This window comes from Cyprinus carpio, chromosome B7, assembly GCF_018340385.1.
Source record: "Cyprinus carpio isolate SPL01 chromosome B7, ASM1834038v1, whole genome shotgun sequence".
Taxonomy (NCBI): Eukaryota; Metazoa; Chordata; class Actinopteri; order Cypriniformes; family Cyprinidae; genus Cyprinus; species Cyprinus carpio.
In genome coordinates this window covers 33,489,205-33,633,383 of record NC_056603.1, presented here as the reverse complement: position 1 = coordinate 33,633,383, position 144,179 = coordinate 33,489,205, and the positions used below count along the sequence as shown (strand labels likewise).

Sequence of the window (144,179 nt, the reverse complement as noted above, 5' to 3'; positions counted from 1 at the left end):
GGTTGAAGAGAATGTGAAAAGAAGAAAATATTTTATTACTATAACACAAACACCATAACTGGCAAAGTAAGTTTGATTGTAAAAACAAAAAGATATCTTAATCATATTAAAATGTTTTCAGAATACATGTACCGTTGCATTGACAGCATGAGCGACCTCATCTGTCCTGGCTTCAGTCCGTGCTCTTGTCACACACACGATCTAGCCTGTTGCTGGCTCTGTTTGCCTCCAAAAGGCCATCAAGTGGGCATGAGTGGCAAACCTGTGGGACATACAGTATTTCAGTAACACTTTATTTTTATGTTACTAAATTTACAGATGTTGCATGTATTTATTATAGTAAAAACTACAAATTAGGCATAATTACATGCACCTAACCTTACAGTAAGTACATGTAGTTCATTAATATTACTCAGTACTTAAATGCAAAATTACACTGTAACCCTTATGTGTTGTTGGCGACGTTTTTCGTCCACTAGGGGGTAAAGTTTGAGTCCTTATTTTGGCCACAACTTTATCTGTGTTTCAGCTAATGGAATGATTTTTGGTGACAAATCTTATTTTGACACATATTTTTGGGAAAATGCTTTGAAAATTTTAAAAAACTTAATACACTGTGGGCAAATTCACTACCCCTTTCGTTATGTTCGTGGATGAAACCATCCACTAAATTAAACTGCTGTAAAAAATGTATCAGATAAATATTTTTTTTTTCTAATTTTTTTGCATAAAACTATTAATCAACCTCCAGTCCTGATCAAAACTACCAAATGTTTAAAAAAATCCAAGATTTTAACTCTTTAATTACCACGTTCATAAATGATGTCACTGATTTGGGGAAAAAAACACACAAAATGACATATTTTCAATATTAAAAGTGATTGTGGACTGGATATTTTTTTACCTTTTATCAGTCTTGGGCATGTCAAAGGTTAGTAACAACTTTGGCTTTGCTGCATTGTTAGTTTTTGTGCAGCGTTAGATTTAAATTTTTTTCTCATTTGTTGTTCGTGGCTGTTTTTGCCCCATTGACTTCCATTATAAAGGCATTTTTTGATTGCAAAGCCATGACACCATATAATCATGCATTCTTGATTGTTTGTGGTTTTCCTCTTTTGGTAAGAGGTAAAATTTGTTATTTTTACAGTTGATCACTAGGTGGAACCATTAACCCTTTAGATAGGCCTGTGCAAAAAAAGGCTTAGTTTCTGGCTTGTATATGGAGTTATATGGAGTATAACAGCAAATTCTAGTGTTTGTGTGTGTGAGAGATTCTTGATTGTTGGTGGTTTTCCCTGTTGGGAAGAGGTAAAATATGTTATTTTTTTTACAGTTGATCACTAGGTGGGACCATTAACCCTTTTTTTTTCACTTTCACTTTCAGATAGGCCTGTGCAAAAAAAGGCTTAGTTTCTGGCTTGTATATGGAGTTATATGGAGTATAACAGAGAGAATAGTGTGTGTGTGTGTGTGTGTGTGTGAGAGAGAGAGAGAGAGAGAGAAAAAGAGAGAGTGTGAGAGAGACCTTTGTGCACTTACCTTGATGTATCTGAAAAAAATCTAAATATGTACCTCAGCTCTCAGAACTACATGGAGTAAACAATAAAAAAAAAGTGTGTTTATGCACCTGCTGCCTTTTGATGGTGAAAAGTACGGATGGCCTGTGTGAAATGCTTGTCTTTTCTTAATGGTAAAGCCAGTTTAAAACCTTAAAATCCTGTAAAAAAATCTACTTTGCATCAGATTTATGAACATAATGTAATATGAACCAAAATGCAATACCAACTTCAAATAAGCTGCAGCTCGCTGGAGGGTCAAGCTGCATAATCATTTCTAAAACTTTGGTACAAGTCAAGCCCTTTCTCGTGTTGCTTTGCTTGCTCTTCTCACCATTAAATGACCAGCAGGATGGCATGCAAGTGTTTAAATCCATGTACTTTGCTTTTGTTTAGTCTATACTTATCACCACCATTAAAAGGCAGCAGGTGCATAAATACACTTTTGTTTACTCCATGTAGTTCTGAAAGAGAGAGGTGTACATTTTTGATTTTCTCAAATACATCAAGGTAAAGAGCGCAAAGGTCTCTCTCACACACACTCTCTCTCTCTCTCACACACACACACACACACACACACACTATAATTTGTTGTTATACTCCATATAACTCCATATACAAGTCAGCATATACTAAGCTTTTTTTGCACAGGCCTATCTAAAGGGTTAATGGTCCCACCTAGTGATCAACTGTAAAAAATAACAAATGTTACCTCTTCCCAACAGGGAAAACCACCAACAATCAAGAATCTCTCACACACACAAATACTACAATTTGCTGTTATACGCTATATAACTCCATATACAAGCCAGAAACTAAGCCTTTTTTTGCACAGGCCTATCTAAAGGGTTAATGGTCCCACCTAGTGATCAACTGTAAAAATAAAAAATTTTACCTCTTACCAAAAGGGAAAACCACAAACAATGAAGAATGCATGATTTTATGGTGTCATGGCTTTGCAATCAAAAAATGCCTTTATAATGGAAGTCAATGGGGCAAAAACAGCCACGAACAACAAATGAGAAAAAAATTTAAATCTAACGCTGCACAAAAACTAACAATACATCAAAGCCAAAGTTGTTACTAATCTTTGACATGCCGAAGACTGTGATAAAAGTAAGGTAAAAAAAAATCCAGTCCACAATCACTTTTTATATTGAAAATAAGTCATTTTGTGTTTTTTCTTTTTCTTTTTCCCAAACCAGTGACATCATTTATGAACGTGGTAATTAAAGAGTTAAAATCTTGGATTTTTTTAAACATTTGGTAGTTTTGATCAGGACTGTGGTTGATTAATAGATTTATTGACCAACTTACTGTTGGTCAATGCTGCAGTACATGTCTGGTGAGGTGAAATTAATGTGTTAATGAATGTTCATGGAACTTCTGAGTCAGCTTACCTTGTGTAAAACCTAATGTCATCATCGGAGGCAGCAAACCGCTCCAAACAGAACTTGGTGCTGATGGTTATCTCCTCAATTTGTTTTTGCAGCCTCGCTATTTGATCTTCATTGTGGTCCAGGGACAAATCCAGGGCAGCAGGCTCAGCACTGGAGCAGTAGTCGTGGTCTGAAAATTCCACATCCATAGAGGGGGCTTCGGTATGCAGTGTGTCTGTGTTTGGTCGCTCTACCCTTTCCCAAACTCTGGTCCGTGGGGCTGGAAGACTGAAGTTGTTCCAATGAAAAAGCAACGGGACAGTTTCCATTCTTCAGACGTCTGCGGCGGCGGATCGGCGTTTGCGGCTCGATCAGGTCTGTACTTTGGAAATGTCGGCTACACACTCTTTTCTGGTTTGTAACTGTAAAATGGTCTCGTCTTATATTAACTACCGCCGACCCGCCTCTTCTGTCTTTCCTTGTCTTTAGGAAACGTGTGGAAACTTAGAAAGAGGGTGTTAAATTTAGCAAATGCTGTACACTGCGGAACACAGCAGTGATGGCTAGAGGTGCTGTCCTCCCGTCTTTGAAAAGATACTTTCATACGTTTAGATGTCATTTTATATATATGTATATGTTTATTTAATATAATAATGCAAATATGCATCAACAATATGAGTGTAGGCTGTTTTGTCTGTTTTTGTGACTAACGTTCCTGTAGTATAGCCAAAGAGTATAGAAGACAATATAAGTTATTAGGTATAGCCAGAGAATGTCTAATATGGCGAGAAGTTTCACTCTCACTACACTTCCGGCTTCTGAACTGGTTGCAGCTCCACTCTGATTCCATATGAAGGGCGCTCACAGGATGAGTGCAGATTGAATGGAGGTCAATGGCGGTATACCCCTCAAAATCCACTTTTCTCAGGATATTATTTTTTGTCTAGTAATTTGAATGTTGTATTCGAAAGGAGATGCAAAGAAATTACACATTGCTGGGTGTTAGATGTTTTAGAGTCACTTATTTGCTTTAAAAAGTCTTTTAAAATGTCAATGATGTCATACGTTATACGTTCATTAGCAGAATGCTAGCGTGTTATAGGCAACAACAACTCAACCTGTAAGAAATTGAAAGGACATAAGTACTCGTTCATTCAACTTTCAAACCTATAACCCATGTTGAACTTGCAAAACCTACAATCAGATCTGAGATTTCTCAATGGCAATCAGGTGAAAGGGACAAATTTAGCCATCTAGCCCCATAGACTCCCATTCATTTTGCACTCATGGCGATTGCCCCCCAGTGGAACTCTGGTGGAACTGCAACCAAAATTCGGTACAATAGGACTTAATAGGGAGTGGAAAGGCTCTCCGTAGACGGGCTCTGGTAGCACACTCTACAATCTCCTTAGATTTCACCGGAAGTACGTCATTCACCGCCGTGCAATACAGCCAGAGCCCGTCTACGGAGAGCCTTCCCACTCCCCATTAAGTCCTATTGTACCGAATTTTGGTTGCAGTTCCACCAGAGTTCCACTGGGGGCGATCGCCATGAGTGCAAAATGAATCATGTGTGATCATGAAGAAGTAGATCGTGTGTGTGTGTGTGTGTGTGTGTGTGTGTGTGTGTGTGTGTGTGTGTGTGTGTGTGTGTGTGTGTGTGTGTGTGTGTGTGTGTATATATACATATATACGTATATATATATATACGGGTGCAGCTGTGGCCTAATGGTTAGAGACTTGGACTTGTAACCCGAAGGTTGCAGGTTCGAGTCTCGGTGCTGGCAGGAGTTGTAGGTGGGAAGGAGTGAATGAACAGCGCTCTCTTCCACCCTCAATACCCATGACTGATGTGCCCTTGAGCAAGGCACTGAACCCCCAGTTGCTCCCGGGCGCTGGATATATAGCTGCCCACTGCTCCTTGGGTGTGTGATCACATGGGTTCACTTCTCACTGCTGTGTGTGTGTGCACTTTGATGGGTTAAATGCAGAGCACCAATTTCGAGTATGGGTTACCATACTGAACCAAATGTCACGACTTTCACTTTCATATATGTATGTGTATATATATATATATATATATATTTATATATGTGTGTGTATATAGATATATATAGATATATATATACGTATATATGTGTGTGTATAATAAAAAATTTGAATATCGTGAAAAAAGTTCTTTAAAAAAATAAAAAAATTTGAAAAAAAAGAAAAAAAATAAATAAACATTCATATACTATATACAAAACACATATAGAAAAAAATCACAAAAAAATTTTTTTTTAATTTTGATGATTAGAGCTTAATTTAATTAATGTAATTATTGCATTTAAGAACACTGAAAATTATCAACACACACACACAAAAAAAAGAATAAAAAGGAGTTAAACAAATATTATTTAATTATTTAAAATGCTTTTTACAGAGACCTTGACACACAAAAGGACGTTTCAGCCTTTTTGTGTCAATTAATGACCTTGTTATTCCAAGCTAACCTGTCATTAGCAGTAAGCAAGACACAATTGCATAATTTTCTATGATTATGTAGTTTAACATGCACTTTGTAATTAAAAAATGTCATATAATGGACAACAAAGCGTAAAACATTTGTTTGTGGTTCCAAAAATGTTTAACCCTCTGGAGTCTAAGGGTATTTTGGGGCCTGGAGAAGTTTTGTCATGCCCTGACATTTTGTGCTTTTTTTTTTCAGTTTCTTATAAATATCTAAATGGCTAAAGTCTAATCTCACTGTAATCAGCACAAAACTAGGCTATAATAATATGTGAGCAGCATGTATGTACATGATTGTGTTTTTTGAGAAAAAAAAATGTTATGCGGTGGTTAGTGAAAAACTAAAAATGTTAAATCACTTGAAAAAGGCAATAAAAACACATACAGAAAATTGGTTCCCAGGAATTTTGAGAACTGGAGCTTGTAGCCTAGAATTTTTTTTTTCTAAATGATGTGAAAATCATCTTGTTTTACTCACTTACAGAAAACAATATCATGATTTAAATTTTCTAAGACACTTTTTGTTGGTAAAAGTCATATGCGAGTAGGCGTCAACTATCATGAATTCACACCTGAGAAGACAAAGGCCCTGCATAATGACGCTGCATAATGAGCCATTCAGTCAGCTGTGTCACTGAGAGCGAATGAGTTACAAGAAAGAAATGTGAGGACAAAATAAATCTATATAATTTTATGTTTGTAGTTTATTTAGAATATATTTAATTATCCCACAACATAATTTAATACTTCTGTACAGTTCACGCAGTAAGGTTACAACCCAAGTTTATTATCGGGAACAATACAAAAGCTGACTTTCAAAACTGAATTTTGTGCATTCATTACTCCATCACACAATCCCTTCCAGAAATCCTTTTAAAAACAATCTTATTTTTCTACAAAAAAACCATTTATTGTTATTATTATCAATCATCATTATTTTATTATTATTATATTATTTAAGTTATTATTATTATTTAATGTTGAAAAGAGCTGAGAATATTTTTTTTTTAGGTTTTTGAGGGGAGGATAAATTGAAACAAGACAGCAGATGACTTGTTTACATTTGTATACAGTTTCATTTATTGTTACATTGTATATTGATTTACATCAAGCTTTTGAATGGTATGAGTAGTGTAAGTGTTATTGAAACTCAATAAATTATCACTTGATTAATAGTTGGGTGCTAGTCCAGGAAATTATATTTTGGAAAAACGTCTTTGGAAAAAAGTCTAACCAGTAAAATGTTTACACGTTACTATGTGAAAACTAGTACAAAGTTATAAATAAATAAAAAGAGACCTTACTCATTGTTAATGAACTCTGCTGAATAAAGTGCTTTCATATTCTTTTTTTTCTGAGGAAATCCAAATCTCAAAATCTCAACCACATCACATCTTTTTGGGGGTGAATTCATGTCAATTATCCTCTCATCGCGAGCAAACAGTCAAAATAAAAAAAACAATGAAGAACAGCTCTCGCTGCGTTTGTCTTCTGTTGTGTGGGCGTATTTCAAAAGCCGCGCGCTTCAGTGAAACTTTTGAATCTCAAAAAGCGCGCTCGTTGTGCGCGGGGGGGGGGGTGGGGGGGGGGGGGGGGGTGGGGGCGTTCGGGGGGGAGCGCATTAGTAAGATAATGTAGGGAGACGTGAAAAACAGACAATCGCGTTGTTTTCATATATAGGATTACTTTATCAACAGAATATTTGTTTCAGCAGCACTTGTTTAGTTAAAACAGTTAGCATGGATGCAGGCTTTCTATAGATCTCCTCGCTTCATGTCTCTCGTGTGTATGAGTATTCATACTGAGTCTACAGTTCAATTGAATGATTTTTTCAGGATATGGTGTCACAGACACCAGAGGCATGGTTTCTGCAGATACAAAATGTGTCAAGTTTCCTGCGTTTCAGAAATCGTATGAATCAAAAAAAAAAAAATGATTGCCATTTACTACAGTAGTAATTATGCAGAGGTATTTATTATATAGTATATATTATAAAATATATATATATAATCGATATATATAATCATAGATATATATATATATATATATATATAATATATAAAAATACAGATTGTCCTGAAATATTATGGGGGTACAGTACTCCAAAAGTTTTGAGATATACGCGACTGACGGTAAAGTAAGGTGATCTCTCCAGACGCTCGTCCCCGGAAAAATGGACGATTTAGCGTCACCTGGTATAGGCCATATCAGGCCCCACACACAACAAACTAGAACTCAACCTAAAATCTGGTTTGTCACACAATGGGTTCATATCCTGGCCAAAACATACATCAAGCCAGAACTCAACCTAAACCCGGTTTGTTTCAACCACATGGGCCAGATCTGGACCACACACACACATGCCAGAAAACTGACACTAAAACACCGGACTTGATGTGTGTAGGCCAAATCTGGCCCCAAATGACCTCTGCCGCACTGCCAGAACTAGGGATATGCCCGTTACAAATTGTTCATTGTTGCGATTAATGCAGTAATGCTTTTATCATGCAGTATATGGTATTATCACAATGTTGAAATTATAAGTTTAAAAAAAAAGTAAGTCATAATACAGTATAACAGGTTTAATAACTTTTTTCTTCCTTAACAGAAGCAACTGAATATTTAAATACAATTAAAGCAATACAGAAAAATATATAAAGTTAAAATCTAGTTTTGTTACACATATTAAAGTGAAAAAAGAACTATAAAGACACCACACAGGTATGCTATTTACAATAAGATATCATTAGTTTACCTTGAGATGTTATATGCCTTAACATAACAATGAGCAATAGCTTACATTTTGCTACAGAGGTTATAATCTGTTAAAAAAATAAATACAAGTCTTAGTTCATGTTAGGTCATTTAAATAACACAGTTGCAACTTTCGATTTTAAAAACGGGGTTTTTTTAAATATTTGGGAAAACCTAAGAATTTCGTTGGTCAATGCGCATACTGTTGGTGAGGTGAAAAAAATGTGTTAATGAAGTTCATGGAACTTCTGAGTCAGCTTACCTTGTGTAAAACCTATGGATCATCGGAGGCAGCAACACCAAGCTCCAAAACAGAACTGGTGCTGATGGTTTATCGTCCTCAAATATTGTTTTTGCAGGCCCTCGCTATTTGATCTTCAATTGTGGTACCTAGGGGACAAATCCAGGGGCAGCACCTGCTCAGCAATGGAGCAGTAAGTCGTGGGGTCTGAAAATCCACCAGTCCCATAGATGGGGGCTGCTCGGTAGGTCCAGTGTGTCTGTGTTTGGTCGCTCTACCCTTTTTCCCAAAACCGCTGGTCCGTGGGGGGCTGGAAGACTAGAAGGTGTTTCCAATGAAAAAATCACGGGACAGTTCCATCGTCTCAGAACGGTCTTGCGTGCCGGACGGGGCGTTTGCGGCTCGATCAGGTCTGTAAACTTTGGAAATGTTCGGGCGTACACACTCTATTTTCTGGTTTTTCTAAACTGTAAAAATGGTCCTGCGTCTTATATTAACTACCTACCCCCGCCTCGTCCTCTTCCTGTATTTCCTTGTCTTTAGGAACCACGGTGGAAAACTTAGAGGAAGTGTGTTTAAATTAGCATAGCAATGCTGTACACTATCTGGAACACAAGCAGTGATGGCTAGAGGTGCTGTCCGCCCAGTCCTTTTGACAAAAGATACTTTCAATACGTTTTAGATTTCAATTTAATAATATATGTATAATGGTTTTATTGTCATATAATTAAGTCAAATATGGCATCCAACAAGATGAGTGTAGGGCTGGTTTTTGTCCCTGTTTTTTTTGTGACCTAACGTTTGTCTGTAGTATAGCCAAAGGAGTATAGAAACAATATAAGGTATTAAGGTATAGCCAGAAGAATGTGCATAATTTATGGCGAAAGTTTTCACTCTCATACACTTCATTTCCGGCTTCTTGTCTTTTACTGGTTGCAGCTCCACTCTGCTTCCATAGGAGGGGCGCTCACAGAGGATGAGTGAAGATTGAATGGAAGGTCTAATGGCGGTATACCCACTCAATTTAATATGAACTTTTCTGCTCAGGATATTAAATTTTTTTGTCTAGTACATTTTTGTAATGTTGTATTCAAAGGAGATGCCAAAAGAAATTACACATTTGCTGGGTGTTTAGTATGTTTTTAGGAGTCACTTATTTGCTTTAAAAAAGTCTTTTTAAATGTCAATGCTGTCCATCTACGTGTATTACTTTCAATATGCAAGAATGGCTAGCGGTGGTATAGGCAAACAACAACTCAAACCTGTAAGAATTGAAAAGGACATAAGTACTGTTCATTCAACTTTCCAAACCTATAACCCATGTTGAACTTGCAAACCTACCAATCAGATCTGAGATTTCTCAATGGCAATCAGGTGAAAGGGACAAATTTAGCCATCTAGCCCCATAGACTCCCATTCATTTTGCACTCATTTTGCCCGTCTACGGAGAGCCTTCCCACTCCCTATTAAGTCCTATTGTACCGAATTTTGGTTGCAGTTCCACCAGAGTTCCACTGGGGGCGATCGCCATGAGTGCAAAATGAATCATGTGTGATCATGAAGAAGTAGATCGTGTGTGTGTGTGTGTGTGTGTGTGTGTGTGTGTGTGGGGTGTGTGGGGTGTGTGTGTGTGTGTGTGTGTGTGTGTGTGTATATATACATATATACGTATATATATATATACGGGTGCAGCTGTGGCCTAATGGTTAGAGACTTGGACTTGTAACCCGAAGGTTGCAGGTTCGAGTCTCGGTGCTGGCAGGAGTTGTAGGGGGGAAAGGAGTGGATGAACAGCGCTCTCTTCCCACCCTCAATACCCCATGGCTGATTGTGCCCTTTGAGCAAGGGATTTACTGAACCCCCAGTTGCTCCCCGGGCGCTGGATATATAGCTGCCCACTGCTCGTGGGTGTGTGTTTCACAGTGTGTTCACTTCTCACTGCTGTGTGTGTGCACTTGGATGGGTTAAATGCAGAGCACCAATTTCGAGTATGGGTTACCATACTTGACAAATGTCACGACTTTCACTTTCATATATGTATATGTATATGTATATATATATATATATATATATATATTATATGTGTGTGTATATAGATATATATAGATATATATATACGTATATATGTGTGTGTATAATAAAAAATTTGAATATCGTGAAAAAAGTTCTTTAAAATAGTGAAATTTGTGAAAAAATTGAAAATAGTGAAATTTTCATATATTCTAGATTCAATACATGTAGAGTAAAACATTTCAAAAGTTTTTTTTTTAATTTTGATGATTAGAGCTTAATTTAATTAATGTAATTATTGCATTTAAGAACACTGAAAATTATCAAAACACACACACACAAAAAAAAGAATAAAAAGGAGTTAAACAAATATTATTTAATTATTTAAAATGCTTTTTACAGAGACCTTGACACACAAAAGGACGTTTCAGCCTTTTGTGTCAATTAATGACCTTGCTATTCCAAGCTAACCTGTCATTAGCAGTAAGCAAGACACAATTGCATAATTTTCTATGATTATGTAGTTTAACATGCACTTTGTAATTAAAAAATGTCATATTAATGGACAACAAAGCGTAAAACATTTGTTGTGGTTCCAAAAAAGTTTAAAGGATATGGTGTCACACCAGAGGACATGGTTTTCAGATACAAAATGTGTCAAGTTCCTGCGTTTTCAGAAATGTATGAATGAAAAAAAAAATGATTGCCATTTACTACAGTAGTAAATTATGCCAGAGGTATTTATTATATATATATATATATATATATATATATATATAATATATATATATATATATATATATATATATATATAAAATACAGATGTCCTGAAATATTATGGGGGTACAGTACTCCAAAAAGTTTGAGACCGACTGACTGGTAAAGTAAGGTGATCTGCCAGGACGTGTCCCCGGAAAATGGCACATTTGGTCACCTGGTATAGGCCATATCAGGCCCACACACAACAAACTAGAACTCAACCTAAAACTGGTTTGTCACACATGGGTCAGATCTGGCCAACATACATCAAGCCAGAACTCAACCTAAAACCGGTTTGTCACACATGGGCCAGATCTGGACCACACACAACATGCCAGAACTGACACTAAAACCGGCTTGATGTGTGTAGGCCAAATCTGGCCCAAATGACCTCTGCCACTGCCAGAACTAGGGATATGCCGGTATCAAATGTTCATGTTGCGATTAATTGCTAATGCTTTTATCACAGTATATGGTATTATCACGATGTTGAAATTTAGTTTAAAAAAAAAAAGTAGTCATAATACAGTATAACAGGTTTAATAACTTTTTTTCTTATAACAGAAAGAACTGAACATTTAAATACAATAAAGCAATACAGAAAAATATATAAAGTTAAAAGTTTTACACATATTAAAGTGAAAAAGAACTATAAAGACCCACAGGTATCTATTTACAATAAGATATCATTAGTTAACCTTAGTTAATGCATTAACATTAACAATGAGCAATAGCTACATTTGCTACAGAGGTTATTAATCTTTGTTAAAAAAATACAAGTCTTAGTTCATGTTAGGTCATTAAATAACACAGTTGCAACTTTCGATTTTAACAACGTGTTATTAAATATTGGAATACCTAAGATTAATTAATGTTCATAAGAATTTTTCATTGGCAGTTTATGTTATCTTATGTTAACTAATGAAGCCCTAATGTCAAGTGTGACCAAACAATAAACAATCAAAACACTTTCAAACAGTATCTAGGGCATGTTGTAGCCCAGATTAAAATGTAAAAAAGTTTGAAAATAAATAACCTGTTATGTCTAAATATTTAAGTATTAGGCGCTGTGATGAACACCATACCAAATCCACAAATCTGAATGGCTATTTAAATCTATTTAAGTACATTTAAGAAAGTAGTGCAGCTGCTTTGTTTACAGAGCTACAGGGTAACAACTGAATTTTCTGCAGTTTAGCGCCATCTGCTGTCAGAGGGTGAATGTGCTTTCATTCCGGGTCTCTCACGTGTTCCCCCATGTGCTTCTCATGCGTGCTTGTTTACATCAGAGCGCACAGCGTCTTTCAAGTAGCATACAGCGGTGTTGTGCATTTTGATTAGTTCATGGTAAAAGTGTACTCAAAATGCATTCCAAATTTTGAATAATTTGTAATCTATAATTATTCACGGTATTTAGAAGTGTCCACGATAACAATATCGTCCATATTCATTACCGTGATATATCGCATTACCAAATACCTGCACATGTCTAGCCAGAACTCAGCCATATGTGCCATATTTGGCCCAGATGAGGCCCGAATGTGTATGCTATCAGGGATGTCGGGTAGGATCTAAAGATGTCTATATTCGAAGCAGGCCAGCGTTTTGCTGTTGTAATTGGCTATATATGTACCTGTTGGATCACATGATAAAAAGGAAAATTCTTCCTTATTATGGGGCCAAAAACGCGTGTATTTTCATCTACCTTTATGTCATGGATAAAGTTGTGATCTGCGCTTGAGTGGCCAAAGAGATTGAAGGCTCTCAAAGTGTGTAGCTGATTCATACACATGACCCACAGTGTTGAAATGAGTTGGCTCCTTGGGATTTGCTTAGGATACGGATCCTGTCAGATCTTCTCACTAGACTGTGATATTCTATTTTTCTTATCTATTGCAGCGACAGGTGTGCAGGGAACTGTGAAATGGTTCAATGTGCACAATGGATATGGCTTCATCAACAGACATGTTAATAATGCTGAAATGACGGCTCACCTGACTAACTATAAGCATAGAGACACAGTCTGATGGATACTGTGGAGTCCAAACGTCTGAGATCACTAGTGCCCCCCCCCCCAAATTTAAATAAATAAACAGCCATTTTCATTGCAGTGTAACAAATTTGATCAGTGACCTAAAACACTGTCTGAAATTTAAAATCCTGAAACCTTATTTACATGTTTAAATGAAGAAAGCCCAGATTTTCAAAGTGATCTCAGGTTTCCGGACATGTGTTTGAGAGAGAGAGATCATATTGCTAAGCAAGCATTTAAATAACTATGGTTTTACTAAATAACAATGATTTTATGCCTATCTGTTAAGTTTTCAGAAAATGTTTAAAATATTCATGAATTGTATTTAATGCTTTTTGTTTCACAGAAATGATACTAAAGAAGAAGTGTTTGTTCATTAGGTAATGAGTTTGCTTCATAAACACTTAGCAACATTTCACTTAGACTATTTAAAATGTTTAAATTAGCAACTCTTTAAATTAAAGGTTATGGAGTGTTTATAGTCGTGGCCTGAGTGGGAAGTCGTGGCCTAATGCACTGTGTGGGAAGTTGTGGCCTAATGGTTAAAGAGTTTGACTCCTAACCCTAAGGTTATGGGTTCGAGTCTCGGGCCGGCAATACCATGATTGAGGTGCCCTTGAGCAGGGCACAAACCCCCAACTGCTCCCCGGGTGCCTTAGCATAAATGGCTGCCCACTGCTATGTGTGTGATCTTTGGATGGATTAAATACAGATCACGAATTCTGAGTATGGGTCACCATACTTGGCTGTATGTCACGTCACTTCACTTCACTTCATACATGACATTCTTCCAGAGTAAGTTTGAATGACATTTGAAAAGTTAAAACATATTTAAACACCTATCACCTTTACAGTTATTTTTTTTAATTGGTTTGACTTGCAATTTAACCCACCCAGCATTGTTGAAAATTGGTCTTATGCTAAGGATGTGCCTCTTCCCTTTGTGCAGACTGCAATAAAAAAGAATAACCCAAGAAAGTTCCTCAGAAGTGTGGGGGATGGTGAGGTTGTGGAGTTTGATGTTGTCGAAGCAGCTAAAGTAAGTGGTATCTGGATAAATCAAAAGAGTGTTGGGGAATTTTGTGAGTTTTCTAAGTTGCATAGCCTCAAAACTGAGTATTTGTTTCAGGGTTCAGAGGCAGCAAATGTGACTGGTCCAGGGGGTATGCCTGTCAAAGGCAGTTGATACGCCCCCAGTAAACGAAGATCCCATAGGCGCTTTTACCCCCTAAATGCACAGCCTGCAGCCAGAGGAGAAAGCTGCAGCAGGGCCCATTTCCTGAGGGAGAGGGCAGTGAAGAGAAAGGAGCCCCTCAGCCATGTCCTCGGCGCCAGCGTCCACGCAGAAGACCTGTTCAGCCACAAGGCGAGGTGAGGTCATTTAAATTATTTTTAACAAAGGTCTAGTATGCCTTAGATTAAAGGGGTCATATGTTGCGATTTCAAATTTTCTTTTCTCTTTGGAGTGTTAAAAGCTCTTGGTGAATAAAGAAGATCTGTGAAGTTGCAAAGACTAAAGTCTCAAATCCAAAGAGATTTTCTTTATAAAAGTTAACACTCGTCCACGCCCCCCTGAAACGGCTCATTCTAACATGCACCCACATCTCTACGTCAGTATGTGGGAAGATTTGCATAACGCCGCCCAGAAATTCATGCAAAGAAAGAAGGCGTACCTTTTATTGTAGTATTGTTGTTCCTGCCGCTGCCATGTCGTATAGACGCTGTATGTTCACTGTGAAAGCGAAACTACTTTGTTTGACCTTCCAAAAGAGGATGATATCCGCTTCATCATGCCTGGTGCTGATCCGTGCTGGTCGCTGAGGAAACACATCAGCTTTGCACTGTGGATCGCTGAATCGGCTTTCATCGTGGACAAAGCGGAGTCCTGCCTGGGGTCGTCACATATGGTTGCTGCAAGCCCAAGGTACGCTCCTTCATAAAATCCGCCAACCGCACCGTTCTCAAGCCGCCCACCTCTGCTCACTCAAGCCAGCCGTGGCTCACTCTAGGCCTCCAGCCTCCGCTCACTCAAGGCCGCGGTGTGTGATGCTGTTTCATTGAGAAAGTGAAACTACTTTGTTTTTGCCTTCCAAAAGAAAACACGACTAGAAATCATGTTTATATCACGTTTATAATGGGTTTTATATTTGTGTCCTCACTCCGGCCTGACAGATGTCATATGTTATGAGGCGTAACATTTCCGTCACACGCATTCGGCCAATCACAAAGCGCTGGATAGCTGGCCAATCAAATCACACCTCACTTTTCAGAGCGATGAGCCTTGTAAAAATCGACGCGTTTCAGAAGGCAGGGCATAGAGGAGAAACAATAATGTAAAGTATGTGGAAAATAATGTTTTTTTTTTTTTTTTTTTTTTACCTTAAACCGCATAAACACATTTCATTACACCAAATACACAAAATAATGTTCTTTTTAGCAGCATCATATGACCCCTTTAATAGAAGTATTTTTAAAATGTTGTTAATAAATTGAGAATTTAAGCTGTCAATATTGTGTATGATATTAAAGGGATAGTTCACCCAAAAATGAAAATTGTCATTCATAACTCATCCTTGTGTCATTCCAAACCCATAAGACCTTTATTCATCTTTGGAACACAAATTAAGATATTTTGGATGAAATCTGAGAGCTCTCTGACCCTCCATAGACAGCAAGGGTACTACCATGATCAAGTCACAGATATGTAGTAAGGACATTGTTAAAACAGTCCATGTGACATCAGTGGTTCAACCATAATTTTATGAAGCTACGAGAATACTTTTTGTGCGTATAAATAACAATTTTATTCAGCAGTTCTTCTCTTCTGCGTCACCCTAGCGCCATTTTAGAGAGTATCACAACGCTCATGCCTGCTTTTCCTGCACATATACAATGCATGCGTCTGTGCTGCTAATGTAGAACATGCAAGTACTGTGCCTTGTTAACGTTCAGATGAGAGCACGTGTATGCACCGTGATGCTCTCCAAAGTGATGCAGAGGAGAAGATTTGTTGAATAAAGTCGTTATTTTTGTTTTCTATATGCACAAAATATTCTTGTAGCTTCATAAAATTACGGCTCAACTACTGATGCCACATGGACTGTTTTACTGATGTCTTTACTATGTTTCTGTGCCTTAGTCGTGGTAGTACCCTTGCTGTTTATGGAGGGTCAGAGAGATCTCAGATTTCATTGAAAATATCTTAATTTGTCTTTCAAAGATGAGCGAAGGTCTTGCGGGTTTGGAACGACATGAGGGTGAGTAATGAATGACAAAATTTTCATTTTTGGGCGAGCTATCTCTATAAGCCTTTAAAACCAGTTAATTTTGTTTTATTAGTGCACACAGCTTGTCATTGAATTTTCTTGTCTCTGCTCTAGGGAGAAGCAGGAGAGAAGAACAAGGAAGTAGATGTTGCCCAGCAGAAGGCGCCACCACGCATGTTCGGACCACAATTTCGAAGGTTCATATCCTCATTTGTTTATTTGGACCAGATTAAGACTGGAAACAGAATACTATTTATTTTAATTAATTTTTTTTTGCATGATATCTAACATTTCATGTTAGATGTGTGTACCGTGTGCGGATTTAATGTATTTTATGTAAACATGAAAGTCTCTTTTCTTGAATATCCAGGCCATTGCGTCCTCGTCCACACCCTGGAGAGGCTCAACAGACAGTAGTCCACACAGAAGAGCAAGAATTGACCCCAAAAGAGAGCCAGACCAATAGGGAGCAGACTGAAGGGCAGCCCCGGTAATCCTGCAGGCAGTTTAGTCAGCGCAGACAGAGGAAGTCTAAATCTGGTGCCTCTAAAGTGAGTGATTTTATAGAAAAATGCAGTGAAGTAAAGCTGCTGAAATTGAAACCATTAGCTTTGTCTTTGCTGCCTGACTTTAAAAAGGGGTCATGAACTGGCTTTTATTATTATTATTATTTTGTACTGTTCTCTGAGCTCCACTTATGTTATCAAGATTTGTACATCAAAAAACATAATTAGCTATTTTTGTAATAGGCTATTTTCTGTTCTGTTTTGACCCCCCCATTGACTCTGAAGTAAACATCTACTGGAATAATTGGCTTACAGTTGTGTATGTTTGACATCCTACATTCTTCACAGATGGACGCTGCTGTGATTTAGGTTAAGAACTTATAAATTCTCTGTACGTATCAAAAAAACGTTTTGAAAAATGTTTAAAATAATGTTTCTAAACCATAATTAAGCATGCATGCATGCTTCACATGCATCACAAAGAGTACTTTTTTGGGATGGGGAAAAACCGCCATAAAGTCTCAAGTAGGGATATGGCGGTATCAGATTTTCCTGTTGCGATAAGTTGCTAATGCTTTTATCACGGTATATGGTATTATCACGGTATTGTCATTTAGTTTAAAAAAAAGTGGTCATAATATAGTATAACAGGTTAAATAACTTTTCTTATAACAAAAAAAAACAAAAACTGCACATTTAAATACAATAAAGCAATACAGAAAAATATGTAAAGTTAAAAGTTTTACACAGATCAAAGTGCAAAAGAACTATAAAGACCAATAGGTATCACTTTACAATACAGTAAGACCTCATTAGTTAACCTAATGCATTATGCATTAACATTAACAATGAGCAGTAGCTACATTTGCTACAGAAGTTGTTAATCTTTGTTAAAAAAATACAGTCTTAGTTTATGTTAGCTCATTAAATAACACAGTTGCAACTTTTGATTTTAACAATGCATTATTAAATATTGAAATACCTCAAATTAATGTTCAGAAGAATTTATCATTGGCACTTTGTTAAATAATGAAGCCCTAAAGCAAAGTGTGAATAAACAATAACGAATCAAAACACTTTCAAACAATATCTAGGGCATGTTGTAGTCCAGATTAAAATGGAAAAAAAAAAAAGTTTGAAAATAAATAGCCTATTAAGTCTAAATATTGAAGTATTTGGCTCTGTGATGAACACCATAGCGAATACACAAATCAGAATGGCTATTTAAAATTATTAAAAATATGTTTTAGAAAGTAGCAGCTGCTTTATTTATGGGGGTTCCAGGGTAAGGGTTGCATTTTTTTGCAGTTTAGCGCCATCTGCTGTCAGAGAGTGAATGTTCATTCATTCATGTGCATCTCATGCGTGCTTGTTTACATCAGCGCGCACAGGCGTCTTTCAAGCAGCATACACCGGTGCTGTGCATTTTTACCAGATGATGGGAAAAGTATTCTTAAAATGCATTTCTAATTCTGAATAATTTGTATATATAATAATATATAATTATTCACGGTATTTTGGAAGTGCCCACTATAATAATATTGTGCATATTCATTACCGCGATATACCGAATACCGGCACATGTCTAGTCTCAAGACATATTTTTTATAAGTTGAACTTGCATTAATTTTACATGGCTTTCTAAACAGGCGGCTCTCTTGTGCGAGTGTAACGGTGATGGATGTCCCTATAGAAAATGCGATAATTATGTGTTCTCTGTAAATGGCTTGGTTTCAGTTTTGATGTAAACAACATCTTCTCCACATTGATGTTCTCTTTTTCCTTAATATTTTGAATGAACAACATAAAAGCGCTGCATCCTGTGGGTTCAACTGGATAGGGGAAAAAAAAAAAGCATTAAAATACAATGATACCTACATCATCAACGCATCATGTGTGCCACTGATAGGCTGCCTGTCGCACACCTAAAATTCAAATGCAACATTTTTGCATTCAAGTGTAGTTTGTTTTAAATTTGACAACTATTCGAAATGTGAAAAAAAATATATATATATATATTATTTTTTTTTCTGACAGCCCTAATTTACAGTGCAGAATGTGTAAAGCAGCTTTAGAGTATTAAACAGGGAAATGGTGTGTTGAAATAGTCTGCCGTTCTCCTCTGGCCAAACTAAACCAGCAGTTTAATTCTAGGCTGCAACAGAGTCACTGGTTCTTCTGGTTCCCCTGGGGTCTCATTTATAAACGTTGCGTACGCACAAAATGGGGATAGAAACAGGCATATGCAATTTTTCACGCACACATCGTGATTTATTAAAAAAAAAAAAAAAAAAAGTAATGTGACATACAGCCAAGTATGGTGACCTATACTCAGAATTTCTGTTCTGCATTTAACCCATCCAAAGTGCACACACACACAGCAGTGAACACACAGATCCATGAACACACACCCAGAGCAGTGGGCAGCCATTTATGCTGTGGCACCCGGGGAGCAGTTGGGGGTTCGGTGCCTTGCTCAAGGGCACCTCAGTCGTGGTATTGCCAGCCCGAGACTCGAACCCACAACCTTAGGGATAGGAGTCAAAATCTCTAACCACTAGGCCACGACCCCCCCTCCTTTTTTAAAGGAAATTACTGTTAAATTTAAAATAAATAAAACCTAGTCTTACTTCCGATTTAAACGTGGACGAGGCTTTCCTGATAACTTTCCGCGATGCATTATTTTACTAACTCGCTGCATGCAGAAGGTGACCCAGCTGACCTCACCAGAAAAAAACACCACCATCTAGTGGGCTGTAAAGAAATTGATTTTATTATTCTACCAACTAGCATAATAAAAGATCGATACTTGGCATCCATGTATCGATACAGTATTGCCACAGAAAATATTGCGATACTATGATTTTTTTTTTTCACTCCTAATGACCATCTAAATCTGGATACAGTCTGGATCTGGTAACTATGGTGACCTTGGAATAAGAATGAAACAGACTAATATTAGCGTAGATGTCATCCTTCTAATGATGTAACAAGTACATCGGGTGTTATGGGAACTGTTCCCGGTTTAGGTTGACCTAATTAATGCAACCTAACAATCCTTTAATGCAGTGGTCTCAAACTCAATTCCTGGAGGGCCACAGCTCTGCAGAGTTTTGCTCCAACCAGCTCCAGATCACACCTGTATGGAAGTTTCTAGTAATCCTGGAGACCTTGATTAGCTGGATCAGGTGTGTTCGATTAGTGTTGGACCTAAACTGTGTAGAGCTGTGGCCCTCCAGGAACTGAGTTTGAGACCAATGCTTTAATGGATTTGAATTATAGAAATGTGTTGGTGTGTTATGTATAAACCAGGTTAAAGAGAAGAGTTTTTAATCTAGATTAAAACTGACAAAGTGTTCTGCCCCTCAAACAGTATTAGACAGATTGTCCCAGAGTTTGTGAGCTAAATAAGAAAAGGATCTGCCACCCACAGTTGATTTTGAACTCAAATGGCCAGAGTTTTGAGATCACAGTGGTTGTGAAGGACTGTAATTCAATAAGAGCTTGCTCAAATACTAAGGTGCTAAACCATTCAGGGCTTCATAAGTAATTAGCAAGATTTTAAAATGTATACAATGTTTAATAGAGAGCCTGTGCAGTTTTGACAAAACTGGGCTAATATGGTCATACCCAGCTAACAAAAATTAGTTGTCAGAATGTTTTACTGGCATTTCCCTTAAGTTATGAAAATGTTATTTTGGAATGTTTTGTACACGTTGAGAACGGCAAGTTTTTTTTTATGTATTAAGAACATTTTTTGTGGGGTTTCTGCAAAGTTACAGGAACATTCCATCCTACCATCCTACCATGAAAACTTCATTACTCTATGTTCTTTAAATGTTTATAATTAGCATTTTTTTTAATGTATTAGGAACGCTTTTTTATAGGTTTATGTGAACGTTATAAAAACATTCCATTCTATCATCTTGAAAACGTTATGAAAATGTTATTAGTGAATGTTCCGTAAATGTTTGAAATGTGATTTTTTTTAATGTATTAGGAACGTTTTTTCTTGGTTTATGTGAACGTTATAGAAACATTCCATTCTATCATCTTGAAAATGTTATGAAAATGTTATTAGTGAATGTTCGTTAAATGTTTGAAATTTGCATTTTTTTAATGTATTTGGAACGTTTTTTCTTGGTTTATGTGAACGTTATAGAAACATTCCATTCTATCATCTTGAAAACCGTCACTGCCACATCCGATCCGAAATCGGCCCGACACTGAACTGGGCGTGGCCCAGATTCATTTTTAATATCTTCTTTACTGTTTACATATCTTTCATTTAAAATTGATATGCTGCCAAAATGTTTACTTACCGCTAACCCTAACTCATCTCATTATGATAAATGCATTTTAAAAGTAAAGAACTCACTGGAAAAAGGCCCAACAAAGGTTGTACTTCCTTCGCCAGCTGAGGAAGTTTAATCTGCCACAGGAGCTGCTGAAACAGTTCTACTCAGCCGTCGTTGAGTCTGTCCTGTGCACTTCAATAACTGTCTGGTTTGGTTCAGCTACAAAATCAGACATCAGAAGACTACAGAGAATGGTTCGGACTGCTGAAAGAATTATTGGTGCTCCCCTGCCCACCCTTCAAGAACTGTATACATCCAGAGTGAGGAAAAGGGCTCAGAAAATCACTCTGGATCCCTCTCATCCAAGTTACCCCCTTTTTTGAACTTTTGCCATCTGGCCGGCGCTTCAGAGCCGCAAATACCAAGACAGTCAGGCACAAGAACAGTTTTTCTTCCCCCAGGCAATCTACCTGATGAACAGTTAAATGTTCCCCACTTATGCAAAAATGTGCAATATTCTTATATTTATTTGTTACCCCTCCATCCAAGTACATTTCTGGATCTTACTCTATTCTAATCCATTGTCATCTATAGCACAACTGTTCATACAATTTATTTATTTGCCATTTGTTTTTTGTTTTTTTTGTTTTTTGTTGTTGTCTCTGTGTACTGGGAGCTTATGTCACTAAAACAAATTCCTTGTATGCGTAAGCATACTTGGAAATAAAGCTCTTTCTGATTCTGATTTCTGATTCTGGATTAAGTTGGCATGAGAACAATATGCAATTACAGCAAAAAAGAAGACAAAAAAAAGTTATACAGAAAGTTTATATAAATATAAAAAACATAACATTTAACTAAATTACCCTTACATTTATTTATACTTGCGTATAAATAATTTAACACGTATAAACAATAAATACAGGTGATACTTCACAATTTACAATGAGGTTTCATTTGTAACATTACCTTCCCGACATGAACTAACATGACAAATACTTAACATTAACCTTAGTTAACTGTAGTTAATATATTAACCTAGTTAATTTCAACATTTATTAATACATTGTTAAGAACAAAAGTTGTGCCTGTTGACATTATTTAATGAATCAGAGCTAACATGAACTAACAAAGAACAGTTTAAAAACAGTATCAAAGATTAATGCAAATTGTAACAAATGTATTGCTCGTTATTTAATGTTTATTTCAACATTTACTAATGTTAACTAATGATACCTTATTGTAAAGATACACCAAAACTTAGTGTTTTGAATAACACATTAGTAAATGGCAGAGTTTTAAAATTAAAACCATTTTGTACTTTTTACTTATTTATCTAATAATTTACTATTACTATTACCATGAATCATTTCTGACTAAAACAATGGGTACTTTTCCTTGGTTGTTGCCCATATTCAAATTACTCAGGATTTATGGTTGTTGTGGTGTAACATGTCTTTCCACATCTTAATCCGGTGACATCTTTGTTTGGGAGCTTTTATTTCTTCACCTGTAAAGAGCAAATAATATACAAGTATCTATTAGTAAAGGTCTAACATAATTCATCATTGTGAACTACATTAAATGTATGTTGCAGCAATGTACCTGTTATTTGACAGACTATTTACAGCACTAACTGCAGTGACAGCACAATTAGTGGCTGTGCCCAGCATGATTAATATTTAGTGTGTACCATGCTAATTAAAGAGAGTTCACCCAAAATATGAAAATCATTTTGTCCCCTTTGTACTGTCCATACAAACTTGTTGGGTTTGATTACCAACATTCTTCAAAGTATCTTCTTTTGAGTTCTGCAGAAAAACAGAAGTCAGAAGTTTGGTAAAACGTAAAAGACAGAATTCTGGTTAACTATCCATTGAAGTAAATAAATAAACACTTTTCACCAGTCATCGCTATGCAGAAAAATAACAGTGAACCCTGCAACAAAATGCTTGAAAAATACACATTCAGTAGATCCAAAGCTTGCTGTTGATCAGGTATCTTCAGTTAATATTCCCTGCAGTTACTGCAAAAAATAACATGGTGAAATTGTCAATGCAAACATTTTACTTGAACTTACTTTCTCATTGCCCCTAATGCTACTTGCTAGTTCAGTCAAAAGTATAATAGAGATGATTTCACTGTCTTGGACTCCAACCACTGCTCAGTGTTCACAGGTGTCTGAGTAATGTCTGCCATTCCTTCAGCTTCTGTTGGTTACTACAAAACATAGAAATATTAAAAGAAATGTGTAGCATGTTAACATCTTGAGTGAAGAAGCAATTAAAGTAAAGTGATGAACTGTGATGCTGTGTTTGTGTTGTAGTCACGTGAGTTTTGGCAGAGATGAGCATCTGTAGAGTCTGCTTATATTTAGCATCTGTAAAAGCAGGACAGATATTGCAGATGATCTCAGACAAACTGATGCATATATGACTACAGTACATTCTCATAAAAATAGCTGAAACTAGCTAATGCATTTAATTTAGGTTATTTGAAAACAACGACCCACTTAAACGAATCTTCACTCTTACATACTTTAAGAAATATGGGGAAAAAATATGTTTTTTATTGCAACTGCATTAACAAAAATAAGAATGTGGAAGGTAAAAAAACAAACACTGAAATTTAAAAGAATACACTGTTTTAAATGTATTGTAATATTTTTACTGTAACGTCATGTTTATTAGGATTAATCTCCAATCTTACTACAATATTCTATCGAATAACTGCATTCAGACCAAGAGGATATGACATGATCAAATCAAACCAGTTTTTTTTTTTAACAATACCGACTCTGGGCTAGGAATATTTCTTTATTTGAGTGACTCAGGTTTGATTTAACAACAAATCTAAATACGAACAAAAAGAAATAAAGAGAAATGACAGTTTGATTTTATTAAATTAGCTTATAATATTTCGTTCTGTCTGAAGAACGGAAAAACGAAAATTAAGCTATATTTTTCGTATTTTTTGTATGTGGATAAAAAAGGATAAAAAATGTGCTTATGCATTTGTGCGTGAGCGGCCCTGAAAACGCCACTTTTCAACTCAGCCTGTCTTTACTGTCTGTCCCATTAAAGCAGAATAAGAGTTCATCTGATGTACAGCTCTCAGTCACATCGTTTCTTCATATTGTTTGACTGTTGCGACTATATTTCTTGCAAATATAAATCTCATATAAAGAGCAACACTGCACTTCTCGGGTCGGCGGCGTCTGAGCTTCTTATCTGCATTTTCCTCGCCGCACACCCACGCTCAGCGCAGCCTATTTCTTACAAAGCCTGGAATATACCCCAGGCCCAAAGATTCGATGCGACGCACGGCTCGATTCAGGTAAAGATAGCAATGTATAGTCAATAATAATCGGACTAAAAATGGGCCTAATGCCGCCCACGCATGTGAAAGAAATATTAAAGAATAGTCTAAGCTTATTTGTTTTTACCCACGAAAAAACAAAAACAAAAAAAACATCTAGCTTAATTTCATTTTTCCGTTTCTCAAACAAAACGAAATGACAACAACAATAATAATAGTCTAATAATTGTAAAATCACTCAAATAAAATATAAAAGAAACATTTTTTTAACAGCAGAGAGAAGTGCATGTGGGTGACGTAATACAACTGCACGTGCATGTCAGTGCTGCTATATTGTTGGCTAAAACTTTTTAAGGGCTCAAATGAAATAAAATTAAATTTTAAATAAAAATAAAACAAATCTATTAGATGAAAAACTTTTTCATAGCCCAACTGCATACCGACACTACTTGCGTGAAAGGCTGCACGTTGCAGTTAAACACACAGACGCGCTTGGGCATGGATTTCTGCACTCATGTAGTTAGACTGCATTGCTTTTACAAGCGTTAATTCGTTTGTTACATATAGACTGATTTCTTTATTCCGGGATTATATATTTAAATTAATACACTGACTAATAAAGTAAATTATAACTCAAACTTTAGATTGTACTGGGGCACATGCCCCAATGCATCTCTGACACCGGTGCATCTCTGATTTGTTGTTGGTCTACCATTATGCTCGTATTTCTGCTTCGCTGTGACTTACAATTTCCATTCATCTGACCATCCGCAATCTGGCAAGCGCCACCACAAGAAGTCTGGAGGTACTGCTGCTCTGGTTAGCCAAAGTGGTAAACAGCCTCAGTGTAGGTATGAATTTAGATCTTTTGTATGTTTAAAAAATATACTGATACTTGGTGCCAGAGTATCGATAATGTCTCAAGGCCGGAGATATTTATCGTCTATATTAGGGGTGTTCAGTGAAGCCAGTATTTGTATCTGTATTTGTATCTGTATCAATCACAAAATTATTCATATCTGTATCTGTATTCGTATAAAACCGGAAGAAGGTGGCGCTTGAACCAGAACTTCATACAGTATTTGATATGACCGTTATGTTTATGGTTTTACAGCCTTATCGGTTATAAATGAACAAATATGCAGTGTTTAACTAAAATTTCCTTGTATAGACTGTTTCATCGGGTGCACGCGCCTGGTTCTAAGTTAACTTCCGTTCTGTGTTTGTTTATCAGTCTGGCTATGGCCAAGATGACAAGTAGTCTGAAGTTGGGCTCAGGTTGTTGTGCTGTGGGATATGTTTCCCGTACATTTATTTATTTGTGGCACTCACAATGTCAAAACTGACCGATTTTCCAAAAGGCTTCGTTGAATAAACATGAGCATGCACTGCACTTTTAAAAACAAAACGAGGCGAGTGTTTTTATATCACTGTATTTTTGAACGAAGACTATTTTTAATTATTCTATAAAATTTTCGATGTAATTTTCATTTCATTTTGCATGTTATACGCCTGATAAAGCAGCATTTGTGAGCTCAGCGCTGCTTTGTGTATAGCAGTTACCAGGGAAACCTTTGCTTCTCCCACTTTAAAGCACCCTCCTGCTGGCAGAGAAATGAATTTGCATTTTCAGTAAGTCTGATGATTTAAGCAGCAAACATATTTTGCTTATCAAAATAATCTACTCTAGAAGGACTACTTAGGTGTTGTTATTGATTCTATTTGGAAGTATACCGGAAGTTAAGTTAGGTGCACAAAAGCGTGCATGCACAGTAACGTTTGTTTATGTTGTTGCCGTTGAAACCATCTAAATAAACTACAATGGTTTATTTATCTATCCAGTGTAAAACCTGGACACTGCCACACAAATGTGAAAATAAAGATGCTGCCTCGACAACAAAATAAGTAAAATTACTTAAATAACTAAATTAAATTAAAGTTCTAAACAACAACAAAAAAGAAATAAATAATCTGTCAAATACAGAGTTTTAACCCGTATTTGCGCCACAAAAATACGTTGTTGTGATAACAAACGGCGTAAAAAACATGCGAAAATACGTCAATGACGCCGTATTTGACGGCGTTTTAGTGTGCATGAAAACGCCGTTTTTTACGCCGTTCATGTTGCCATATGACGGCGTAAAAAACGCCGTTTTGGTTGCACAGCGCGTCATTTACGGCGTTTTGCTAATAGTATAATGAGCCACGCCCACTGATTCCTACAGCCAGTACGTTTGAACGGTTTTCACCCAATCGGCCAATTGTAATGCTGCTCATTAAAACTGCTCGGTCAGTGCCGAATTATTTTATATTTGCCCGTTAAATTTTTATTTTGAGCAAATCTGAGTCGTGATACTCTGTTCGTGTTTTCTGGATAATCGCAAATGTCAGTACAATTTAAATGAATTAAAGATTGTTTAAAGCAGTGGTTCTCAAAGTGTGGGCTTCTATACTCTTTGGTACGAGTAGCACTAGTGGTACTCAGGCTCCCTTTAGTGGTAAGAAGAGGAATCACTAAATTAAACATTAATGAACGTTAATACATTTTAATTTGATCTTTATTTGAGTAAAGTTGTTTTTTGGTGGTGTTGTTGTTGTTTTACATTTAAGTACAGTACAGTTTTTATTTCACTTACAATTTTCGCTTTACAGTTCAATAACAGTTGGGAAAAATGAAATTAAGCTAGATGTTTTTTTGTTTTTGTTTTTTTCGTGGGTAAAAACAAATAAGCTTAGACTATTCTTTAATATTTCTTTCATATGCGTGGGCGGCATTAGGCCCATTTTTAGTCTGATTATTATTGACTATACATTGCTATCTTTACCTGAATCGAGCCGTGCGTCGCATCGAATTTTTGGGCCTAGGTTAAATTCCAGGCTTTATAAGGAATAGGCTGCGCTGAGCGTGGGTGTGCGGCGAGGACAATGCAGATAAGGATCTCAGACGCCGCCGACCTGAGAAGTGCAGTGTTGCTCTTTATATGAGATTTATATTTGCAAGAAATATAGTCGCAACAGTCAAACAATATGAAGAAACGATGTGACTAATTTGCAGAGCTGTACATCAGATGAACTCTTACTGCTTTAATGGGACAAAAAACAAAAAAAACATGATTAGAAAAAAAGCGTCTCATCACCGCCCACCAACAAAAAATGCATAAGCTCATTTTTTATCCACAAACAAAAAATACGAAAAATATAGCTTCATTTTCATTTTCCCGTTTTTCAGACAGAACGAAATATTAATAATAGTGATGTAATAATAATAAAATCAAACTGTCATTTCTCTTTATTTCTTTTTTTTCGTATTTAGATTTGTCGTTAAATCAAACCTGAGTCACTCAAATAAAGAAATATTCCTAGCCCAGAGTCAGTATTGTTAAAAAAAAAAAAAACAGGTTTGATTTGATCATGTCATATCCTCTTGGTCTGAATGCAGTTATTGGATAGAATATTGTAGTAAGTTTGGAGATTAATCCTAATAAACATGACGTTACAGTAAAAATATTACATTTAAAACAGTGTATTCTTATAATTTCAGTAGCGTGCAGATGCTCTTTTATGTCAGGACCGCGGCGACAGCAGCTCGGACAATCGCTTAGCTTGCTCACATTATGTAATCTATAACGGGAAAATCATATTGTTTTTATGACATGTTGTTGAAAAAGAAATATGTCATTTTAAGGACGTAACATCTCGTTATTACGAGAAAATATGTCGTTTTAACTACACAACTCATTATTATCACGTGAGCGAAAAAAAAAATAAATGTGTGGAAGCAATGCCTCACCGTATATTTGTTTGTTAAACAGCAAATAAACTCCCTGTATACCAGAATCAGTTTGGAGCGGGGCTCGAACCAGCGGTTAGAGCGGTGTATAGGGGTCAAAAAGACTAAGGACCATTGCCTCCAACTTCTGTAGCTGCACAGCTTTTACACACTCTCTGACTTCCGTTATCATGTATGATTTCTTGTATTGGAAATTAAATTACTCAAAGCTAATTGAATATTTTGAACCAGCACTTATGTATATACATAAAAGGTATTTGGGTAGTAAATGATATATAAACTAGGGTTTATAATTGTTAAATAATTAACAATTATATTAAAGTAGGATACGTTTTTTTACGGCGTTTTTTACGGTTTACGCGCGTTTTTATGGCGTCTGCTGTCAGGACGGCGTATTTGATGGCGCTAATCCCGTTTTAAACGCCTTAAAAAACGGCGTTTTGTATGTAAACGCGTTTAATCTAGGCGTAATTCTGACCCCTTTGGCTTGCCATACGCAAGTGACGGTGATACACGTGAGAGTGCAATGAAGCGCGTTCAAAATACATACAAGCAAACGAATGACCTGCTGCGTTACATAAATATAGATTTGATATTGTTATGATTATTAGAGAACGTTCTGTCCTATAAAGCACTTTTTTTTTTTTTTTTACAAATTTGTTTTTGACAAATTCACGACATTAGATGTATAATTAACATTATAAGATACTGTAAAGATCTTAAGCCAAGTTTAAAACAGTTTTATGTTATTTATTGCTATATTAATGTAACCATCTATGACTGAACCGAGCAGAGTCATTTCCAGAAGTGGCCCGGACTCTACAGCCGGACTCGGGTCGGTTACGGTGAACAGGAATCGGGTCAGTGCTTTACAGCCGCATCACTAACACATGCGCGAGCTGCGGGCCACACTCGGCTGGATAACACTCGCCGATGCCGAGTCTGAGCCGAGGTCCAGCCGAGCTCGGGCCGATTACTACATGCTGTCTGGGACTGGTCACACGTAATAACACCATAAAGATGTTACAAGAACATTGTTATGAGAACGTTTTCCTTTGACATTATGAGAACATCAGTCAATTAAAAATAACATCATAAAGACGTTACAAAAACGTTGTTATGGGAACGTTTTCGCTCAACATTATGAGAACATCAATAAATTAAAAATAACATCATAAAGACGTTACAAGAACGTTGTTATGGGAACGTTTTCGCTCAACATTATGAGAACATCAGTCAAGTAAAAATAACATCATAAAGACGTTACAAGAACGTTGTTATGGGAACGTTTTCGCTCAACATTGAGAACATCAGTCAATTAAAAATAACATCATAAAGACGTTACAAGAACGTTGTTATGAAAACGTTTTCCCTCAACGTTACGACAATGTATTTTAACTATGAAAACATTATAAGACTGTCCCAAAAACATTATGTCAGGAATGTTTTTTTCTAACATTTACATAACTTTTACATAACGTTAGTGAAAGTTATGGGAACGTTCCCTGTTAGCTGGGTACTCCCTGGTTCTAGTAAGATCTAGCTGCTGCATTTTGGACCAACTAGAGTTTAAGCGCGCAGAGCAACCACTATTAGAGCATTACAATAATCTAACCTTGAGCTCGTGAATGCATGAATTAACGTTTCTGCATTTGCCACTGAGAGCATAGGTCGTAATTTAGATATATTTTTGAGATGGAAAAATTGGGTTTTACAAACGCTAGAAACATGGCTTTTGGAGGAAAGATTGCTATCAAATAGTACACCTAGGTTCCTGATGACAAAGAATTGACAGAGCAGCCATCAAGTGTTAGACAGTGTTCTAGGTAATTACATGCGGAGGTTTTTGATCCTATAATTAACACCTCTGTTTTTTTAGAATTTACATTTACATTACATTTAGTCATTTAGCAGACGTATTATCCAAAGCGACTTACAATTGAGGACAATGGAAGCAATCAAAATCAACAAAAGAGCAATGATACGCAAGTGCTAATACATGTCTCAGTTAGCTTAATGTAGTACACGTAGCAAGGTTTTCTTTGAATTATATAATAAATAAAAAGAAAACAGAATAGAACAAGATTAGAGAAAGCTAGTGTTAGAATTTAACCGTAAGAAATTATTACTCTTCCAAATTGACAAGAATTTTTTTTAATTCTGAAACTTACAGAATGTTTTTATGGCACAAAGACACCTCCTATTTATCAAAAGATCAAGGGAATTTTGATTTCTCAGTTAATGACCCTTTTAAAGTGAAACTATCATTAGTTGCCACAGTTCTGCAACAGGGCTATTTTCTGTGTAGCTGGACAGATAATAAATTTCTGAGAGGGTAAATGTTTGAAAAAAAAAAAAAAAAAAAAAAAAAAAAAAAACACAAAAAAAAACCTTATGTAATAGCCTAATAGCTCCTTCCCACACTTGTGTTTAACTAGGTTGTAAAAATGTCTTTTAAATATGTGACTTGTCAATGTTTAGGATGAAGATGAACCTGAAAATCCTGAGTCCCCAGCTCAGGCCTCCAAGCCTGCTAACGTCAAATCCTCTTCTGAAGCTTCCCCAAAACAATCCCTTAAAACTGATGTGAGCTTTTGGGGCAGACCTGACCTGTTGATAAGAGATGGTCTTCATCCCTCCTGGGGTGGGCCACTCTTCTCTATAGAAATATGAAAATTGTTTTTATAGAAAATTGTTACACGTATAGTAGAACCATCACTTCTACTGCTTTGTAAGTAATCTGCTTTGTAAGTAATCTTCCTGATGTATCCCAGTTCCTTAGCATATCCAAAACCTCAGATCAACTTGATGATGTAACAGAAACTATGGTCTCTCTCTTTTCTATCATTTTAAATACAGTTGCTCCTTTACGCTAAAGGAAGATTAAGGAAAATAGTCTGACACCATGGTATAATGAGCACATTAACACCCTAAAGAGAGCAGACAGTGCACTATAGATCCCCTGAGGAACAGTTCCACTCATTCTCTACTATAGGAGAGGAAGAATTGTATAAACTTTTAAAATAATCTAAACCAGCATGTATGTTAGACCCTATTCCAACTAAGCTCCTAAAATAGGTGCTTCCAGAAGTCATAGATCCTCTTCTGACTATTATTAATTTGTCATTGTCATTAGGATATGTCCCCAAAACCTTCAAACTTGCTGTTATTAAGCCTCTCATCAAAAAAACACAACTTGACCCCAAAGAACTAGTTAATTACAGACCGATCTCGAATCTCCCTTTTCTGTCCAAGATACTAGAAAAGGTAGTATCCTCACAATTATATTCCTTCTTAGAGAAAAATGGTATCTGTGAGGATTTCCAGTCAGGATTTAGACCGTATCATAGTACTGAGACTGCTGTCCTTAGAGTTACAACTGACCTGCTCTTATCATCTGATCGTGGTTGTATCTCTCTTAGTGCTATTGGATCTTAGCGCAGCGTTCGACACTGTTGACCACAACATTCTTTTGCATAGTCTAGAAAACTTTGTTGGCATTAATGGAAGTGCATTAGCATGGTTTAAATCATACTTATATGACCACCATCAATTTGTAGCTGTGAGTGAAGAGGTATCATATCGATCACAAGTGCAATATGGAGTACCTCAATGCTCAGTACTAGGACCGTTACTCTTCACGCTTTACATGTTACCCTTGGGAGATATCATCGGGAAACATGGTGTTAGCTTTCACTGTTATGCTGAAGATACTCGGCTCTATATTTCTTTGTGGCCCGGTGAAATATACCAATTTGAAAAACTAACGGAATGCATAGTCGATATAAAAAACTGGATGATGAATAATTTCTTACTGCTAAATTCTGAAAAAACAGAGGTGTTAATTATAGGACCTCTGCATGTAATAACCTAGAACGCTGTCTAAGACTTGATGACTGCTCTGTCAGTTCTTCGTCATCAGTTAGGAACCTAGGTGTGCTATTTGATAGCAATCTTTCCTTGGAAAGCCACATTTCTAGCATTCTGCATCTTTCCATCTCAAAAATATATCTAAATTACGACCTATGCTCTCAATGTCAAATGCAGAAATGTTAATCCATGCGTTTATGACCTCAAGGTTAGATTATTGTAATGCTTTATTGGGTGGTTGTTCTGCACGCTTAATAAACAAACTCCAGCTGGTCCAAAATGCAGCAACTAGAGTTCTTACTAGAACTAGGAAGTATGACCATATAAGCCTGGTTCTGTCAACACTGCACTGGCTCCCTATTAAACATCGTATAGATGTTAAAATCTTGCTTATTACTTATAAAGTCCTGAATGGTTTAGCACCTCAGTATTTGAACAAACTCTTGTTACATTTTAGTCCTCCAGGTCCGCTGCGTTCTCAAAACTCAGCAATTTAATAATACCTAGAATATCAACGTCAACTGCTGGGCAGCAGATCCTTTTCCTATTTGGTGCCTAAACTTTGGAATAACCTACCTAACATTGTTCGGGAGGCAGACACACTCTTGCAGTTTAAATCTAGATTAAAGACCCATTTCTTTAACCTGGCTTACACATAACACACTAATACGCTTCTAATATCCAAACCCGTTAAAGAATTTTTAGGCTGCATTAATTAGGTAAACTGGAACCAGGAACACTTCCCATAACACACAATGTACTTGCTACATCATTAGAAGAATTGCATCTTCGCTAATATTTGTCTGTTTCTCTCTTTTTCCGAGGTCACCGTAGCCACCAGATCCAGTCTGTATCCAGGTCAGATGGTCACTGCAGTCACCCGGATTCAGTACGTGTCCAGCCCAGATGGTAGATCAGTACATAGAAAGGACCTCTACAGCCCTGAATGTCAGCGGAGACCAGGACAACTAGATGAACTCCAGATACAGATCCCTTGTAAGGACCTTGTCTCAGACAACTACCGGGACAAGACCACAGGAGCCTGCTGGTTTCGTCTGGCCAGAAGAGAACTGGCCCCCCGACTGAGCCTGGTTTCTCCCAAGGTTTTTTCTCCATTCTGTCACCGATGGAGTTTTGGTTCCTTGCCGCTGTCGCCTCTGGCTTGCTTAGTTGGGGACACTTCATTTACAGCAATATCGTTGACTTCATTGCAAATGATTGCACAGATACTATTTAAATTGAACTGAGCTGCATGATGACATCACTGAATTCAATGATGAACTGCCTTTAACTGTCATTTTGCATTATTGACATAATGTTTTCCTAATTAATGTTGTTCAGTTGCTTTTTCACAATCTGTTTTGTTTAAAGCGCTATATAAATAAAGGTAACTTGACTTGACTGACGTCTCAAAATGTAAAAGTAGCATATGCAAAATTTGTGTCCATTTATCCTTGCACTCTTGTACCAAACCTTGTTGAAAAACTGGTCAACATTTTTTGCACACTCAACTTTATTTTCAAAGCACTTTCAAAAACCACAAAGTGCACCAAAACAAATGGATACAAGCCAATTACACAGAATTTATAACACATTATTAAAAGCCAAAGAAAATAAATGTTTTCAACATCCTCTGAAATGGGAGAAAGTAGGAGATTTTTTTTTTTAAGGACAGCGGAAGCTCATTCCATAGTCCAGCGGTTCTCAATGTCAGTCCTCGCGCCCCCCAGCTCTGCATATTTTGCATGACTCTCTTTGTTAACATTAACATCGTTAAAAGTGAGCTCCGTGCATGAACTGTGTTCCCATTGACATGGTTCCTACACAGTGTTCATTGCTCCCTACTCCCTGAGCAGGGGAAATCTGTTGAAGTTTACTTCACTTCGGAACATTCATTCACAGATTTGCGCTGCGCAATGTCTGTGTGACATCATATACATCCAGGCCCGGCGCCAGAGGGAGACATCCCCCCCGCCTTTGGATGGAGGGAGACGGTCGGAGTTGAGATTAGCGTGTATAATATTCTTACTCATAAACTGCCTGCTGTTGCTTCTGATTGCTTTTAGATGGAAAAGCTGCCCATAACCCCTGGTCTAAGGTCTGTTTTCTTTGTAATAATAGCATAATGAAATACAATATGGTTTGATTAGTTGATGTTAGTGTATTAACGTGTTAATTATTGTAAAGTGCTGCCTAAATAATGTATTTCAAGCATTCACTAGAAAATAATACAACCCCCAACCCCCACCCCCCGATACAGCCCCCCTAAGAAATATAAAAGCCCCTCGCCACCAAGTCATGTGTCCTGGCTCCGCGCCTGTATACCTATGTAAATAAATACAATTTAAATTCACGTCTCGCACACTTCAGTGCACTTTGAATGGAACATATACGTTCCCTTAGAACAGGAATCATGGTGGAATATCCTGTAATGTCCACTTCGCAGGGCACTTACGTTCAAATAGAACAAATGTCTGAAGCGATAAGAGAGACATACAAAATGTGCTGAGCAGGGGGCATGGGGACTGGAATTGAGAACCGCTGCCATAGTCTAGGACAGGTGAAGGCAACGTCGGTCCTGGAATGCCGATGTCCTGCAGAGTTTAGCTCCAACCCTGAAAAAAAAAACCCTCACTTGTCTGTAGACTAGTAATCATGAAGACCTTGATTAGCTTGTTCAGGTGTGTTTGATTAGGGTTAGAGCTAAACTCTGCAGGACAGTGGCATTGCCTACCCCTGGTCTAGGAGCTGTCATGGAAAATCTATCTCCTCTACATTTCAAGCTTGATCGAGGAACCGTCAAACACAGTTTATCCTTGGAGGGAAGAGATCTCAAAGGTTGATGTAGACTTATTAAATCAGAAACATACTCTGGTGCCAAGCCATGGAGAGATTTAAAAACATATAACAACACTATATACTGGATTCTGTATCAAATCGGTAACCAATGCAATGAAACCAGTACAGGGGTAATGTGGTCTCTCTCTTTTTTTTGGTACCAGTTCGTACCAGTACGGAGTTCTGAACCAGCTGCAGGTGAGAGAGGGAGGCCTGACTCACACCCAGATACAAAGTGTTGCAATAATCCAAACAAGAAGACACAAAGACATGAACAACCTTCTCCAAATCACTGAAAAAGAGGATAGACTTCAACTTAGCTATAGATCTAAGATAAAAAAATTAATAAATTAATAAATAAAAACTATTTTTAACAACAGCAATTATTTGGGGATCGAATTTAAGCTCAGAATCAAAAATACAGCCAAGGCTTTTCACAAAGCAGAGTTTATTCCCAGGAAGCAACAACATATTGTCATTAGAATCCATACCACATCCTTTCTGGCCAAAAACAAACTCTGACTTGTCCTCATTTAATTGGAGAAGGTTGTTTGCCAACCAACACTTCACATCAGCCAACTAGTTATACAAAGACTCAAGAGAAGATTGCAATGTGCATGTAAAACTGTAAAAAAAAAAAAAGGTCATAGGACAAAAGCATGTTTTATTCAATCATATAAACAAGTTAAATTTATGTAAAAAAAAAAAACTTAAAATGTAGCATATTGCACAACAGAATTCAACACAGGAGTATAGTTTTTTTTTTCACTCAAACAGCACATCTCATTTTTTATTTATTCAGTTGGGTTTTTCACAAACATAATTCTATTAAATAAAATGGTGCATGTTTAAAGGTTTTGATACTGTATTCAAAACTGATTTGTAAGAAAACTGGAGGTTTTGTTTAAAATAACTAGTCTTTGTAATGTGTGTCAATGATATAATATGTGTGTAATATCCAAGTTTCAGCTTTGTTAAAAAATTTTATCCTTTGAAAGCATTTGACACTGTTACTAATCTTTTTTTTTTTTTAAATAATGGAAGAAATTAAAACCATAGTCTACTTCTACTATAATTGTATTCAAAAGCATAACTGGCTTTGTGGCGTATGGAAACCAATGATCATTTTAAAGTGTGGTATTCCAAAAGTCTGTTGCTCTTCTTTTTTTTTTTTTTTTTTCAGAAACTCAAAACTTGTTCTCTCTTCCAAAGTCCTCCATCATCCTTCAAAACATCCTTCTTCATAATACCTAATATCCAAATACCACATGCCTTACTCTCTTCTGAGTAGTAATGTTTTGTTTTTGGTATCCATATCATTTTTCTTTCCTAACCTTAAGAATGGTCAGTTGTGGTCATTCTGGCCCCCCTTTCACCATCTCTCTTGCTCTCAAGCCTCAGTTCTCTGTCCCATCAGAACCTAGGTAGTCCAGTTCTGTACTGTGCTTCCCCTGATCCATGTCCAGGTCCATGTCCATCATGTTTTGTGGATGACGGTGGAAGGTGGCTGAGATCTGGTCAAAAGTTTTGCCTCGTGTTTCAGGAACTCGGAAGAACGTGAAGACCAGAAAGAAGAGGAGGAGCAAAGCGAAGATGAGAAAAACGTATGGACCACACAGGTTCTGCAGTAAGGAGAGATTGAATGTAATGGATTTATAGCACGTTTTGATGCCATAATTAGGTAAGTAAACCATTGCTAGGGGAAAAAAGTTGTTTCCTGTACACTTACAGCAACGTACTGGAAGCTCATGCCAATGAGGAAGTTGGCAGTCCAGTTGGAGCAGCCTGCTACTGCAATGGCTGCTGGTCTGGGACCTTGTGAGAAGAGTTCAGCCACAAAGAACCAAGGAATAGGTCCTGGCCCCACTTCAAAGAAGCCAACAAAACCAAAAATGGCCATAATGCTAAGGTAGCTCATTGATGGCACAGTCTCCTGTGAACAAAGACAACACAAGTAAGATTAAATCAGACAGCATTCACTGACTAGGAACATGATAATTTTATAATTTCTCAAGCAGTCCGTAGTGTAGAAACTGATTTTCTCTTTATGTATTATATGTATATTTTTTCAGTAACTATTTATTGATGCACAAAATCATATTGAATCTATAAAGAAACTAAATTTAAAATTATTGTGGGACTGACCAGTAATGTGAGGGCAATTGTCATTAAGATGGCACAGATACACATTCCAGCAAGTCCAAGCATGTGGAGTGTCCGGCGGCCCATACGCTCAACCAGGAAAAGCTGTTGATTGGACAAGTGAGTCATAGACATATAAAGTTTGATGTAGTTTGGCTTGATTTATGGTAATAATGTAGTTTAGATGGTTTGATTTTTAATTAATTATATACAATAATTGAATTTCTTGCAAATATTAAAGGGGTCATATGATGCTGCTAAAAAGAACAATATTTGGTGTAATGAAATGTGAGATGTTACGCCCCTTGACATATTGTGATGCTTTGTCCGGCCGGAGCGACGAGACATAAACATAAAACCCATTATAAATGTGATATAAACATGATTTATAGTCATGTCTTCTTTTGGAAGGCCAAATAAAGTAGTTTCGCTTTCTCAATGAAACAGCGTCACACACCGCGGCCTTGAGTAAATGGAGGCCAGAGGCCTAGATTGAGCCGCGGCCTAGAGTGAGTGGAGGCTGGCTTGAGTAAACAGAGGCTGGCGGCTTGAGAATGGCGCAGCAGGCGGAATCTGCGAAGGAGCGTACCTTGGGCTTGCAGCAACCACATGTGACGACCCGGGGCTGGACTCCGCTTCGTCCACAGTGAAAGCCGATTTGGCAATATATTTTGATATTGATTTTAAGTTGATATATTTCCTCAGCGACCTGCGCGGATCAGCTCCAGGCATGATGAAGCAGATATCGTCCTCTTTTGGAAGGCCAAACAAAGTAGTTTCGCTTTCTAAGTGAAACACAGCGTCTATAAGACATGGCAGTGGTGGCAACAACAATACTACAACTTGAATAAAAGGTACGCCTTCTTTCTTTGCGTGAACATCTGGGTGGCGTTATACAAATCTTCCCACATAGTGACGTAGAGATGTGGGGGCATGTTAGAACGAGACGTTTTGGGGGGCGTGGATGAGTATTAACTTTTATAAAGAATATCTCTTTGGATTTGAGACTTTAGTCTTTGCAACTTTACAGATCTTCTTTATGCACCAAGAGTTTGTAACACTCCAAAGAGAAAGGAACATTTGAAATCGCATCATATGACCCCTTTAAGAAAAAAACAAACTACATTTTAGCCAAAAAATTTAATTTATTGAATTTTATTATCTTCTCATGACTGCTCTGCTCACAATTGTAAAACCACTGAGATCTGCTTAACAGTATCTGTTTTATTTTGATCTACAAATGTTATGGGAAACTGTTAAGCCTCAGTTAAGGCTAATTTGCCATCTCATCTTGTTAGTCCATCTTTAAAGAATCATTAGATTTATTTATTTATTTATTTTTTACGTACCGAGACTATAGTAAAAGCACAGTTGACAACTCCAGCACCTATGGTGGCATACACTGGACTTTCCACCCCAGCATTTTTGAAGATATCAGTTGAATAATAGAAGATCTGAGCAGTGGAAAGGAAGAGCAAGTGTGAGGGGAAAAAAACAAAGGTTCATTACTAAGGCATGCAAATAACTTGCAAGGACACATTGTAACCTCTGATGTGAATTCCAGATCACATATTTCAGTTTACCATTCTAAAAATATTCTTACTGCCATAAACTAAAAATATATTAAAGTTATTAAAAAATATCACCATTAATGAAACACTTACAGTTACAGTAATACTTTATATATATATATATATATATATAGTTTATCAAAGTTGACCTAAGACAAGATCGCATTTTGGTTTTAGGACAACTTTGATGAAAGGTTTTGATCCACTTCAAATGTTGACTACTGTACACATACTGTACATATATATACACACACACACACACACACACACACACACACAAACACACACACACACACACACACACACACACACACACACACAAACACACACACACACACACACACACAAGGTCAGAATTGTTGGTACCCTTGGTAAATATTATCAAAGGCAGCTGTGAAAATAAATCTGCATTGTTAATCCTTTTAATCTGGAAAATACGAATTTAAAAAGGGGGAAATATCATTATGAATTTTTTTTTTTTTTTTTTTTTTTTTTAATACAGACACAATTACTGGTACCCCTAGAAATTCTTAAGAGTAAAATATATCTGAAATATATTCCCATTCATATTCACAATTTTAAACACACAAGGGTTATTATGAACATGAAATTATCCAGCCATGGCGTACTGTTTCACAGAAATATAAATAGGAGGAAAAACAATGTCCAAATTCCAAATTAATCACCCATCACAATGAGAAAAACCAAAGAATATATTTGTGGTGTGCAGCAAAAGATAATTGAGCTACACAAATTAGAAAGTGCTTTAAGAAAAGAGCTGAGAAATTCCCATTTCCACCATCTGGGCAATAATTAAGAAGTTCAGATCAACAGAAAATGTTATGAATCTGCCTGGAAGAGGACATGTCTCTATATCATCCTAATGCATGGTGAGAAGGAGAGTTTGAGTGGCCAAAGACAAGGATCACAGCTGGAGAATTGAAGAAAATGGTCGAGTTTTGGGGTCAGAAAATCTTAAAAAAAAAAATATCAAACAGCACCTACATCACCACATGATGTTTGGGAGGGCTTCAAGGAAGAAAAAAAAAAATTTCAGGAAAAGAAAATGCTTTCACAAATGCTTTCACCAAAAAAAACAATCTCCAGCATATTCAGTTGTCAGACACGACTGGAACTTAAAATGGGACTGGCTTCTATGGTCAGATGTAACTAAAATATTAGCTTTTTAGCAACAAACACTCAAGATAGGTTTGGTGAACACAGGGATAAAAAGTACCCCATGTGTACAATGAAATATACTACTATATTTTTAATGTTGTGGGCCTATATTTCTGCTGGAGGTCCTGGACATCTTGTTTAGACACAGGACATCATTGATTCTATCAAATACCAACAGATAAAAATAAATTCTAAATGTGACTGACTCCGTTAGAAATCTTATAATGGGCCATGTTTGGATCTTCCAACTGGACAAAAATCTAATAACAACATAAAAATGGGTCACTGGGTACAAAACCAAGCTTCTATTATGGCCATTCCAGTTCCCTGAACTGAACCTTATGCTGCATCTCCACCAAAATTATCTGGAACAATTGTACCAGGAACTTTTTTTCCCCAGGAACTACAGTATGTGTATATATACAACCTACATTACAATTAAACTAAATATTATATCAATTGCCTCTTTTTATTTTCATTTTAACATTTAGATAAATTGAATAAAGACCAAAGATTACCTGTTAGATTTACCCAAAACAAATTATATTTCATGTTTAACCACTAAAGAGATATCAGAGCCAGCGGCAAATGTCAGAAGGACTAGCCGAGCTGAGAAATATTGGGAATCCTAGGTAGATACATGAGCACCGAGCTCCCGCTGATCGCGTGGAGCTGATCATCTCCAAAATCGGTTAAACACATTTTTAAATAGGCGCTGTCTTTATAAATAAACCGCAGATTTGAGTTTTAAACAACTACAATCTCAACTGAAATACTTTTAAAAGTACATTTCATGACACAATAACAGTAATATTTTGCAAATGATCAGAATAAATGGTTGAAATCACAATGCTGTGTGAACTCCACCAATCAGCATGTTTAGCAATCAAGTCCTGCTCCCAAAAGTTCTGGACCTTTGAAAAAGTACTACCTCGCGAGCAGGGACTTTCTGAGGGGCATTTTTTACCCGGAAATTTACTTAGATCCTGGTTCCTGCGGTGGAAACACACCGAGTACCAGCCCAAAGTCCCTAGTTTCTGGGTAAAGTTCCAGCGGTGGAAACATGGCTGTATAGAAAATGAGTTGGGTGAACTGAAGAGGAGAAGCACCATCATGGAGCTGGGAATATGAAGGATCTGAAGTGATTCTGGATGAAGGAATGGTCTCTGATCTCTTGTCAGGTGTTCTCTAACCTCATCAGGTATTATAGGAGAAAACTCCTATACTATTCTGGCAAATGGAGGTTTCAAAAAGTACTGAATAAAAGGGTACCATTAATTGTGTAAAGTGAAAGTGAAGTGTGGCCAAGTATGGTGTCCCATACTCAGAATTTGTGCTCTGCATTTAACCCATCCAAGTGCACACACAAAATATTGGGCAGCCAATATAGCAACATGGCAACATTGAGCCCTGAGCATCCGGGGGTTTAGTGCCTTGCTCAATGGTCTCTCCTCAGCCGTGGAATTGAAGGTGGAGAGAGCACTGCACTGCATTATTTCATAATGATTTTAAATAATTAAATTTAAATTCTTATTCTTCAATGAAAAGTTAGATTTTTGTGAATTTTTATATAAAAGATCAAAAGGTTTAACAATGCACTTTTTTTTTTCATAGCCTTCTTTGATCATATTTACCAAGGGTACCAACAATTCTGACTATATAGAGAGAGAGAGAGAGAGAGTCAGAATTGTTGGTACCCTTGGTAAATATGATCAAAGAAGGCTATGAAAATAAATCTGCATTGTTAATCCTTTTGATCTTTTATATAAAAAATCACTGGCTTCATAAAAATGTTAATGATGAAAAACAGCTTGTTTTATCAAAAGCAACACATAATATCTCATATCACATCAAGGTTATTTTCCAAGGACACATGCGTGTTTCATAAGGTTTCAAAGTTGTGTTTGTCACAACCATTATATGTCAACATCTTCCAATTTCTGAGGTTTAGATAATTTTATTCTCCTGAAACAGATTCTGTTAACATAGCATCAACAGAGAAAACAAAATGGCTACTACATGAACTCCATTTGTTTTGTGAACGAAATGGCAAATTTGTCAATAACTTCAGATGTTACCACGTAAGATTTTCTGTCTGATGGTGGTGACGGGCCAATGACGGAGTCAACATTCAATGTGAAGTCATAATTAATTATATTAAATATAAAATAGTGTTTCTTTTTCTAATAATGTATAAATACTAAATGTACAGCATATATTACGTGTGTGGGTTGATAGTCATCACTTCTAGCAGAGTTAAGGTTAAGGGAACATAATATTCAGGGAACATAAGACTGAGTGAACACAAAACACTGGATTAAACATATCTATGATAAAGTTTGTATTCTGATCATATGTGTTCTGGTAATTCATTTGTTAAGATGTTTAAATGTGAATAGTAAGATCCTGGTGAATATAAATGGATAGAGGTAAAAACAAATTGTTTTATTTGTTTCTAAAACTTTCTAAAAGTTACCTTATTACCATAGCAGATGCAGAGCAGACGTACTGTTCTGAGATTAGTGAAAACAGATCATTTGTGTTCCAATGTTATATCAAAATACTTAAATGTGAATCTTGAATAAAAGCTTTATAAACAATAAAATACTCACTGTTTGTGTTTGTTTTAAAACAGTAATTGATTGATTCAAAAATCACTATTCATGTCTATATCACATCTGTCAGATGAATAATTTGATAATATTTGATTATGATATGTTATATTTGTTGAGGAATTGTTGGTCATGTGTAATCTGTCTGCTAACCATGAGAATGTGATTTGAACCGTGAAAAATATCTTGATTGCTTGATTGCAAAATAGGTGGTGGTAAGGTAAAAGGCACATTTTGATAAAAAAAGAGGAAAGTTGGGAGGTTAAATCAAAGTATAGCTCAGTAGCTTGGTGCATGTAAGATACAAATTACAAAGATAAGAATCAGTGATATACTACCAGTCAAATGTTTTTAAATAGTAAGATTTTTTATGTTTTTAAAGAGGTCTCTTCTGCTGACCAAGCTTGCATTTATTTAAACCAAAATACAGCATAAACTGTAAAAGTTTTAAATATTTTTACTATTTAAAATAACTGTTTTATATTTGAATATATTTTCAAATGTAATTCATTACTGTGATTTCAAAGCTAATTTTCTGGCATCATTACTCCAGTCACATTATCCTTCAGAAATCATTCTAATATTATGATTTGCTTCTCAAAAAATATTTATTATTATTATTATTATTATTATTATTATTATTATGTTGAAAACAGCTGAGTAGAGTATCCAGGTTTCTTTGATAAATAGAAAGTTCAGAAGAACAGCATTTATCTGAAACAGAAATCTTTTGTAACATTATAAATGTTTTTATCATCACTTTTGATCAATGTAAAGCATCGTTGCTAAATAAAAGTATTAAAAATCAGTATTGGCTCCAAGCTTTTAAATGGTATAGTGTATAATGTTACAAAAGCTTTTTATTTCAGATAAATGCTGATATTTGGATCTTTTTATTCATCAAATAATCGTAAAAAAAATGTACTCAACTGTTTTAAATATTGATGATAATAATAATAATAACAAATGTTTCTTGAACAGCAAATCGGCATATTAGAATGATTTCTGAAGGATTATGTGACACTGAAGACTGGAGTAATAATGCTAAAAAAAATTAGCTGATCACAGCAATAAATTACATTTTAAAATATATTAAAATAGAAAGCAGTTATTTTAAATAGTAAAAATATTTCACAATATTACTAATTTTGCTGCATGTTGGATCAAATAAATGCAGGCTTGGTGAGCAGAAGAGAACTCTTAAAAAACATAAAAAATCTTACTGTTCAAAAACTTTTGACTGGTGGTGTAAACATTTTATTTTTGTTCAACTATATCAGCAAGGGTCAATTATATTTACATTTATTTAATTGCTTCATATTTACAGGAAGCAATGAAGAGAACTAATTCAGTTATTGAAGCAAAGGTACTTTTAGGTACTTTTAGGAGAGCTGCGTTTAGCTTTTTATATAAACCTTTTAGCAGTAATTTAAGTTTATCTTTTTCTTTCCTAGTTGATCAACTGAGCACATCTGTAGCACTCACAGCATTAATTCCTGACAGCTGCTGAGAGAGCTGCAGTAGAATAGAAATGATGATGGGCTGCTGGTACAGAGGAGAGCGAAAGAGTTCAGCAATGGATACTTTTCTCTCCATGTCCATCTTTCTCTTTTCCTCCTTCATTTCAGCAAAGTCTTCACTGACCTCCAGACGGCCAGTCAGACGTCGCAAAGCTAAAGAAGAGAGAAAATAGGAAGGTTGAAGTTTTCAGTATTGAGTGTGTGTTTATCAATTAAAATTATATTGGATTATGATAAAAGTGCATTCTAACTGATTTTGAACAATATTTCTAAAAATGTAGGCTAACAGAAAAAGTGAAGTGAAGTGACATACAGCCAAGTATGGTAACCCATACTCAGAATTCGTGCTCTGCATTTAATCCATCCAAAGTGCACACACACAGCAGTGAACACACACACACCATGAACACACACCTGGAGCAGTGGGCAGCCATTTATGCTGCTGCACCCGAGGAGCAGTTGGGGGTTCGGTGCCTTGCTCAAGGGCACCTCAGTTGTGGTATTGCTGGCCCAAGACTCGAAACCAAAACCTTAAGGTTAGGAGTCAAACTCTCTAACAATTAGGCCACAACTTCCCATAGCATATAAAGTACATATAAAATAATACTTTTTAAACATTTATTTACAATTATTGTTAGTACACGAATATAAATTATGTATGATCTGCCAGTGGTTAAGCAGTATTGATTTATTTCCCAGTGGTAGCCTAGTTGACTGTCTATTGCTAGGTTCAATGAGCAGATATAACTTATACACGCTTGTTATGACATGACATGAAGGTTAAACTAAAGGGAAGCATTATTCAAATGTTCAGACATCTCAAACGTATAGTATCGCTCCTGTACGCGTTCTCAAGATGTAGTGTTGTGTAGTATAACACACCGCTTTTTGCATGGTGCTCTTGGGAGCGGACAATATAGAGGAAGCGGGGGCTCTCAGGACAGAAAGGCAATAGCGTCATCTGCAGGACTGTAGGGAGTATGGTAACACCCAGCAGTACCGGCCACAGCTGCTCACTGCCCAACAGGGACTCGAGTCCTAAGATCTGAACAGAATAATAACGAAAAGGGAAAATAATATTGATAATAAAATAATAGAGGACTGAAGACTGGTCACTGTAATTACTTATGCCATAAAGTACTGAGTTCAAAAAGGAAAATGAAAAACAAGGAGAAAAAGAAATAACAGTTTGAATGAACTTTAGAAATTAAGATGCTGTAAGATTTGATATCAAACAAATCAATCTTTAATTTCAGTCTTTGATAGCAACATTTGTAAAACCACATTTTTCCCATCTTAAAAATTTATCTAAATGAAAAAATATGCTCTTAGTGTCAGAATGGAAATAAATAAATAAATAAATAAATAAATAAATCACATAGAATTACAATGTGTTACAAAAGTAATACATTACAGTAATGGTTACTTTTTGCTGTAATGCAGTACAGTAGTGTAAGGCATTACTAATTCATTTTCAGTAATATTTTACCCGATACATGTTCAGTAATGCTTAGGTTACAACACACTTTTAGCCCAAAATTGAATTGTTCAAAGAAAAAAACTAAAAACAAAACAGCAAGACATTAACGAATCAAAAATGCCACAAGTAAAAACTTCTATTTCCTGTTCGTGGTCAGTCAATAGCCATGTGTGGTGTCCAAGTTTGTAAGTAAAGACTAAACGACAACTTCGGAATTATTTTTATAGCGATTTATTTCATTCATCTCCCTCTCCCTGGTGGAACTTTGTATTGTGTGACATAGTCCAGTGAAGGCGTGTTTAGGGCGGGTTCCCTCTCAGTGGTACACTTCGATGCTGCGATGACATCATTGCTATGGGAACACCTTCGATGTGACAAATGTCTGAAGCCCTTCCCAGACAGCAACGTAGTGTTGGCCCAGATTCAGCCCAGATTCTGGCCTGCGTGAAATCCATTGTGCTGTGCTCTATTTCATCAGATTTCATTTCCTTCAGGAAGCGAATCTGTCGCCTGTAGGAAAGCATTTTATGTCATGTTTTCAGCTATTTTCCTTCAAAAAAGCAGTTTACTCCTCTTCAGCGGACATGATGAGCTACAGGAGATGCATCTAGCACCGTGACAGGTTTATCGCAGGAGGAGACACTCATGACAGGTGCGTGCAATGTTTGGGCCTACAACACGCTCAAGCGGTGCTTAGGCCATGTGCAAGTGCTCGAAGAGTCTTTGTCAATGATGATTTGCAGCCTACCCCAGAAGCTTGTGATGCGATTGTCTTTTGGCTGTGTACTGTATGACGAAGATGTGCTGTCCACATCGGCCTCCGATTCTGAGGATTTAAGAATCGGAGGCTTTTGAAGAGCTCACGTGAGCTACTGACTTGGCACTTAGGGCTATCAAGCACATGGCTTGAGCAGTGGGCAGGTTAGGTGTCAGTTGAGCACCACCTTTGGCTCACTCTCACTGACATTAAGGAAAAGGATAGAACCTTTCTTTTGGATGCCCCCATTTCTAATGACGGTCTGTTCAAGGATTTGGTCACAACTGTTGTGGAAAAGTTTCGAGCAGCGTTTTGTCAGCTCATCCTGCACAGGGCTAGGGAAATAGAGCGTCAACTGCCTGTGGCTCGTTCACGCTCGGCCTCTTGGCAGCGCCCTCGTGAGGTCCAGCGGCGTGAGCCATTGCCTATGATACCTCCTCATAAGTACTGGGGTCCTAGGTCTCGCCCACCTGCTCGCCCACGGCAACCCAAGTGGATAGACCTGAGTTCGACGACCAAGGCCTCTCGTTTTCAGTCTCCTAATAGCAGTTCCTGATTCCTTTGCTTGTATTCGGAGGCCAGGCCCTCCTTTAGATGAACCACACAAGCGTATTTGTTTCTCTAGCTGTGGGCTCCCGGCTCAGATCCTAATGGTCCCACCAAATACTGCGCCTCCGGCAGTTTAAGGTCAAGTCCTTAAGATGAGCACCCCCTCAGACACTCTGCGCATTCCAGCCTTCAGAGCTCGAGAGAAAGTCCAAGGGTCATGCGAGCATGGCCCGTTTATGACGGCCTTCAAAGTCACCACCCGTTCGACACGGTTACACCATCCAGTTTCAGAAAGGGCCACCTCCTTTCAGTGGGGTTCTTCCTACGATGGTACGTTCTGGGAAGGCCTTGATTTTAAGTCAGGACAATGTGTCACTCCTAGAGAAAGGGGCTATAGAGGAGATACCCCGACTCAGATGGAGACAGGCTTTTATAGCTGGTATTTTGTTGTGCCCAGAAAAGATGGTGGTTTACATCTGATTTTGGACTTGCGTCGTCTAAATCGTGTGCTCAGAGTGAGCAAGTTCAAGATGCTAAGTCCATTCTGTCTCAGATCCAATCCGAGGATTGGTTTGTAACCATCGATCTAAAGGATGCATACTTTCACATCCAGATCGTCAAGAGACACAGGAAGTTCCTCAGGTTTGCTTTGAAGGGCAAGGCTTACCAATATTGTGTTCTTCCATTCGGACTAGCTTTGGCTCCTTGAACGTTTACAAAATGTATAGCTCTGGCCCCGTTGCAGCTCCAAGGTGTCAGGATTTTGAACTACCTGGACAATTGGCTAATATTAGCTCATACTCAGAATCAGGGACTGACACATCAAGATTTGGTACTCGATCATCTGAGGAGCCTAGGGTTATAGACAAACATACAAAACAGTGTCCTGCTGCTGTGTCAGCAAACAACCTTTTTGGGGGTGGGCTTGGATTCTTGCACGATGCGGGCACGTCTGTCTCCTGCACGTTTACAGTCAATACAGACCTGTCTGTAGTCAGTTCAAGACAGGGCGCCTAGTACACGTAGGCTTGTGTCTCAGACTGTTGGGTATGATGGCAGTGACGTCCCCTGTACTTCAGTTGGGCCTGCTCCATATGCGACCATTTCAGTGGTGGACCAAGAGCCAAAACATTTCATCTCTTTGTCATCTGCTTCGCAGAATTATGGTGACACGGAAGGGCTTTTATGCTCTAAGCCTGTGGATGAGACCACAGTTCCTTCACGAAGGAGTCCAGCTGGGGACTTTGTGTCGTCGCAAGACGTGGGCGTTGGGTGCAGTCTGTGGAGTCTGGACAGAGGTGTATCGTGGCTTGTATATAAATCGTTTTGGAGATGCTAACAGTCTTGTTGGCTTTCAAACAGTTTTTACCTCAGTTGAGGGGTTGTTGTGTTAGTCAGGAAGGACAACATGGCGGTTGCTTCGTAACTCAATCGCCAAGGAGGATTACATTCCAGCCCCCTGTGCAGGCTGGAGAGGTGTGTTCTTCTTTGGGCTCAGACAAAGCTCCTGATGATCAGAGCAGTCCATGTCCCAGGTCACCTGAACTCAGGAGCAGACTTGCTCTCGAGACAGAGTCTGGAGGATGGAGAATGGAGATTGCATCCCCAGGTGCAGGATCTCATATGGCAGAGGTCTGGCCGAGCGGAAGTGGACTTGTTTGCTTCGAGCATGACTACGCACTGGCCGTTCTGGTTTTCTCTGTCTCCCCCCGTCGCCTGCAGGTCTAGATGCCCTGGCCCACGAATGGCCCAGGACCAATCTTTATGCTTTTCCCCCAGTCCGGTTGCTCCCTGTAATTCTGTTCAGAGTACGATCAGACAGAATAGAGCACTTGCTGCTGGTGGCCCTGTGTGGTTCTCGGACCTGGTCAGTCATATCTTACTGAGGTTATGGGTATGGCTCCTGAGCGGAGTATGCTAATGTGTTCAGGTCTCTTGGCTGAGATTACTGACACTATTATAAAATCTAGGGCTCCCTCTACGAGACACTTATATGCTCTCAAGTGGAGATTTTTTGCCTTTTGGCTTAGACAACACATTCTAGATCCAGTCCATCGCCCCATTGGTTCAGTATTGGAATTTCTTCAAAGTCGTTTTTCTGAGGGAGTTACCCCTGCCACTCTTAAGGTGTATGTGGCAGCCATATCTGCGGGGCAAGCACTCGTGGGATGTGTTTCAGTCGCTCGTCACCCCCTGGTCTCCCATTTTATGCAGGGTTTGAGATGGCTTAGGCTTTTCCGCCCAGCATGAGTTACTTCTTGGGACTTATCGATTGTTTTAAAAGATATGACAGGCCATCCTATTGAGCCATTGGAGTCTGTGTCAGAGAAGTTGTTGACCCTCAAGACGTTTCTTTTGGTGGCTTTATCCTCCCTTAAGAGAATAGGGGATCTGTAGGCTCTCTCATCACCCTTTTGTGTATGGACTTTGCCCCAGGGCTGGTTAAATTCTTTTTGCGACCTAGGCCTGATTATGTGGATCATTACCTAGAGACGACCACAAGTGCCCTGAAAGTCACTGGAGACCATGACAACTAGACGAGCCATGGAGACAGATCCCCTGTGAAGACCTTGTCAAAGAGACAGCCATCAGAACAGATCCTCGGGAAAAACCACAATAACAAGTCCTCTGCACATACCCTATGGCTAGCTTCAACTTCCCCCACCAAAAGCTAGTATGATATAGGTATTGGATAAAAAATATAAATAACCCCCACCCACCCACATATGCATTTACCACAGCTGATTCTTGTTTTCTCCCCCAAGATATTTTTCTCCATGTCTGTCTTCAGTGGAATTTGGGTTCCTTGCCACTTTTGCCTTTTGCCTTGCTTAGTTGGGGATATCTAATACTTGACAATATTACTAACGTGACTGCACACACACATTACAGCAGAATTAAATTCTGTTTGCATCACTTAACCATGTTCTTGTTTATCACTGTAAAGCTGCGTTGAAACAATTTGTATTGTGTAAAGAGCTATATAAATAATGGTGACTTTACTGTACCTGGGCCATGAGAATGCCAGTGACGATGGCCAGCTGATGCAGAGTGCCCAGAGCTCCTCTTAGAGTGGTAGGGGCGATCTCACCAACATACATGGGCACCAATCCTGATGCCAACCCTTATGAAGAAAACAGTATTAAAGTTATATTGTGAAATATTATTACAGTTTAATTGTTTTAATTGTTATTCTATTTTAATGTTTTAAAATGCAACTTATACATGTGATTTCATTCTGTGTCGAATGTTCCTTCGTAAATCATCTCAATATGCTGATTTATGTGTGTATGCACTTGATATGCTATTGCATCTCTATATGACAACTTTTTGACTGTGCATTAGTTTATTAGTTCATCATTATACAAATATAATGTTTTTGTGTCAATGTTAATTAAATATAATATATACTCTTGTCCACTCTTTACTTAGCTTTTATGTAAATGCATAAAAAAGTAGTGTCACAGAAACCAGGGTCAATAGAAAACAAAGTAATCAGTGAATAACACTGACTGTGCTGTTGCAATCCAGGAATGAGTAGCTACAGACCAGTCAGAATGCCCATAATGACCCTTGTCCACCACTGAAAATGCCTACAATGGGCATGTAATCATCAGAACTGGACAATGGAGCAATGAAAGAAAATTGCCTGGTCTGATGAATAATGTTTTCTTTTAGATCAGGCTCGTGTGTACATCATTTACTTGGGTTGGCAGAGGCAGTATTATGGTCAATGTTCTGCTGGTAAACCTTGTGTCTTGGTATTCATGTTGACATTACAGGATAATGCACCCTGCCACATTGCAAAAATTGTCCAGGCATGGTTTGAAGAACATGACAAAGGATTGCCTTGGCCTTAAAAAATTCCCCCAATCTCAATCTGTTGAAGCAACAGATCTGATCCATGGAGTCCCCACCTCAAAACTTCCAGGACTTAAAGGACCTGCTGCTAATGTTTTAGCACCAGATAGCTCAGCACACATTCAGACATATTGTGGAGTCCATGCCTCAAAGCATCAGGACCGTTTTGGCAGCAAAGGGGACCTACACCATATCAGGGCAGGAGATTTTAATATTGTAGCTGACCAGTCTATATAAAAACATATACAATTTATAAAATATCAAACTGATTTATACATATTTAACTAATCAATTCTTAGGCATTATATAATATAAGAATCTTATTGAAGAAATCTAGCTTTTTATACTGGGGGTCCATGGGATAGCTAAGAGTCTTGGTGGAGGGTTCCTAGGGAAAAGAAATGTTTAAAGAACTCTGGTACAGTGGATTGTTACAGAGAGACCACCTCTCTCTGTTTGCTATTTGAGTACATATTTTACCAATGTGTGCATCTTGTGCCTGATGCACCTGATGTCTGCTGCATGCTTATACAGCTGCCATACATTTCCATCCCAGTGCAATGAAATATGAACCCATTCTCTTGAAGTGCTCCCCCATGTATCCACAACACAGCAATAAAACAAGGTCATGCACCTTAATATTCCACTATTGCCTGTTTAACAGGGAAAATGAATTTGTAATGAATTGTGCCAAAATGTTTATTCATCTTGCAAAATAATTCTAAAATATTCATTGAATAGAATGTGTTAAATGCGTGACTAAGGTAAACTATCAGTAGAGTCGGCCATTTTCTCCTCAGTCGCATGTAAGTTGTTGAGGAGAATGGTAGGTGTAAAACCTCTCTCCGGTCGAACAGAAATAAAATGTTGTCAGAGATTATTTTATTTCTCTTTAAGGTCAAAATTGTTCTTTTAAAAGTATTTTATTTCATATTTGAGTCATAAGATATATAGAGTTGACGGATAATTAATGTTTTATACTGAACTTGTTGAGTGCATTAGGAGCACATGGTATTTGCTGTTTCTGTCTCTGTATTTTCAAGTTGCTTATTTTCACATGTATATTTATTTTTGACAGTTATGTGACCGGATGAGCTATATTTCATGCCTGCTTGGTGTCATTTCATATATTCCAGGTAGGTCCGGATTGGCTAATTGGGAGGACCGGGAAAATTCTGTTATTTTTGGCGGCGAGGAAAACATTCAATCTACCCGAGGGGAGATGTCTTTCATTGTAAATTAATACTGTTGAATAGAGAAAAAATAGACTACATTTTTATAAAAATTCACTTCTAGTGTATTCTTAAAACTAGACCCAAGTACAAATCCAAATACTAGAAGTAGCTCACTCTCTAAGCTTGCGTAAAATAAAAAATATGCATTTTCATTCATTCATAGGCTATATGATTGCAATCAAATTTTAGGTAAAAAATGTTTATGCCTCATTGAGTTATGTTTCATTGACGTTCAGTTGCTATGCCTTCAAATTTCATGCAATTTGTATGTATGTAATTTCACAGTATTTTCACCTCCTAAATTACTACACTATTTGTGCAGTAATTTTTTTTAGAATAGATAATTGTACATAAATAGATTAAGCAAAACAAATGTTATTTCCGAGAACTTTTTAGGCAGACATTATGATACAAATATTTTGAGCTCACCTTGTTCTGTCCCTTACTTTATTTAAAGAATCACAATTGTCTCTTATTTTCCATTTCTGAAGTTAATTGGCAGCCGTAATGATGACGTAATTATCTTTTAACTCCCCCGACAGAGGCACCTTGCTAAAGAAAACGTCAGTTGTTGAATTTATGTGAGCAAAAATACAATGAATCACAAGGCTGTACAGGGAACAGTTCACTATGCAGTTTTAATAACATTATTTTAATAGGCCTTTAGTCAGTTGTGAACTAAAGCGGGCCGGTCCAAGACATGAAACTCCAGGGCTGAAAATGAGTCCCACTCTGGCCCTGATACTAATGTTCTTTATATTTTCTATGTTCAGAAAATAACAGAAAAAGAAATTAAGCTCTTAATTATGGAAAAAATGATTTATTGTTTGTTGAACTGGTGAAACAGTCGCATGTAAGCTTTTGAGGAGAATGTGATGTGACCGGATGAGCTATATTTCAAGTCTGCTTGGTGTCATTTCATAAATTCTAGTAAACGCGATGAGTGAGCTCAGCCTACGTCTCCGTGTCATCCTTTCCGGAAGGGTCAAAACAAATAACCAGAAAAGTGGGGTTACAATGGTGCTGTGATTCCTGTTTGCGTTCAATGCAAAGCGATCTCCAGGGGGACGACGAGGCCTACAGCGGAGAGCAGAATGGACATTGCATGCTTCATTCGGTCGAGTGGACTGCGGTTTCCAGATCCTCCAGTTAACGAAAAAAAGAAAAGAAAACAACGTTGGTCTGCAGATAAGTGAAAATAATTGAACGACAGTTTTGTTTTGATTAATCTGACTTTTGTGTAGTTTAGAACGTTCTGAGTATTATTCTACATTTGAAAACAAATGGCTGAGGGTGGTGCAAATAATTATTTTCTTGGAATTGGATGGGGGAAATACCTGATGCAGTTTTCTGATAACAAGCCAGGGTTGGATGAATTTGGCAATAAGACTTAAAATTCATGCTATTAATAGGAGAAATTATATGGCTCATGATTTACATAAGACTCTCCCTCTTACTTCTACTCCGAAGCCATGTAATGTGGAAAGTTCTAGCGATCAAGATGTCAGTGAACTTGGTACTTTAGTTAAAGAATTGGGCTGACAAATTGGTGACTCAGTCACAGCCAAACTTTTGTCAGGGGGTGAATTTGCCAGATCCAGTAAAGGTAATAACACCACAGGCTCCCAATGTGCTAATCTTGATTTGTCACAGTTGAATGTCATTCTGAAATCAGATGAAAAAGTTCCACCAGTGTTTAGAGGGGGTGGTTTAGGTAGATGTGACAATCAAGAATGGGTTGAGATGATGCGAGCTTACCTGCAAAAGGGAAATGTCAAAATTACTGAACAGGCTGATGAGATTCTTGGTCATCTAATGGGCTGGGCCAAAGATATTATGAAAGTAGGCCTACGTAGCAACCCTGTGCTTGACTGCACAAATCACCCTGAGATTATATACAGCATACTTAAGCAACACTTCAGTGAAGTGTACTGCTCCAGCATGCCACTCGCAGACTTTTACAGCACATTGCCCAAACACAGCAAAAATGCTGTTGACTACTGGCTTCACCTTAATAAAGCAGCAGATATAGCTGACGAGTGTCTCAGAGGGCAGGGCAGAAGAATGGGCAATTTAAATTCTGAATTTGCAATGATGTTTGTGAGAAATTGCCCAGACCCTGATTTAGCACCTACTTTTAAAGTATGGCTATTAGAATGCTGGACTGTGAAAGATGTCCAGGAGCTTTTAGATAGTTTCAAACGTGAGCTTAAACTAAGATCAAGCACCAACAACTACCCAGTCAGCCAAAATGTTTCTGAGTCTACATTAATGTGTCTCAAGCAGGAGACCAATGGGCCTGGTGAGCCTAAACTGGATGCAAAGGATAAATCCGGTCTGAATCGGATGGCTGACATGCTGGCTTAGCTGATTGAAGTTTTGACGGCAAAGGAAGAGCGTAAACCTCAGTATGTGTCTTCTTGGGAGAGAGCATAGAAGGAACACAGCTGGACCAAGCAACTGTAAGATTTGTGGCGACACAATGCGGAGAGAGTGGAATAGTTTGCAAATCAGTAAGCGAATTCGCGTCACCTTTGGTTCTGTGCTGGAAAAAAGATGGCAATCTTCAAATATGCACAGATCTCGTGCTTCTACTGGACCGACATTGAACATTATGTTCGTGACTATGTAAAAGTGTATAGTCATTGTGTGCTTGCAAAGTCACCAGAGCCAGAGGGCCGAGCTCTATTGGAGAGTGTCAAGACTTCTGCTCCACTTGAATTAGTCTGCATTGATTTCTGGACTGCAGAAGATTCACAGAATAGGTCTGTTGATGTTTTAGTGGTCACTGACCATTTTACCAAGCTGGCCCATGCCTTTCGCTGCCCAGACCAGTCAGCTAAGTCAGTAGCAAAGAAGCTCTGGGATAACTACTTTTGTTACTATGGTTTCCCGGAACGCATTCATTCTGATCAGGGGGTCAATTTCTGTAGTGTGCTCATTAGGCATTTGCTTGATTTTTCTGGTGTTAAGAAGTCACAAACGACACCAAATCATCCAATGGGCAACAGAATCACAGAAAGATTTGATCTAATATTGGGAAACATGATCAGAGCCCTTGAACCACGACTAAAGCAAGATTGGCCTCGGATGGTCCATACATTAACATTTGTGTACAGCTGCACAGTGCACGAGACAACGGGGTACTCTCCTTTCTATCTAATGTTCGGTCGCACCCGGAGACTGCCAATTGATGTTGTTTTCAAGAGCGTACTGTGGTATGATTCGAACGACTCTATTCCCAAGTACATAGAGTCCCTAAGTAAGGATTTTAGGGATGCTCTTGCTGTTGGCGTCAGGGTAGAGGTCTTCACGCGCCCAAAAATTTGTGCCTGAACCCGAAAGAGACTCGTAATGTACTACACTGAACCGACCCGGACCCGTCTATTATTTGAAAGCTGGACCCGGACCCGTGTAGATCCGAGAAATGTCTACCCGGACCCGACCCGGATCCGTCTATTATTTGAAAGCTGGACCCGAACCCGCCAGGAAGACAGACCCGACTGGACCCGATTGTCACATATTCCACCTTAAATTGCTATTACAAGTCAATAAACCTGTTGTGAAAAATACAACTTTTTGTCTTACCTAATTTAAGGAGCCGTAGTCTCTCTTCCTTGTACCTGACTGCCTGTGATGCATTACAATCCTCCGACAAGAAAGTTATCCATGTTATTCCTCTCGTTATTCCAAGTACAAGCTTAATCCATTCATTATTTAATCTTCAAAAGTCCACTTGATGTCATGGTGACGGATGACAAATGCAACTGTGCACATGTACATTCTGACTCGAGTTAACTCGCATAAAAACTTTGACTGTTTGCCCTTTTGAACTATAATAACGACTGCTCGTTCAGTGCCATGGCCGCTGACGTTATTTATTTGCTATCATCTCTGTGCTCTCTGCTCTGCGTCGAGTCTGAATCTGGCCACTAAAACTTTAAGATTAAACGGTTCATTTATATTATTATAAAAATGGGAGAAAACGTAAAGCGCGGTATTGGCGGTCGAAGTCATTGCGTCCCTCACTGTTTGCCATAGAAACATGACACGCGCTTGAGCTCAACCTAAAAACCTAAAAACCTAAAAACCTAGCTAGATCAACCTAAAATATGGTTATATTATGATCTATATTATAGATCAGTGTTTTTAACGCAATTTGAGCGTCATAGAAAACATTCATGTGACAGTTCACCTCAGATTTTGTTGCTGATTTAAAATATATTAAATATGAGTGTGTCGAGTCTGCAAGCGTTTTTGAGATTTGCACTTTTATTTACTACTATCTCACATAGTAGGAACAGGAACTCAAAATGACACTTAAAACATAAAACATAGAAATAAAATTAAACTTATATAGAAAATAATTATCTGATTCCCCACTGCACACAAAACCATGCATGGCAGGCTATCTGACTTAATTAAACTAACATAAAACATCTTGAAGTGTGCAATCTGTGCCTTGCCCTAAAAAAATAGAAATTAAATATTAAATGCTAAATATGCAATGCAAAAAAAAATAAAAAACATCAGCTCGCTAAGCTGTGTTTGTCTTTATCTTTAATAAAGTGGTGCTGAAGGATGCCCAGACAGAATGGGGTGCCCGTAGGTTTTACCTCTTTATACTCGTTGTTTTTTTAAAGCTTTTTTCGCACATCGCTCATGAACATATCCATTATTACCGTGCGTGCACTTGCATTAACTCTAAGTCTGCGCTCTCTGCTTCTAACACCTGAGAGAGAGAGCGAGAGATCTTTTTTTTTTTTTTTTTTTGGCTCACACTTTTCTTTTCCTAATTTTACAAGTTGCAAGTTACAAAAAACACAAGCAGTGTCTGATCACGGCCGGGTGTTCTCCGAGTCCGATGACTCCGATCGCACAGGTATTACACACAATGTTAAACAGACCCGAGACCTGAAGTAACAGATTCGTACCCGACCTGGACCCGGCTGATCATTTAAAATATAGACCCGAACCCGTACGGGTCTCGGGTGCACTGTGAAGACCTCTACGTCAGGGTCCTATTAGCCAATAAAAGTGAACGCGGCAAATGCAAACTTTCGGACAAGTGGGAAAATGTGGTATATACTGTGGTTGATCGTGATCCTAAAACCCACATTTACAAGATTAAACACCCCATATCTGGTCAGTTAAAGGTGGTACACAGAAACCTTCTTTTGGGTGTAAATTTCCTCCCTTTGAGTGATATTGTGGAAAAAAATTATGACGAGAATGTATTTTCTGTAAATAATGACGTTTCTGATAACTGTTCTGTATTCTCTGATGATTCTGTACCTGATAGTGAAGGCCGAGTCGTGGCTGACAACTCACTGAACAATCTGCAGTCTCGAATTTATACAAATATCAAGTGAAAAATGCAAGTGGCGGCCAATTACTGTGAGGTTCAGATAGTGACTTCTGTCTTGAGAGTTTACAAATAGTCATATTGTACAAGAGTTTATACTGGCTTAAGTGCATAAACAGTGCTGGGTAGATTGCCTATGAATTGTAGTCCATTACTGATTCCAAATTACATGACAAACGTTGTAGTTAGTAATGTGATTAATTATAACACACTTTAGGTAAAATAATATTACATAAATGCATAATATATTTAAACTATTTTTGGTTTATTTTTAGATTGCTTTTGACCTAACTCATTTATCACAATGTTTTAAATAGGAGAATCTTGTACTATATTGTGTCACGATCACCAGCTGGAGTGCCCATGAGCTCCATCCCTTGACTTTTACCATTTCACCCAGAACCCATTTCCCATAATCCATTGCCGGGACTCATCAGCACTCATTACCAGTTCACAGCTGCCTCATATTAGAAGGATTGTAAAAGATGCACACACACTCAAACACATCGCTGATGTTTGTTAGCCTGTATTTTTAGCAATTCAGTGTTCCTTTATTTTTCTGTCTTGTTCCTTGCCTTGCCTTGCCTAGTTTTGATCCATGAACCATTTTCTAGCGTGGACTGATTGTTGATCATTGCTGCCTGCCATGACCTTATACTTGTTAATTGATTACGCCTTGCGTTGCCTCCATTGTTGTTTTTGCTGATGATTGACCCTGCCTGTATGCAACACAGCACTCCTGCAGTATCTTCCACTCCAAAGTCTCTTCCCAAGATGGCTGCTAACCCAGAGACTGTTCATTATATGGCTGCCAGCTCAGATATTTTTTACAAAATGTCTGCAAGCCTGTATATTTTCAACAAAATGGATTTTATGCAATCTCGTCCTATCATGGCTGTGGTTCCAGAGCCTCGTCCCGTTATGTTTATCACGTCTAGAACCACTAAGTCAGTCCCAAGACATTTGAGACTGGAATCCAGCGTGGCGGTGTTGGTGTGAGCTGCTGGCATTCCAGGGGTCGCTATGCTCCCGAGTAAGACACACTTTACACTCATGAGCAACACAGACTCTATGCCAGGGGTTGGCAGGTAAGTTTGGCATTGGAAAAAAAATTCATAAATAAAATTTGCCACTAGATTGCGAGTCAGAAAATAGTCAAAGTATAATTTAAGAAATGAATGAAAAATGAAACTAGAATTGTCTGTGAGAGATTGTTAGAGTGTCTTTTGTAACTGGTAGTGACTAGCTGTTACTCTGTTAAATCCTGTAGTCGGACAGTCACTTACAAAAAGCCACATTTGTGTGGCAGTGTCCGGGTTTTACACTGGATAGATAAATAAACCATTGTAGTTTATTTAGATGGTTTCAACGGCAACAACATAAACAAACGTTACTGTGCATGCACGCTTTTGTGCACCTAACTTAACTTCCGGTATACTTCCAAATAGAATCAATAACAACACCTAAGTAGTCCTTCTAGAGTAGATTATTTTGATAAGCAAAATATGTTTGCTGCTTAAATCAGACTTACTGAAAATGCAAATTCATTCTCTGCCAGCAGGAGGTGCTTTAAAGTGGGAGAAGCAAAGGTTTCCCTGGTAACTGCTATACACAAAGCAGCGCTGAGCTCACAAATGCTCCTTTATCAGGCGTATAACATGCAAAATGAAATGAAAATTACATCGAAAATTGAATAGAATAATTAAAAATAGTCTTCGTTCAAAAATACAGTGATATAAAAACACTCTCCTCGTTTTGTTTTTAAAAGTGCAGTGCATGCTCATGTTTATTCAACGAAGCCTTTTGGAAAATCGGTCAGTTTTGACATTGTGAGTGCCACAAATAAATAAATGTACGGGAAACATATCCCACAGCACAACAACCTGAGCCCAACTTCAGACTACTTGTCATCTTGGCCATAGCCAGACTGATAAACAAACACAGAACGGAAGTTAACTTAGAACCAGGCGCGTGCACCCGATGAAACAGTCTATACAAGGAAATTTTAGTTAAACACTGCATATTTGTTCATTTATAACCGATAAGGCTGTAAAACCATAAACATAACGGTCATATCAAATACTGTATGAAGTTCTGGTTCAAGTGCCACCTTCTTCCGGTTTTATACGAATACAGATACAGATATGAATAATTTTGTGATTGATACAGATACAAATACAGATACAAATACTGGCTTCACTGAACACCCCTAATATAGACGATAAATATCTCCGGCCTTGAGACATTATCGATACTCTGGCACCAAGTATCAGTATATTTTTTAAACATACAAAAGATCTAAATTCATACCTACACTGAGGCTGTTTACCACTTTGGCTAACCAGAGCAGCAGTACCTCCAGACTTCTTGTGGTGGCGCTTGCCAGATTGCGGATGGTCAGATGAATGGAAATTGTAAGTCACAGCGAAGCAGAAATACGAGCATAATGGTAGACCAACAACAAATCAGAGATGCACCGGTGTCAGAGATGCATTGGGGCATGTGCCCCAGTACAATCTAAAGTTTGAGTTATAATTTACTTTATTAGTCAGTGTATTAATTTAAATATACAATCCCGGAATAAAGAAATCAGTCTATATGTAACAAACGAATTAACGCTTGTAAAAGCAATGCAGTCTAACTACATGAGTGCAGAAATCCATGCCCAAGCGCGTCTGTGTGTTTAACTGCAACGTGCAGCCTTTCACGCAAGTAGTGTCGGTATGCAGTTGGGCTATGAAAAATTTACAAAACTCGAAGTGGGCTGGTTCGGGGGCTGGGGGGCATGTTTATGCTTAAGTGTACCCTGAATTTTTCTGCCGTTCCGGGCCAGTGTTGTGACGAAATCACTTCTCGCATGCTGCCCTGTGCCCTCCTAATTTCCACCGAGGGAAATCCCTCCAGCCTCCAAAAGCGATTTCCCTCGTGTATTGGGAGTACTGACTGTTTTGTATTTCCACTTCAAGCACTGGACGAAACTAAAGTGTGTTTCTAAATAATATGATCTTATTTTGACTAAAACATTGGCTACTGTAGATGATGGAGATAAGAATTTTTTTTTTTTTTTTTGTACAAAGCAGTTGCCTATAGATTTGATAAACAAACTTCATTCTCGGCTATCAGAGTCAGGTTTCAGACATCAGAAGTATTAAATCCCAGGAAAACCTGTATGGAATGTTACATGTTTGATATTTACGATTTGAGTTCGGGGATGCTCCGTCTCAGTCAGGAGCAGTTAAATATTCATAGTGACACCACATAACAGAAGATTTGTGGGACAAAAAAATCGCTTGCGGCAAGCCGTGAATCAAGCCACACCACCTGATCATTCGGGGGTGCAAATCAAGCTTAAAATTGGCCTCAAAATCCTCTAGTGTGCAGCCAGCTAGCAATACATCAGACATTTTAGGATTTTCAGAGCGCAGAGTATAAATGTGCATCCATGTCCTTCCTACATGTTTTGCCCTTGAGAATGCAAAAATCTGTAAATTTGAATAAATATTCATATAGTTATAAATCTATGTGATTGTGTATTTCGCTTAGTTATATATTTTGAGAACTATTGCCATGTTAAAAATACAATTCAAAGGATAAAATCTTGACACTAGATTGTATTTGCTTAATTACAATAACATGTATATGTTTTACCTTTGGTTTAAATGTATGGTTTAAGTACTTGAGTATGTTTTACACAGTGCTACAAGTAAAGTGCTTTGTGAAGTAACAGTGCTAGTGTTGGATGAAATATCTTTACTTTTGTTACTTTGTTACAGTTTCACAAGTTGGTCTAGAGTAAAGAAAGTATTAAACACAAACTGCCTTTGACCTTTACTGTGCTTTGTTTAGCTCACTGCCGAAGCACTGCATAGAAACACAAGCTGGGGGCAGAAGAGGGGAAAGATTTATTCACTTCAAGAGCCGTGTAGTGGATTACATGCACTTCATTTACGAAAAGATCAAGAATGTTGCACTCTTCGAAATGCAGCCAAATTTCCAAATTGTAAACCAGGTCAGAGGCTAAATCTTCAGCCAGCAATGCTTCATCCACATACCACTCCCATAAGTAAATTCTACTGCTGAGAAGCTACCTATAGTCTTCAGGAATCATGTGTAGTCAAGGGAACATAATACAAGAAGGAATATCTAATTCATTATCCACCTTTTTCATACTTTGAGTTTGTCAATGAGTACGCTGATATGAGAACAGATCCAAGCTTCTCTTTTCAATCTTCCAACACATTCCTCTTAAAGGTGAAAAGATTCCAATGAAGCAGTCAAATTTCAGACCTTCCATCTCTGTCAACAAAACACAAGTTGAATTGAACACATCTGAAAAAGTTAACACTGGTTCAGTTGACCTGACAAGACACTGTCCCCTCCATAAAAGGAATCATTATCATTCAATCAGGAATCATTCATTACTGAAATGCAGAGGTTTCACAATAAAGTCCTTAGCTGAAAGGAAGAAGAGCTGTTTTAGAGACCTGCACTCCCGCGGATGTACCGTGGGACTCAACGCAACAGAGTGTGGCGCAGGACCACACTTGATGGGTGAGTGTGGGTGTGGGCATGGGCGTGTAGAGACTCGTGTGTGTGCGGGATGCAGGAGAATAAAATGATTCACGGGACTCCCTCAAAATAGAAATAAAACATAAAATATCTAAAAACATAAATTGTTATTCATCTATTGCACAAGAACAACTAATATAAAGTAAAAATGATTAACAGGCGCAAGCATAGGTAGAGGTTATATTTAAAACACGTTTAAAGTGCTAAGCAAAGTAGCAAATCACAAACATATCTATTGATTCCTGCAATGCAATTGCCAATCAGAGGTGTTTAAATTAGAATCCACTCACCGCACAAAACCCTTCTTTCGCAGTCACAGGCAGTGCTGAAATTTGCATGCATGCTCACGAATCCTCTCATAACACGCAAAGTGAACACATTGTGAAAGATTCATATATTCGTTTTGTTATAACAGAGCTTTATGAGATTGCAATGAACTGAGATGTCAGCTTTTTAGGTATAATAAAAGAAGCAATGTTTGCTTGCATTCTGCCATGCCAAACCATCCACTCAGCAGCCCATGCTTGCTTTTCTATTACAGTGCTTTGTGAATGTTGATGCTTAGCCTAATTAACAAATATTTGTGTTTAACAAATAAGTGTTTAAACTGGGATTCTGTGGAACTTAGAAGTTTGAATTTATCTTAGAAGATCTTAGAAGAACTATCTAATGTAAATTTCATGGATGTACTGAAAAAAAATCTAAATAGGTTGCTTTTATGCTGGCTTTTGTGGGTGGGAGCGGGACAAAACGTGAATGTTGCAGGGCGGGAGCGGGACCAGATCAGATATATGATATGATACATTTCTGCCTAAGTGGGCGGGTGCGGGACAGAATCCTGTGGGAGTGGGACTGAGAAATCCCTCCCACTGCACTGTGGTTCCTCAGATCATATGGCTAGAGACTCCAGGATGCCTATACACTGTTCAGAATGCAATAGCCAGGACCATGTCTCTGCCCTTCATGATGGTCGCGCTCCATGGTTCGAAAAGAGACTTGAGTTGTGTGCCGCTATGACAGGAGCACAACTAGCCAAATTACTGAAGTCAGAGCTCAGTGTTTCCATATGTCAGGTCACACTCTGGTCAGATTCCACCACTGTGCTGGCATGGATTCAAGCTGACTCGTGTCGATATGAAGTCTTCGTCGGAACAAGAATAGTAGAGATACAGGAGTTAACAGACCCCAAGGATTGGCATTATGTTGATTCCAAGTCTAATCCTGCTGATGACATCACTGGGGCAAGACCTTGGCCGAGTTAGCCAAGGCAAGCTGATGTAGTCAAGGCCCATCATTCCTTCTACTGCCCGCAGATCAGTGGCCTAAGAGTCCTCTCCTACAGCTAACTACTGAAGATGCAGAGCTAAAACAGGTCACATTCTGTGGACTTTCCCATAACACCCAATGTACTTGCTACATTGTTAGAAGAATGGCATCTACGCTAATATTAGTCTGTTTCTCTCTTATTCCGAGGTCACCGTAGCCACCAGATCCAGTCTGTATCCAGATCAGATGGTCACTGCAGTAACCTGGATCCAGTACGTATCCAGACCAGATGGTGGATCAGCACCTAGAAAGGACCTCTACAGCCCTGAAAGACAGAGGAGACCAGGACAACTAGATGAGCCCCAGATACAGATCCCCTGTAAAGACCTTGTCTCAGACGACCACCGGGACAAGACCACAGGAAACTGTTGAGTCCTCTGCACAATGTGACATTGCTGCAGGCTGGAATTGAACTGCTGGTTTCGTCTGGCCAGAGGAGAACTGGCCCCCTGACTGAACCTGTTTTCTCCCAAGGTTTTTTCTCCATTCTGTCACTGATGGAGTTTTGGTTCCTTGCCGCTGTTGCCTCTGGCTTGCTTAGTTGGGGACACTTCATTTACAGCGATATCGTTGACGATTTGCAAATGATTGCAAAGATACTATTTAAACTGAACTGAGCTGAATTCAATGATGAGCTGCCTTTAACTGAAAATTTAGTGTTTACTATTGTAATTTTGCATTATTGACACACCATTTTCCTATTTAATACTGTAAAGTTGCTTTGACACAATCTGTATTGTTTTTTAGATTAGATTAGATTCAACTTTATTTTGTAATTATGCAGAGTACAAGTACAGAGCTAATGAAATGCAGTTAGCATCTAACCAGAAGTGCAAGAATATAGTGTTTTATATATATATAAAAGTGCAGAGTAAGCGAAGCTATGATTTACAGAATGTACAGTGGGGTTGCTATATACAGTATTGAGCAGATTATATACAGAATATAAACAGGAATGCAGTGTAGGATTGTATGTACATTATGAACAGAGCAATTCAGGATTATATATACACATTATGAACAGCAGCAACGTGAGAACAGTGGTAATAAATACAGTTGGATGAATGTGCAAAAGTATTGTTAAAAATGAATTCTATGCAAAATAACAGTAGTGCAATTATATTTTTATAGATTAGTTTACTGTGCTTTGTACAGTAACAACTTAGTTTACAGTGTGATAGCTAGAACAGTGTGCAGTCTGTGCAAAATATGAGTAGTGCAAATACAGTACATGTATGTAAAGTACTTTGACCAGTGCAGTAATAAAGTAATAAAGCAGGTGCAGGTTAGATTGGTGGTGTGGCGTTCAGAAGGGTCACGGCCTCGGGGAAGAAGCTCTTCCTGAGCCTGCAAGTCCGAGAGCGTAGGCTCCTGTAACGTCTGCCGGATGGAAGGAGAGTGAAAAGTCCATGGTTAGGGTGAGAGGCATCCTTGATGATGTTTCTTGCCCTGTCCAGACAGCGCTTGTGATAGATGTTCTCAGTGGAAGTCAACTGGGTGCCGGTGATCCGTTGAGCAGTTTTCACCATTCGCTGGAGTGCTTTGCGGTCAGATGCGGAGCAATTGCTGTACCATACTGAGATGCAGTTTGTGAGTATGCTCTCAATGGTACAGCGATAGAATTCCACAAGGATCCTGGGATTCAGGTGAACTTTCTTAAGGATCCGTAAGAAGTAAAGGTGCTGCTGTGCCTTTTTGACCAGGGTGGAGGTGTTTATGGACCAGGTGAGGTCATCAGAGATATGGATGCCAAGGAACTTGAAACTCTCCACTACAGCTCCGTTGATGTAGATGGGTGTGTGTGCATGACTCCTAGTCTGCCTGAAGTCCACAATGATCTCCTTTGTCTTCTGGGTGTTTAGTTCTAGATTGTTGGTGGCACACCACACAGCCAGCTGCTGCACCTCATCCCTGTAGGCTGACTCATCATCATCTTTGATCAGACCTACCACCGTGGTGTCATCTGCAAATTTGCTTATGGTGTTGGAGCCATAAACAGGAACGCAATCATGGGTGAATAGGGAGTACAGGAGAGGGCTCAGTACGCAGCCCTGTGGCACGCCGGTGTTCAGGGTGATGATGGAGGAGGAGAGGTTATCTAATTTAACAGACTGAGATCTGTTAGTCAAAAAGTGTAGAGTCCAACTGCAGATGGATGTGCTGATTCCAAGCTGGCTGAGCTTGGAGATCAGCTTGGGAGGGATTACAGTATTAAATGCAGAACTGAAATCAATGAACAGCATTCTCACATGTGTGTTTTGACTGTCCAGGTGGGTGAGGGCAGAGTGAAGTGCCGTTGAGATGGCGTCCTCTGTTGATCTATTTTGGCAATAGGCAAATTGAAATGGGTCTATTGTAGCAGGGAGACAGGATTTTAAGTGGGATGCAACCAGCCTCTCAAAGCACTTGTCAATGATGGGGGTGAGTGCAACAGGACGGAAGTCGTTAGGGACCGAGGCACTAGAGTGTTTCGGTACTGGTACGATGGTGGAGGTTTTGAAGATAGTGGGGACAGTTGTTTGGGCCAGGGACAGATTGAAAATGTCTGTGAAGACCTCAGCCAGTTGCTTCGCACAGGCTTTAAGCACACGACCAGGTATTCCATCAGGACCAGCTGCCTTCTGTGCATTCACCTTACGCAGAGTAGAGTAAACATCTGATGTGGAGAGTATGAGAGGCAGTTCACTGGGTTGATGCTCAGCTTTGAGTGAGATCTCCTTATTATTTTTTTCAAAACAAGCATAAAAGTGATTGAGCTCGTCGGGGAGGGAGGCAGAGCTGGAGGGGGGCACAGTGTTAGGTGGTTTGTAATCTGTGATAGATTGTATGCCTTGCCACATACGCCGGGGGTCTGAAGAATTGAAGTGTTCTTCAATCCTCTGTTTGTGTGTGAGTTTGGCCTGGCAGATACCCTTCCTCGGGTTGGCTCTGGCTGAGCTGTAAGCCTCCCGGTCTCCAGACCTGAAGGCTGCATCTCTTGCTTTTGGCGAACCTCTCTGTTCATCCAGGGCTTCTGATTGGGGAAAATTTTTATTTTTTTGTGTGTGGTCACTCTGCCAAAAAATCTGTTGATGTGCTCCAAGACAGAGTTGGTGTAAGTGTCAATGTTGATCTAAGAGTCTGTGGTGGCCTGGGCAGCAAACTCACTCCACTCTGTATGCTGGAATTGATGTTGAAGAGTGGAGTCAGCACCTTCCAGCCAGATTTTAACAGTCCTTATTGTAGGTTTCACACATTTGCTGTATACTTGGGGAGCAGGAACAAAGAGAGGTGGTCAGACTGACCCAGGTGGGGGAGGGGTGTGACTTTGTGTGACTTTGTAGGCATCAGTCACATTAGTATAAACGTGGTCCAATGTTTTATGTCCCCTTGTAGTGCAGGAGACATTCTGATGAAATTTAGGGAGAACAGATCTTAAAGTGCAGTGATTGAAGTCCCCAGCAACAATAAAGGCTCCTTCTGGGTGCAGGGTTTGTAATTTGCTAATAGCAGCACAAAATTCTTTCATAGCCACGTTAGCATTAGCATCCGGAGGTACATAAACTGCAGCAGCAACAATGCAAGTAAACTCACGTGGTAGATAGAATGGCCTGCACTTGATAATCACGAACTTCAGATCAGCAGAGTAGTAGGTATCAACAATGACAGAGTCTTTACACCATGATTTGTTTACATAAATGCATACTCCACCACCCTTGTTTTCACCAAAGGTTTCTGCTACTCTGTCAGCACTGAAAAAAGAGTGTCCATCCATATGCACCACGCTGTTTGGGACATCGTTGCAGAGCCATGTTTCAGTGAAGAACATAACATTACAGTCCATAAGCCATTTCTGTGTGAGGGTCCAGATCTTTAGTTCGTCCATCTTGTTCATCAGAGACCGTACATTGGCAAGGAAGATGCTGGGCAGAGCTGGTCGATGTGGGTTTAGCCTTAGCTTAGCACGCAGCCCCGTCTTCCCCGTCTTTGTTTACGGTCTCGACGCCGACGCAGAGCACTTCCGGTCGGTGCGAGTGATCCGCTTGTCCGCGGTGATCTCACTAGCTCCGGCGGAGTTCACTGAAGTCGAAAGGATGGTCTAAAACTACGTTGGAACACCGTTTGTTGATGTCCAAAAGTGACTGTTTACTATAGCTGTAGCTCGCGTAACTGAATCGCGTGAACACGAATGAAATAACCAGGTAAATTAACACTATTATCCGAAATCTGGTAAGACGCTGAGCCTCGTGATGTGTTCGCGCCACCATCTTGGTCAAAAGCTTTTTTGTTAAAATAAATCTATATAAATAAAGGTGACTTGACCTGACTTATTGCTGCGCAGCAGGTATTAGTTGAACATTAGAGATCTTCATCCCAAGTGGTAATGTTCATAGGGGGCGAGATGTCGTCCGACTCAGAGTGCGACTCTCTTAGGCGTCGGATAACTGTAATTCTTAGCTGTATTAACTTAGGACTGGCTCTCCTGTGCGGTCAGAGCGATCGGGGTTTGTGGTCAGAAAAGTCACCTGAGTATAATTTCAGTGTCGGGAGACACAACTCAAGTCAAGTCACCGTTATTTATATAGCGCTTTTAACAATACAGATGTTAAAGCAACTGTACAGCATTAATTAGTAAAATAGTGTGTCAATAATGCAAAATGACAATAGTAAAGACTCATTTTTCTGTTAAAGGCAGTTCATCATTGAATTCAGTGATGTCTTCATCCAGCTGAGTATACTTTAAATATTATGTGTGCAGTCAAGTCAACGATATCGCCAAAAATGAAGTGTCCCCAACTAAGCAAGCCAGAGGCGTCAGCAGCAAGGAACCAAAACTCCATCAGTGACAGAATGGAGAAAAAACCTTGGGAGAAACCAGGCTCAGTCGGGGGGCCAGTTCTCCTCTGGCCAGATGAAACCAGCAGTTCAATTCCAGGCTGCAGCAAAATCACATTGTGCATAGGACTCAACTGGTTCCTGTGGTCTTGTCCCGGTGGATGTCTGAGGCAAGGTCTTTACTAGGGATCTGTCTATGGGGCTCATCTATTGTACTGGTCTCCGCTGACTTTCAAGGCTGTAGAGGTCCTCTCTAGGCGCTGATCCACCATCTGGTCTGGATATGTACTGGATCTGGGTGACTGCAGTGACCATCTGATCTGGATACAGACTGGATATTGGTGGCTACGGTGATCTCAGAATAAGAAAGAAACAGACTAATATTAGCATAGATGCCATTCTTCTAATGATGTAGCAAGTATATCGGGTGTTATAGGAAGTGTTCCCGGTTTCGGTTGGCCTAATTAATACAGCCTAAAAATCCTTTAATGGATTTGAATATTAGAAATGTGTTAGTGTGTTAAGTGTAAGCCAGGTTAAACAGATGGGTCTTTAATCTAGATTTAAACTAACAGAATGTGTCTGCTACCTGAACTATGTAAGGCAGTTTATTCCAGAGTTTGGGCGCTAAATAGGAAAAGGATCTGCCACCTGCAGATGATTTTGATATTCTAGGTATCAACGTGGAGGCCTATAATGCAATAAGAGCTCATTCAAATACTGAGGTACTAAACTATTCAGGGCTTTATAAGTAGTTAGCAAGATTTTAAAATCTATACGATGTTTAATAGGTAACCAGTGCAGTGTTGACAGAACCGGGCTAATATGGTCATAATTCCTGGTTCTAGTAAGAACTCTAGCTGCTGCATTTTGGACCAGCTGGAGTTTGTTTATTAAGTGTGCAGTGTGAGAAAAGCCACCCAATAAAGCATTACAATAATCTAACCTTGATGTCATAAACGCGTGGATTAACATTTCTGCATTTGACATTGAGAGCATAGGTCGTAACTTAGATATATTTTTGAGATGGAAAAATGCAGTTTTACAAATGCTAGGAACATGGCTTTCTAAGGAAAGATTGCTATCAAATAGCACACCTAGCTTCCTAACTGATGACGAAGAATTGACAGAGCAGCCATCAAGTCTTAGACAGTGTTCTAGGTTATTACATGCAGAGTTTTTAGGTCCTATAATTAACACCTCTGTTTTTTCAGAATTTAGCAGTAAGAAATTACTTGTCATCCAATTTTTTATATCGACTATGCATTCTGTTAATTTTACAAATTGGTATGTTTTCCCAGGCCGCGAAGAAATATAGAGCTGAGTATCATCAACATAACAGTGAAAGCTAACGCCATGTTTCCTGATGATATCTCCCAAGGGTAACATGTAAAGTGTGAAGAGTAATGGCCCTAGTACTGAGCCTTGAGGTACTCCATACTGCACTTGTGATCGATATGATACCTCTTCATTCACTGCTACGAATTGATGGCGGTCATATAAGTATGATTTGAGCCATGCTAATTCACTTCCATGAATGCCATCAAAGTTTTCTAGTCTATTTAAAAGAATGTTGTGGTCAATAGTGTTGAATGCAGGGCTAAGATCCAATAGCACTAATAGAGAGATACAACCATGATCAGATGATAAGAGCACATCAATTCTAACTCTATTTAGAGCAGTCTTAGTACTATGATATGGTCTAAATCCTGACTGGATATCCTCACAGATACCATTTTTCTCAAAGAAGGAATATAAATGTGAGGATACTACCTTTTCTAGTATCTTGGACAGAAAAGGGAGATTCCAGATCGGTCTGTAATTAACTAGTTCTTTGAGGTCAAGTTGTGGTTTTTTGATGAGAGGCTTAAAAACAGCCAGTTTGAAGGTTTTGGGGACATATCCTAATGACAATAATGAATTTATAATGATGATATGATATGATATGATATGATATGATATGATATGATATATGAGATGATATGGACATTATGGAGCGCTAAACACTCTCATGCAGTGCATGGTTCATTCATACTCGAAGCCGGAGGGTGCTTTCGCACAGAAAGTCTAAAATGGTGTAGTAGTAGTAATGACTCAGTAATATCTAATGTAGTCCCTGTAAAGTATGAATACATGTACCGTTACACCCCTAGAATATAACATTAAAAACAGAAAATTAAATAATGCACTATATACAGACGTAGAAGTGTACAGTCATGGCCAAAAGTTTTGGTAGTGACATAAATTTAGTGTTTTGCAAAGTTTGCTGCTTAAGCTGTTGTGGTGTTTATTCACATTGTTTCTAGATTATTGTGTAGAGTGATCAGATGCATTTTAAATAATCGCTAAAAGCTTCACTGGCCAAAAAATGAACTTTTCACAAAAAAAAAAAAAAAATAATAATAATAATAATTTCACAGTTTTTTTTTATCCTAACACAAAATGACCAGCTAACATTAATTGACTAATCATATCAGCAGCACATGTGAAAGTGTAAATGAGTACTAGTCACTATCATACTAATTTGATTGTAAGAGCAGAATGATTGCTATAAAAGGAGGGAAGAAGTGCTTCCAATCATAATGTTCTCTTTAGCAATGGTTACCTCCAAAGAAACGTGCAGCCATCATCGCTTTGCATCAAAATGGCCTCACATGCAAGGAAATTGCTACAAAGAATATTACACCTGAAAGAACCATTTACCGGATCATCAAGAACTTCAAGGAGAGAGGTTCAACTGCAGTAAAGAAGTCTTCAGGATGTCCCAGAGTGTCCGGCAAGCACCAGGACTGTCTCCTCCTGAGGAGTCAGCTACAGAATCGTTACCACCAGTGCAGAGCTTGCTCAGGAAGGGCAGCAGGTTGGTGTGAGAGCATCTGTACGCACAGTGAGGCGAAGACTTTTGGACAACGGCCTGGTGTCAAGAAGGGCAGCAAAGAAACCACTTCTCTCCAAGAGAAACGTCAAGGAGAAACTTAAATTCTGCGGGAAGTACAAGGATTTGACAGCAAAAGACTGGTGCAAATTTATTTTCTGTGATGAAGCTCCCTTCCAACTGTTTGGGACATCTGGAAAACCACTGTTCGGAGAAGTGAATGCTACTATGAGTCCTGTGTTGTGCCAACAGTGACGCATACTGAGACCATTCATGTGTGGGGTTGCTTTTCAACTGAGGGAGTGGGCTCTCTCATAATTCTGGCCAAAAACACTGACATGCATAAAGAATGGTATCAAAACATCCTGCAAGAGCAACTTCTTCCAATGATCCATGAGAAATTTGGTGATGAACTGTGCATTTTCCAGCATGATGGAGCACCATGTCACAAAGCAAGAGTGATAAAGTGGCTCGAAGATCATTAAATTGAAACTTTGGACCCAAAGCCAAGCAGACAACCGGATCTCAATCTCATAGAGAACCTGTGGTCAGTCCTCAAAAAGCAAGTGGACAAGCAGAAGAAATTGTGATCAACTCCGAGAACTAATAAGGCAAGAATGGATCGTCATCAGTAGTGTTGCTTTCGTCAAGGAAAATTATGAGTAAATATCTTCATCAACGAACCTTTATCATGTGACAAAAACGAGATGAGATGCAACGTAAATGCTGGTCATGTGACGATGACTATAATTAAATGTATAATGCAATATCGTTGACGAATAAAAACGAGACTAAATGTGGTTTACAAAATAAAAACTATGCTAAAATGTCTCTTCATTTTCTATGACCAAAACAAGACAAAACGAAAAGTTTTAACGTTATTTCGTCTCGTTTAGTCGTTATTATTATTATTTTGCAGTATTGCTGTTTCCTGTGTCTAACTGCACAGACACGACCGACGTCACTTCCTCAAGTCCCACTCGCGGCATTTAGAAGATGACAACAAACAAAGTTATGCGTGATTTATACTTTCGCCTGGCTCCGCTGACTGCGAGCGCAGCTTCCCAAACGGACGAGGCTTTTATACTTGCCGCATTCGCCGCTGCACTATTCTTTGAAACGACAATGGAGCGACTGTCTTCTAAAAACCGTCGGGAATCACCAGTGAGAAGTAATTTGCCAGTACAAGTCTTGCGATGAATGAGTTGATGAATTAATCATTTCTTTATGTACAAACTTAAAACAATCTTAAACTATTGGCTGTATTATGCATAAAACACAAGACAACTTTAAGCAAATAGTGTATAATTAATATCTAAATGAATTCTAATCCTATTTTATACAATAAAAATAAAACATACTTCAAATAAGAAGCCTTGGACAAACTATGCAAACATTTTTTTTCCAAAAAAGCGTTTTCCGTCAAAAAGCACCGAACCAGCCGGGGTTCGTCTTTGGGAGAAAAATTTGCAGATTATTATTTATTTATTTATTTATTTATTTATATTGTTTTTATTTATTTTATTTAAATTTATGTGTGTGTACTTCTAACATGTTTGGTTGGTAAAATAAATGTTGTCAATTCAAATCAGAGAGTCTTCCGTGTCTGGAATGGATGTATTCTTGAGTGTATAAGGTAACAATAATATAATAATATAACCTTGTTTGAAATGGGTTTGGCTAAAAGAAAACTTTGGTTTCATCTATACTTCTAGGTACTTGTACTATATTGACTTGGTTAAATAGAATTGCATTACTAAAAAGAGACTAAGCAAGGCACTGAGCCCCCAACTGCTCCCCAGGTGCCGCAGCACTGCTATGTGTCCGCACTTTGGATGGGTTAAAAGCAGAGCACGAATTCTGAGTATGGGTCACCATACTTGGCTGTATGTCATGTCACTTTCACTAAAATACCATTTTCATTGACTAAAACTAGACTAAAATATCATCACTCTTTGTTGACTAAAACTAGACTATACTAAAAAGAGTATGAACGTGACTAAAACTAATAAAAACTAAAATGACAGCTACACACAAAGACTAGACTAAGACTAAAATTAAAACAGTCCGCCAAAAACAACACTAATCATCAGTCAGGATTTGGCCCAGAAGCTAATATCCAGCAGGCCAGAGCAAATTGCAGAGGTCATAAAGAACAAGGGTCAACATTGTAAATATTGACTCTATATTTTTTTGGCCAATAAAAGCCTTTAAAACTTATGATATTCTTATCATTGTTTTTAAGTATACCATAGAAACGTGCGAAAATAATCTACAAATAATGAAGCAGCAAACTTTGCAAAACACAAAATTTATGTCACTGCCAAAACTTTTGGCCATGACTGTAGAGAGAAAAAAGTGTAATTGTTTAAATGAATGTACAGATATGTTACTTACAAGTGTGCAGTTTTAGAAATGTACAAATTTCAAATACTATATAAAAATATAAATATGTCAGTTATGATGGACAATGTGTAGTTATGTAAGTTTTAATTGTTCAGGCTGAAGATAGTCTGCGGGAAAAAACTGTGGCTGGCTGTTCTGAGTGGTGCTTTGTAGCACTGACCAGAAAGCAACAATTGGAAGAGAGAGTGGGCAGGGTGTGGGGTCCAAGCTAATTTTCTTAGCCCTTTTCCTCACTCTGGAGATGTAAATTTCATGGAGGTTGGGCAGAGAGGCACTGATAATCTTCTCAGCAACAACAAATTTTAACCTATTAATCGCCTATTTTCGTTTGCTGCATGTTTTTTTTTAAAAACAAACTAGAAATAAATTAAGTTTTTGAGAAGAAGAAAAATGTCACTTTATGGAAGTTTTAATTTTTAATTAAGTTTTAATTCCATAAAACCATTTTATTACATTCAGGCCTAATAATGTTATAATGTACCAAAAGGATATTTTTAGTTCCCCTCACTTTACAACAAATCCTTTAAATGTAACATCATGTAAATGTAATATCAGAACAGAACAAAAATTAAAAATATATAATTCTAATGGATAATTATAATTGCAGTATATAATAATATAGGTAATGTAAGTTTTTGTCATGTTTTGGGTTTTGTCATGTTCATGATTTAATGTCTTTTATTTTGTTATTGATTTATGCTGTTTGTGTCATGCTTCCCTTGCCCTCATGTATCTCTGCCTTGTATATGTGTCATGTTCTCATTGGTAATTGTCTTGTCATGTGATTATCAGTTCTGTTTACTCATTGGTTGTTTTAGTCATGTGCCTTGTTCCCCATTGGTTTGTTCATGTCATGTGTCCATCATTGTCTAAGTAGCCAAGTCATTGCCTTGTTCACTGTCATGTTTTAATGTTGTAACCTGCTGTCAGTGAGTCTAGTCTGTTCATGCCACATCAAGTCTGTTCATGTCAAGTCTGTTTCATGCCTAGTCAAGTCTATACGTGCCTCGTCAAGTCAAGTCTGTGTATCTTGTTTGGATTATGTTTGGATGTCTGGATCACCTGTAAATAAACTGCATTTGGGTTCTCACTATGCTCGCCTTCAGTGGACTCTTTACAATAGGCTTAGCTATAAACAAAACTAATAATAATAATAATAATTTTAAGTGAAACATAAGGTAAGGTTGGGCTTACCTCTCTCATTCGGGACAAATCCAAACGTTTCCATATTCGTGATATTGCCTATTTTGAAGCTAAACTATTATTCATTAGGTAAAATAGGCTTTGTAGTTCACGCCGACAGAAAAAAATAACAAAAAACAAGCAAAAGCGCAATAATGCGTGCGCAAAAGAACAGCTACTCACGCCTTATGACACAGTGAATGGCTGCGCTGTTTCCAATGAATATGTGGCACACACAGGCACAAGCGCGATTAAACAGCTGGAACAGAAAATACTCCATCTTTGGTCACACAGTAAAGGCATAATTCTTGAAAAATCAAGAATAATAGCAAAGTTAATAATTATTATTTGTAAATGCTAGACCGTTCTCATTTTGCCCTACATATGGATATGCATTTTTTTTTTTTTTACCATAAGCGAACTGAAATGAAATCATTTACCTTTTAATCTGTGTATATATATATATATATATATATATATATATATATATATATATATATATATATATATATACTATATTATACTGTTTAATAACAATAGCATGCAGTAAGAGCCTTTGTGTAAAGGTCTTTCTTTTAATTTTTGATGCGTAGACTGTAGCCTAAGAATATCCCATGTTTTGAAATAAACTCACTGTAAATTTTCTAATGGCTTTTAAGTATGTTACAATGTTATATTATAATGTTATTATTGTTTTACTTTGTCCTTTCATCTCTGTTTACAAACCAAAATTTTACAATTACAGTCTGTTTACAACCCGTGCCTTTGCGCCACCTGGTCGTAGTTTCGCGAATAACTAACACGCGACTGACTTGTAGTTAATGCCGCGGCCCTCCGGCGGTGGTACACGCAGTGGTATTACCCATTTTGGTTGTCCACCTACTGTATGTCAGGGATAGCATTCCATAGGAGAGTAGTGAGCGGCCCAAACACTATGGGTGTTTCTCAAATGGAAGGCTGCATCCACCGAAAGTTGCATATCTCGGCTGCCACGTCATCAAACGTCGCTGTAGACCATCTCAATCGCAAGGATCCTTGGAAGGCAGCTTTCGTTTCGCATCTTACGTTCAGCTGAATTTGAAGGATGCATGGTATGTATCCTCCACAACCTTCACAACCCACAATCCTTTGTATCCATTCCATTTCATGAAAATAAACTGATGAAAAACAAGTCAGTACTGAGCTTGTCTGAATTTATTTTGAAATGTAAGACAAAAATAATGTTTTCGGACATGAACTAAACATTAAACTGTCAATAATGTAAGCCACTGGGAGATTGTAGACAGCTGTGATTCATTGTATTGCATTAATAGAAGGACACAGCCTTGGTTGGATGCAGCCTTCCGTTTGAGAAACACCCGACGGCTACCGCCGTAATAGGGAGAACAATCATTGGTAGAGGGATCGCTGAATCCTCTAGGCTTGGCAAGATGACAATGTTGGTTGAGGATCCTGGCAGTAGAGCAGGTACAGGGGACAATGCAGCACAGTGTCCGTCAGCTTTAAAAAATAGTATTTAAAAGTCCCCACTCCAAGGGCTCTGCCCTTCAAAGGCATCAGGATGATCACTTCCATTTCTAATTTGCACAGTTTTTTATGCCCTCTGAGTGTGACCTGCTGGCTTCATCGTATTTTTGGATCTACGCACCAGACTAACTTTGTGACTTGATATTGGACATGTGGCGCTGCTCCTCTTCTGTGACTTTATTTTAAATTATGCACCATTTAATTTTGTTTGTATTCCTAATATGTTGAAAACGCAAAACAGAAAAATGCTATTATCGTAGCATTCAATTAACTTACACCATGGCTATGAATTACATGAATCACAAATGACAGGCCTACATTAGGTTCAATTTACTGGATATTGTTGATCGTTTATGTCATAGTAAAACAATTGTAATATTGCACGTTTAGCTACTTCATATTGTCACTGAAGCGCCTTGCACTGTTAGACGGCTGGAGCTGAGGCAGACCAGAAAATGTATAAATAAATGGGATTTATGGCTCTTTGAGGGGATCCGGATCTTCGCGATCCGTTCCTTTCAAAGAGCCGTTCAAAAGAACGGCTCTTTTGGCTCTTTTTAAATATTTATTCAGTTTTAAGAATCCAGCTTGGGGGCATCTCAGTTTATCCTGGAAATAATCATTGGGAGGAATGATGAGGTGAGATTTGTAGTCAAATAATTAAAACTCAGATATCACACACCAATTATCTGAGTTTGAATTATTCTGAAATATTGATTATTACCTCATTTGTCATGTGTGGACTATATTCCATAGGGTTGCACAAATCCCTCTGCTTAGACAGTGACATCACTATTTTGGATTTACCTTTAGTACAAAGTGTGTATAGTGTGTGTGTGTATTGTGTGTGTGTGTGTGTGTGTGTGTGTGTGTGTGTGTGTGTGTGTGTGTGTTTGTGTGTAAAACTACGTTGACTTATGTTATTCATACAATACCTACTCACAATTAAACATCAAAAACAAAGCCGGCTGCAATGAATTTCTGTGCAAAACAGCTTTTACTACAAACACTTCCACACAAGAACATTGTTATCACACAAGAACATTTTGATAGAAAACAAAAAATATTTAAAGTAGATAAAATTAGAATAAAATGGAAATGTCTACATACTACATACTATTACTACTGTAAACTTTGCAAATAGGACATCAGCCCCTTCAAGTCAATGAACAATTACACGTCATGGCTCCGCTCCTACCCAGTGACAGAGGCACGCAGGGTTTTTTCCACTGGGGTACTCACGTGAAGGATGCGTGCACAACTAATAACTAATATCATCACGCTATAAAGGGTTGGCCTGCGCTGGGTGCGCCCCTCCCCCTATAACTGTTCTGTCTCGCGGAGGAGCTCATTTGTGTGCATCTGTGTGAAACACGCATAAAAAAAAACAACGACACAAACAACGGCTCCCCTCCAGCCGCGACTCGGCTCTCATCGTTCATGTTTATGAGCCGTTCAAAAGAATCGGTTCGTTCGCGAACGTCACAACTCTCCTGTATAAGTTCATTAAGGAAGAGAATGTTGTTTGCTGGTTTTACAGCTGCAAAGAAGACAATAATACAAAACTGGTTTACCCCTCACGTGTGCAAAAACATTTTGGATTCATAGCCTCCTTAAAATAGTGACTTGTGAAGGTACAACAGCACGAATGAACAAGGCTAAACCTAGTACAATCAATGCATGGCAATGTTTTTTTCCAGGATTTTGGATTATATAAAGGAAGTACCATAAAAAGTTTTCTTTTTTTTTTCAGATTGTAGAAATATTGATATGTATTTTGTTCCCCCTTCCCTGTTTTGTTTGTTTGAATGGATGTTTTATTGAATCAAAAAAAAAAAAAAAAAAAAAAAAAAAAAATTCAGTGAGCTGACTGTTGCTATATAGTAATGAACACAACTTTCATCACACAAGCTCTTATTTCAGTGTTGTTGTTTCTAACATTGTGGTCACTTAAGCAGGCAGTTTGTTTATTACATTCAATTTAACAGTATTAACAGCAAGTAAAAATGGGTAAGTTTTCAACTGAACTGTATACCTGCATTTTAAACGCTTATTTGTTCTTGCCCCATCCATGCAATAAATGCTTGTTACTGAATAAGCGAGGTTTTCTAGAAAAAAACTGCACAGGTAATTTCAGTTGTAGGCTAAGGCACATGTTCATGTAGATACGTATTAAACTCTCGTAATTCGCACACTGATAGCGCACCCATATTTTTGCCTGTTTTCGCTCGTTGTCAGCCTCTGCTTTTCAGCAACAGACTGAAGCCTTATATTTAATCAGTCAATTAGAATAATAAGACATTTAAGCTGTTAACAATGTTATCAACATCAAAAAAAAAAAAAAAAAAAAAAAAAAAATCTTTGCAATGCAGAGGAAACACAGAAGCTGCATCTGAAGAGGCATTTGGATGTAGGCCTATTTACACACTATTTAATTAAGCTCACCAGGACATGAATGCATTTAACCTGCAGTAATAAATGCATAAATAATATTTTGTTATTTTAAACATAAAACATTGAACACCGATATTTACAATTATTTAAAAAATGAAAAGATATTTTAAAGGTGACATATCATGAAAATCTGACTTTTCTAGGTTTTAAGTGCTATAATCAGGTCCCCTGGGCATCTACCAATCAAGGAAATGTGAAAAAGATTAAACAAGAAACTTTGTTTTGGTCAGCCTTTTTCTGCCAGTATTTGAGAAAACGAGTGCGTCTGATTTCGGTCCCTTGGTGACGTGGCAAAGGGATCTTATTATAATATTACCGCCCCTGTAAGTTTCCACCCACGGCGCCTTCATTTTGATTTCACAAGAGACAACATGGTAATGCCATGGTGAAAGTTTGTGCAAAACATGCTAACTGTTCGGTCTTTGCCTGCACAGACGAGCACAGAACACTATTTAGAGTCCCAGTCTCAGAGGAGACGAGAGCAGTGAATTTATTGATTTATTTACTGTATATTGCTGCTGCCACACAGATCTAAAATAAAACATGCAATTTATTTCCCAGTAGTTTACCTTCACATACATAACTGACTGTTTTTGTAACGTGTGTGTTTTTATTGTAAACTTGTTTGTGAATGAGAACTTAGTTTATTACTCACATGCTGTGACAGCCACTTTCTGTCCGTGTGCTTCGGATGTGTGCACTCAGAAAATTGTATATCATAAGTTTAAACTCATATGGTTTAAAACGCATGATTTCAGCGCATAAACATGATAATCAAAACCAAAACAAATGTTTTTAGCAGGTCCAAGCTGTAATGGTGCAGCTTTATTCGGGAAAAGGGAGTGGGGAGCAGCAGCTCATTTGCATTTAAAGAAACCGGCCCGAAAAACAGCATATTTCTGTTTCCACTCAAAATAGGCATTTTTTTTTAAATGATATAATAAATGATCTGTAAAGTATTTTGAGCTGAAACTTCACAGACACATTCTGGGGACACCAGAGACTTCTATTACATGTTGTAAAAAGGGGCATAATATGTCTCCTTTAAATGTGAAATTAAAACCGCCAGCAGGTGGCAGCAAGTCACTGTTAACAAGTGAGTGATTGTGATTGAACCGAATCATTTATCACGGTTGATTCATTCAGAAACTAAACACCTAATGTTGCTCAGATATACGCAAAACAGCGCTGTGACTGTGTTGGGAATTATTTTTTTGTTGGCAAAATAGAGCATTACAGGCAATATGGTGTCTAAAACGTAAGTATCTTAATATTAACTTCTTTTTTATTGAACTGTTGCATGAAATCAGTATCACATTTGTAAGCATGCTGATTTTTAGAGGTGGAAACTGGCACTCTTTGTGTGATATTGACTAATTTTCTTTTTTCGAAGTATTTATATGCACTACTGTATGGGGAGTGTGTGTGTGTCACAGAGAGAGAATGAGACAATCAACATGAATGGCACTTAGTCTTTCAGAAACTTTTATGTTAAATTAGGGACATCATAACTAGCAACCACACTAATTTACGGTCTTAAATATCCCTACATCCCAATGTGCATACCAGCCACCCTATCTGCCCTAAATAGTATTGAAAATTACTAATATCACATAGAATTAAGCATGGATAGTGTGCACACTGGGATGCAGGCTATGTCCAGCATTTATCGGGTGTGTGCATCAGTAATAATTGTCCGTGGGGAAACACAGTGTTCCGTGTGCAGTTACAGTAAATTGACTAAACGAAGCCTCGAGGCACACAATTTGCCTCAATTATTTTTTGTATTTGAGTTATTCGAGGAATCATTTTAGCCCTACTTTAGATTCTATTAACTAGGGGTGCTCCGATTGATCGACTACTGATCACTATTGGCCGATAATCACGTTGGGACGATTGATCGTCAGTCTCTAAAAGGCCAATCTCAAAAAAAAAAAAAAAAAAAAAAAAAAAATCTTAAGCTAATCATGCTGCCGTGAGAGGTTAGTAATTAGTGTTTCCGTTCATGCCTATTGCTGTTTTCTTTTCTTTTGTCCTCTCTCTCGTTCCGTTTCTTTTTTCTTTCACTTTGTTTTTTCACAAGTTCATCAAACATCTGTGGTAAGAATCATTCATCAATCACGGTGAGTAATGGCTTCTCCTGCTATTGTTGTTTGCACCGCTTGCCACGTGTATAGTTTATCTCTCTCTGTCGGCGACGAGGGATTCACATCTGATAAATGCAGGGACATAGTTAGGCTGACAGAAGATTTCAGAATTAGAGACACGCATCCAAACTTTAATTGAGGACAGTAAGAATGTAAGGGCTCTAGATAAGGCTTTGGATGCGACTAGCTCAGGGAGTCTTGTACATTGTACGGTTCCGGTAACAAAGCATCCGCAGCAGGGTAACTTGGTGACTGTGAGACAGCATAGTCGTGGGTCAAAACACCGCTCTTCCGTTCCGATCAAAACATTAAATAGGTTCTCCTAACTTAGTGACGCATCCACTGAAAAACCTGATCAAAGTGCTCTAGTTATTGGCGATTCTATTGTACGGAACATGAAAATAGAGACACCAGCCACTGTAGTCCAATGTTTAACGGAAGCCAGAGTGCCTGACATCTTGGAAAGTTTAAAAGTGCTGGCTAATGCTAAATGTAAATACAGTAAGATTGTTATTCACGCCGGCGCTAATGATGTTCGACTTCGCCAGTCAGAGATCACAGACTGTCGTCACTCAATGGCTGGATGTCTAAGTGGCGAATAACCGCAGAATAACATGTTGAAAAGAGATGGTCTTCATCCCTCCTGGGGTGGTGCGTCTTTTCTGTCTAGAAATATGGCACATAGTCTTAGAGTTTGTACTTGACTAACTGGGTCCCAGGTCAGGAAGAAGACAGACTGGCTAAACTGACCATCTGCTAGCCGCCTCATGTCATTAATTCTCAGCACATAGAGACTCTTTCATCTAGATATCACACTATAGAGACTGTGTCTGTTCCCCGAACTAGAAAATACAAAAACGTCTAAACCAATTTAAGAGTAACAATTTAATTGATGTTCAACAAATAAAAAACAGATGCAATATGGATAAACAAATGATAAAGCTTGGTTTATTGAATATCAGGTCCCTTTCTAGGAAAGCACTTTTTGTAAATGATATGATCATTGATCATTACCTAGATGTGCTCTGTTTGGCAGAAACCTGGCTAAAACCTGATGATTACATTATTTTTAATGAGTCTACCCCCTAAGATTACTGTTATAAACATGAGCCACGTCCAAAAGGTAAAGGGGGAGGTGTTGCTTCAATTTATAACAATGTTTTCAGTATTCCTCAGAAGGCGGGCTACAAGTATAACTCCTTTGAAGTAATGGTGCTTCATATAACATTGTCCAGAGAAACAAGTGTAAATGATAAATCCCCTGTGATGTTTGTACTGGCTACTGGATACAGGCCACCAGGACACCATACAGACTTTATTAAAGAATGTGCTGATTTTATATCCAAGTTAGCGCTGGCTGCAGATAAAGTTTTAATTGCTCGTGATTTTAATATCCATGTTGATAATGAAAAAGATGCATTGGGATCAGCATTCATAGACATTCTGAACTCTATTGGGGTTAGACAACATGTCTTAGGACCTACTCATTGTCAAAATCATACTCTAGATTTAATACTGCCACATGGAATTGATTTTGATGGTGTTGAAATTATGCAGCCAAGCGATGATATCTCAGATCATTATTTAGTTTTGTGCAAACTTCATATAGCTAAAACTGTAAATTCTACTTGTTATAAGTATGGTAGAACCATCCTTTCTACCACAAAAGACCGCGTTGTAAGTAATCTTCCTGATTTATCCCAATTCCTTAGCATATTTAAAACTTCAGAACAACTTGATGATGTAACTATGGACTCTCTCTTTTTTAGCATTTTAAATACAGTTGCTCATTTACGCTTAAGGAAGATTAAAGGGGTCATATGCTGCAATTTCAATTTTCCTTTCTCTTTGGAGTGTTACAAGCTCATGGTGCATAAAGAAGATCTGTAAAGTTGCAAAGACTAAAGTCTCAAATCCAAAGAGATGTTCTTTATAAAAGTGAATACTCGTCTACGCCCCCCTAAAACGTCTCGTTCTAACACGCCCCCACATCTCTACGTCACTATGTGGGAAGATTTGCATAATACCACCCAGATGTTCACTCAAAGAAAGAAGGCGTACCTTTTATTCTTGTTGTAGTATTGTTGTTGCCGCAGCCGCCATGTCGTATAGATGCTGTGTGTTTCACTGTGAAAGTGAAACTACTTTGTTTGGCCTTCCAAAAGAGGACGATATCTGCTTCGTCATGCCTTTGCACTGTGGATCTCCGAATTGGCTTTCACTGTGGATGAAGCAGAGTCCAGCCCGGGGTCGTAACATGTGGTTGCTCCAAGCCCAAGGTACGCTCCTTCGTAGAATCCGCCTGCCACGTCATTCTCAAGCTGCCCGCCTCTGCTCACTCAAGCCGGCCTCCGCTCACTCAAGGCTGCCGCGTGTGACGCTGTTTCGTTGAGAAAGCGAAACTACTTTGTTTGGCTTTCCAAAAGAAGACACGACTAGAAATCATGTTTATATCAAGTTTATAATGGGGTTTATGTTTATGTTTCATCGCTCCGGCCGGACAAGGCATCACAATATGTTAAGGGGAGTAACATTTCCGTCACACGCTTGAAGCATTCGACCAATCACAATGCACTGGATAGCTGGCCAATCAGAGCACACCTAGCTTTTCAGAGCTATGAGCCTTGTAAAAATCAAAGCGTTTCAGAAGGTGGGGCATAGAGGAGAAACAATAATGTACAGTATGTGGAAAATAATGTTTTTTTTTTAACCTTAAACCGCATAAACACATTTCATTACACCAAATACACAAAATAATGTCCTTTTTAGCAGCATCATATGACCCCTTTAAGGAAAACAGTCTGACACCGTGGTATAATGAGCACACTCCCACCCTAAAGAGAGCAGCCTGGAAAATGGAGCACAGCTGGAGGAAAACAAAACTAGAGGTATTTCATATTGATTGGTGGGAAAGTAACCTATCCTGCAGAAAAGCATTAAAAACTGCTAGATCTGATTACTTTTCGTCTCTTTTAGAAGAAAACAAACACAACCCCATGTATTTATTCAATGCAGTGGCTAAATTAACGAAAAATAAAGCATCAACAAGTGTTGACATTTCCCAACAGCACAGCATTAATAACTTTATGAACTACTTTACTTCCAAGATCGATACTATTAGAGATAAAATTGTAAACATGCAGCCGTCAGCTATAGTATCGCATCAGATAGCGTGCTATAGATTGCCTGAGGAACAATTCCACTCATTCTCTACGATAGGAGAGGAAGAATTGTATAAACTTGTTAAATCATCTAAAACATGTATGTTAGACCATATTCCATGTAAGCTCCTAAAAGAGGTGCTTCCAGAAGTCATAGATCCTCTTCTGACTATTATTAATGCATCATTGTCATTAGGATATGTTCCTCAAAACCTTCAAAATGGCTGATATTAATCCTCTTATCAAAAAACCACAACTTGACCCCAAAGAACTAGTTAATTGCAGACCGATCTCGAATCTCCCTTTTCTGTCCAAGATACTAGAAATGGTAGTATCCTCACAATTATATTCCTTCTTAGAGAAAAAATGGTATCTGTAAGGATTTCCAGTCAGGATTTAGACCATATCATATTACTGAGACTGCTCTCCTTAGAGTTACAAATGACCTGCTCTTATCATCTGATCATAGTTGTATCTTTCTATTAGTGCTGTTGGATCTTACCACTGCGTTCGACACTATTGACTACAACATTCTTTTGCATAGACTAGAAAACTTTATTGGCATTAATGAAAGTGTATTAGCATGGTTCAAATCGGACTTATTTGACCGACATCAATTCGCAGCAGTGAATGAAGAGGTATCATATCGATCACAGGTGCAGTATGGAGTACCTCAAGGCTCAGTACTAGGGCCGTTACTCTTCACGCTTTACATGTTACCCTTGGGAGATTCAAAATGCAGCAGCTAGAGTTCTTACTAGAACCAGGAAGTATGACCATATTAGCCTGATTCTGTCAACACTGCACTTGCTACCTGTTAAACATCATATAGATTTAAAAATCTTGCTTATTATTTATAAAGCCCTGAATGGTTTAGCACCTCAGTATTTGAACGAGCTCTTGTTACATTAATAAATCTAGATTAAAGACCCATCTCTTTAACCTGACTTACACATAACAAACTAATACGCTTCTAATATCCAAATCTGTTAAAGGATTTTTAGGCTGCATTAATTAGGTAAACCGGAACCAGGAACACTTTCTAAAACACCCGATGTACTTGCTACATTGTTAGAAGAATGGCATCTACGCTAATATTAGTCTGTTTCTCTCTTATTCCGAGATCACCGTAGCCACCAGATCCAGTCTGTATCCAGATCAGATGGTCACTGCAGTCACCAGGATCCAGTATGTATCCAGACCAGATGGTGGATCAGCACCTAGAAAGGACCTCTACAGCCCTGAATGTCAGCGGAGACCAGGACAACTAGATGAGCCCCAGATACAGATCCCCTGTAAAGACCTTGGGCCCTATTTTAAGATCTAAACACAAAGTGTAAAGCGCAAGGCGCAGGTGCACTAAGGGCGTGTCCAAATCCACGTTTGTTATATTAACAACAGAAAAATGGTTGACGCACATGGGCGCATGGTCTAAACGGGTTGTCCCTATTCTCTTAATGAGTAATGGGTGTTTTTTGGGCGTAACGTGCAATAAACCAATCAGAGTCTCATCTTCCATTCCCTTTAAGAGCCAGTTGCACTAGTGCCATGACGGATTTGCTATTTACATGGCGGAATTTGGCAAGCGCAAAGACAGAATGCGTATCCGGGATGAAACGGAGCTGCTCATGTTCGAGCAAATAGATAGCCTAATTCTGATACATGCGATGACTATCCATTATGACATGTAGGCATTTTTATATTTAATTAGTCTACAAAAAATTCTTATGCAATGCAATCCTTTAATTTTTAATATTTGGCATGTTTGTGTGATGCTGTGCATCCCTGTGTTTAATAAGCAGTGTGTACGCCCGTTGTGGACCTGCCAATACTAACACGCTCTTTAAATAACAAAGAAAAACATTGCGCCAGACTTTAGACCAGGTTTGAGTTGGTCTATGGCGCAGTCTATTTTCAGCTCCTTAAAATAGCAATGCACCTGAACACACCTCTTTTTTAGACCAGCACACCCATGGGCACACAAATGGGCGCAAATGCATTTGCTAAATAAACGACATGGCGCTGGATGGGAAAATGCGAACGGCGCCATACTGAAACTAGCAAACACACTTGCGCTGCGCCTTGCGTCGCATTGCGCTGGGTGTATGATAGGGTCCCTTGTCTCAGACAACCACCGGGACAAGACCACAGGAACCAGTTGAGTCCTCTGCACAATGTGAATTTGCTGCAGCCTGGAATTGAACTGCTGGTTTCGTCTGGCCAGAGGAGAACTGCCACCCTGACTGAGCCTGGTTTCTCCCAAGGTTTTTTCTCCATTCAAATGATTGCAAAGATACTATTTAAACTGAACTGAGCAGGATGATGACATCACTGAATTCAGTAATAAACTGCCTTTAACTGTCATTTTGCATTATTGACACACTGTTTTGCTAATTAATTTTGTTCAGTTGCTTTTACACAATCTGTTTTGTTTAAAGCGCTATGTAAATAAAGGTGACTTGACTTGACTCCTTCTCCTGCTAAGCCTTAGAAAAGGCACGAATAACACCTCATAATACTAGCTATAGCTTGATCAGTCACACGAAAGTCATCAAAATAAATATTGGCTCAGTGTGACCAGGTTGATATTTGATAAAACATAGAATTGAGTGTTTACATAACATGAACAGAGATGTTCTGTGGTGGAGATGTGTATTCTATTTGAAACAATAATATTCAGCGGAATCAGCAACTGGCCAATAAAATTCCAGTAGCATTACTTGCATGGTAAAAAGGCTTTACAAAGCATTGACAGCGCCTCGAACCAGTGGTGTTTAGCATTTTTAGATTTAGATGCTACAATTCATAGTTTTCAGTCACGTGACTTATGAGTTATGAGTTATGACTTAATTGAGTTATGTTTCATTGACATTCAGTTGCTATGCCTTCAAATTTCATGCAATTTGTATGTATGTAATTTCACAGTATTTTCACCTCCTAAATTACTACACGACTTGTGCAGTCATTTTTTATATAGAATAGGTAATTGTACATAAATAGATTAAGCAAAACAAATGTTATTTCCGAGAACTTTTTTAGGCAGACATTATCATACAAATATTTTGAGCTCACCTTGTTCTGTCCCTTACTTTATTTAAAGAATTACAATTGTCCCTTATTTTCCATTTCTGAAGTTAATTGGCAGCCCTAATGATGATGTAATTATATTTTAACTCCCCCGACAGAGGCACCTTGCTAAAGAAAACGTCAGTTGTTGAATTTATGTGAGCAAAAATACAAAGAGTCACAAGGCTGTATAGGGAACAGTTCACTATGCAGTTTTAATAACATTATTTTAATAGGCCTTTAGTCAGTTGTGAACTAAAGTGGGCCGGTCCAAGGCATGAAACTCCAGGGCTGAAAATGAGTCCCACTCCGGCCCTGCACAGCAGTAAACACACACACACACACACACACACACACACACACACTGTGAACGCACACCAGTGTGCAGCCATTTTTTGCTGCGGCGCCCAGGAAGCAGTTGGGGGTTCAGTGCCTTGCTCAAGGGCACCTCAGTCATAGTATTGAAGGTGGGAGAGAGTGCTGTACATACACTCCCCCCACCTACAATCCCTGCTGGTATAAGACTTTAACCCGCAACCTTTTGGGTTACGAGTCTGACTCTCTAACCATTAGGCCACGACTTCCCCCTAAGAGTTATCTTTGGCCTCTTTATGGAATTTGGCTCTCTGTGTTTCAACACTGCTGTGATAGAATCTCAAATTGTCTGATTCATTCTGATATGCTACATTAGGTACAGAAGATATTGTAGTCCTAGTATTGATGAGACCAGACAATGAATGAGTGTTTGGTGCTTACTTAACTCAGAAGACTATGTTGGATAGTCTGGACTGCTGAGCTAATCATTGGTACAACCCTCCCTACTCTCCAAGAACCGTACTTATCCAGAGTGAGCAAAGGGACTGGCAAAATCACTCTGGACCCCTCACATCCAACACAATCCCTCTTTGAACTGTTGCCGTCTGGTTGGCGCTACAGAGCACTGAGCACCAGAACGACCAGGCACAGGAACAGTTTCTTCCCTCAGGCAATCCATCTCATGAACATTTAACAATAAACGTGGAACACACATACTTATTTACATTTCAAATTTGCACATATCATACCTGTACATACATAATTGTCTATCTCATATATTGTGTTTTTGCTATTTTGTACATTGTCTATTTTGTATATTTGTATATTATTCTTTGTTTCTTCCCTCAGGCAATTCATCTTATAAACACTTGACAATAATTGTGGAACACAAAACACTATTTATACACTTATATTCTTACATATCCAAACATACAGTACATAGTTTACATTTCGAATTTGCACATAATATACCTGTACATACAAAACTGTCTATTGTAATATACCTGTACATACAATTGTCAATTGTATATTGTTATACCCAATTTACTTGTTCTATTTTTATTATTTTATTATCTGTATTACTGTCATTTTGTTGCACTGTGGAAGCTTCTGTCATGAAAACAAATTTCTCAAATGTGTAAACATATCTGGCAATAAAGCTCATTCTGATTTTGATGTATCGCATTTTTCATTATAACTAAGAGACAGTTCACCTTCTACTCTGCTAGACATAAAAGTTATTCTAGACTAGACTATATTCTTATATCTCATGCTTAATACTCGAAAATACACAGTGTGGATATAAAGACATGCCCTTTATCTGATCATAGTGTGGTTTCAGCTAAGAACTCTCTTGTTTCTGCACCCACTAAGGTATCATGCTGAAGTTTTAATACCGCACTGTTACAGAACAAAGATTAATGTGCAATGCTCAAAGAAGAGTTGAGTTGGTTTATAGAATTAAATGCTGGATGATCTGTGGACAATCCCCGCTATCTCTGGGATGCTATTAAGGGTTGTATATAGACCTCCTCTATTTCCTTTGTATCACACCTAAATAAATCTAGATTGAAAGAAATAAACGCTCGAGGCAAAATTAAATAAGCTAGATAATTGACAACAAATGTCCAATTCTGAAGATGTTTGGCAAAAATAGATGTGACACGCCCAGAACTAAACTCACTATTTATGCATAGAGCTAAGGTAATAATGCACAAGGTTAAACCTATTATTTTAATGGTGCTAAGTCATTTTTTAGCACTTAGACTAAAGAATACTGTAAAATATTCAAATATTATGGCAATTCAATCTTCTATTGGTTTGATAAGTGATTCCAAAGACATAAATAAAGATTTTAATTTTTTAATCAGAATTTATATAGCTCGGATTTAATCTTCAGTAAGAAACTTTTTTCAGGATTTGACTATTACACATCTCTCTGAAAGAGAGGTGGCATCATTGGACGCTCCAATTTCTTTGGATGAGTTAAAGAATGCTCTTACACTTATGAAGAGGGGTAAGTCTCCTGGATGGGATAGATTCCCTCCTGAATTATGTCCTTCTGGGAACAGCTGGGGCAGCCTTGTTAAATATGATTCATCATTCCATTCGAGTGGGTTCTTTTAACAACAAAACTAATATGGCTATCATTACTTTGTTACCTAAACCTAACGAAGATCTGACTCTGTGTGGAAATTATAGACTGTTGTCTCTATTAACAGTGATGTGAAATTGTTCGCTAAAGTTTTGGCCTCTCATTTAAAGGCATTCGTGACTAAATTGGTGCATAATGATCAGACTGATTTTATTAAATCTTACCTTGCAGCTGATAATGTTCATAATGTAAGCTATGTTCTTGAATGCCGAGAATGCATTTGATAGGCTTGAATGGCATAACCTTTGGTAATCATTGGAATAGTTTGGTTTAGGCAGAGACTTTATCAGTATGGTCAAACTCCTATATACTTTCACTATATGCCAATCCCTCTGCTGTGGTCATGACAGGTGGCATCACCTCTTCAATTTTTTCCACATTACGCTGGACACATCAGGGTTGCCCCCTCTTGCCACTCTTGTTTTCTCTCTCTCTCGAGCATCTTGAACAGAAAATTAATCAACATTCTTTGATAAGTCATATCAAAGAATGACCACCACCACCACCACATAAAATATTCAACACTGTAGCACTGCAGGGATGTTGGTGGACTTGCACTACCTGACTTTAAGCTTAATCATTGGGTGTTTATTTTGCGCCCTCTCACAGTGTTGTTGAATCCTGATTCAAATGTATCTTGGCAACCGATTGAATTTAATCTGGCTCTACCATATAGATTACAGGATTTGATCTATTGCAACATTCCATTAAAGAATGTGAAACAATGTATTGGTCCTGTAATGTCATATCTTCTTTCTATCTGGGGGCCTGCTCAAAGTTTCCCCATAATGATCATAATTGGCATTCCCTGTCACAGTCATGGACTCCTAGTCTCCTGTTCCTTTTGAGTTTTCCTTATTTGGTAATTTTCCTTTTCTTTTTTAATTAATTGATTACTCCCCACCTGTTTCTGTTCTTCTGATTACTTCCTTTATGTTTAAAACCCGGTCTGTTTAGTTCAGTTTGTCGGTCCTTAAAGTATCAATGTGTTAAGTCAAATTAAGTTATGTATGTGTTTGTTCTTTGCCCTTATTATCATTAAAACCTACCTTTTTGGATTTTCACCTGACCCCCTTCATCATACGATACGCACGTGTTACATTCCCATTCCCTATTAGAGTGCAGGGGGGTTTCTCCTGAAGTCCACGATCATCTCCACAGTTTTGAGCATGTAAAGCTAAGCTGTTAAGACTGCACCCGACAGCCAGCTCTTTAACCTCCTGTCTTTAGAGCCACTGGTCTGTAGTCAAATCCAGTAATTTTGGGTTTCTTTGGGACGGGGATGATGGTGGAGTGTTTGAAGCATGAGGGGACTTCATACAGCTCCAGTGATCTGTTGAAGATATGTGTGAAGATGTGGGTCAGCTGGTCAGTGCTGGTTTTCAGACAGGCAGGTGTCACACCATCTGGGCATGGTGCCTTTCTTCTCTTGTTCTTTCTGAAGACCTGACTCACATCATCTTCACTGATCTGAAGTGCATATGTGGGGGAGAGGGGGTTTCCAGGAGGTGTAAATGGTGTTTTTTCAAACCTGCAATAAAACTCATTCAGATTGTCTGCCAGTTGTTGGTTCTACACAGTGCTGGGGGATGGTGTCTTGTAATTGGTGATGTCTTTCAGACCTATCCACACTGAAGCAGGGTCACTGGAAGAGAATTGGTTCCTTAGCTTTCCAGAATAATTCCTCTTTGCCACTCTGATCTCCTTTTCCAGTGTGTATTTGGCCTGTTTATACAATAATCTGTCCCCATTCCTGCAAGCATCTTCTTTGGCCTGATGGAGCTGTCTGAGTTTTACAGTGAACCATGGTTTGTCATTGTTGTGCGTTAAATGAGTCCTAGTAGGAATGCACATGTCTTCACGGAAGTTACAGTCTCTGTGAGCTTGTTCAGATTGGTGGCATCAGCTTCAAACACACTCTAATCAGTGAGGTCAAAACAGGCTTGTAAATCCCACTCTGCTTCATTAGTCCATCTTTTTATAGTCCTTAATACAGGTTTAGCTGATTTCAGTTTCTGCCTGTAGGTTGGTATAAGATGAACTAAACAGTTATCAGAGAGCCCCAAAGCTGCCCGTGGGACATAACGATATGCATCCTTTACTGTGGTGTAACAACGGTCAAATATATTGCTATCTCTGGTGGGACATGTAATGTGCTGTCTGTATTTTGGGAGTTCACAGGAAAGATTTTGCTGTTAAAGTCCCTGAGAATGATTAAAATAGAGTCCTCTGTGATCTGTTCAGCAAGTTTCTGTAAAGCCAGGCTCACGTGTGCTTGCGGAGGAATGTAAACACTCACAAGAATGAATGAGTGGAACTCCTGCGGCGAACAGAATGGCTTACAATTAATGAAGAGTGCTTCTAGATAGGGACAGCACATCGTCTTTAATGCTGTTACATCTGTACTCCATGTATCAATGATGTAAAAAGATGTCCCGCTGCTGTGCAATTTCCCTGTTGATTCTGCGTTGCAGTCTGCTCTGAACAGCTGAAAGCCCGGCAGATGTAGCGCGCTGTCCTGAATGGCATCATTCAGCCAGTTTTCCGTGAAACACAGAGCAGCAGAATTAAAAAAAAAATCCTAAAACGCTTGATCAGCGCCGCCGCTCCACCAACTACAATGCTCAGCAAAACGTCTGAATAATCAAAATTACAACAAAAAACTTATTTCAGTTAAAGGGGTCATATGATTTTGTGTATTTGGTGTAATGAAATGTTTATGCGGTTTAAGGTTAAAAAAACATTATTTTTTACCACATACTGTACATTATTGTTTCTCCTCTATGCCCCGCCTTTCTGAAATGCATGAATTTTTACAAAGCTCATCGTTCTGAAAAATGAGGTGTACACTGATTGGTCTGCTATCCAGTGCGTTGCAATTGGCTGAATACCTCAACCGTGTTATGGAAATGTTACGCCCCACCATCATGCCCTGTGCGCCTAGACAAAAACATTAAAACCCATTATAAACAAGGCATTTGTTGCATCCAGTGGGGACATAATTACTGATTATAATGACTTATACTGTCTTTTTATGTGTTTCGTTGCATTGCGCAGCATAAACATAAAACCATTTCTGCATTTGTGATCGAAGAAACGACAAACAACAAGCACTACTCTACACTGCTCAAAACTTACTTTTAAATCATCAGTGGCAAATACTTTAAATATGTAAATGTACTTACAGACTGAGAGTTTTAGAACAGCCGGCATTGTAGTCTACTCTCCTGGGATCAGGAAACATTCCTCCATAAAATGCACTGCACACATCAGAATATTTGGATTGAACTCTTCTGGAACAGTGTTGTAAATACAACTTAACCACTGATTTCTAGTCATGTTCTCTTTTGGAAGGTCAAACGAAGGATAGTTTCGCTTTTGCAACAAAACACACAGCGTCTTCACAACATGGTGGTGGTGGCAGCAACAATAAAGTTACGCCTTCTTTCTTTGCATGAACATTTGGCATTATGCAAATCTTCCCACATCGTGATGTAGACATGTGGGGGCATGTTTAAATCAGGCATTTTAGAAGGGCATGGATGAGTCTTAACTTTTATAAAGAATATCTCTTTGGGTTTGAGTTTTGGGATCTTATCTACTGTATTCACAAACAGCTTGTAACACTCCAAAGAGAAAGGAAAACTTGAAATCGCATCATATGACCCCTTTAATAAACTTTTTTTTTCTCTGTTTGGAGTGATAAAGTGATCAATGTTTTGGCCAATGTTTGAGGGGACAATGGTTTACAGTCCTTCAATGATTTACGAGCAAAATGTAATTTACCAGGTGCTTCTTATTTGCGCTTGAGATCTCCCATGAATACATATGGGGTCCCTTGGGGCTCTATTATTCCTTGTCTCACCTTACATAAATTTCTTACTTCATATGAGGGTACACAGGGTATGGATTTTTGTTGTATACTGTATGTTGTTTTTGGAGGCTTCTTATAAAAGGCTCCCAATTGAGGATATTTGGTACTAGGGCTGAACGATTTTGGAAAATTATCTAATAGCGATTTTGTTTACCAATATTGCGATTGCAATTTAATATGCCATTATTTTTTAAAGCACTTTATGTTCTGGATTATTCAACAAAGACGAGCTTAAAATCTTAAAATCTATTGTATGATCAACACAATAGATTAAACAGAAATGTCCTTTTCTGTAGGCCAGGCCTATGTGAAATTAGGTGATGCATAAATTGATATGAATTACATTTTTATTAAACATCTACAATCACAGTAGTATATTGACTGATTTGTTGAACTTCTAACCTTGTTAGCATGTAATAATTATGACAACATAAAGCACTGACAAATACGCCTGGTGTAAACATTATTATACAAATCACACAAACTAAAGTAGATTGCAGAAATATAAAAACAAATCTGTTGCTTTACCACACTATTTAGGTAATTCAAAGTCACTGTAATAAACATATGTAAATGTGGACTGCACTTTTTTTAAACACTGTCTGTTAACTTTAGACCATTGGTTCGCCAAATAATTTCACTAAACATTATGAAAAATAACATAGCATGGAGAGAATAATTGTTATTATTATTATTATTCTCTCTGTTATTTATTTATTTATTTATTGTGGGTTTCATGCTGTCCGCTAAGGCATAGGACACACACAGGCTTTCCTCCTCGCCAACTACATTAAACATTGTGTCTACACTGGACTCGAGCCACGCCAAAATACAGTAAAACCAATCAGTGACACTGTCTACACTGGATGCAGCGCGGCACGACAAAACCTGACATTAAACTGATGCCTTGTTCTATTTATGGTGTACTGACTAGGGTTGGGCCGATAGACGATGCCATCGTCCATCGCCGATGACTGATAGACATCACGATGTTGTGCCGGCATTGTGATCCCCTCCCCCTTTTGGAATCCACAATCACTTTTTAGTTTCACTATCAATTTCACGTGTGATCGCACATACTCTGTTTATACTATGGAGCGGCAGTACTTACCACACATTTTACAAGATTATATGTTTGTCAGTGGTACTGAGGATCTGCAAATCATTCACCATTGTCCTATTAGTCATCTCTCCTTACACATCTCTCCGGACAGTTGTCATGTGGCGCCGCGCCATTTCAGCTAAAGACGTCTACACTGGATGTGACAAAGCAACCGTTGAAAATCATTTGAAATTTCTGTCAGCACGTCATAAATAGAACTCGACAGCAGTTTACTGTCATGGATTTGTGGTGTCCTGCCACGCCGTATCCAGTGATTATAATGAGTTCTATTGACTGATCCATATACAAACCCGATTCCAAAAAAGTTGGGACACTGTAGAGATTGTGAATAAAAACAGAATGCAATGTGCAAATTTTAGGTCTTCTTTGTCTCATTTTCCTCTTTATGATGTGCCAAATGTTTTCCATGGGTGAAAGATCTGGACTGCAGGCTGGCCATTTCAGTACCCGGATCTTTCTTCTACGCAGCCATGATGTTGTAATTGATGCAGTATGTGGTCTGGCATTGTCATGTTGGAAAATGCAAGGTCTTTCCTGAAAAAGACGACGTCTGGATGGGACCATATGTTGTTCTAGAACTTGGATATACCTTTCAGCATTGATGGTGCCTTTCCAGATGTGTAAGCTGCCCATACCACATGCACTCATGCAACCCCATACCATCAGAGATGCAGGCTTCTGAACTGAGTGCTGATAACAACTTGGGTTGTCCTTGTCCTCTTTAGTCCGGATGACATGGCGTCCCAGTTTTCCAAAAAGAACTTCAAATTTTGATTCATCTGACTACAGAACAGTTTTCCACTTTGCCACAGTCCATTTTAAATGAGCCTTGGCCCAGAGAAAACGCCTGCGCTTCTGGATCATCTTCTGGCTTCTTAGATATGGCTTCTTTTTTGACCTATAGAGTTTTAGCCAGCAAAGGCGAATGGCACGGTGGATTGTGTTCACCGACAATGTTTTCTGGAAGTATTCCTGAGCCCATGCTGTGATTTCCATTACAGTAGCATTCCTGTATGTGATGCAGTGCCGTCTAAGAGATCAAAGACAACAAGCATCCATTACTGTCCTCTACCCTTACGCACAAAGAACAGAGATTGTTGTAACAAATTAGCTCAAAGTGAGATGTACATAATTAATTATAACGGGTTATTATTAACTACATTCATCTTCAGGAATTACTTGTAGCATTATATCATTAATAGTACAATAAAATGATTTGTTCGTCCACAGGGCGGACAGTGTTAATCGTTTATTGACTCTAAGTAAAATAATTTCTCTGCCCATGAAAAATAATTTTACTACTAATACATTGCTCCCAGAGCATGTAACGAAACCGGAACATTAAAGTGACCTCGTCCTGTGAGCAGCAAACACAGACAACCAAGTGTGAATACATATGGGTGTTTATTAAACTACACTACAGGGGAACATGTAACATCTAACTAGACACAAACTTACACACATTAAACATAGATGCCAACGCAAGGAAGGCATGGATAGAGAGAGAGAGAGAGAGAGAGAGAGAGAGAGAGAGAGAGAGAGAGAGAGAGAGAGAGAGAGAGAGAGAGAGCGCAGCAGAGAGTGAGAGAGCGAGCGAGCACGCGCAATAGAGTGGAGAGTCATGGCAGTATTTACTCATAAACTAAATCACAACCTGTTAAGAACCATCAAAGAATCTCATCACCTTAATTAAAAGGGGTCAAAGCCTAGAAGCGCATCTAAATAGTTAACAAGCGGTTACTTGCATTGGTTCTGTAGTTGCTGAGTAAAGTGTCCCGGTGCATGTATAATGTGTAGATTCCTGTTGAATCCTGATAGGAGTGAAACCTTCGTCATTTCATCCATGGGTTGACTGCTCCGAAGTAAATCAACAAAGTTGCTGAAAACTGCCAGAAGATCGGACTCCCCGGAAGGGGAGTTGTGAGGTGTCCAAGGTGATGGGTGTCTCCAGGGAACAGCAAGTTAAGAGATTTAAGAGAGACGCCTTTTTGGTGTGGAAGAGGTTTTATCTGGTTTCCCAGTAACACCCCTTTTGGTTGGATTGACCAATAACAAGGCATATAATTTCAGCAGGAAAGTGTTTCTTTGTCTCAATGACACCTGATTTGCATATTTTATTAATGGAGTGATTAACTGGTTATCTGGTAACCCAAACTATGGTACACATAGTATGATGCATTATAGGCTCACATAGTAGAGATATTTAGCTAAGGCAAACCGAGAGGTTTAATTAGGTACCAAGAAAGATATGCAAGACAGATAGAAACATAAAGATACATTCTTATGCTTGAATATAGGCACTTAGAGGTCAACTAACACGACTAGAGAATCATAACTATGCTAATATGAGCTGGGAAACATACAAACACACAGTAACATATCGTATACATTTGGAATGGCTTATATCCTGAGTTAAATGCAAGAAGGTTTGTGTGTGTGTGTGTTTGTGAGAGCTGGCTGCTCAGCCGGGCCCATTAGGTGTCTGGCATCGAGGGCTATCTAGTTATCTCGGAATGTGTTTGAAGTTGGTTGGGAGACCTTAAAGAAGGTCTGCTCAGTATCTTCCAGATAATGGGGGTAAACCTTGCCATTAAGCACTCATATAAATGTATACTATGGGGCCAGATTCTGTAATTTATATGCAAATGTCAAAAGGCTAAAGGAATCCCTACAACACAAAGCCCAAATGATCGTACATGATCTTAAGCAGATGCTACATTGTTCCAGATTCTCTGAATCTTTGGATGATATTATGTACTGTAGATGATGATAACTTTTCAAACTCTTTGCAATTTTCCTGTGAGAAACTCCTTATGATATTGCTCCACTATTTTTCGCCACAGCATTGGGGGAATTGGTGAATCTCTGCCCATCTTGACTTCTGAGAGACACTGCCACTCTGAGAAGCTCTTTTTTATACCCAATCATGTTGCCTATTGACCTAATAAGGTGCAAATTGGTCCTCCAGCTGTTCCTTATATGTACATTTAACTTTTCCGGCCTCTTATTGCTCCCTGTCCCAACTTTTTTAGAATGTGTAGCTCTCATGAAATCCAAAATGAGCCAATATTTGGCATGACATTTCAAAATGTCTCACTTTCAACATTTGATATGTTATCTATATTCTATTGTGTATAAAATATAAGTTTATGAGATTTGTCAATTATTCCATTCCTTTTTAACTCACAATTTGTACAGTGACCCAACTTTTTTGGAATTGGGTTTGTATAATGAATCTCTATTATAGATCAGTGGTTCTATATTTTGTCACGCTGCGCTGCTTAGGAATCATAAGTTGTTTTCCCTTATAAGGATTCTAAGCTTTGGGCACACTCCCTAACTCTACCCCCACAATGTCATCGTCCATCACGATGTTTCACTGTAGACATTGTCCGATGCCAAATTTGTAGAAATCGCCCAACCCTAGTACTGACACAAAGTTAAATGATTTGCAACGGTCGCTTTGTCACGTCCAGTGTACAGTAGTGCTGTTGTGGTGCGACACGCAAACTGTAGAGTCTGGTATAGTCACAGTGAGTGAAGCCGAGAGCAAGATATGCCTCGTCATATTTTCTGCATTTAGCTTTTGAATGACCAGCATCTTCCTGGGTCTGTGCGACATCTCTTCCCTTTCACAAACCGATCCATCTCCCATTCTAAGTCACAAATGTGTACCATTTCCATATTATAATTTTAAGATCAAAGTCTCCAGTAATGAAATGCACTGTAACACTGTTACTGCTTGAGTAATTTCAATGTGCCATTTTAAAGTACGTTCATCTTATATATGCTTTCAAACATTTCTGCGTGTATCCAGGTTTTGACAACAAAACCCGCCCAATTGCTACTTACAACTAGACTAATTGCATTTCGAGGGGGGTCCATCGGTATTCCAGGGCAGCGGTTTTCAACTCCAGTCCTTACGACCCCCCCCCCCCAAAGCCCCCGCACTGCAAATTTTAAATGTTTCTCTTATCACTTCAGACATTTGTTCTGTTTGACCGTAAGTGCCCTGCGAAGTGGACATCACTGGATACCATGATTCCAATTCGAAGCGAGCATGTATATTCCATTCAAAGGACATTAAAGTGTGCAAGACGAGAATTTAAATTGTCTTTATTTACAGAGGTATATTATGTCACACTTCTCTAGTAAGTTTCGTCTGTGTGTGAAGACGCTGCAGGCAGCATTGCCAAGTTCAGCTCCAACCACATCATCAAGTTTGTGGATGACACAACTGTGATAGGTCTCAACAGCAACAGCGATGAAACGCACTAGAGAGGAAGTGGCACAACTGGCTGAATGGTATGGGATTAACAACCTGTCCCTCAATGTGGAAAAGACAAAGGAGGTTGTGATGAACTTTAGGAGAAAATCTGTTGATCACCCCCCACTGACCATCGACAGCTCGACTGTGGAGAGAGTCAGCAGCACTAAATTCCTGGGGGTGCACATCACAGAGGATCTCACCTGGACCACCAACACCATGTCACTCTCCAAGAAGGCACAACAGCACCTACACTTTCTCCGCCGGCTGAAAAGAGCAAGTCTCCCCCCACCCATCCTCACCACATACTACAGGGGCACCATTAAGAGTGTGCTGACCAGCTGCATCACCATCTGGTATGGGAACTGTAGTGCAGCAGACCGCAAGACCCTCGAGCGGACAATGAACACAGCTGCAAAGATCATCTGTGCCCCTCTCCCCTCCATCCTGGACATTTTCCTTACACAATGCTCCAGCAAAGCCAACAGTATCGTGAAGGACACCACCCATCCCTCATACAGTCTCTTCCAGGTCCTACCATCAGGAAGACGGTACCGGAGCATCAGAGCCCGCTCAGCCAGACTGCTCAACAGCTTTTCCCCCCAGGCTGTGAGAGCCCTGAACTCAAATCACCCCGCCCTCCTCTGAAACCCCGCACAAACCCCTACCTCCTGAAACATGGACCATCTCACCTTTTCTACCCCCCAACCTTACCACATCACAGAAAAACTGAAACTTTTTTTTTTTGTGCAATTCGAAGTTAGCTACACCACCCGTGGTCCTGTGCAAACCACCTGTAGTAACACACTCTCCTCTATGCGCACTAGACACTTTTCACTTTTGTGAAGCATTTGTATAGTCTGTATTTTTTTTAGTTTATGTACTGTATAGGTAAACATCTAAAATTTAAAAGTACTGTATATTTATAGTCAAAATCTGTCAGTAGGCTAGTTGTGTTTAGGTACAGTATTTATGTGAAGCAATCGTATAGTTTGTATTTTTTAGTTTATGTATAGGTAAACATTTATATATAGTATATTTATAGTCAGAATCTTTTAGTAGGTTAGTTGTGTGTAGGTTTATACTGTTTTACTTCATTGTTGTATGTCTGTATTTATGTAGCACCATGGTCCTGTGAGGCACGAAATTTAATAATAAAGCTCAACTTGACTTGAACTTGACTTGAATATGGGCAAATCTCAAACATGTCCCTAAAAATCCTAATCATCAGTTGACTTATTTTAAGATGATTCATAGGATGTATCTCACTCCCAAGAAGCATCATTTAATTAAAATTTCCGCCTCCCCTACATGTAACTTTTGTTCTAATGGATGCATAGGTACATATATGCATATGTTTTGGGACTGCCCTGAAGTCAACCAATTTTGGAGACAGGTTTCCACAACTTCCACAGGACATTTTGGACTTGGAGGTAGCTTGTTGCCTGAAACTTTTGCTTCTAATTGATGAATCCCTTTGCACTTTCTCTCTAACTCAGAAGTTGTTGTTTTTCTGTGGACTTACGGTTGCTAAAAAATGCTCTGTGCTGCTGGATGTGCTGCAAACCTCCACTCTCTAGTATGGACTCACTAGATGCAGTCGTTTCTGGGCATTGCAAATATGAAACTTTCAGTAGCAAGATTACAAAATCTAATAATTTCAGATGAAGGAATATTTAAGAATAAACTGTATAATTAAATCAACTTTAATGTACTCTTTTAGTATATCCTATAATATATCCTAAATACCATTTATATGTCCTAGATACCTTGTTTGTAGTTTGTAAGAAAAAGAGTGAATGCTTACCACAATATGCCCCAATGGTAAAGCGTCCTAAAATCATCATTTCAAATGACCTGCTGATTTTGGACATTCCCATCAGGCCTCCACCAATAAACGCAAGGACATTATTGATAAGCATTGCTTTCCTCCTAGCATTAACAGAGAACATCAAATAATGTACATTTATGTAACAAAAATTGAAACTTTTGAATTTGACAATTTCAAGAAACAGAATAGAAATCCCATCAATTTCCTCCATATACTGAAAGGACATTTTGTCAGCTCTGCTGACAGTATGTTTTCTGATGTTCTGTAGGTGAGTACAGGTGTGCCACCCCAATGTTAAAATAATTTTGGATTAATTAGATAAGCAATAACCAGTCCTTTCTTAAACTTTTCACTTGATGGTATGGTTTGCATTTGCCCATCCCCGTCCTGCTTTTCTTCACTCCCTCCTTATTTTCTTTCACTCTCCTTCTTATTTAATCACTACACTATATATATATATATATATATATATATATATATATATATATATATATATATATATATATATATATATATATATATATATATATATATATATATATATAGTTATATATTGTTATATTATATTATTGATACCTTGAAGCTGATGATGGTTTTACAATGGTTTTACAATCATTAAACAAATAACAAAACATAAGAATGCTGGGCCCGGTTCCCCGATAACGCTCACTCTTAGCGTGCTAAGAAGACTCGAAAGATATAGCTTACCAAAGTTGTTTATGTTCCTAAGTTTGTTCCCCGAATTGTCCCTTAGGAAGCTTCTTATCACGCTGCCTCTTACGTTCGACGTTGATGAATAAGTTGGCTGAATAAGGTGCTGAATAAGTTGGCATCGATTGCTCAGGAATCGATTTTCAACTACACGCGACGGTGCATTACGGCGTTAAGAAAGACAACACATTCTATGCAAATAAAACATTCCTCAAATTATTCCAGTAACATTTATTTTAACATAGTTTAAGTTATCCATAAAATATAGACTATTAATTAAATTATCAAATTGTCAGTAATGTGTTCACACAATATGTTGTGACGGGTAGACGAACCGGGTATCCCTCGCTAAACATCCACCCTCCTTATCCCGTTGTGCCACTTGTGCCGCTTCCTGACATGGGTTTAACGACTTATAAAAATTATGTAATACACTTTTATATTAATGGTAAGGTACTTTCCAATCAGAATTCCCCGGATGTAATCCCCGGCATGGCGCAGAAGGGCGTTGGTGACAATGTGGACGCACCTCCACACCGAGGTCTTGCTTAGGCCGTAGCCCTCTCCCACGACCTCGATGAAGCTCCCTGTAGCAAAAAACCTTAGCGCTGCAAGCAGCTGGACTTCAGGGCTTAAAGCAAATTCCGCCACGTTAGCCTGGCAAGCGCAGGTCTGAGAAGTCCCAACATAACCAAAAAGTGTTAAAGTGTGTTTCACATTTCTACTGTTGGAGAAACAGGATTAAACAAAAACACAAAATGCATCAAATTTTGCCGAATAAAAAAAATTGACATGGACTAAATGGCTCCGCGGCCGGCGCCATCTTTGATTCAATACAAGGACACGTTGAATCGCTGCCATAATTGGTCGCTTCCTGGACACCACCATGCTTACCCATTTATAGATCTTAGCCATTTAGAGACAAATTGTTTGCCAGATTTGAATTATCAAAAATGATTGCCAATTTAAACGCTTTAATGACATTATGAAATAGCCTAGGCTAATTACCACCATATTAGTTCTGATACCAAATAAAGTCAACTTCATAAATAGGCCTGTATCCATTGCGAACATATTTTATTATTAGTCTTAAAATGTCCATAACATAAAATCATTGTTGAGCCACAACATTTTCAACATACCATAGTTTGACTTGTACTGCGCTGCGCTGATTTCTAAAGACTGCTACAATGGCGGCGACTAGCTTCTTGAGCTCAAACAACGTTAAGAGAGAGCTTACAAATGGTCCAGACCAACCTTACGAAAGTGTGACTTACAGAAGATATACTTAGCGTACGAACGTGTCGGGAATCGTGCCATAACGTTAAGAGAGAGGTTAAGGAATAGGTTAAGAACTACTTAGCGATAAGAACATTTTGGGGAACCGGGCCCTGATCATTTTTATTGATGTGCTACAAGTACCGTTCCAATTTTAAGTCCGAACATTATTTGTTTTAGAATTCAGTTTTATATATAATAAACGTCAATACAGAGCTGACCTGCCAAAGAACTCTGAGAGGATTCCGACAGAGAAGGAGGACAGCATGCCTCCAATGGAGAAAATGGCAACAGAGAGTGACCACAGAGATGTCAGAGTTTGTGGAGGGATTGGTTCTGCATATCTTTCCATCCATGTTGAGTTATAGTCCTGCTCAATGATCTGAGGTCAGACAGATAGAGAAACAAGGGAAGACAAGAAGATGTTGACATGATGAAACATTAGTACTCCTAGGAACAATTCATCCCCATATCACATTCAAATTCTTATGCTACAGAACTAGTTAATTTTATTTTTTATTTTTTATTTATTTTATAATTTTTTTTTCTTTTTTAATGAAATTTATTCCTGTGATGGTAAAGCAAAGTATATATTTACAAGTCCTGGCACGAGAACAGAGAGATTTCCAAAATGTGACCTTTAGTAAATAAGCTGTATGTTATTTTGGTTTCATCTGTGGAAATGTCACATCTAAATTTTCCCTCTCCCATGTGCCCTCAAAGCACACTCTAGAATTAGATGTTCTTGATTTGCTGTAAATTGTAAGAGGTAAACAAATGTTTCCACACTTTTGAAGCTTATAATGACTCATTGGAGTTCAATAATAATAAAAAAAAAAAATATTAAAATGGTATAAAAAATTATTTTGAGGGACTGTAGACGCACTTGAAATGATCATAGCTGAATATTAAAATGTTATATAATATAATATAATATAATATAATATAATATAATATAATATAATATAATATAATATAATATAATGTAATATAACATATGAGCAATATCACACTCGTAGAAGTGAGATGTGGCTGTATATCGGCACGGCTGTGATTCGGCTGTAGGTAATCACAGCATGCCAATAAATGAGCAATATCACACTCATAGAAGTGAGAAATGGCTGTATATCGGCATGGCTGTGATTCGGCCATAGGCACGAGGCCACAGGTAATCACAGCATGCCGATATACTGCCATATCTCACTTCAACGAGTGTGATACTGCGTTTATACAACAGTTTGACTGCACAAGTGTGTAAATAAATTAGAAACAACAATGGAGTGTCTTTAAAAGCCCTCTTTTGTGCAGAACTACTTCCTTCCACCACAGATTTAAATCTAAAGTTGACAATTTAACAGCTGAGCCCCAGTCTCCGTTACTAATTCCAAAACATCACTTTAGAGCTAGTAACGAAGGAAGGTTGAGTTCTTCATTGAAAGCTTCTTGTATTATTGTAGTAAAAGCTTGGTGTATTATGTAAAGTATTATGAGAGAGATGGACTGAGCAAGTGTGATTACAATCTGATACAGCATCTCAGTCTCCTACACACAATAAAACATAAGTCTGAATGTTCACTGAGGAAATATCCTTTTATCTGTTAAGATTGATTTCTGATATAGTCGCTGCTCAGTGCATTTCTTAGCTGCGTCGTTGTTGAATGTAAAAATAACTTCTGTTTACAAAAGCGTATTTTTCAGTGTAAAAGTCTTTACTGCAGTACTGACCAAGCAGCAACCTCCTGCTCTCTCCCGTGAAGCCAACAATGAAGTGACTAAAACTACAATTCATCGACTGGCCACTAGAGGCTGGCTCCAAAAGGGAGTCAATCCTATAGACTCCCCATGTTAAAATGGCCAACTTTTCAGCAGAAAAAAAAAAAAAAAAAAACATGTTTACAGCCTGGTAAAAAAATTAATTTTGGTTTATATAGCTAATTTTGCCCTTTCTGAGGGAGGTGAATTATTTTATAACTTATCCATTTAAATTATATTAAGCCTTAAAGTTCTGTATAATTAAGGGCATGTCCACTTGAGATACAGGTGGATTGCCGCTGCTGACACTGCCATTGCGCTAGATGGGCATGGCTTCAGCAACCAGCTCCTGCCTTTTTGCCCATTTTCGTTGATCCGGGAGTGACGCGCTGTGATGCGCTGCCAAGATTGCGATGGCCCCCTCCGCCCACTTTGAACTTCAAAAATGTTCTTCAGAAAACTACAGGTGACATCACAGACACTACGTTCATGTTTTTATACAGTCTATGGTATTGACTCATAAAAACAGTCTCTTGTAGCCATCTAATGGCAGAACAATGTAACTAAAATCACCATTATGAACACACGCACCATTGCTCGGTAATAAACACTATATTATACTATTATTATTTATATAAAATATTATTTATTGAATGATCATATTTAATAAACAACAACAACAGCCATCATAAAAGTTGCTAGGCAATCCAGTCAACCGTACAAAGGCAGCACGATATACCGCATACAGCACTGAATTTACATAAACATGATAAGATTTTGCTAAAACTATTTGCTCTGGAATATATCAGAATCAGAAAGAGCTTTATTGCCAAGTATGCTTGCGCATACAAGGAATTTGTTTTAGCGACATAAGCTTCCAGTACACAGAGACAACAACACACAGTCAAAAAAAAAAAAAACTTTGCAAATAAATAAGTGTATAACCAATTGTGCTATAAATGATAATGGAATAGAATTGAGTAAGATGCAGGGATGTACTAGGATGGAGGGGTAACAAATAAATATAGGGATATTGTACATTTTTATTGCATAAGTGGGGAACATTTAACTGTTCATGAGGTAGATTGCCTGGGGGAAGAAACTGTTCTTGTGCCTGACTGTCCTTGTATTTGCAGCTCTAAAGCGCCGGCCAGATGGCAAAAGTTCAAAGATGGGGTAACTTGGATGTGAGGGATCCAGAGTGATTTTCTGAGCCCTTTTCCTCACTCTGGATGTATACAGATTTTGAAGGGTGGCCACGGGAGCACCAATAATCCTTTCAGCAGTCCGAACCATTCTCTGTAGTCTTCTGATGTCTGATTTTGTAGCTGAACCAAACCAGTTATTGAAGTGCACAGTACAGACTCAAGTTGAACTGGCAGAACTGTGTAGAACTGAGTAGAACTGTTTCAGCAGCTCCTGTGCCAGGTTAAACTTCCTCAGCTGGCGAAGGAAGTACAACTTTTGTTGGGCCTTTTTCACAATGGAGTCAATGTGATTGTCCCACTTCAGGTCCTGACAGATGGTTGTTCCCAGGAATCTGAATGACTCCACTGCAGCCACAGTTCTGTTCATGATGGTGAGTGGGGGGAATGCAGGGGGTCCACGATCATCTCCACTGTTTTGAGCGTGTTCAGCTCCAGGTTGTTAAGACTGCACCAGACATCCAGCTGCTCAACCTCTTGTCTGTAAGCAGATTCGTCACCATCCTGGATGAGGCTGATGACTGTAGTGTCGTCTGCAAACTTCAGGAGCTTGACAGAAGGGTCTTCAGAGGTGCTGTCTTTGGTGTACAGCGAGAAGAGCAGTGGGGAGAGAACACATCCCTGAGGGGCACCAGTGTTGGTGGAGCAGCTGTTGGACATGAATTTCCCCAGTCTCACTAGCTGTTGCCTATCTGTCAGAAAGCTGGTTAGGAACTAACTAGAGCTACACTAGAGCTAGAGCTAGGAACAGAGAGCTGGGTCAGATAAGTCCCTGTTTTGTCCAGATGTTGCAGGATGAAGTGCAATCCCATGTTGATTGCATCATCCACGGACCTGTTTGCTCGGTAAGCAAACTGCAGGGGGTCCAGTACGGGTCCAGTGATGTCCTTCAGATAAGCCAGAACCAGTTTTTCCAACGACCTCATGATGACAGATTTTAGAGCCACAGGTCTGTAGTCGTTAAGTCCTGTAATCTTGGGTTTCTTTGGAACGGGGATGATGCAGGAAGGCACTTCACACAACTCCAGAGATCGGTTGAAGATCTGTGAAAAGATGGGGGCCAGTTGGTCAGCACAGGTTTTCAGACAGGCAGGTGTAACACCATCTGGGCCTGGTGCTTTTCTTCTTTTTTTTCTTCCTGAAGACCTAGCGCACATCATCTTCACAGATTTGAAGAGCAGGAGGTGTGGAGAGGGGGATTGCAGGAGGTGTTAACGGTTGTGTAGAGAGATGGTCAGAATGGGTGTTGGGGGTTTCAAATCTACAGTAAAACTCATTCAGGTCATTAGCAAGTCGTTGATTAGCCTCAGTGCAGGGGGATGGTGTTTTGTAGTTAGTGATGGCTCTCAGTCCTCTCCACACTGAAGTTGAGTCGTTGGAAGTAAACTGGTCTTCCAACTTTTTAGCGTAGGTCTTTTTAGCCACTCTAATCTCTTTGTTCAGTGTGTTCCTGGCCTGATTGTACAAGACTCTGTCCCCATTTCTGTAGGCATCCTCTTTGGCCTGACGAAGATGTCTGAGTTTTGCTGTAAACCATGGCTTATCATTGTTGAATGTTAAAATAAGTCCTGGTAGGAATGCATATATCCTCACAAAAACGAATATAGAATGTCACAGTCTCTGTGAGTTCGTCCAGATCGGTGGTAGCAGCTTCAAAAACACTCCAATCAGTGAGGTCAAAACAAGCTTGTAAATCCTGCTCTGTTTCGCTGGCCCATCTCTTCACAGTCCTTACTACAGGTTTAGCAGATTTAAGTTTCTGCTTGTAGGTTGGTATAAGATGAACCAGACAGTGATCAGACAGCCCCAAAGCTGCTCGTGGAACAGAGTGATATGCATCCTTTATTGTGGTGTAACAGTGATCCAATATGTTACTCTCTCTGGTGGGACATGTAACATGCTGTCTGTATTTTGGCAGTTCACGGGAGAGATTGGCTTTATTAAATTCCCCAAGAATTATAAAAACGGAGTCCGGGTGTTGTTGTTCTGTCTCTGTGATCTGATCAGCGAGTTTCTGTAAACCCAGGTGCTTGTGGAGGGAAGTAAACACTCACCAGAATGAACGAGTGAAACTCCCGCGGCGAATAGAATGGCTTGCAGTTCACAAAGAGCACTTCTAGATCTAAGCAGCACATCTTCTTTAACACAGTTACATTTGTACACCACCATTCATTAATGTAAAAGCATGTCCCGCCGCCGCGCGATTTCCCTGTTGATTCTGCGTCACGATCTGCTCTAAACAGCTGAAAGTCCGGCAGATGGAATGCGCTGTCCGGTATGGCGTCATTCAGCCAGGTTTCCGTGAAACACAGAGCAGCAGAGTGTGAGAATTCCTTATTTGTCCGAGAGAGCAGAAGAGATTTGCCAGTTTCTCAGCGTTCAAAATCCGCGCTTCCTGAGTCTGACAAGCGCTCCAGCTCACTTTCCCCATCTGCGCTTCTTGAAGCGTTTGATCAGCGCCGCTACTCCTCCGATAACAACGTTCAGTTAAACCGAAAATTTAAATCCGGTAAAAGATCTTGTGGTGTGTTCTGCCGAATGTTCAGCAGTTCTTCCCTGGTGAAACTGATCGTGTTTGTTAAACAAAAAAATAGGAAAAACGAACAAAAACAGACTGCAGCTCTCCAGTTTGCCACACCTGCACTAGAGAGACATCAGAACCAGCAGTAAATTTCAGAAGATCTGGCCACGGTGAGCCGCTCTCGGCGGGTGTAATGAGCGCTGAACGGCCACTGGAGCTCACGTCTCCGAAAATGTCAAAGAAATTTTCAAACAGACGTTATCTTTATTAACGAACTGCATATTTGATGTCTAAGCAAGCACATTCTCGCCTAAAAAAAAAAAAAAACTCTTAAAACTACATTTTGTGACACAAAACAGTATTATTTTTAAAACTATTGTGGATTTGGGCATCCGCCATGACACTCGCTGTGAGAAATACTGCAACTTCGGCAAGCGGAGTGAAGAGGTCAAGGAGCACTGTTGGACTCTTATATCGCACTCCTATCAGCCAATTAGATTCCAGAACCAGAAAGAACTGTTGTATATAATATAATATGATATGATATGATATGATATGATATGATATGATATGATATAATATAATATAATATAATATAATATAATATAATATAATAAAGACTTTGATTTAAATAATAGGTCACTGTTCATAAATATAGTCACAATCATTTAAACAACATACCCAGCTGTTTTGAAATTAAGCTTTAACAATACAGTTATAATATGTCCAAAATATCTATGAGCAACTGATTTAAGTATAGATGAATTATTACCTTCTGTGGAGCATTGACGACTCCAATGTTGTAGCCAAATTGAAGGGAACCCAGAACAGCAGTAAACACTGACAGTGCGAGGGTTCCAGTTATTCTCTGCAGAACACCAACATTTATCATTTTTATAACTGCAATATCATAAGTCCATTGAAGAAGAACAATTTTAATTTTAATGTTAGTAAATGTTGAAATTAACATTCACTATGATTAAAAATCAAAATGATTGAACTTTAAAAGTACTTTTATTGTTAATTCTACTTTTGTTGTTAGTTAACTAATGTACAATTGGAACTATTCAAATATAGTCAAATGTCAAAATGAAACAGATACAAATCTGTAATGTAACAGTTTCTAAAAAGGAGGTTATTACAGCAATACTGTCATCCTCAGACCTGTCTATCTAATATTATAAATATGTATTTATATTGATAAATATTGTAATTCTATATTTATACATTGGACTAAAATGTGAATATATATTTAAAATTGGTGTAGATAAACATGTAAGAGAGATATTGATGGTGATCTTCAGGGACATAATTGCCTTTATAGCAATTGTCTTTATAGCAATATGTTAAACACTTTAAATGTTGAAAGTAAAATATGCATCTGATTACTCTATTTTAATTTTTAATTAAGTATTGCAGCTTTTTAAGCTATATACTGATTTTGATCTGTTCTGTCTGTCATGTATTTAGAGGTAAATGGTTAACTTTTTTTTTTTTCTGGCATGACCCAGCTATTTTGCGATTCGGCTACAATGTGTTTTGTAATGATACATGAAAACAATGTCAAGAGAGACAGTATGTCTGCAAAGCATTTTTATTTTTCAGTTTCAGATAAATAAATGTTTATGAACAACTCTTTTTTATATATGAGATTTAAAAGCAACATACATTTCTTTAGTAAACTGTAAATACAGTAAATGTTTACAAAAAAAGTTTTCTTGCTTATGTCTACAGGTATACTGTACTTTTGCAAATATATGCAAAATGTTAAAGTGAGGTCTTTACACTGGCATAATAACAATATTGTTGAGGTTGGCAGTTAGTGGTGTCTCAGGGTCATGATTGCTGTCATCACACCACAAAGTGTGGTACCAACAAGTCTTGGTATTCAGCTAGTTACTCTTTTTCATTTAAAGTCTACTATGTGACTGCAATGCTTTTACTAAGTACTTCTAGGTCATTTAAAGTCATTTAAAGATTTGACCTTGAAACATGTGACCATGTACATACTTCCTCCAACTGCAATGTTGTCTTTATTGCCATTTAATACTCTCGCTGGATCACAATATATTGAGACAACTTTATTATCTTACCAGAACTGACAGAAGTTGTACATCTGAATGTGAATGTAATATTTAATCAGACACATTCTCATAATCTATTATTTTAGGTTTTTAACAGCACAGCCATTACTGTAAACATAAACATACTTTTGTTTTAATTATAAGCAATTAAAAGTTGGGTTTAAAATGTTTTTGTTTTAAAGATTAAAGTTAAACAGTCATCATCATAGTGTATCGCAGATCACACTATCTAACATACATAATACATAATATATATTTCCATTACCTCCCCTCCCAGCTTCTGAAACCCAGCCGGCATGACGCTGAGCGTGCAAGACTTAAAGTTTTGGTCCTGTTTCGCAAGTCTTCTCCAAACAATATTATTCTAAAGCACTGATCTGTGAATTTAATTGGTCCTTTTAAAGAAACACATAGACAAGGACTAGACAAAAAAGTATAGAAAATGGATCTAGGCTCAAGTGTTACTCCAGTGTCTATAATTTCCTCTGTGACACATGAGGTTTGAAAAGGAGGGCATGGGGACACATGCTCACACACTCTCCACCCGCATTTATTTTTGAAGTTTGGGCTGAGGCGGAGGGGAAGGGTTTAGATCTATGTGAAAAGTGTAGCAACAGTGACTAGACTTTCCATTAGCTCCAGTCCTACAAGGTTGGTTTGTCGATGCACAAATTGTCCTTATGTGTCATTGCGTAAAAGAGTAAGGGTACAGTAGCATGGCTTGCATGAAGTTTTCTTTAGCTCAGTTTTATTAGTTTTTATGTCTTTGCACAGACCTAAAGAGAAAGACACATTGAATTTTGTGCAGAACTGAGACTAATTACTATAAAGTTAAACATTAATGCACTGTTAGACATTCTGTATATCCTCACTAATAAGCTTAAAGTACTATTTGAATGTACAGTTTGAGATTTTCAGAGATTCACTTTGCTGGTTCAGCTTCCATCACATGATTAGCTGGGTCAAGAGAGTCCAGATTCCCAGTTTGCTGGTTTGGAACCCAACAGCATTGGCCAAGAGTGGTCAGCTGGGCTGACCTAGTCTCTATTGTCCAGCTTTTCATAGCTTAAAATTCACTTTCTATTTTGGAACACATGCCGAAGGGGTCACAAACTCTGCCTATAACCCCCTCCCCACTAACTCATTCCCATGTCACACGAAAAGAATCCTCCCGAAGCAACAGGTGTTCCTCATTTGTGGGCTGTACCACTTATATCTTGAGGTGTGCAGGGTCTTTCTTTTAGTTAAAATTTGTGAGGCTGGGGGTTAAAGTCTTACACCAGAACAATACGATTGATGCAATGGAAAAATGTCTGACATTGTTCACTCAATTTAAAAGCCCTAATTACCACACACCCCTGGTAGTTTAATATGCTTCCAATTCATACTTCTTTCTCTCCTTTGCTTGTCTTGTTCCAATGAAACACCTCTCTTCTTGATACTCTGATGTTCCTGACAAAGAAATGGTGGTTAAATCTGATACCTGTCAGCTGAGGGGCCCCATCCAGAGTCATATGTGCCTTTCTCACTGAACCCAGAGAAACCAGATCCCTTAAAGACAGTCTGCTACAGCATTAATAATGTAGACCCAGTGCTCAGTTTAGACACATGTGATATTTAAAAGACATTTTTGATTTGATGCCCTTATTTTCATGCATCATCTCATAAAATATATATATTATTTTCTTCTAATGTGATAACATTTCTAATGTGATAACATAATAATAATAAAGGGCATTAATCTATATTAGTCATTAAAGTATTGCAAAGTATTTCAAGATTAGAGTTTTTTTTTTTTTTAAGAGGCTTATTATTATTATTATTATTATTATTATTATTATTGTTGTTGTTGTTGTTGTTATTGTTATTATTATTAGACTATTATTAGATACTTTTTAATGAGCCGAAAAGAACGCACGTCACACCTCTGTTTATCAATTTGCACTGGTTAACAATAGCTGCTCGCATAAAATTAAAGGTATTAATGTTTGCCTACAAAACCACCACTGGCACTGCACCCCTTTACCTAAATTCATTACTTCAGACTTATGTGTCCTCTAGAAGCTTGCGTTCTGCAAGTGAATGGCACATTATTGTGCCATCTCAAAGAGGCACAAAATCACTTTCACAGACTATTACATTAAATGTTCCCTCATGGTGGCATGACCTGCCCAACACTATCCGAGCACCTTTAAGAATTGGCTAAAACACATGTAACCGGGTGGTATTACACTTGTAATTGTATGCTTCTCCTACCTGCGGGTGTCGCTGTTGGACAGTGTTATTCCTGCTTCCTGCTTGCCTTGCTGCTGTTTTGTGATCGTAGCTCCGTGTAGCTTTGTTTTTCTGTAGAATCTTTATATTACTATCACTCTCTGTTGTTTAAAGTGATAAAATATAACTTAATTCCCACCATATTTCTGATATTATCTATCAATCTAATCTGATCAATTTGATCATTCACTTATTTTAAATCCGCGAGTGCAGTGCACCTGCATCGCGTTAGCACTCGTTAGCTTGTCATTAGCGTTTCCATTTGTGCCTATCGCTATTTTCTTTCCTCCTCTCCTCTCTCTCACTACTCTCTATCTCCGGTTTTTCACAAGTTCATCAAACAACTGTGGTAAGAATCTTTCATCAAACACGTTGAGTAATGGCTTCTCCTGCTATTGTTATTTGCACTGCTTGCCACATGTATAGTTTATCTATCTCTGTCGGTGATGAGGGATTCACATGTGATAAATGCAGGGAAATAGTTAGGCTGACAGAGAAGATTTCAGAATTAGAGACACGCATACAAACTTTAATTGAGGACAGTAAGAATGTGGGGGCTCTAGATACGGTTTTGGATGCGTCTAGCTCAGAGAGTCCTGTACATTGTTCGGTTCTGGTAATAGGGCCTTTGCAGCAGGGCAACTGGGTGACTGTGAGGCGGCATAGTCGTGGGTCTAAACACCACTCTTCTTTTCCGATCAAAACATTAAACAGATTCTCCCCACTCAGTGATGCACCCACTGAGAAACCTGATGAAAGTGCTCTAGTTATTGGTGATTCTATTGTACGGAACGTGAATATAGAGACACCAGCCACCATAGTCCAATGTTTACCGGGAGCCAGAGCTCCTGACATCTTAGCAAATTTAAAAGTGCTGGCTAATGCTAAACGTAAATACAGTGATGATGTTCGACTTCGCCAGTCTGAGATCACTAAAAATAACATTAAAGAGGTGTGTGAACTTGCAAGCATGATGTCAGACACTGTAATATGCTCTGGTCCCCTCCCTGCTTACCGTGGTGATGAGATAGAGAGAAGGGGCCCCCTATTTGGTCTGGTAAGGAGAAAGACCCTTTTCCCAGATGTTTCTCATCTGGGTCTAGACATCCTTGCCACGTAGGCATCTTTCTTCCTATACTAAAACCATAGGATTATAATGGAATAATAACTATTGACATATGTGGCTAAATTCACCTTGATTATACTTGATTAATAAAAAATCTTATTAATAAAAATCTTCTACAATTTCCCCCCTTTGAGACTTAGTAAGTCTCATATTTGATTATTTTTATTCCATAATCCATAATTGGAGATTTCAACATCCACCTAGATAAACCTCTATCTGCTGACTTCCACACTCTGCTTGCCTCTTTTGATCTCAACCGAGTGTCAACTACTGCTACTCACAAATCAGGCAACCAAACTGGACCTTATTTACACACGACACTGCTCCACTGATCATGTACTGGTTACTCCACTGCACACCTCAGATCACTTCCTCCTCACTCTTAACCTCAACATGGTTCCTGACACATCATTTACCCCTCCAAATGTCATCTTTCGACGTAACCTACGCTCACTCTCACCCTCCCGGCTATCTGCAATGGTTTCATCTTCGCTTCCTTCCCCTAAATCTTTTGATGCTAACAGTGCTACTGATACTTTCTGCTCCACTCTTACATCTTGTTTAGACACTGTTTGCCCCTTGTCTTCCAGGCCAGCCCGTACCACCCCTTCAGCCCCTTGGTTATCTGATGTTCTACGCGAACACCGTTCTAAGCTTAGAGCTGCTGAAAGGTTGTGGCGCAAATCCAAAAATACTACTGACCTTAATGTGTATCAGTCACTCCTCTCTTCCTTTTCTGCTAATGTCTCCACTGCTAAAAATACATACTACCATAACAAAATTAACAATTCGTCTAACTCTCGAATGCTTTTTAAAAACATTTTCCTCACTCCTTTGTCCTCCTCCTCCCCCTCCTGCTTCATCTCTAATAGCTGACAACTTTGCCACGTTTTTCATTAATAAAATTAAAAACATCAATGCACAATTTTCCACACCACAATCCATCAAGCACATCTCACAAACAAACATACACTCATTCACATCCTTATTTTCACTCTCTGAGGCAGAAGTCTCCAAACTCCTTTCTAATCATCCTACTACTTGTCCACTTGATCCTATTCCATCTCATCTCCTTCAAGCCATTTCTCCTGCAGTTGTACCTGCACTCACTCACATCATTAACACATCCCTTCATACAGGTGTTTCCCCCTCATCATTTAGACAGGCTCGTATAACTCCACTTCTTTAAAAACCCACCCTCAACCCATCTCTTTTAGAGAACTACAGACCAGTTTCCCCTTATTCCTTTCATTGCAAAAACACTTGAACGAGCTGTATTCAACCAAGTCTCTATCTTTCTCACACAGAACAACCTCCTTGACAGCAACCAATCTGGCTTCAGAAGTGGACATTCAACTGAGACTGCCTTGCTCTCAGTTGTTGAAGCCCTAAGACTGGCAAGAGCCCTAAGACTGGCAAGTATCTTCAATAGTTATCTTGCTTGATCTATCTGCTGCTTTTGACACGGTTAATCACCAGATCCTCCTGTCAACCCTACTGACAAAGGGCATCTCAGGAACCGCACTCCAGTGGTTTGAGTCTTACCTATCAAATAGGTCCTTCAAAGTATCTTGGAGAGGTGAGGTGTCCAAGTCGCAACATCTAACTACTGGGGTGCCTCAGGGCTCAGTTCTTGGACCACTTCTCTTCTCTGCCTACATGGCATCATTAGGTTCTGTCATTCAGAAACATGGCTTTTCATACCATTGCTATGCTGATGACACTCAACTCTACCTCTCATTCCATCCTGATGATCCATCGGTAGCTGCTCGCATCTCAGCTTGTCTAACAGACATTTCTTGCTGGATGAAGGACCATCACCTTCAACTCAACCTTGCCAAGACAGAACTGCTTGTGGTGCCAGCAAACCCATCGTTTCATCACAATTTCACCATCAAGTTAGGCACATCAACCATAACTCCTTCAAAAACAGGCAGAAACCTTGGAGTTATAATTGATGATCAGCTAACTTTCTCAGACCACATTGCTAAAACTGTCCGTTCCTGCAGATTTGCTTTATTCAACATTAAGAAGATCAGGCCCTTTCTTTCCGAACATGCGGCACAACTCCTTGTTCTGTCCAGGCTAGACTATTGCAACGCTCTCTTGGCAGGTCTTCCAGCCAATTCTATTGGACAACCGAGAGGAATTCCTAATGAATTCAAGGCAAGAGATGAAATAAAAACAGGTTTTGAGTCAATATTTGTTTGGATCACACCAAACAAAAATGCAGAGTGGATTAATTACATTTATTATAATCAACAAAGATTCATTAATTATACTGATGATGTGTTAACCTTGTTAGGAGACCAAGTACACGCAACAAGTAGAATGACATGGCAAAACAGACAGGCTCTTAACTGGCTTTTGGCAGACAAGGTTCGGAGATCAATGTTGTACTTTTATACCAAATAATACTGCCCCTGGGGGAGCTTTTAGTGAAGTTATAACTAAAATTAAATGCTGGAAGAGACAAACAAATTTGGGATTGGATTGATTTGAAATTTGGAGCATGGAGAGCATGATTTGCTAAACTGGGAATGTTTTTGGGAGTTGCCATACTAATGGGAGGATTATTATTTTGTTGTGTATTACCTATATTAAGAACATTAATCGTCAACGCTACGGCTAAACAAATGGAAGTGATAAAAGTCCCAAATAATCAACAAATTATCACAGAAAGGAGCCTAAAGGAATATTATGTAGGATGGCTAAACAAACTAAACTTAAATGAACAAACTTTTGATGATAGTTCAAGTGACTCTAACAAGGACAATGAAGAGGTCTAAAGATGAACCATACCCTGGGTGTAAGTGCTAGCCTAACTTCTGCACAGGGTGGCCCTCTACGATGCATAGGGTATCTGGGCTGAAGATCAATTATTATAATCTTGTGATATTCAATGGGTTATGTTTTGTATGTATTTTTATGTCTTTTATACACAACTGTGACAACCACAGGCAAGTGCTGAACCAATTACACGCTCACGCTTATAACATTGTTTTCTATTAAAGAAAGGGTTTAGGGAGGCTGGATCTTTTACTCCCTCCTAGTCAAGTGTGGAGGGAGATGTTTGGTCCTGTTGCTCCCCAGAGTGAAACTGCATAATCTAGTCATTGGTGATAATACAGTGTGACGTATTTAGTCACTACGTAGTGTTAACTAATAAGACTGGATTACATTACATTACATTTACATTTAGTCATTTAGCAGACGCTTTTATCCAAAGCGACTTACAAATGAGGACAATGGAAGCAATCAAAAACAACAAAAGAGCAATGATTGAAGTGCTTTAACAAGTCTCAGTTAGCCTAAACACAGTATACGTAGCAAGGGCTTTTAAATAATATAATAAATAAAAAGAAAACCAGATAGAATAGAAAAAGAATAGAGCAAGCTAGTGTTAGAGGTCTTTTTTTATAATTGTATAATAAATGAAAATAAAATAGATAGAATACAAAAAGATTAAAAAGGTAGTTATTTTTTTTTTTTTTTATAGAATTAGAATAGTGAGTGAAAAAGTTAGAGGGTCAAATAAAGATGGAAGAGATGTGTTTTAAGCCGATTCTTAAAGATGGCTAAGGACTCAGCTGCTCGGATTGAGTTGGGCAGGTCATTCCACCAGGAGGGAACATTTAATTTAAAAGTCTGTAAAAGTGACTTTGTGCTTCTTTGGGATGGCACAATCAAGCGATGTTCACTTGCAGAACGCATGCTTCTAGAGGGCACATAAGTCTGAAGTAATGAATTTAGGTAAAGGGGTGCAGAGCCAGTTGTGGTTTTGTATGCAAACATCAATTACCCAAATCAAATACAATAACATACATATATCAACATGCATTTGATAAATAGAGGTGTGACGTGTATTCTTTTCGGCTCATTAAAAATTAATCTTGCTGCCGCGTTCTGGATTAATTGTAAAGGCTTGAGTCTAAATATACATTGGGGTCTGGCTCGTAACCTCTTTCAATTCTGTTGTTTCCTTACTTGTGCTTGGTTCTGTTCCCCATTGTGCCATGTTAACTTCTTGAAGTAATCGTACTCTTACACATATACCTTTCCATCTTACTGGTAAAGAAGGCAGTAATATCTCACCTCCACAGATCCAAAAGAAATCTGCTATTATTAATGATTGGTCTTCATAAATTTCTATTGAAGGTAATGCAATAGTTTGATTTTCACATTCTTCAGGCGTTATTTTACTTCCATTAGTTGTTCCGAGTGCTAACAGTTCTGGAGCTCTAGAAGGAATTCCTGATTTCCAAGAATTTTTCTTATCTATGTATCAAATAATAGCACATTTTCCTTTAAATTTGCCCACATCTTGTGTTCCTTTTGGTTTATGGAAACACTCATATTCCTGTTTATAATCTATGCTATACCATTTTGGAATCTCTATCTCAATCTTTTTTTCTATTTTTATATTTTGGCTGACATCTGAGTATTGACACCAAGATCCCCAGAGTGGTCTAAAAAAATAATCTGTTAATTTAGGATTTCCCAAAAATCCTAGACATTCAGCGAAACAATATGGACTGGTAAAATCTGTTAAATGACAAAAGTTTCTCCCAAATTTTGCACATTTTCGGTATTCATATGGATTTGATATGGCTATTACTTTGTTTAACGGAGATTTGGAGCAGAGCAAGCAATTTTCTTTTCCTGTTTCTCTAGCAGTAAAGGCTGCCCATTTATACCATTCATTATTTTGGGATGTATCCCATAATGCATCAATATGATTAATGTCTTCATCACCTTGAACATTATAATCAGTGTTTCTACGATTTTTGATTATCATTGGTTCTGTTGGGTTGATATCATTGTCACTTTTGTTCAAAGGTTGAAAAGTCAATTGAAGGGAAGTCAGGTTGCTTTCCATTGGTTGAGTTTGGTTTTGCATTATTAGATGCATTAGGCATAGGATGGTCTTCAGACATGTTGTCAGACTCATTCTCTGTCCTCTCCAGTTCGTCTGACAGGATGAAAGGTGCTCCTTGTGGATATTTCTTTGTGCTCTCATCAGTTTGCACTTCATCATGTGTCTCTGGTTTCTCCTCGTTACTTTCTCCTGCATCATCTGATTATCTGTTTTCTTTTGTTTCTGCCTTTCCCGTGGGAACTCTAGTACAGTGGTTTAGATGATACCAGGTTGTGCTTCCCTCCACTTGGACTGCTGTTGGAGTAGCTCTCAACACTTTGTACAGTCCTTCTCTCCTGGGCTCAATTCCACTTTCTCCGGAATACCCTCAGATATACTCCTCACCTGGAACAACTAGACAGGCAGTCTCCAATTTCTCTCTGGGCTCTTTTTTTTCCTTTAAATAGATAACTTTATGTATAGCAGTCAATTTCTTCATATTATATCGAAGTTTAATTTATAATTGCTCTAGAGGCAGTCCTTTGCAGGGATTTCTACAATATGGCACATGCATGGGTCGACCCGTAAGCATTTCATGCGGTGTTAAGTGCATGTTCCTGTTAGTTTGCATGCGATAGCTTATTAGTGCAAGAGGTAAAGCATTAATCCAATTAAATTTAGTACCTTCACATATTTTGTTTACTTTGGCCTTGATAGTTCTGTTTAATTTTTCTTATCACTTCCCCCCTTGCGCAATGGTCAAAACCATGCGCATCTGCAAGAATATTCAAAAATGAAGTAGGTGCAACAATGTTTCCTTCATGTGTATGCCAGATCTCTTGTTAGTCTTTTTTAGCTTCCCTTCTGTTACACATTTATTGTTCATAGGGGCCTGCTTGTTGTTTAATTCGAATTATATAATCCAATTGAGGTTGAGGTTCAATATGTAACTTCAGGTGCTAATATGGCTACCTGACACCCTAAAGCTTTTTTATCTTCAAAATCCACTGTAGTGTTTCCCTTAATGACACTGTTTACCTGTATATGTAAACAAATACCTACTCTCTTCTGCAAGCGGGACACTGTAGTAAACTGAATAAAGATCAGTTACGGTAAAATATTTGGCATCAGTAGGGACATTCATCAGTAATGTGTGCGGGTTTGGAACTTCAGCTGGCAAATGTTCTATTATTTCATTTATTATTTATAAGTCTTTTTCATCATTCGTCCTACATTTTTTGTTTCCCAATTTTTTCTACATATTCTGCAATATGTCGGACAGAATTAGCTATTAAAAATATTAATTTTAACAAATTCACCATCTGGTTTTTATAGCTGCTCCGTTTACCTGTTATTATGTACTTGGAGACACAATTTGCTGTCCTTTTGTTTCTTTCTGCCATTTTTGTTCTATTTTCTCATCTCTCTTTTAATCATTTATCATTGTGCATTGAAATTCTGATTTTAGTAGCTGTGCTTCAGGAATCTGTGCTTCAATAAACTTTCCCCATTCACTGACTCACATCTTGTTCTATCTGTCCTGTCCAATAGACATTTGATTTTGGCTCTGCAACTACCATTTATATTTTTGATCCTATTGCTTCAACATATATTCCTTCTGTAGAACACCTAATTTGTAGCCCTAATTTATATAATGCATCTCTTCCTAACAAATTGATTGGAGTCTGTTTTGATACCAGAATGGGCATTGTTATACTTTGATCTTTTGTTTGTAGACACACTAGAGCTGTTATTGGAATTAATTGCATTTTTTTCCCTGAGAATCCTATTGTCTTTGCAAATTTTTCCAGACAAGAGGAGATGTGAGACATATTTTAAATTTAAACAGGTATAAAAACACCTCTGTGTCTAAAATCATGGGTGTGTTTTTCCTTCTATTTTATTTTACATAATAAGCTCTTGATCAGCTTTAGTTGTTAAAATTGGAAGCTGACTCTCCCCTGTAGGATTCTCTGGGCACCCATAATAGCCTGAATTGAGACCTCCCCAAGGGTTTACTGGGCCCTGTACTGGACCTTGGTTAGGCTGTCGCCAGCTCTCTCCCTTCCACACTGAGGGTACTTTTAAGGTGGATAGGTGGGATAGTCATTTTTATTATGTCCGGGCTGTTCCATCTGCCCAGCACCAGAGGTGTCAAGTAACGAAGTACAAATACTTCATTACCTTACTTAAGTAGAAATTTTGGGTATCTATACTTTACTGAAGTAATTATTTTTCAGCCGACTTTTTACTTCTACTCCTTACATTTTCATGCAATTATCTGTACTTTCTACTCCTTACATTTTAAAAATAGCCTCGTTACTCCTATTTCATTTAGATTTGTTTTCATAAAAAAAAAAAAAAATAATAATAAATAAAAACCTATCCAGATAAATCGCGCCATCCGGATGAAGTGAATTTGATTGTGGTTGGATGAGAAACATACCATTCCGACACCCTATTGGTTTGTACGTGATCCATTGCACATGCACATGACACAAATCACATCACACTCCAGCAAGGACATAGCCAGTGTTGGGTTCGTTTATCAAAAAATATATTTCTTAAAATATATTATTTCTTACTACTGGCTGATTTACCAAATGGGTGCTTTCTCTTCTTCCTCCGATAATTAAGCTACTGTAGGTAGTTCGGTAGCGAGACGTTTGAATAAATTAGCATTTGCGATTGACAACGCAATTGACAATGTTGTGATAAGTAGGCTATACCAACTTTGTAACTCGTTATCCCCTCGTTCAACTTTTTAAAAACATATCTCGAGAATTTATGGTGGTTGTTTTTCCCCATCCCACTGCCTCTCATGTTTTTAAATAAAAAATGTATTGTGTGATTGGCTTTCCGCGCTTTGTATTAAACTATGCATGCATACATGATGCTGTTTTGTTTATAGTTGTTTAAGCAACTTAATTATAATTGGTTTATAAACATTATTTTAAATATTATTCACTTAACAGTCATGTATTCTAATGCTTGAATAAACATACATTAGTAATATTTTGCTCGATGTGCCCTCTTGTGACCTCAGGAGAAAAGCCAAAAGCTTCTCTTCACCCTAACTGAAATTATGCATTTTAAATTTTAATATAATTAGAATTTTGATAATACATAAGTAAAAAACCCGAATTTAGTTTTTCAGCCATTTTGACAGCCTTATAGCAGACGTATGTAGCGAATACAGGAAGGTATCAGTCAAGAAGGTATCAGGATCATGAGTTATTTTTCATTTTTATTTTTTGATTAATCACTTGGATTAATCATTCATTTTGACAGCACTAATGTTTATTGTATATAGACAACCATACAAGGGTAATTGTTACTAAGCCTGTCCTGGGTACACCAATTTTCTTGTCCATTGCCCTCGCAGATTCCTGCAGCTAAGCTTGGATGTACATTTACATTCCATTAAAGGTTATTGATGACATAACTCTGAAGTTTGACTTTTTACACCATTACAATACTTATAGGGAACTAGTCATCATATCTCTAGTTCTTAAATGCACTACCATTATACTAAAGTGCGTTCATTTTCAATGGGCATATATGCGGCTGAAACAGGTAGCCTAGTGCATCCCAAATTTTTAGAAAAATGTTTTTTGAGGAGGTGGGGTAGTGGCGCGACCTAAACTTTTGTTCTTAATGGCATTTTTTTTTCCTTACATTACTTTTACTTTTATACTTAAAGTAGTTTTGAAACCAGTACTTTTACTTGAGTAAAAAGCTTGAGTTGATACTTCAACTTCTACAAAAGTCTTTTTAAACCCTAGTATCTATACTTCTACTTGAGTAATGAATGTGAATACTTTTGACACCATTGCCCAGCACACACCTGGAGGACCAGTATACGTCTCTTCCTCTCTGGCCTCGCTGTATGGGTTTCTTTCTCTCTCCCATTGTCCTGGCTGTTGAGTATAAACATTAGTTATGGGCACAGGGATTGGGTGTGCATTTGGAGGGATTGCTGTAAGTGGGCTAAACAATGTTGCCATTACTGAGTCTCTTTCTGGATCCCCCTCAGTTTCTTGCTTCCACCTTGTCAGCTGTTTTTGAACATATGTGGTGGGATTTTCTGTGTTTCCCAGCTCTTGTCTCTTCAATGATTTAGGATTCAGTCTGATCGGGTACTCCACACACAGTGCCTGCCACACTGCTGGACCGAATGCAACAAAAACAATTACATCCATATTACGAGAGTTCACTGCTCTGTTTAGAGTAGTAGACTGGTTGCTGTCGAGGAGGTTGTTCTGTGTGAGAAAGGCAGAGACTTGGTTGAACACAGCTCATTTAAGTGTTTTTGCAATGAAAGTAAGAAGGGAAACTGGTCTGTAGTTCTCTAAAAGAGTGACGTGACATACATACAGCCAAGTATGGTTACACCTAATCTTTTAAGTGTTTAAGGGTGGGTTTCTTAAGTAGTGAGGTAGTGAGGTTATACGAGCCTGTCTAAAGGCTGAGGGGGAAAAAAAAACAGTGTGAAGGGATGTGTTAATGATGTAAGTGAGTGCAGGTACAACTGCAGGAGAAATGGCTTGAAGGAGATGAGATGGAATAGGATCAAGCAGACAAGTAGTAGGATGATTAGAAAGGATAAGTTTGGAGACTTCTGTCTCAGAGATTGAAGAGAAGGATGTGAATGAGTGTATGCTTGCTGGTAAGATGTGCTTGACAGATTGTGGTGTGGAAAATTGTGCATTGATGGTTTTTAAATTTATTAATGAAGAACGTGGCAAAGTCGTCAGCTGTTAGAGTTGACGAAGGAGGGGGAGGATGCTAAAGAGCATGCAAGAGTTGGACAAATTGTTAATTTTTGTCATGATAGTATGTCCTTTTAGCAATGGAGACATTAACAGAGAAGGAAGAGAGGAGTGACTGATACACATTAAGGTCAGTGGTATTTTTTTGATTTGCACCGCACCCTTTCATGATCAGTGAAGCAGTGTCATGAAAATTAGGTCCAGTTGGTTGCCTGATTTGTGTGTAGCCATGGTTAACACTCTCTTGAGATCAAAAGAGGTAAGCAGACTTCAGGTGGATGTTGAAGTCTCCAAGCATAACTAGGGGACTACCATCCTCAGGAAAAGTTGAGAGCAGCACATCTAATTCATCCAAGAAGTTACCTTGTGGTCCTGGGGGTCGATAAACGACTACAAAATGGATTTTAAAAGTGGGGGCAATAGTGACTGAATGTGATTCAAAGGAACTGTTAATACCCAAAGAAGGTAAAGGAATAAATTTCTAATCATTGGCTGCAGCAAAAGCAGACCAGTATCTCCATCTCATCCAGTCAGATGGGAAGTGTGGGAAAATGAGAAATTATTGAAGAGTGCTGTAGGAGTAGGTTTGATCCATGTCTTTGTCAGGATCATGAGGTTTAGTCCTAATTGACTAGTAATATATGTAATGAAATCTGCTTTGTTTACTGCCGACTGACAATTCCAGAGACCAATAGAAAAAGAAAGTAGTGTATTAGCATATAGTGTGCTGCCTATAGTGTGTCATGCGTGGTTTGCGAGTCAAGTCAAGTCATCTTTATTTATATAGCGCTTCAAACAAAAAAGATTGCGTCAAAGCTACTGAACAACATTAATTAGGAAAACAGTGTGTCAGTACTGCAAAATGACAGTTAAAGGCAGTTCATCATTGAATTCAGTGATGTCATCATGCAGCTCAGTTCAGTTTAAATAGTATCTGTGCAATAATTTGCAATCAAGTCAACGATATCACTGTAAATGAAGTGTCCCCAATTAAGCAAGCCAGAGGCGACAGCGGCAAGGAACCAAAACTCCATCAGTGACAGAATGGAGAAAAAAACCTTGGGAAAAACCAGGCTCAGTTGGGGGGCCAGTTCTCCTCTGGCCAGACGAAACCAGCAGTTCAATTCCAGGCTGCAGCAAAGTCAGATTGTGCAGAAGAATCATCTGTTTCCTGTGGTCTTGTCCCGGTGGTCATCTGAGACAAGGTCTTTACAGGGGATCTGTCTCTGGGGCTCTAGTCCTGGTCTCCGCTGTCTTTCAGGGCTGTAGAGGTCCTTTTCTAGGTGCTGATCCACCATCTGGGCTGGATACAGACTGGATCCGGGTGACTGCAGTGACCCTCTGACTTGGATACAGACTGGATCTGGTGGCTACGTGACCTCGGAATAAGAGAGAAACAGACTGATATGAGCGTAGATGCCATTCTTCTAACGATGTAGCAAGTACATCGGGTGTTATGGGAAATGTTCCCGGTTCCGGTTTACCTAATTAATGCAGCCTAAAAATCCTTTAACGGATTTGGATATTAGAAGTGTATTAGTATGTTATGTGTAAGCCAGGTTAAAGAGATGGGTCTTTAATCTAGATTTAAACAGCAAGAGTGTGTCTGCCTCCCAAACAATGTTAGGTAGGTTATTCCAGAGTTTGGGCGCTAAATAGGAGAAGGATCTGCTGCCTGCAGTTGACTTTGATATTCTAGGTATTATCAAATTGCCAGAGTTTTTGAGAACGCAGCGGACGTGGAGGACTATAATGTAACAAGAGCTCGTTCAAATACTGAGGTGCTAAACCATTCAGGGCTTTATAAGTAATAAGCAAGATTTTAAAATTTATACCCCCCAATAGAGCATTACAATAGTCTAACCTTGAGGTCATAAACGCATGGATTAACATTTCTGCATTTGATATTGAGAGCATAGGCCATAATTTAGATATATTTTTGAGATGGAAAAATGAAGTTTTTACAAATGCTAGAAACGTGGCTTTCTAAGGAAAGGTTGCTATCAAATAGCACACCTAGGTTCCTAACTGATGACGAAGAATTGACAGAGGAGCCATCAAGGCTTAGACAGCGTTCTAGGTCATTACATGCAGAGCTTTTAGGCCCTATAATTAACAACCTCTGTTTTTTTCAGAATTTAGCAGTAAGAAATTACTCGTCATCCAGTTTTTTATATCGACTATGCATTCCGTTAGTTTTTCAAATTGGTATGTTTCGCCAGGCCGCAAAGAAATATAGAGCTGAGTATCATCAGCATAACACCGTGTTTCCTGATGATATCTCCCAAGGGTAACATGTAAAGAGTGAAGAGTAACGGCCCTAGTACTGAGCCTTGCGGTACTCCATACTGCACTTGTGAACGATATGATACCTCTTCATTCACTGCTACGAATTGATGGCGGTCATATACTGTAAGTACAATTTAAACCATGCTAATGCACTTTTGAAGGCTGCGTTAAGATCCAATAGCACTAAAAGAGAGATAGTGTGGTCAATAGTGTCGAACGCAGCACTAAGATCCAATAGCACTAATAGAGAGATACAACCACGATCAGATGATAAGAGCAGGTCATTTGTAACTCTAAGGAGAGCAGTCTCAGTTCTATGATACGTTCTAAATCCTGACTGGAAATCCTCACAGATGCCTTTTTTTTTTTTTTTTTTCTAAGAAGGAAAGTGGTGGCGAGTGGTAGTAATACTAGGAATATGGAAACACACAGTAAGAGTTGGTCATAAAAACTGAAACAGAAGTGAAGCAAGGTGTAGAAGAGATGATGAGTCAAAAGTTGGACGAACTTTTGACCCTTGCTAGTGTCCCTGCGCTGTGGATTTGCACAGTAGAGTCGATGGTCTTTACAATCTTCGGTCTTAACACGAGGGGGGCTTCACATAAGGGCTGCCATGGTATACTAATCTTTTTTATACCCATTTGACAAAATGGAAATTGAATTCAGCTGAACACACTTTACTGTTTATCACAACGAAGGGCTAAGCAAGCGCATGACACTGACAAGGTATGCGATACAGTACAAGACCAAACGCAACTTCAGCACCTTTCAACACAGTAAACAAAACAAACATTTCCTAGCAACAACAACTGTTAAACACTAATGAGACAAGATTAGGGCTGTGCGATATGGACAAAAAAAACCTATCACGATTTTTTTGATAAATTTTGCGATTTCGATCTTAATCACGATTTTGACACACACAGACATGCTTTTATAAATGCATTCAGTATAAATTTGAAACATATTTCCAAAAGAAAACCAATGAGAGCTTTAGCAAAAAGTTGTAACATGCCTCTAGAACAGACATAAGTCAAAATAATCACTAAATAAAGATGTCAAACAAAATTTCTAGACATATGGCAAAAATAAATAAATAAATAAAATAAAATCCGTGTCCAGGGCTTGGGTTTTTTTTTTTTTTTTTTTGGGGGGGGGGGGGTTTTTGGTGCCTCAGGTGCTGAAAATGCATTGGTCATAGAGCTCATTGTAGCGGTGCCTCAGGTGCTGAAATATATTTATTGCCCAAGCTTCACACGTACTCCGTCTGCAGTGCGTATACAGTATGTGTATGCGGTTCAGAAGCAGCAGCGAAAGCGCGTTATTGTAACGCGAAAGGACATTAAAATAATGCACGAGCACGAATCTTTCCGCTCGCACGCAGATTTCCTTTGCTTTGTCACAAAACCAGACACGCGTGCTCAGATACATGCTGCTCTCGTCCGGAGAGAGTGCGCGCAATTAAAACATGTCTCCTCTAACTCACTCACCCACAACTCTCTCTATGCTCATGCGCTAGATATTCAATCTTTTCGCACCTTTCGATGTCTAACCTTTCTGTTCACATCTTTTACCACGTGCAGTGTGAACATTCTGATCCATTAACATGGGCTCGGAAAAAATACGCATCACAGACACAGAGTGTGTGAACCTGGAGTTTAGGCATATGTCCAGTCTGTTCTGTTCTCATGCTCCACTTAGGTGCACTGCATTATGATTGGATCGGATAGCATACTGCGGGAGGTCGGGACCGCAGAAAATTGTGCTATAAAGCAATTTAGAAATCGCGCACGCTCAAATCGTGATTTTATTACAATTTCGATTAATCGCACAGCCCTAGACAAGATATAAATACACTTACGATCTGCTTTTAACTTTCGCTGATTGACTGCTTCTCTCAAAGAGTATTTCTTTACACTGTCTTTTGCTAGTGCTTGAACACACTTTATTATTTATCACAACAAAGGGGTAAGCAAGCACAGGACACTGACAAAGTATGCGATACAGTACGAGACCAAATGCAACTTCAGCACGTCTCAACACAGTAAACAAAACGTCTTTGTTATGTATGGTATCCCTCGTTCCCTGAAGGAGGGAACAGAGACGTCGCATCGGATGACTGACGAATTGGGATCTGGCTAAGAGAGACCAATCTACTTTGAGTGTAAACTAAATTAGCCAATGCACATTGGCATGCAATTATTGCATCCAGCTGCCACTGATCAGAATCAGAATGAGCTTTATTGCCAGGTATGTTTACACATACGAGGAATTTGTTTTCTTGACAGAAGCTCCACAGTGCAACAGAATGATGGCGACAGAACAAAAAATACATAATAAAAGAATAAAAAATAAAAATAAGTAGGTAAGGAATGACAATACAGTAGGTGGCCATCCAAAGCGTTACTTCTACCGCCTCTCGTACCGCCGCCGCGGCGTCTGCAAAGTGCATTTGCAGCTTTTGACCGCTGAGTGGCGCTTTAACCACAAGTTTTCAAACAAGCGCATCAAAGCACATTTTCGCAAATAGACGTCAGCTTTGCCTCACCGTTTTGTTATATTTGACTGCAGTCGGGCAAAATGAAAGGAAAACACTTCAGGCTAGTTAAAATATTTAATATTCACAGATGAAAGTTTAGTCCTTATGAAGATATGTGCGTTTCTTAGAACAAATTCAAGCAGGATAAATGTCAAGCCTATGAGCCTGTGCTTATATTTTCTCTACACCATATTTTAGATTTGACACATTTAAATAGTGTGCAGTATTATTTATATAATATGAATTGTGTGTTATATTATTAAAAAGAAAAGTGGTTTACTTTGCATCGGAGCATTAAGAGTGGTAGCCTATTGTGAGCTAGGCTTGCGTGTTTTATAAAATTATTTTCTTTATTTTAGTAAAACGTGAGGGACTGTATAATTTCGCTCCGATTATTTAGGCCAAATTAAAACAAGAAACGAATAAATTAAACCTGCACGATTTAGTTAAATCACTGAAACTCTAAAGAATGGACTGATTAATAAAACGTCCTCATGATTAAACTCAAGTCATTATAATCAACTAAATACACGCGATGTAAAAAAGAGCTTAATTAATTGACAACTTCAGTGATTTTAAATGGAGTCTTCTTTACTTGCTTTCATATAATTAAAGAAAAGTAAAAATAAATAAATAAATAAATGAAACACATAACTTGCATCCGCATTTAAATGCAGGTTTGTACAATATTCTGTAAAATGTCAGAGTGCAAGATTTGCTCGTTGTGCATGATGCTGAGTGCACGTGCAGCATTTATTCTTATTTGTCTACATTTTATCTTAATTACAAATCTTGTTTGGTTTTATTTTGAATAATTGCATGTAAAAAAATATTTACTTTGTAATGCATATGCAAAATGTGAATTATTATTAATATTCAAGTGTTTGTGCGAAAATTATTAATGGCCTGACAGGGAGGCGCCATCTCGATCACGTGATTTTTTCCCTAATAATGAAATAACTGAAAATCTGGGTGTCTCACATACATGAGAAATATATCTACAGAAAACTTGAAATGTCTTTTAAACGAATCAATTCAGAACGAAAGCATTATGTAATCTGTGAAGGTTGTATTTCTCTCTAAAGCCGCGTCCATGTGGAGAGAGTCAGCACTGTGAATTTCATCTTGCAGCCGACAAGAAAACATTTGTTTATTAATAAATAATTAAAATGTCTACTTTTTCACAATTATTAGGCTACTTCTGCCTGTGCTTTGTCGCAAACTTAATGCATGTGCTTGAGCGCGGAATATATTAAGGCTCATTATGGATTATAGATGTAAATTTAATATAAACCTGCGATTAGCTGAATAATGACAAATGACCGACTAATAACTAGAAAAATCTTACGTGGGAGGCAGATCTATTAAATACCCTCTAGACATCTCTGTTAAAGTTTTTAAAGCATTTTATACGCGTTTGTATAAATTCTTCTTCCAGAACGGTCTGTAACGGAGAGATGCCTTAACAATGATTTTCCCTCTGAAACACAACAACGAAAATTTAAATAAAATTGATATTTTATGTTTTGAGAATGGCCAGCCCTTCTCTACAGATATTGTGCTTCTGGTTTGTGCATTTTAAATCACATAAGGTCTACAAAATATATAAAAACTCTTGTTTTTTTTTTTTTTTGTCACGTCTGTAAAAAAAAGCCTATAAAACATGTTCATAAACGGATACTTTACTGATGTCTGGACTCTGTTTGGGATTTAGAGAAACTTCAATATATTGTTCATCAATAGGCTACATTCTGTGAAAAATGTATATTTCACACTATAAAAAATATTGTATGGACTCAACAAAATAAAACGGCCGACGCTCCACTCAGGGCTCGTAATTGTGATTGGGCTCAAGCCTCCCCCGCGCATTTGAGACACGCTGCCGAGCAGAGTATGAGCAGTGCAGTGTTATTCTGACTGGAGCGAGGAGAGGATTTTTTAAAAGTCGGAGCGTTGTGGTTTTCACTCGCTCCAGCACCGCTCCATCACGAGTACAATTCATGCCAACAGCCCGTAATATAACTGCATATTTAGCAAGAATTCACATGATAAACATATTTAGCTATAGCTTGATACACATAATCTCTCCGATCAGAAGACTATAATAAATGCAAATATAATGCAAATATATATAAATGCATCGATCTGTAGATAAAATAACTGACGAAAATGTACTGTTATTTTCAATACAAACAAAATTTGCACAGCAGAAAGCAGCAATTATACCTTTTAATGCTGACAATGTTATTAGTTTGGCGTTTGATAGGAAAAAAAGGTTGCACACAATAGCCTAATCCCCTTTGAAACTCTCCTGTTATTTTATTTATTTATTTATTTATTTTATTTTTATAGGCTACATTATGAAAATAACATTTTAACTTTATCCACGGAGGGAGTGCGGAAATTGTATGATTGCATGATGGGCTAGTATTAAAAAATAAATAAATAAATAAAATAAAGGTCTTTCCAGCATTGAGGTAATAACGTTACTGCTTTTTATTTATCATCTTGTCTCAGTTATAAATTTGACTGGTAAATGATAAAGAATTAGCTATATTAAAACTTGTCTTGAACAATTTCTTTGTCATTTGAATATTGGTTTTAAGTAGGGAGGCAAAAAAAAATCGATTTAAATCGTAAAATGGATTTTTTTTTTTTTTTTTTTTTGTGAAAAAAAATGGGGCTTTTTTTTAGGCCATAAGGCCTATCGCCCAGCCCTAATGCAACAGTTTGGATCTTTTTATTTTATTTATTTATTTTTATTTATTTATTTATTTATTTTTTAGTTTAAGGCACTTCCTCTGAAATTAAGTTATAATAACTAATAAACTTTATTGCGCTATACAGTAGTCAACATTTGAAGTGGATCAAACCTTTCTTTAAAGTTATCCTAAAACCTGTTCTGCAAGTTTGATACCCTCATAAGGCACTGTCCATATGAAAGAGCAAGAAATTCACACCTTTATCTCGACCCCCACAGGCTATACAGAACTACCCCCAGCCCCCTCCAGCTGAGCTGAACTCGGTCTGTTTTTTGGCTGAGGAACGGTGTGTTGTCATGTTACTGGGTTGAAACATGCCTGCACTCACAGCAGCCCTACTCTTTTTATTCATTATTTTCCCGCAGCCCATATTATTATTTTCACTAGACCAAAATAATAACAAATTATCAATTGATAATTAATCATTATTTTTGCGAAAATCATTGTTATTTGTGAACGTATGCGTTTGGGGCAGGCTTTAAGACCAAGCGGAATCCTCCGTCAGCTGCTCCCGCTTCACAGCTCGTGGGACTCGCGCAAACTGACCCAACATTTAGCAAGGCAGGAAAACATTCAGTCTGCCTGAAGGAAGACGTATATCATTGAGCTAATGCTGTTAAATAGAGATAAAAAAAAAAAAACTAGTGTAGGCTATTCTTAAGCGTGGATCTCATTATATTGAAGTACAAATCCAAACACCAGAAGCAACCTGCACTCTCAGTGTTCTTTCATTGAAAAGTATGCATTTTATTTATTCACAGGCTATATGGTTGAAATAATATTTTAGTTGAAAACTTTAAGTGCCATTGTTTAAAAAAATGCATCATAGAAACGTTTCATAGACCTTCAGTTGTCATACTTTAAAATCCCATGCCATTTAATTTCACTGTATTTTCCTAAATTACTACCCCAATTCTATAATGGTAAAATTTATTCAGGCCGATGGCGTTTGTTATGACATTATTTATTTTTATTTTTAGAATAATTGTATCCTACATAAATGGGTGAATCAAAATAATTATAACTTTTTAACTGCAGGCAGATATAGGCCTATATTATTGTACATTACAAATATTTGAAAAGTGGGTGCTTGGTTTCAGAAAACGAATACAGCTCTAAAAAATGCAATGATAAAAAAGTCATGCTAACTTATTAATTTATAGAAATAATTTAAGCAATTTAATCCGTTTTTATACTAGATTCAACTTGAATTTCAATACTATTAAACTGACTTTAAAATCTCAAGGAGTTTATAAGTTGAAACGGTAATTCACAGTGCATGTTAAATAGCCTAAATAAACTTGTGTCTTATATTGTATCTGAAGACCTTGATTGCATGCTAGCATAAAAAAAACAACAAAATATTATTATTTTCCTTCCTCTTTCTTCTTTCTTTCTTCTGTTTTAAATGAACAATTACTGTATAAAATGTGACAGCAACCTTTATATCAAACATTTTGAAATCGTCCACAGCTGAACAACGCGAGAGGCAGATTGAGCGCGCGGAGTGAATGTGATGCACAAAGTCATTTTCAGATGCAATGGAAAAATAAAGCTGGATAAAAACATACACGAAAACACGCTAAAAAATAAATTAAATTTGTGAGAGTTGCATTTTATTACATTCAGAAATAATAACAGCAGGCGTAGTAATGCTATAGGCTAATGTACCAACAGGATATTTTTAGTTCCCTTCACTTTACAACAAATCCTTTAAATTCAACAAATTTATCAGAACAGAACAAGAATTACAAATATATAATTCTTATGGATAAATATAATTGCAGTATATAATAATATAGGCTTATAAAAAATAAATAAATAAAATAATAATAATTAAAAATAATTTAAAGCCATACATAAGGTAACGTTGGGCTTATCTCTCTCATTCCGGACAAAATCCAAACGTTGCCCATTTGAAGCTAAACTCTTATTCATTAGGTAAACAAGCTTTGGATTTCACACGTGTTTCAGTACCGATGGAAAAATAATCATAATGAGCAAAAATTTGCCAAAGTGGCCCGCTGCTCGCGCCGCATGCCTTGGTGAACGACTGCTGTTTCCAATGAATATGTGCGCGTGAGGCACCAGCGCGATCAAAGTCAGAATTCACAATTTTTGGGTCACACAGTAAAGGCATAATTCAAAAATGCAAAGTGTTAGCAATTTGAAAAGTCAGTGAATAAGAATTATTTGTAAATGGTGGACCGTTCTCATTTCGCTCTGCAAATGGAACCTGAAGATTATTATAATTTTTTATTTTATTTTTTTTTAACCAAGAATGAACCGAAATGAAAACCTTTAGCTTTTAATCCATATGTATATGTATAATATATATATATATATATATATATATATATATATATATATATATATATATATATGTATGTATGTATGTATGTAATGACTGTTTAATAACAATAGCATGCATAAGAGCCTTTGTGTAAAGTTCTTTCTTAAAAATCTTTGATGAGTAGACTGTAGCCTAAGACTATCCTATTTTTTAATGGCTTTTAAGGATGTTATAATGTATATCATAATGTTATTGTTGTTTAACGTCTTCCTTTCATTTTACCATTACATTCAGTTCGCAATCCGTCCCTTTGCGCCACCTGGCGGTAGTATGGCGAATGATTTTAACACGCGACTGACTTGCAGTTAACGCCGCGGCCCTGCAGCGGCGGTACGCGCGGCGGTATTACCCATTTTGGATGTCTACCTACTGTATACAAACTGGCAATTGTATGTGCAGGTATATTACAATAGGCAGTTATGTATGTACAGGTATATTATGTGCAAAAATTTAAGTGTACACTAAGTATGTGTTACACAAAAAAAAGTATATGTATATAAAAATAAAAATAGTTTTGTGTTCCACACATATAATAAAAAGTTCATCATAAGGATTGCCTGAGGGAAGAAACCTGTGTCTGTTCCTGTGTCTGGTCGTTCTGGTGCTCAAGGCTCTGTAGCGTCGACCAGATGGCAACAGTTCAAAGAGGTAGTGTGCTGGATGTGAGGGGTCCAGAGTGATTTTGCCAGCCTTTTTGCTCACTCTGGATAATTACAGTTCTTGAATAGAAGGGAGGGTTGTACCGATGATTCGCTCAGCAGTCCAGACTACCCTCTGTAGTCTTCTGAGGTCAGATTTAGAAGCTGAGCTGAACCAGACAGTTACTGAAGTGCAGAGGATGGATTCAATGATGGCGGAGTAGAACTGTTTCAGCAGCTCCTGTGGCAGGTTGAACTTCCTTAGCTGGTGAAGGAAGTACAACCTCTTCTGGGCCTTTTTCACAATGGAGTCAATATGAGTGTCCCACTTCAGGTCCTGAGAGATTGTGGTGCTCAGGAACCTGAATAACTCCACTGCAGTCACAGTGTTGTTCATGATGGTGAGTGGGGTGAGAGCAGGGGGGTTTCTCCTGAAGTCCACTATCATCGCCACTGTTTTGCGCGTGTTAAGCTCCAGGTTGTTAAGAGTGCACCAGACAGTCAGCTCTTTAACCTCCTGTCTGTAAGCAGACTCGTCACCATCCTGAATGAGGCCGATGAGTGTGGTGTCGTCTGCAAACTTCAGGAGCTTGACAGAGGGGTCCTTAGATGTGCAATCATTGGTGTACAGGGAGAAGAGAAGTAGGGAGAGAACGCAGCCCTGGGGAGCTCCAGTGCTGATTGTACGGGTGCTGGATGTGTATTTTCCCAGCCTCACTAGCTGCTGCCTGTCTGTCAGGAAACTGATGTTCCACTGACAGACGGAGGTGGGCACGGAGAGCTGAGTTAGTTTGGGCAGGAGAAGGTTTGGGACAATAGTGTTAAAGGCCTAGGTGAAGTCCACAAATAGGATCCTCACATAAGTCTCTGGTCTGTCTAGGTGTTGCAGAGCATAATGCAGTCCAATGTTTACTGCATCGTCCACAGACCTGTTTGCTCTGTAGTCAAACTGAAGAAGGTCCAGCAAGGGTCCAGTAATGTCCTTCAGGTGGGCCAGCACCAGTTTTTCAAATGACTTCATGACCACATACGTTAAAGCCACAGGCCTGTAGTCATTTAGTCCTGTAATTTTGGATTTCTTTGGGATGAAATTTCTTTCTGCTTCCGGAAGACCTGGCGCACCGCATCCTCGCTTATCTGCAGGTGTGGGGGAGGGGGGGTTGCAGGAGGTGTGAATGGTGAGAGCGGTTGTTTGGAGAGGTGTTCAGGGCGGGTTGCGGGAGTTGTGAATGGTGTGAACGGTTGTTTGGAATGGTATTCAGGGCAGGTTGCAAGAGCTGTGAATGGTGTTAACGGTTGTGTGGAAAGGCGTTCAGGGCAGGTGATGGGTGTTCTTTCAAACCTGCCGTAAAACTTGTTCAGATTGTCTGCCAGTTGTTGATTCTCCACAGTGCTGGGGGATGGTGTCTTGTAGTTGGTGATTTCTTTCAGACTTTTCCACACTGATTCTGAGTCGTGGGAAGTGAACTGAGTTCTTTTTTTTTCCAGAATAATTCCTCTTTGCCACTTTGATCTCCTTTTCCAGTGTGTATTTAGCCTGTTTGTACAAGACATTTTCCGCCTTTACACCGAAATTACCCGGAACAATTGTTTCAGAAACTTTTATCCCCAGGAACTATTTTCCCCTGTTGCTTTCTGCGTTTCCACCGCGGTCTAAAGTACTGGGAAGATTAGGCAAATAGACTGGTGAGAAAGGTCTGCACGCGTTTCTCAATACAAAGTACATAAATTTTGGACTTGCATCCTCGGTAGTTCGGACTTTGCGAGTTCAACTCGGGAGTGTGATGACCGCGACGACGCAAGTCCGGTAATTCTGCAAACAGCAGCGTACTTGATAACATCAGTCAGCTCGCCTTGGCTACTGCAATTTTCCTCACTGTATATTTACAATAAAACAAAATAGGATATCAAATACCACTGCCTCCTTTCGTTTTCATTTAAACATAATAATAGCCGTAGTTACTTAGTTCAGGGAGACGTGTATATATACAGCCATTACAATGAAACGAAATATTATATCAATTGCCTTTTTTATTTTCATTTTAACATATAGATAAATTGAATAAATACCAAAGATTACCTGTTAGATTTACCCAAAACGAAATATATATTATGTTTAACCACTAAAGAGACATCAGAGCCAGCGTCAAATGTCAGAAGGACTAGCCGAGGTGAGACTGCTCTAGGCGGATACATGATCAGTGAGCTCCTGCTGATCGCGTGGAGCTGATCGTCGCCGAAATCGGCGAAACACATTTTTAAATAGGCGCTGTTTTAAACAACTACATTCTCGCCTGAAATACTTTTATAATTACATTTCATGACACAATAACAGTAATATTTAGAAAATTATCTGAATAAATGGTGGTTGAAATCACAATGCTGCGTGAACTCAACCAATCAGCATGCTTAGCGCCCAAGTCCCGCTCCCCAAAAGTTCCGGAACTTTGAAAAAGTACTACCTCGTCAGCAGGGACTTTCTGAGGGGCATTTTTTTCACCCAGAACTTTTAGTTCCTGGTTCCTGCAGTGGAAACACACAGAGTACCAGCCCAAAGTCCCTAGTTCCTGGGTAAAGTTCCTGCGGTGGAAACGCGGCTATAGTCCCCCTTCCTGTAAGCATCTTCTTTGGCCTGACGGAGCTGTCTGAGTTTTGCAGTGAACCACGGTTTGTCATTGTTGTAAGTTAGATGAGTCCTGGTAGGAATGCACATATCTTCACAGAAACTGATATATAATGTTACAGTCTCTGTGAGCTCGTCCAGATCGGTGGCAGCAGCTTCAAAAACACTCCAAAAACAAACATCAAAACAATCCTCTAAATCATTATCCCAACCATTAACACACCTAAATACAGTCCTAAATACATGTAAATCTGAATAATATTTCTGCCCGTAGGCCGGTATAAGATGAACCAAACAGTGATCAGAGTGTCCTAAAACTGCCCATGGAACAGAGTGATATGCATTCTTTATTGTGGTGTAACAGTGATCCAATATATTGCTGTCTCTGGTGGGATATGTGATATGCTGCCTGTATTTTTGTAGTTTACGAGAGAGATCTGCTTTAATAAAGTCCTCAAGAATGATCAAAAACAGAGTCTGGGTGTTGTTGTTCTGTCTCTGTAATTTGATCAGTGAGTTTCTGTAAAGCTGAGCTCACGTGCGCTTGAATGTAAACACTAACAAGAATGAATGAGTGAAACTGCTGCGGCGAATAGAACAGCTTGCAGTTAATCAAGAGCGCTTCTAGATCTGAACAGCACACCTTCTTTAACACTGTTACATCTGTACACCACCTTCCGTTGATGTAAAAGCATGTCCCGCCGCCGCGCAGTTTCCTGTTAATTCTGCGTCGTGGTCCGCTCTGAACAGCTGAAAGCCCGGCAGATGGAGCGCTCTGGAATGGCGTCATTTAGACAAGTTTCCATAAAACACAGAGCAGCAGAGTGCGAGAAATCCTTATTTGTCCAGGAGAGCAGAAGGAGTTTGTCAGTTTTGCTGGGTAGAGAGTGGAGGTTCCCCAGATGGATGCTTGGCAACGGCGTTCGAAATCCGCACCTCCTGAGCTACAAAAGTGCGCCAGCTCTTTTCCCCCGTCTCCACGTCCTGTAGCGCATGATCAGCGCGGCTGCTCCGCCAACTACTATGTCCAGCAAAACATCAGAATTGTTGAAAATCGGTAGTATATCGGGTGATGTGTAGTGCTGAATGTCCAGCAAATTGGCTTTGGTGAAACTGATTGCAGGAATATAACTAAAGACAGGACAAACTAAAAAAACACAAAAACAACTGTAGCCCACGCCACATAGGCCGCCATCACCATCTGCGCCATCTTGGATCTAAATTAGTTTATAGCCTAAGTTTAACTTTTAGGTTCTGGCGCTTTTATTTAGGCTCCAAAATTCATCAAAGTTACATTATTTTGTGAAGATTATCTTGATGGATATTTAAGTGGGGGAACTATGACATCACTCTGTAGGCGGATCAGCTGTTAGCATGACACTGGTTCCCTCAACAGAACTTTTCCATAGGCTTTTTCCATAGGCTTTTGGATTATCACAAAAAATAAACTGTGTTTAACCATAGTTCATGAAATTTACACGTTTTGTCCATCAAGATAATCTTCACAAAAAAATATAACGTTGATAAATTTTGAAACTTATTTTTAACGTGTTCAGTGACGAGGATTTACTCTGTATATAATTTTTAATCCACGCTACATGAACCTTTTCATATAAACTGGAATAAATACAAAACTAGAGCCAAACTAAAACTAAAATAAGACATTAATAATAAATAGTATAGTAAATAAATGAAATAATCATAATTAAAGGCTGATGTATACTTCTGCGTCGGACATACGCTGTAGCCTCTACGCCGTAGGCTGTGCGTCAGTTTTCATTTATACTTCTGCGTCGGTGTCCGCGTCAACGTGCAGTACACATGCAAACCGCTAGTCTGCAGTGTCCACGGGCATGTTGCTTGAGTTACCTGCAGTACCGACAAAAGCCAAAGAAGTGGCTCGTTGTAGAAGCATCAGCCATTACTGCGGCAAATAATTATCAAAGAACAGATAATTTATTTAAATCTACAAAAAAAGAGATGACAACGGAACATCAGAAGATGGCATTCTTTCAATCTCCACAAGGACTTGTAACGTACCATGACAGAACAACTGTTTGTCGCAAACAACAAAGTGATGTAATGCTACGTTTTATAATAAATTATAAGACACCTGTTCTTTGCTTTGTTTTATTTTAAATAAGAAGGTGTATCATAAAAATATATTAAAGTGCAAAAAACACACACAACACTCAAATAGATACGAAGGGAGGGGTACTAGACCAATCACAGCCCTTGCGGTCCGCGTAGATTTGACGCGCTGTGACATTTTTTGAGAGGTGCACGTCAGGCTACGCAACCAGCTAACAAAAAAGGTCCCCAGGACGTTTCCTAAATGGCCTCTGCGAATGTCCCCCAGATGTCAGGGTGTAGGGTCCCCTTGATGCCTAGCGGACATTCACAAAGATGTCCTCTGGACATTCACAGGACGTGCAGAGGCCAGTCGGGACGTTTAGTGGACTTTTGCTTTAAGTCCTCTGAATGTCATTTTATTTTACTTTTAGGCTAATCAAAGACAACAGACGCGTTGTATGAAGCAAAATATGTTTATTTTAATTGAACAATTGTAAAGTTGCAGTGCTCTTTTTGTGTGTGTGTGTGTGTGTGTGTGTGTGTTGGTGGATGGGTGGGTGTGTGCGCGCATCTCTGATTGTCAACTCGTTACTAAATTATGATGACTTGAAATCCATCATAAAAAGACTTATTCATAAGCATTGGAACTCTGCAATTAATAGTGGTATATTTGGTAAACAATGGGAACTTTTAAAATTTGAAATCGGATGTGCTGTTAGGACTTCTGGTAAAAGATTAGCTATCAAAAGGAAAGCAGATTTACTTGAAATTTCAGCTGCAATTAATAATTTAATAGAGAAAGGCACTTTCACTTTAGAAGATCAGGTCTCTTTGAATAAACTCCAAAATAAACTTGACAAAATATATGAAGAAAAAGCCAAGGGAGCTTTTATCAAATCAAGAAAACAGTGGTTAGAAATGGGAGAAAAAAATAGTAAATACTTCTTTAATCTTGAAAAAAGAAGAGTAGAGGTCAATGCGGTTAAGAAAATGAAAATTGATGGTGTTGTTTGTGAGGATAAAAATATAATTTCATCCCATATTACAGAATTTTTTAGTAACTTATACAAAAGTGACTCCAGGGTCGTTGACCCTTTTTCTATTCTAAATTCTGTTACTTTAGAGAGATCTGTTAGTAATGACTTTAATTCCATATGTTCTAAAAAAAATATCATTGGAAGAAGTTAAAGAAGCCATTAATAACTTAAAAAACAATAAATCACCGGGGAGTGATGGGTTGACTTTAGAACTATATAAAACTTTTCCTGACCATTTATCTAAATTTTTACTCGCAGTTTATGAAGAATCATTTGTCAATATATGCCTTCCACCATCAATGAGAGAGGGTGTTATTAGTTTAATACCAATATCTCATAAACATTTTCTTTTGATTGATAATTGGCGCCCAATCACATTATTAAATAATGACTATAAAATTTTGGCTTCTATTTTGGCAAAACGTCTTAAATATGGCCTGGATGACTTAATTGATGAGTGCGAATCTGGGTTTATAAAGGGTTGTCACATATCAAATAATATAGGTTAGTTCTTGATTTGATTGATTATCGTGATTTAGCTTCAGATCCTTCTCTAATTATGTTTTTAGATTTCCAAAAAGCCTTCGATACTGTTAGCCACAACTTCATTCTTATTGTATTACATTACTTTGATTTTAATAATTGTTTTATCAATGCAGTAAAAACTTTGTATGTAAGAGGAAATAGTGGTGTTAAACTTATATCTGGAACAACGCCAAAAATTTTCGATCTACAGAGGAATAAGACAGGGTTGCCCCATCTCCCCCTTTCTCTTTCTATTAGTTACTCAAATTTTACATTTAATGGTAAACCAAAACAATGTGTTTAAATGTATTAGAATCCATGATAAAGAAATAAAAATCTCCCAATATGCAGACGATACCACACTTTTCTTAAAAGATCAATCAGAGGTTCCTAAAGCAATGGAGATCATTAAAGATTTTTCTCAAGTGTCTGGCCTATCTCTTAATATCTCAAAATGTGAGATATTGTCATTAAAAAATATAGATAAAACAGCAATTTGTGGAATTCAGTTTAAAGATGTGATTAATTATTTGGGTGTAAAAATATCTTTAAATTCAAACATGGTCCTTTCAGAACTTAATCTCACTCCTATTAAAGACATGGTTAGAAAGAAGTTTAAATCTTGGCTAGCAAGAGATTTGTCTCTCGCTGGTCGAGTCTTATTGTCAAAGGCAGAGGGTCTATCAAGAGTTTCCTATCTCTTCTCTGTAATGGTTTGTCTTAAGTCATCATGTGTCTTTTTGGATAAATTATTATATAATTTCATATGGAAAAACAAATCACACAAAGTTAAAAAGGAGGTTTTTAACTAATAAGATTAGTGATGGAGGTCTTGAAGTTGTTGACTTCACCCTCTTTAACCATGTATTAAAAGTAAATTGGTTGAAAAGATTCGTTAGAAAAACTGATTCTATATGGAACACATTCCCTAATTTTATTTTTAAGAAAATTGGAGGCATTGAATTTTTGTTACAGTGCCCCTTCTCACTTGGTAAATTACCCATTAAATTAGCAAAATTTCATCAACAGGCTTTATTTTCATGGTTACTGGTTTACAAACACAATTTTTCACCTCACCGTTGTTTTATTTGGAATAATCAGAATATTGTTTATAGAAATAAATCATTATTTTTTGAGAGATGGTATTTAAATAACATATACACTGTTAATCAGTTGATAGATGACAATGGTCAGCTATATTCCTTTTCAGAATTTTCCAGGAAATTTGATTTTGGGGCTTCGTTAAGAATATAACACTGTATTTAATGCCATTCCTAGTGGTATAAAAACTCTATTGAAAGGAGAGCAAAGCTTTAATCCTGTTTCTATTTATAGCCCTAACAATTATATCTCAGTAGAAGGGATTTTGATTGTTGAGGACAAATTCAATAATCGCTTTGTTCGAAATCATATCAACAGAAAATCTATTCCAGCGTCTTCTTTTAAATGGATGGCACTATACAATATTAATTGGAGTGCCGTTTGGTCTCTTCCACACAAATACCTTCTGTGAATAAAAAAAAATAAATAAAATCTAAAATATTAAAAATATACTAAACTATAAACAAAATACTTAATAAGAAAAACCAAAATATTGAAAAAAAATTTACTTTCTGTGATTTAGAAGAGACCATTGTACATCTTTTTTGTGAATGTGTTTGTGTTAAATCATTTTGGAATGAGTTATGTACCTATCTCTCAGATAAAACAAATGTTAGAATATCTATCAATACTTTTGATATTATTTTCTTTTATTATAACTCTAACTTTTGTATTCAATATATTGTTAATCTTTTTATTGTATTTGGCAAATATTTTATACATAAGTGTAAATTTTTGGGTAAGAACCCAGTACTGTCAATTTTTCTGGTTGATTATAATTCTTACGTTTTATCTTTGATGGGCATAAAAAACAAAAAATCTTTCAAAAGTCAAAAAATGCTTTCGATGTTTATCCTTGTATAATTTCCCCCCCTCTGGTTTATGTTATTTATATGTTCTTTGATTTATTTATTCATTTATTTTAATTATTATCTTGTATTATTTTTTCGTATTTTGTCATTTATTGTTTTGAGGTTGTTGTGTCTAAAGGCTTGTTATTAAGTGTTTTGGCATTAAAAAAAAAAAAACCTTTAACTGTCACTATGCAGCTGAGCATTGCCATGGATACATGCTGCGTGCCCTAAAGGATGTCATTCAGTCATGTGCTCATTTGATCGACACTTGGTTGGATCCTATCTCTCTCTATATAATTTTTTTTTTTTTTTTTTTTTTTTTACATGAGGCTTGTTTGAGATGAGCAAAATCTGCGCAGAACCGATCACCGGTGATCACCGCGAGATGCATGCCGGTTAGAAAAGTGTCTGAGTTACGTCCGCCTTGCTCTGATGTCATGGTAACGTGTGCCAAAAAAACTCTCGCGACAGCGAGGCGGTTGTTTCGGATTGAGCAGTCGAGCGCAGTTGCTCTCCACCGACTGCGCTATTCAAAAGCATGATGGGAAATGACTGACTGACGACACAGCTTCATGCTCATTGGCTGAGAATGTCAACTGATACATTTTCTCTTTATTCTAAGAATTAGATTACCCATTTATTTATTTATTTATATTTACATGCGAACTAAACATAAACAAAACACGCCTAGTGAAGTTAAGAATTAGGACATGCGTTTATTTTATTTTTCTCTTAATTAGAATTCTTCCTTGTAATTTTCACTTTATTCTATTGTATGTTTGTGTGAATTAATAAATCAACCCATTAAAAATATACATGCACACATACATATCTAAATGGACTGTTTAGCCATTATGCCTCATCTTTGTGTGGTTTCATCTGAGAAGCGTAAGGGTCTGGCTTAAAACAAGGGAAGAAATTCTGAAGAATGTTTGCTACAAAACAGCTTTGACTTGCATGGTATGGAAAAATACTATGGACGTGAAATGGTGGCAGAAACCTGCTTGTTTGCAAACACTCTTCTAAATTTCCTCCTTTGTGTTCAGCAGAACAAAGAACATGATGACAAAACAGTGGTATTTCGATTACATCCACTTCATCTGTGATAAAAAAGAGCGAACGCGATTTCCTCCACTGCTGACATTTGCAGGCGACAAAACAGCGAGATTCAGGAAGTGTCGGACTTCAAAGGTCTTGGGGCGAGGTCCAAGATGGCGCCTTGTTAAGTCGAAGTTTTCAGAGCTCCTGGCCAAACTTTATATATTAAGAAAGTATAGCTGTATTAACGTATTTTTTTCGTTACATTTGCTAGATCATATTTTAGTACATACAATTTAGATCATAAATATGCCATTTGACAAACACAAAGAGCGATCAGACACTATCGAAATCATGGATGTCCACGATTATGCTTCTCCTCCTGTAAACGAGCTAGATCTCTGCGCGACTTCACTCCCTGTCACTCCTAGCAAGCCACCTGCTCAGAAAAAAGGTAAATCTTCAAGTCCAAACGAGCAGGCCGACTCTGCCATCATTTCTACCCTCTCCTCGTTGATCAATACTCGGTTTGACGCACTCGAAGGAATGATTAGCGCCAATGCTCAGAAGAAAGAAGGGCTGAAGACTTTGTGTGTGCAGAAGTACAAGATCTAAAAAACTAATGTGAAAGATGTAGATTCCAGGCTTAAAGATCAAGAACGTCTCACGAGCACCTGGGAAACACACATTTCTGATCTAGAGAGATACTCTCGCAGGTGGAATTTGAGATTGTTTGGTGTGCCTGAGACTTTCAAAGAAGATATCAGATCCGAGGTCATTCAAATCTGCAGCGAGACTTATCCCGAGGCCAAGAGCAAGTACCCAGATGTTGTTGACACTGTGCATCGGTTAGGGAGGAGAGGTGACAACACAAAACCTCGCGCCGTTATCATGCAGTTCTCCTCACAGATTATCCGCGATGCCTTATGGAAAGCGGCCAAGAATTCCCAGTTTCTCAAAGACAACAACCTGCACTTCGCAGAAGATCTGACTTTGCTGGACCGGGAGAGACGGAAGAGTTTGTGGCTGAGAGTGAGAGAGGCGAGGGCTGCTGGAAAAATGGCCTATTATATCGGAGTGCGTGCGTTTATTGAAGGTGCGGAGATTACTTTGTGAGTTCCATCATGAGGATCGTGTACTCTTTTGTAAGATGATGACTGTTAACTGTCACTATGGCGTTTGAACTATTGTCGTATTACAGCTGGACCTTTTAATTGGTCAGTTAAGCTCTGTTCATATCAACTTTCTTCTCATCTATCAGTCAGTTTTGACTT

The 144,179-nt window shown here is 38.2% G+C and overlaps 1 protein-coding gene and 1 pseudogene across 3 annotated transcripts; one reads left to right on the top strand and one right to left on the bottom strand.

The window, feature by feature from the left end:
- Positions 1-12,767: 12,767 nt before the first annotated feature.
- Positions 12,768-17,275, top strand: LOC109094834 (annotated as a pseudogene).
- Positions 17,276-35,781: 18,506 nt separating this feature from the next.
- On the bottom strand, positions 35,782-110,579 carry LOC109081719 (solute carrier family 2, facilitated glucose transporter member 4-like). Of its 3 annotated transcripts, XM_042728374.1 has the most exons (11): positions 110,309-110,579; positions 108,732-108,827; positions 102,703-102,863; positions 100,469-100,593; positions 49,947-50,062; positions 45,035-45,197; positions 44,118-44,305; positions 38,620-38,724; positions 37,274-37,375; positions 36,858-37,061; positions 35,782-36,750 (listed from the first exon to the last, which is right to left on the bottom strand). In XM_042728374.1, the coding sequence occupies exons 1-11, from the start codon at positions 110,339-110,341 to the stop codon at positions 36,526-36,528; spliced, it is 1,518 nt and encodes a 505-aa protein (XP_042584308.1). In that variant the 5' UTR covers positions 110,342-110,579; the 3' UTR covers positions 35,782-36,525. The 3 variants fall into 3 exon arrangements, with proteins under 3 accessions (XP_042584308.1, XP_042584309.1, XP_042584310.1); XM_042728375.1 differs by lacking the exon at positions 108,732-108,827; XM_042728376.1 differs by lacking the exons at positions 100,469-100,593; positions 108,732-108,827; positions 110,309-110,579 and having other exon boundaries at positions 102,703-102,821.
- Between the last annotated feature and the right edge of the window lie 33,600 nt (positions 110,580-144,179).

What these genes read in the sequence shown, in the direction of transcription:
- LOC109081719 (XM_042728374.1), bottom strand. Translation starts at nt 110,341, where the DNA reads ATGCCGGCTGGGTTTCAGAAGCTGGGAGGGGAG. An exon ending in AGCTGTCAGGAATTAATGCT is followed by an intron (nt 38,725 to 44,117) that starts GTGAGTGCTACA and finishes TCCACTGCTCAG; the next exon opens with ATCTTCTATTATTCAACTGA. An exon ending in CAATTGCCCTCACATTACTG is followed by an intron (nt 37,062 to 37,273) that starts GTCAGTCCCACA and finishes CTTTGTTCACAG; the next exon opens with GAGACTGTGCCATCAATGAG.